The sequence below is a fragment of the Trachurus trachurus genome (assembly GCF_905171665.1).
Source record: "Trachurus trachurus genome assembly, chromosome: 3".
NCBI classification, from domain to species: Eukaryota; Metazoa; Chordata; class Actinopteri; order Carangiformes; family Carangidae; genus Trachurus; species Trachurus trachurus.
In genome coordinates, this window is record NC_139893.1 from 27793044 (window position 1) to 27937222 (window position 144179).

Sequence of the window (144179 nt, forward strand, 5' to 3'; positions counted from 1 at the left end):
ACACATGCACTCATCCATCTTGTCAGTGACAGCAGAGCCTGCAGCCTCCTGCCACTAAACTAATTAGCTCTGTGTTTTGAAATGACTGTCGTGCAATTAAAGTAATAAACAAAACATCCCACAAGGTTACAACTTTTTTCAATCGGTGTCATCAAGCTGAGCACATGGACGTCAAAGTGAAGATGTCAAATATCACAATCACTGATTAAATTAACTCTGAGCAGTTGTCAGAGATAATTGAGCTTGTTATATTAAACTGTTCCTCACCACTGTTTGTCATACCAACCTTTTAATTGCAGTTCACACAATTTACATATCATGTGCTTAATTTGAATGTAAGATTAATGTATAGTTTATGCACTGCTGTCTGTCGACAATCTCACATGTGACACACTGACACTGCTCATTTCCCACCAAGTGTGTCAAGTCAGTTTTTATTTACATCTGAATCACAACAGATCGTTATCTCAGGGTGCTTTTCATACAGAACAGGTAGAGACTCTGTACAGAAGCTGAGAAAGGCCAAATCCACTAATATTCTTTATCTTGTCATCTCAAAATAACATGATTATAGAGAAATGATTTTGAGGTGATAATGATGACGAGATGCAGAGAAATATAATAATAAACAGTAGAACACAATAGTGCTCAGTAAAACAGTTGCACACTGAAGTAAAGTGGTTTGAGAGCTTAAAGCAGAAGTAAGCGATATTTTTGTGTTAATATAAGTCTTAAATAGTTATATCTTCCGACAGCAATCACTTACATAGAGCACTCTAAAAGGTAACAACTGTGCTTACTTAAATCATAAAAGTGTACTTTACTTATCTGTCCCTATCCTGTTGACTTAACTCATGGAATGTAAGTATGTAGTCATTTTTCCTTAAAGAGGTTTGAAACTAAGTTCATCTGAGTAAACTGGACTTGTAACATTCTGTTGCTGGAGTTAACGCAGAGGTTCGGCAGTGCACATGCGCAGTAGAGCAGCACAAGGGAAGTTTCCAGAAGCCATGGACAAAAGCTTTGGAGGAACACCACATTTTCTGGGTCTCTTGGTAAGTTATTCAAAGTCTTTTGTCAGCTATAATTTCATTACTTAGTGTACAACTAAAATTTTGGCAGGGCATTTTTTTCTGAACATGGGAAATATCTCTGGAGATAGGCTAATGCTATTGTTAGCTAACATTAGCCAAGCCAGCTAACTAAAATCCACATGTCGACTTGTGTTGGAGCAGCTGCAACAGGGAGAGAGAATGTAAAGGAGTGAGAAGACAGAGAAGTGAATGTGTGATGTGCAATGGTTTGTGCTAAAATATAAATTAATTGTAATGTACCATCAAATTATAATGCAACTTAAACATGTGCTAGGAGGGGTAATCATAATTAATTGTGTTTGTGATTGGGTTGTGTTTGTCTTTCAAGGTCTTTGCAGAATTCACAAGAGTGGCAAGTAAAGATCTTGAGCGGGACTTCTTTTAATAATTGGAAGGACACTTCAGGAGATCCTTTCCCAGGTTGAAACAAAGGTAAGCACTCCTTCTCATTTTATATAAGTGCAGGAAATCGTGCAAGTTGTTCCTTTCTGACAGTATTCTAGTTTCCACACACACACACACACGCGCACACACACACACGCGCACACGCACACACACACACACTGCTAGTTTCCACACACACACACCCTGCTAACAGACATGAAAGTGATATTGACCTTATAATCTAGCTCACCAAGCAAATACATTTCCTAACATGTCAAACTATTCCTTTAAATAACTTAAGTTGGAAAAATGTGATGCAGTTTCTTCAGAAAATGCTTTTCCATATTTATTTTTTTCTTTTCTTTTCCTGTTTTCCTCAATTGTAGACCGATGATGTCGAAGCCTTGAGGACTGCTGTCCTGCAATGTCTCCATTCAATGTCCCATTTCCTCGGGGATGATGGAAGTGACTTTTCCAAAGTAAGTATTTCATGTTACACACTGAAATGAGATGCTGTCGTTTCAGGTGTTATGGGACGTTTATGTATTTATTTTTTTAAGTATATTTTGGGGGCTTTTTATTGCCTTTAATCGACAGTACAGTGGAGAGAGGGACAGGAAATGGGGAGGCAGAGAGGGGGAATGACATGCAGGAAAGGGCTGCCAGATGCGGGATTCGAACCGAGACTGTCTGCAGTGAAGACTGTAGCCTCAACATGGGGCGGCAGCTCTACCAAAGTGAGCTAAACGCTTTTAACCTTCCTTTGTATCTGCAGGACACCGACACCATTGCAGACGTCACTCAAGTCCCTGTTTGGAGTCTTAACTGTCATACCAGAAGACAGACAGCAGCCAGGTCCACATGCTCTGCACCTTGAACCCTCCAGCATTGCTATCATACTGGAAGGTAATATCGTCGTGGATGACGTTGGAAGCCATGCACAAGCTTTTTGTGTTACATTTGGACTAATATACGATCTTCATTTGGATGATCCAAATAGACCAAAGAACACCTTTGACTTCATTGTTAACTTCATAGGTTGTTAGGAGATATCCTTGGTGTATTTTATTGTGTCATTTGATGACAGAGTGGCCTTGGCATTTTGTTTCAATAAAATAAGTCTGCAAACTTATCATTCTTTGTTCTGCTTGCTTGATTTTTTTAGTGCAATCGGTTTCCTAGATTCTACTGAGTAAACACAACTGTTCAGTTAAGTCTGACTAACTTGACTTACTTAAGTTGGTACCACTTAGAAAGATCAAGTTTATTATACTTAGTTTTTTTAAGTTTGAATAACTTCACTAAATTAAGTGAATACAACTAGATTTAAAGTAAACTTAACAAGTAGATATGAAGTAAACTTAACTTAAGACTATTAGTTAGAGTTACTTACCTTTTTTAGTGCAATCGGTTTCCTAGATTTTTTTAAGTAAACTGAACTTGTCACATTTTAGAGTGAGTGTTTGGACTGAAACACGGGTCTGTCAGTCACTCTGCTCTGCTCTGAGCTGAGGAGAAAACTTTTCTCGTATCCTACAAGTTTTATCCAATGAGGAGAGAGAATGGCATGAAGGGCTGTGTGCAGCCAAGGGATGCGCGTGAATGTGGTGACGTAGGGACGAGGACTGTTATGGTGCGTTCAAGGCAGCCCGTAACTCGTGTTTTTCCGACCTGTGAAGTCGTACCAGTTCGATCTGGTACGAGTTCACAGGTCGGAAGTTACGAGTGGCCGTTATAGTGACTTTCACCGGTAAAACAGGTCGGAAAAACACGAGTGGGTTGCCTGGAACGCTACAAAGTCGTAAGTCGTGACTTGAAGCTGTAATTTACGGTTTCAAAAGCCTGCCTGGAACGCAGCATTAGCCAAAACGACCGGATCGCTTACTTCTGCTTTAAAATGTCCAGGGGCCTGTACTACAAAGCAGGTTCAACATAGCAATCTTCCAGTTACCCAACTTCACTTAACCTACTTTCAAAAAAGTTTCCATAATTCCATAATATTTATTTAGAATAAGAATAGAGAATAAACCTGTGAGATTTGAAGCATAAGATAGTTAGCAGAGAGGGTTTGGTAAGGTCCTGTTGTCCAGTCCAGCATGGATGGTAAATAAGGCGAAGAATGTCCAATAAGAGCTTTATGGATTTTAAAGAGATATTTAAAGCAGAAGTAAGCGATATTTTTGTGTTAATATAAGTCTTAAATAGTTATATCTTCCGACAGCAATCACTTACATAGAGTGTTTGGACCGAAACACGGGTCTCTCAGTCACTCTGCTCTGCTCTGAGCCGAGGAGAAAACTTTTCTCGTATCCTACAAGTTTTATCCAATGAGGAGAGAGAACGGCATGAAGGACTGTGTGTGCAGCCAGAGCCAGTCTGGTGCAGCCAAGGGATGCGCCTGAATGTGGTGACGTAGGGACGAGGGCGGGGGCTGCTAACTCCATCGGCTGACAAGACGTTATGGTGCGTTCAAGGCAACCCGTAACTCGTGTTTTTCCGACCTGTGAAGTCGTACCAGTTCGATCTGGTACGAGTTCACGGGTCGGAAGTTACGAGTGGCCGAAAAACACGAGTGGGTTGCCTGGAACGCTACAAAGTCGTAAGTCGTGACTTGAAGCTGTAATTTACGGTTTCAAAAGCCTGCCTGGAACGCAGCATTAGCCAAAACGACCGGATCGCTTACTTCTGCTTTAAGTGTTTATCATGCCTCTGTGCCAGAAACAACCAGCCAACCTTGTTAGCAGCATGTCTATAGATTATATCACCATAATCTAGGACTGAAAAAAGATTACCTCAACTACACTTTTCCTACAATCCAAAGGGAAACTGGACCTATTTCTGCATAAAAATCCAACTTTTTGCGGCAGTTTGTTGATAATATGTTTAAAAGTAAATGACTCATTAGTGAAAGAAAGTTGTAGGTCCTCAACAGCAAGTTGTACAGAGTCATCAAACTATACAAAACAGCATTGTCTGCATAAAGATAAGCATTACAGTTGGCTAGAGTAGAGACAATATTATTAATATAAATTGTAAAACAAAACAGGGTCTAGAACTGTGGGACATCTTTTGTTGATGGTGATTGGATTTTTCCGGCTTTCAAACACTGAAATCTTTCTCAAAGGTAATTCTGAAATGAATTTTGTGCACCCAGCAAATTTACAGTAATCTTATTTGCTTTATTTGATTCACCAACACATGTAGTCCAAAATAACACAGCACCATTTATGGTACCGAAAGTGTAACACATATCATTACAGCTGCAACAATAAGTTGATTAAATACTTCAGCAATTAGTTTCTTTAGACCTTTATCATAATGGACAGTCCATGATGCATACAATAGGCGTTGTCTATTAAAAAGAAAGAAGAAAAAAAGAGAGAGAGAGAGATCCGCTGTGACCAGCCAGTGACTCTGTCTCTGACTCTGACAGCCTGATAGTTGATCAGTGAAGGGAGGTGAGGTGACGGCTTAAATGTTACGTGACACAAAGTATTATTTCAGAGGGCCAGTCGTCATGGGGCCAGCGCACTTCTTACCGCTTGTGTGTTTACAGACTCCAGTGTCATAATGTGGTGAAAAAAAGTTGTTATGGTCTGAGTCTCCGTTGCCATGGTTACCAACAAGCGTTTGAGCCAGCGCAGTAATATTTAGAACGAAATCAGGCAATTTGACCGGAACATCTTTATGGGTGTCCATGATCACTTTTTAATGGACACCCTGCGGCAAATCAGAATCGAGTTTTCACCCAGACCACGGTATAAATAAAAACATTGGAGGTTAACAGGAGTGTTTCATTGGAGGGTTCAACTTCTGTTTCTTAAAAAGGAACCTTGAATATTATACTAATAATGATGATAGAAAGACAATAGGGGTACTAATAATAAGTAATCTGCTCCACACCCACTGCTGCAATTTTTATTAGTCTTGCTCTTCTTATTAGTCCTATTAATAAAGCTAATAATAACTCTAGCAGCTGCACCTGCAGCATAACCAGGGTTAGACAAGTCTGAGCCGGCTGTAAGTGCAGGTTTTATCACCGAGGACAGTTCTGACGCTGCTGTTAACACGGAGATGTCACCTGTCTCCTGGACCAACACTGGAAGATGTTCCTAAACTGTAGTTTGAATTTAATTTCAGTTCCCTTTCTCTGTCATTAGATGTTTTCTCTTTAGTTCTGCTTTAAATTTAAACCCATCAGTGCATGCTTCGCTGTTTTGGTGTGTAAATAAGTGATTTTTCTCCCTTATTACTGCAAATTTCAGGCTTAAATAAAAGCAAATTTGACAAATGTCAGATTTACCCTGCTGCAGCTCATTAATGTTAATCCTGTTGGTTAAACAACAAAGAAAGAAACTATTGACTGTTGTCTGTTTTCCTCTGAAGCCAGCCCTGTCGCCGTGAAACTACACTCACACGCAACAAAAATTAGTTTTGCTAATTAACATGTGGTGGGATGTCATCACAGCAGCTAGATTATGTTCAGAGGCGCCGTTCTGTTTAAGTTGCTGGGCGGTGGCGGGGGTGGAAACTACTCAGCCATCACACAAGAGACAGGATTGCATCCACATTCCTGCATGTAGACGATCAACGGCTATTTGCTCTCAAGCTCTGTAACGATTTTTAACAACAACATAACTGCAAACAACTGTTTTTGTCTAAAGCAGCCTCTATAATTAGGGTGGAACAATTTTACATGTTGACATTTTATATTGATGAATAATTATGCTGTAGTCACATGTTACACAAATGTATGATATAACGATTCATCATCTATTTCATATAGATATTTCTTCATCTATGTACATGTGGCAGGACGAAGGAGGGCCCGGGCAGGGTTTGAACCCTAGTCTCCCGGGTAAGAGTAATTTTTTAAATTTTTTAATTTAACCTTTATTTACCCAGGCAAGCAAATTAAGAACAAAATTATTATTTTCATGTGCGCTTGCCATTGACCAAAGGGATATCCTTGTGGCCAAGTAGCCAGGGCACATGATCAATTGGAGGCATAGTGACAGGACCGTCAACTGTCACATCTCTCCCCCTCTTTTCACAAGCCCGTCCTCGTGCTCCACGCAGGCTGCCACCCATCAGGAATCCATGGACCCACCACTAGTGCTACATGGATCCTGCCAACATACACACAAGTTGAATTACTTTTAAATTGTGAGACTACGCCTCATGTTTAATTTCATAGGAAGTTTTTAATTGAAATATCGTTCAGTCAGGTGTTTACCTCAGCCTTCCTGTGTTCAGAGTGTAATTAAAGTGTTACCTTTGATGGTCTTTCACAGTGAGGCTGCAGTTTGCTGACAGTGTCATTACTGGGCCTGGATTACAGTCATCAGTGGACGCCCCAAACTCTCCAGAGAGCCAGCAGTCAATAAAACAGAGACAGGACAATAACCACCCCGGAGTAAATATGATAGATACATCACTGCTCTCCTTCTGTGAGCCTAATCACTGCCCAGAGACAGAGTGTTAGTCTCCCCAGTATTGAGCTCATCGAGGGGAGAAGAAAGAGAGGTGAGCAGTTATTACCATTGATCTGAGGAGGCGAAGGAGGAGGAGAAGGAGGAGGACAAATCCTCTGGGCCGCTGGTGGTAGTTGGTTTTTGTTGGAGCCACATCGATCCTGCCTTGGCTCTGACACTAATAATTGGCCTGTGCCCAGCCCCGTCCCCCGGTGGCTTCGTCACCTCTTGCTGCTCCTCGCCAAGCACGGGCCACCACAGCTCCTGTCGACCGGCTCAGGACCAAGAGGCGACCTGAAAGATCTCATCACAGACTGAGTTCTGGAAACATATGAGCTCAAAGCTGCAGCAGGAAAGTGTTTTTTTTTTCTCTCCAGGCAATAAACCACAGTTTGTCAGCAGTGACTCTCACTGTAAGCCAACCGGCTGATCCCGTTAAAATGTAAGTGTGAGCTTTGTTGGTATAGTGCTGTAGTGACAGCCCCTGGTTGTACATGATAAGTTGATGTTAGCTAATGAAACAACATACAGTGTGTGTTTTTGTTGATGATGTTGATGTGTCAGTAAAGACAAATAAGTCAGAGAGGAAACAGGAGAAATACATGAGATTCAGTGAGGACTGATGACTTTTTGTGACTTTATGAGATGAGTTTCATAGCAGACGTTGTTATGACTGGAGTGGGAGGTGTATTCCTATGCTGGCTGAGGTCCAGGTGGAGTGATACCTACACATGCTGTTTATATGGCGCAGTGAAATCCTCTGCAGCTTCCACTATATCTTCACACACAAGACTGTTTGTATTCTAAATAAAGAAGTACAGACAGATTGATTGAGATTAAAGCTGGTTTATTGTGTGTGCAAATATTTCACACATTTTTTTCATCATCTGTCTTTGTATTTGATTTGATTTTTGGAGACACACTTGATTTGATACAGTGAGAAAACTGTGACAACCATGTGAGTTTATTTAATTAGCTTGATTTGAGAAGTTTCATTGGAAGATTTTTTTACAAATTTTAGCTATTTCTATAAAGTCAATTCTTAAAATGTATTGTAGAATTATAATGATGACAAAATAAAGAATAACAATTATGTTTGCATTATTTTTTGGTAGGATGTTTAAGGTGTTTCAAGGCTCAGTTACAAGGATTGTGTGCACAGTTTAGCTTATGAATTGGGCCATATTACATAAAATAAACTTCCTTGTTGTTGTTTATTTGGACAGTTTTTCTTTTTCAAATGCATATGGCAATTTTTTACCATATATTGTGGTAATAGTGGACATAAACATCAGTACCATCTTCTTTAGCATCTACAATTACACCAAATAATCTTTTCTCTTTTATTAGGCTACAGAGATTAAAGAATAAACAAGAAAAAGCCGGTTTCGACAAGTGTCTTCCTTAGTGTGTGAAAACCTTTTCACACACTGAGGAAGACAGTTGTCGAAACCGGTCTGTGTGTCTGATGATTGTACCAGTGAGATATTAAAAGTTTGTAACGAAGGACATCGAGTGTTGTTGGCTTTTTCTTGTTTATGCTGTTGTTCTGTGGCTGAGCACCTCCAGACTTTTTTCTCCTTTTTTGAGAGTGCATGTTTTCTTTCTTCATTGGTTTACAGAGATAAAAGAGAACTGGATCATACACATTTATCTTTTAGTATATACTAGTACTGTACAGCATATAGGCCTATACATAACTGATAAAAATTCTCTTTTTCCTTCTTCTGGTTTAACAGTTTTTGGAACATACATGCGATTCGGCATTTCTATCACGCTGGGGGGCTTCGGGCTGCAGCTGGATAACACTCAATTTTCTACTAACACCTGCATCCACTGACACTGTCGGTGACTCCAGCATCAGTGCTGCTCTCACCTCTGTGCACAAAGTTTTCAGAGCAGCATTTTCGAGTCTGCACACTTCTTTGATTCTCCAAACAACTTTCATGAATTCATGAATTTGCATCTTTTGCTGTAGCCTGAGGGTCGGCCCTGAGGTGAGCTGGTGATTCTTCTGCATAAGTTTGTGTGTAAATGAGTTTCATGGTGTGAAAACTGGCTGAGAAGGCCGAGCACACATCACAGCAATTAATGTGTGATTCAAATGGATGGAAAGAAGAAGAACAGTACGATCAGTCTGTTAGCTGCAGTTTAAACACCTCCACAGTCCAGAGCCAGTTAGACTCTGAAACTGGGTAAATGCTTCTTCCTCCTCCTCCTCCTCCTCCTCCTCCTCCTCCTCCTCCTCCTCCTCCTCCTCCTCTGCGGAGCCAGGAGGAAGATGACTATCACTGTAGCTCAGTTGTTTTTGCAGATATTGGAGACGAGGAAATGCTTGACTTCACAGTTTTTACACTCTCCGTTTTGTGAAAGAAAATGAGAGAGAGAGAGAGAGAGAGAGAGAGAGAGAGAGAGAGAGAGAGAGAGAGAGAGACCATTATTCAAACAACACAGAAGCCAATTCAATTTCCAGGCTGTGGCAGTAAATGTCAGAGCAGGAAACAGCTGACGGAGAATGGCTTAATCTGGTTTGGTTCTTTTTGTGTGTGTGAGAGAGAGAAAAATAACCGGGAGGATAACCGGGCTATAGCACCAGGTCTGACTCAACAGCAGGGAGCTTTGCGCCGCGGACATGCCCGAAAGCATGTGGCACCTAATTCCCCTCTGTTGTATTCTTTATTTACTTGTAGATGTAGACCAATCGGTTCATTGTAAATCATTTATTTATTGATGTAAATGTGGCGATTTCTGTACATCCAGAGCCCCGATCTGCAGCGCTCCTCCTCTGTCCAGTTCACACCTTAATGGTGCCATATGTAAGAATGTGGCCAAAAACGGTTACTGCAGTCAAATTCAAAACACAGCGATCTCATTTTTTCTCCCAGTCGTAGCGGGAGCTCAGTGGAAGCATACCAGAGGCTGAAATGTCACTGACGCCGCCGTGACTGGGAGAGAGGGCTAGGTGGCGCAACATGTAAACACATAAATTCAAAACATACATGATTTGCAGTCTGCAAAAAAAGATTTTTAATGCGAATACTCTGGCTGTGCTATTGTTGTTGGTGAGTTCATCATGTTATATGAACATTATTCCTGAGTCTCTGTGACACATTAGGAGGATTTTACGGCCAGTTGCTTTAGATTTCTTACATACTGTACCTTTAAGCCTCACTGTTCATTCAAACAAACTAATGTGGCCGCCAGTTGTTAGATTTCACCACTGAGTTACGACACCAACATTTATCTCCAAAAAAGAATGAAATCAGCCTGCAGTAAATCAGCTTGCTTTCTCCCCCGGGATGACGACGCAGGTTGACTGTCGTGGTCAACCTGAAGAAAGTGAGCTGATTAACTTTTCATAAATGAGAAAAAATTATTTGAAGAATATTTTTTATTTTTTTGTTTTCCCATTTTTAATTCCTAAACCAAAAAACATTGTTTTTTTGTTTTCAGTTTTTCCGTTTCTTAATTACGATACAACAAGACGATCTGGCACAGGAGGAATGTGAAGCACAGCATATATGCCACACACTAAAGGCCCATTTATACCCTACGGTAAAAACGGATACAGACACTTTTGTCCGTATCCGGAGGTCGTTTCATCCGTCAGTGGATCCGTTGCCTCTGAGCTTACGAATCCGGAGTGCTCCGGATGAAATGGAGCAATACCACCGGTAACCGGGGTGGCAGTATTGAGTCAGAAGCAGAGGAAAGTAACTCCATTACGAAAATCGGCGAAGAAGAGAGTAGTTGCCGGAAATTCAAAGAAGAAGGAGAAGACGAGAGTAAACATTGAACATTTAAAAATGGTGCAAAATTTAGATATGTGAGTTGGTGGGAGGGTACATACATTTAATGTTGGTGCCGGTAATGACAGCGTCGTTGACATGACACTGTCATTTATGACACACACTGCCCCCTAGAGGATAAGTTGGCGTTACGTCCATAAAAACGGTGAAACCGGATGGAGGTATGTAGGCCAGTGACGGAGACAACGGTTGATACGGATGGACGAAATTCGTCCGTATCCAGAGGTATAAAGCCAGCTAAGGCGACAAGACAGGGGTGAAACACATTGGGGCGGGAAAGACAATCACACAAGTGGGAAACTTGACAGGAAGACAGGGGCAGGACACGGACTTCAAAATAAAACAGGAAATGAGACAAAGACAGAAAACTCAACTAAAAACCATACTTTAATCAAAAGTATCAAAAGTGGAGCTAAGGTCTAGTAGAATTAGCACTGTGTATTTAACAGTATCACAGGACATCAAGAGCTGACCCGTGACAACCTTCCCTAGACTTTTGGATAAGAATGGGAGTTTAGATATAGGCCTGTTAGGTGAGGAACTTATTACAGTCATCACTAGTTAAGGATGTTAATGCAGGCAGTGATGGAGCAAGTGTCAAAGAGGATTTCCGGGTTTCTTTTTGAGGAGGCGATGAGGTTTGCAAGCTGACCGAGCCTCCCGGACTAGTTCATTAAAAGACTGTCTGAGTTGTTTGAGGTAGAGGTGATGCACTTCAAACCCAGTGGCTTTCCATAGGTGCTCAGACCTGCAACATTTCTGTCTCATGTTGCGTGCAGCATCAGTCCTCCAAGGGGAGACTTGACAAACAGCTCCAGTTCTAAGGTGCCACAATAGACTCAGTTTGTGGAGTGGAGCAGTAAACAACATACCGGTATATTTGTACAGAAGTTGAGCACCTCTCAGTTTTCCCTTGTGATGGATGTGATCACTTGACATTATCAAGCTCAGCAGGGGACACATGAGAGAGCTGCTGCCTGTCCCTCATTTAGACAAGATTACTTTCCTAAAACCCTGCATCAGATAGTTGAATATCCACTGACTGTCATTGTTGATGCTGCCAACAAAAGTTTATCACAGATTATTTAAAATGCTGCATACTCACACATTAAAAGACTGAATCAAATCTGAATCAAAGATGAAGTAAAAAAAGAAAAAAAAAGGAATTGTCCTGACTCTGAACATAAAAGGGGCGAGATTCTCCATCTTTTATGAATCATTGTACATATGTACAGTGAGTCTGGTCTGGTGACCCATATGGTGCTGGTGGCCTACATGCGGAGAGGCTGACTAATAATTGATAAGTTGTTGCTAAGAACCCGAGAGGAAGGGGTGTGGGTGGGGGGGTGGGGGTGGATGTGTTCCCGCTGTGAAGTGGCAGCTCGAGGAGGTCGGATTTCACATCTCTGAGCGCTGCAGGACTGCTTCACATATAGCACTGACACTGCCTCTCACACTGTGGATTTTATAGCACAGACGGTCTAGGATTCTGTTCAGTTGTTCCAGATGTGCAACAGGTATGACTTGTTGTATAACCAGCACATGATTTGATTTGATTTGAAAATCTTTAATGTCCCCGAAGGGCATGATGTATTATGGAAATATCACTTTTTGAAGGCTCTTAATTTGGGTGTTGGGCTTGCCTTCCTTCCAAATTGTGAGAATTTAAGGCACCTGTGAACAATTTTAATTTGTGGAAAAGGGGCATAATATGTTTCCTTTAAAGAAAGAGACTGATGCTTTTCAAAAATCGTTGTTTGATTTTCACGTGCGGGAGAAAAAGGACGGTGAGTTGAAGACAAGGAGAAGTTGGAGGACATTTGAACATGTGAATCCTTTTCTCCGAGTTGCACAGAGACAGAATTTGCAACAGATTAATAAAGCAGTGTATATAGATGGTTCTGTTATAAATCTACAGTCCCATCTCCACCCACACACTTGGCTATAAATGGATGCAGACACACCCTTCATCATCAGTTTGTACATCCACAGTTCTGCTGCGACGGCTTCAGTGTTTCATTAAAAAGACACACAAAAGAATCAGTAAAAATCGCTCTCATGATGTATTTAAACCATCCCATTATACAGTATTTACCTACAAACCATCATCAGCACAGTAACCAATGATCTGGGTTAAGTTCATATTTTAGCAATTGATTGCTCTCATGAAAAATCTTTGCAACACTTTTCATCCTCTGTCATATAGCACTTTATTCACCTTATACAAAGAGTCTAAGCTGTACGTAAATGAGGATGAGCCTAGCATTATGTTTGTATGTAGGCTAGTACGTTCATATTAATAATAATAATTATATACCAGGTCAAAATAAGCCAAATATACAACTTTAAATCAGTCCTTTAGAAGGTAAACTAAGAAATAAATCAGGCGACCACACACACACACACACACACACACACACACACACACACACACACACACACACACACACACACACACACACACACAAACACCATCATCATCATCATCATCATCATTCCTGTACCCATGAAAACTATGTAGCTCAGAGCAGTGCTGTGCCTGACATTACAACACGCTTATGTGCTGATGTGATAATAAGCAGGTGTGTTTACCTTAATTATAACTAATGGCAGAGAAGCTGCAACTGAGGCTGCTGGGAAACGTCATTAGTTCTGCTAAAACAGGTTTACGGTGTGAATCAGAGCAGGTTCATGTGATCGACAATGCTTTGGTTTGATACCTCAGGTCTCAAATCAGCTCTTCTGCCTCATTTGCTCTCAGCTTTTTTTGTGTTCAGGGAAAAACATTATAGTCTTACACTGATGTTATGTAGATTAGGCGTGTTTCTTCCTGCCGAGGTGGTTCCCTTGACTTCTATCGGTCTGTTTGTTCAACACAGAGCTGCTGCAGCACCATTGGTCTTTTCTTATTGGCCTGTATCACTGCCAGCAGCATCAGCATCCAACTGTGGTGCTGCTGACCAGGTGGTGTCTCTTTCTACACAGTGGAGGTGATCATATAGGAGGCTTATCAGAGGTGGTTTTATCAAAACAGGAAATGTGACAAAATGGCACAGTGGTGCAGTGGATAGCACTGTCGCCTCACAGCAAGAAGGCCTGGAATATTTTTAATATGATGCATCAACTAGTGTAGATAACCACGATCTTTGAGTGAGTGCTATTTATGTATGTCCTATGTATAATCATCAGACAACAACTGCTAACATGTGAGAAGATAAGAACATGAACAGCTAAATTAGCCAAGGCATAAATTAAACCAACACAGAAAATCAATAAATGTATAAATGAATAAATAAAAGGTTCATAAACCACTGAGGTAATTTGAGATACAACCATCAGGCAAAAATGCAACATAACGCATAAAATAACACAAATATGGCAATGAAAAACACATTAAAGCATAACCTGTCAGGGTCTGTAGATTAAGTATCTACAGAAGCCTCAAACAGGTGAGCTGGCTCCCTAAATAGACTTCAGGGCTCCACCCACCAGTGATGTGAAGTGGAAGGGGATTTTCTACATGGTCCTTAGCAAAATAATGGTGCGAACACTTCAGCTTCAGGAATAGCTACAACAACAACATGTCGTACAGAGACGCTGGATCTGATCTGTTGCAGCGTCCTGCGGCCTGAATCAGTCTCTTTAGACCTGATAATGCCCTGTACAGAGCTGTTCTCCGACCAGGAGAGCATTTTAGTGAAATTTCCTGACAGGAAACTGGATTTTCTCAATCAGGTGCTGTGTAAAACTGCAGCCTGCCACCTGTTTACTGTGTTATGTGTCAGATACTGTGAACAATAGACAGGACATATTCTATATTTTTGTCTACATGTTACGTATGTTGTTGCCAAGTTTCATTTGCACTGTTTTAATACAGGGAAAATGCAAGGTGTTGCTTTGGTCCAGAAACAGTTGAACTCACTGCAGGGCCAGTTACAGACCAAATTAATATTGCAATTTGCATTTAAAGAGGTCGAGAACTATCAGGGGGCCTCAGTTCATCCAAAATAATTTAGTTTGTATTGGAAATTTTCCCTGGACCAATTACACACATGGAAGGTTCACACAGGCTTAAAACCACTGAGCTTGATAAATATTATAAATTCCTGGAGATTTTTTTTTTTTCATGTTGGGGTAAGAATAAAAAAAATCCCTAGGGTCTCAGTTATCCCCAAATAACTTGACTTGAATGGCAATGCTGCTAATTGAAGAAAAGTTTGTATTTGCTGAGGATGAAAAACACAACAGCCCAGACAAAGTGATTAAAAAAGGGCAAATTTATTTAAAGCACTTACATAGAAAAATATGATTGATTTGAGTCAACAATAATAAATAGAGCGCCTGACTGTCCCCAGGCCCTGTCAGTACAACAGTACAATCAATATCCAGTTTCACAATACAGCAAAGGCACTAGCATTTACCACAATCAACAACAAGTCAATGGAGGCGGTAGGAAGGAAGGGATGGAGGGAGGGAAAGGGGAGGGGCTCTTCATGGAAACAGTTCACACTCATTCCTCACCAAACAAACTGTGAGCCCATGGCCGCCATGTTCACCATCGCTCAGATTCACACCTGCTCAGAAACCTCAGTCGATCTGTGTCCAGATGAAGGGACAGAGGACATGAAAGGACACAGACAGACAAGGATAATCTTTTAACACAAGTAGAAATGGGGAGGGAAATTTAAAGCTCTGATAGTGGCCCCGCCAGGAGGAAATGTAACATAGTTAAGCTTTTACTTCGCCTCAGTGTATCCACTGACCTGCGTTATGATCAACATCTGCAACATGTGGACAGTAGATGCTCAGAAAGCTCATCGGGAGACAAAAAGAGTAACCACCACTGAATTGATAGGAATCATTTTCTGGGACCAGGATGATCAACATTAAATGTAACAACACAGAGACAAACTCGGCCATCCTCCAAAAAATAACAAACCCAAAATAAAAACCTTGGAATCAGGAAGATTAAAGTCCAACTGAAATGAAATGTTACAATGTTACATTAGCATTAGCAATGAATCTGCCCCTGTCCCCTGTTGTCTCAACTGTCCATGTCCAAACGGAATAAATTTGGACTTTGACACTTGTGGTTCAGCCGCAGCTTCTCCTACACAGTTCTGTAGATCCACAGCTTCTTTGCATATAGTCTGCTACAGCTGTGTTTGCATAAAACTGCGTCCTGCAACAGGGTGAACTGCAGCTAACATTAGCTGCTTGCTAACGGCTAACTGTGCATCATTGGTTTGTGCATCGAGCCGCAGCAGGTCAGAGGCAGCTGCATCAGATTCTATGTTCAAATCTCATCCTGACTGATGAGCTCAGGCTGAATCCAGGATTTCTGGACCGAGAAAATACCTGAACTCCCCATTTAAATATCTACAGCAGGTCCAGCTAATTTTGACTCGAACATCAAGCTGCTGTATATGAATGACACTAGATTATTGTGGGGCTGCTATTGAAATTTGTTCTGGCTTTAAAATGCACCTCTTTTGCTACGTTTTCACCTGGAGTGCACATGAGCACCAAAAATGGAGACAGAAACACTGCTGGACCTGTTTTACTTACTTAAAACACAGGGTTGTAAACCCTAAACCTTGGACAGGAGACTAACCTTCAGAAACGTTGAAGTGAAAGTAACATACTGAGCTCATTTGCTCTGCAATGTTTTGTGTGGTAATTGTATTAATACGTGGACAAGTATCGATCTTTCACTGTTCTGTCACTGCAAATACTTAAAAAGGCTACGAGTGTAGTTGTTCTGACTGTGTTGGTCTGTCTGCATGACAATCACATTTATCAGGGATAAAATTAATTTTTATCTTATCAGATAAAACAGAGACAAAAAATATCCTTACAGAGCCTAATTTGAAATTGCAAAAGGTGATAAATCACAATGTATACTAATATGTTGCGATACTTAGATACCACAACATGTTTAAAATCACAATAGTATCACATTTGTGATAATATTGTATCTGGTGATTCCCACCTCAGGTCCAGGTCAGACCGAGTTCATGCAGCCAGACCGTGTAAAGGCTTATGATTTCAGTTGGACTCCACAGAAAGAAGGGGATCGTGGGTAGGGAGGTTCAGTAGATGGCACATTTATCCAGTGATGATCAGACACATGACAACATAATGGCACAAAATACAAGAAACTAAAAGCTGAAGAGCTCCTGCCCTTCGCTGTCAGTTACTAACTACAACTCACGTTGACTCGTGAGTTGGTCCCGATCAGTGATGATAGATTAATGTTTCAACGAAAGATCTTTACTTCTAATGAAAACAAGCTTGAATCTGTTTTCTGACGTGAAAACAACACGTAGAGCAACTGTTTACATGCAGCCAGAAGTATGATCAAGACAGAAGCCAGAGTGACTTTGACAGGACGCGTGTTGAAGACTCACCGTATGATGCAGCTGGATCACACGCACGCACGCACGCACACACACGCACACACACACACGCACAAAATCTGAAATAATTTGAGCGGGGTGTGATGGAGAATCAGAAAACAGAAAAGAAAAATAAATTGAATTTTATGTATAGTCAGAATCAGAAAAAAACTAAATTAAAGAGTTTTTCTCACTGGTTTTGATTTACACTGAAAAAAATTTAAAAAATGAACATTTTAAATATGGAAAGTGATAAGGCTTAAATCTCTCTCCAGTTCAACCGGCCTCACTGTCATCTTCTCCTTTAAATTTATTTTTCTCCCATAACAACATGGGTCCCGTCATATAGTGTCTTTGAGTTAAGTGTCCAGATGTCCACGTGGTTCATGTCTTCTGGAAAAAGCCCTGATTGTCAAAACAAATTGTAAGAATATGGTTTTTATTTTCCCGCCATAAAGCTAGTCCCATCAGTATCCACACTCTGCTCCGCCAGCGTCTATCCAGCCCAGAGAGTCCTGACTTCACAAGAAGTCCTGCTCAGGTTTGTGTCTCTGCGTCTGGTCCTCACTCTCCTTAAGGTGGAGTTGACTGCAGAATTAATGCACAGGAGCCTGAGGACATCTGAAGGGGCCGTGTGGCCTGAGCTGTGTCAGTACGAGTCTGAGCTCCTGGAGCTCAGGAGTGGAGGGGGCTGATGACCCCTCTGGCTCCCAGTGGCCCCAGTTTTCAGATGTTTCTCTGGGCAGTCAGATACTTAAGAGCGGCCGAACCGTACTTCCTCGACAGGTCCTGGTGGAACTCGTCCTTTAGCGTGTTGAGACAGTTGCGGTAACTGGAGCTGGAGCGAAACTTTGAGATGTCGAAGCTGGGGGCGTGGGGCATGTGGATCATGAAGGCATTGGGGAGGACCATCAGGTCATACTCCTGAGGAGAAGAGGGAAACGGAGAGAATTAAATAATGAAACTGCAAAGGCTCTATCCCATCTCTACCCATCCAGCTCTTCCATTAACCCCACCCCTTCTGCTCTGTATCTTCATATCAGGATTATGGGAACAGTATACCAGTTGTCTGATATCAATGCGTTATTATGCAGATGATGACGTATTATATCAATGCGTTATTATGCAGATGATGACGTATTATAGTTTAGGAGTAGTATAGGGAGATATTTCAACCTTGCACAGGTAGGGGTATGTGAAGGGATATGAATGAGAAATGGGGCAGAGCCTAAATCCACATCATCTCATCTCAACTAAACCTCAGTTGACAAACCTTTCTGAACACCTCACAGATGCAACTAACAGGTCAAAAAAACAAGGCTTTAAACAAACCTGAAGAAGCTAATCGTTGTTGGCTTCAACAAACTCAACTAATGTTAAACAGAAATGTTTATGGATCTGGTTTGTTGACAGATTTAGATATTTAGTTCTACAGCATTTATTTTTTGTTTTCTTATCATCATCACTGATCTCTTCTCTCCAGGAACACTTTTTTTTTGGAGATACTGAATTCTGGCGACCTGAGACGTGAAAAACATCTGGAAAAAGATCTTCAGCTGTCACATGCTGAGGGTTTCCCACTTTGTTCTCGAGTCACAGTGAGTGGCTGAATAGTATCATGTGGCCACTGTTGTAAAGGCTAGAAAACATGCATTGGTCGAGACAGAAATAAACCTAACAGGTCTGAATCTTTTAGGTCTCATTGCAGGTGTACCTGTGCGTCTAGCTCCATCACATGAGAAACTTTGTTCCAGCCAAAGCCCACAAAGCGCTGGTCGTATTCTGGACAGTCCCGTCTCACCACGACGTATGGCTCAAAGTCTGGTTCCCACTCCACCTTGTAGGGAGTGGTGGCCGTTCGCCATTTGGCATAGTTAGTGGGAGCATGACCTTTGGGCCACACATGATACCTGAGGATGTAGAGGAGAAAGGTTGAATCATGATCACATCATTATTGGTTTGTCCACTTGATTCTGGATTCATGTTGTTCAGGTACCTGAAGGTGTAGAGAGTCCCCATGTCCAGCATGGAGAGCAGCTCAGCTTTGGATTTGGGAAAGGACAGACGGTAACGCAGGGTCTCAAAGGCTGGGACCACCAGAGCTTTCTTAGTGTGAGCCATGTCCAGCTGCACCACGGACCTCCTGTTCAGGGCAAACATACGGTGAAGAGGAGGAGAAACTACAGGTCTGAGCAACAGGATGAGACTGTCAAACAACACTGTGGCCATTAAATTGCACAAGGACTCTGAGTTATTACAGGGAAACACACTGAAGTGTAATTACTCTGACGGAAATTGGACTTTTTAAACACACATGTTTTTCACAGAGGGAGACATCTGTGCACTTTGCCAGGTTTAATATTCAGCTATTTTCAATTTTGTAGTTTTAACCTTGAGCGCTGTGGTGTAGAATCTGGATACACCACTGAGTGGAGTCCAGACATGTCTAAATTAAAGCTACTACCTTTTCCAATACCATGGGGGGAAAATTAAGATAAAGATTAGAACAAAAACAAAACAATAACATCACAACACTATATTTTTAAATTGACACCGATCGGGCATAACATTATGACCACTGACAGGTAAGGTGTATATAACACTTAATGAACACTTTGTCCTCAAAGTTGATGTGTTAGAGGCAGGAAAAATGGGCAAAGGTAAGGACTTAACCAAGTTTGACAAGTACCAAATTATGATGTAGACGACTGGGTCAGAGCATCTTAAAAACTGCAGCTTAAACAAAGGCTGGCCCATGTGGTCCGATCCAACAGACGAGCTACTGTTTGCTGGTTCTGATAGAAAGGTTTCAGAATACATGACACATTGCAGTTTGTTGTGTATTTGACAGCAAAAGGGATCTACACAATATTAGGCAGGTGGTCATAATGATAATAAACACACACACGCAGGCTTATAGACATGCTAATTATTATTATTTTTTTTTTGGACTTAAGCTGTTGGTCAGAAGCCTTCAGCAGCAGCATGTTAAGTTAGTTTGATTCAACAGCAGCAGCTCAGTGTTGTAAACATCCACTAGTGTTTATGTAGTGCAGACAAGGGAGGCACTGTTCTTACCTGAGGTAATCGTAGAGACCGTACATCGGCAGGAAGTCCACGTCAGTCAGGAACACATACGGCGTGTTGGCGTTCTTCAGGGCCACGTTCCTCACCAGGTTGACTGGGTAGAACTGGCCCTCCTTGTATACGATGTGGTAGCCTACGTTCTTGCGGTTCTTGAGGACCTCGGAGGCCTGGGCATAGCGCAGGAACTGCTGGGCCTCGGCGTCGGACATGTAGAGTGCCAGGCTGATGGGCCCCTCCCAGTGCTTACAGATGGCCTCCAGCATCTGCAGCCTGTGGCGGCACACAGTCACAGTCAGGGTTAGAGACACAACTCACAAACTCCCTGTTAGATTTATATCTAATTATTTCCCTTATCTTTGTATTTCTCGTTTAGAATATGATATAATGATGATATGTTTATAATATTATAAGAATTGTCTGTCTTTAAATGTCAGCCCAGTGATAGACCTGTCCAGGTGTACACTGCCCTTTCCCAATGCATGCTGGAAAAGGTTCCAGCCCCAGCAACTCTGCACTGATAAGCTCTATAGCTGATGGATGGATGGATATAATATTACGTATATAATATAAAAAAATGTGAGAAAATGATCATCAAAATTTTAAAGAAGCCATTGAAAGTTTCCAGATATCCGCATAGTAGAGATGACGTTAGTGCAATTTCTGAACTTTTCGTAAAAGGTCACTTAAAGGCAGGGTTGGAGATTCTGGAAAAACGGTTCTAGCAGGCCACATTTTGAAAAATGTCAAAAGTCCCAGCTCCTTTCCTCAGACTTCTCTCTGAAGCCACTCCTTCACCTTTCCGTGGACGTAGGTGAAGATACCCAACGCACATTACCAGAGCTACTTTGCCACCCACCAGACTGGAGTGTGGCTTTTCCACGGACGTAGGTGAAGACTCTGATCACGCACACGAGAGGAGGGAGAGAGGGAGAGAGACGGCAGCTTGATTGGGCGTAGGCAGAACTAGACATGAAGGCATCTGATTGGTTTTTCCTTTTTGGAGCGAAAAGCATTGATTGGTCAGAGTTTTGTCAGTCCTGTAGCTGCCACAGAGGCCTGATTATTTCCGTTCCTTTTTTTGAATACATAATGTATTGACTACTCTCGGGATAGAAGGACCAACAAAAAGTCTTTCTGAACATAATTACCAACCATAACTTTAATTATCTCACAAATGTGATTCAGACGTTGTTGTTTTTTTTTTTTTTCTATAACCCTTTTTGTGACAAAAATCTCAGCAAATAACAAAAGAAACTGTGCTGAGTAAATATAATAACTTGTGCTCTGATCATTTAACTGTGACCGCTGGCTCTGTCTGCTCTCGTACCTGTCCATGGAGAGCTGGGCCACCAGTGTGATGTCGGTGTCGTCCTCAGTGGGCGTGTACTCGTACTGCAGGAAGTAGAGGTGCACGCGGTGAACTGTGAGCCGCTCTCGACGGAAGTCATAGCACTGATCGTCCTCATCCAACTCCTCCAGCGCTGTCTGCAGCTGAAAAGACAGAGCCACAACAAGAGGTCAAACGTCGGAGGGATGACGCACGAATGTCTGCATCTCCAATCTGGACCAGTTTTCTCTATTTTGTTTAAAATGAAGTTTTTAATTTGTTTGCTTTAAACCAATTAAATTAGTGGAATAGTAATCAGGATTTGATGACGCTGGGCTGAGACTGAAACTTCACTCCTGCTGTATGGCAAGGAAACATCTGACATTGTGCCAAATAATAATTGATTTTTGGATCCATGTGCATGTTAACGCACAGCAGAGCACACTACAATTGGAGTTATGTAGGTGTGTGTGTGTGTGTGTGTGTGTGTGTCACCTGGACGTTCTCCGGACTGGCCTGACTCGGGCAGCCGAACAGCTCTCGTCTCAGCAGGTTCCCGTCGTACTCCAGGAAGGTCAGGTAGAGGTTCCTGAAGAACTCCACGTGCTTGTTCTTCACGCGCAGCTTCTTCGGAGAGTTCCAGTGGATCACCTGACACAGCCACAGCGGACAGGAGTCAGCACCTTCCCCACACTCACTTCACATCAACACACTTTAAAGCTTCTCCCACTCAGCTCAAGCCATTAAACTTGAGGAGGGTTTGAATTTTCCCCATCACAACATTTCACCCAAAACTAATTCAGTTTGAAACATTGTTTTTTGGGGGGTTTTTTAAGCTCAGAAAATCTGCCCTGTTTAAGTTTTGGAAGATTTACCCAGAATTTCTCTGACCTGTGGGGCTTCGTTTTATCTTTATATTTATCCAAAGAGACATAAAATTGGAGAGAAAATGGTGAAAATCTCAGTTCATTTATTTTTCATTTCTATATTTGAGAATTACCATTATTAATGCATCAACATCTAGCAGGTGCATGTGAATAATTTATCTCTCCAACACTTCTTTCTCAGTTCTTTTAGATTTAATACAGAAATTCACTTCACTGTCAACACCAGGTTTTAAACGCAGCTCTTGAACCTGAAACATGCTCTCCGTGTTTTTTTAATAACTCAACTTCTCCTGTCAGTGCTGACAGTGACAGGTGTGTGTGGTTTCATTGTTTGTATGTGTGTGTGTACCTTGAGGTCCGACACCTCGGTGTAGCACTGCTCGGAGCGAGTGTGATCTGACAGCTGGACGTTCCAGAAACAGGGCAGCTGGTGCACCAGGACTGGGTTCTGCTTGATGAAGGCGTTGAAGATGTCCTGCACGCAAATACACACACATATACACGTCAACAACATCAGCTGATTTGGATCTGTGTACACGTCGAGGTCTCTGGTCTCTGGTCTCTTGGGTCTCGAAGGTGTTACAGAAAAAAACGTATTATCCGTCTCTTTGCCTGCTTGCTGGCAACCTTAGCTTTGATTTCACATCTGCACAAGTGTTTACAAAGGCCGGCTCCCTGTGTGCAGCCTGCATTGTGCCTTCTAATCAACAATCAAGGTCGCCGGTTGGAGCTCAACAAACACACTGAAGCCACTGGGAGTGTGACTGTGAACACACCAACAGAGATAAGAAGATACAACAGTAATCTGGATGTGACCTTTAGCTGTGTGGAAAAGAACAACAGTTCATCTGAGCCACTGTCTGGAGAACCAGAACCAGGACCTCACTTTATCTGATTGCCACTAAAAAGACCATTTAAATTCCTCAGAGCAAATACAGTCGAAGTTTTGGTGTCAGAATTTAAATTCAGGTCTATTTAATGCTATTTAATGCTTTGAACAAAGCATTTAACTAAGATTTAGTTTGACTTATAAAGTCCAATAAGCTGACTGATCACTCTAATAGGTGTTTCTCTGTTTTTAATTGAGTATCTGAAGATGGAGGATGTGCTGTCAAAACCCTCTGACATAAATAAAGTTAAAATGATATTTTCTGTCTTTTTCCATGTTAATATTGAGCTGATATTGTTAAATGTGTGAACAACAGTCAGGGCACAACAGTTCACTGTTTGTACTTTCTTACATTTGCCATTTTTAAATTGTCATGTGTCAGCTTGTATGAACAAATGATCATGGACATTTATAAACGTGTGAGAGTCAGCACCTTCTGTAATGTGAAAGCCCACAGATATTACAGTCAAACATCCAGGCTGTGTAATTCTCACGTTTTCACTTCTTTTTTGTGTGTGAATGATTTATTATATTCTGTATTTTATGTTGAATTGATCTGTTTCTGGGATACATGTTTCAGGGAAAGGCTTCATATCAGTCTCCTGTTTTGAGGTTATATTGAAAGATTCGGCCCCAGAAGAGTTTCTGATCTTTAAGTGAACCTCTGTGTTTTGGGCTGCTCTGGGTGGTTTATGATGTTTATACTGAATTACAAAAGAGCAAAATCAAATTTTCCTCAATATTAATAAACATGAAAATCTCATTCTCTGCTCTGACTTTAAAACCTTGTGCGCCAAACTAAACATCAGCAGAATAAACTTCCCCTGAGAGATCAGATCAGTGACTGATGTTTTATTGTTCTCCAAGTGTGCATATGTGTGTGTGTATGTGTGTGTGTGTGTGCGCGCCTGACCTGATCAGCAAGAGATGTACTGAGCATGCTCATTAGCTCCCTCTCTGCCGTCAGCCGCCACATCTGCTCCCAGCCGATTCGCCGCAGTCGCTCCAGGTAGAGGAGGATGACGCCTGTAAGAAAAGCACAGGAGGTGAATTTCAGGTACAGAATCCTTTACAATAAAGCACTCATGACTTTTTTTTAATCGTTATTATTTTTGGATCACTTACCTGTATTGAAGCCTCGTCCCAGTGCAGGCCACGGTTTGTGGTTCTTCCACAGGTTCCCCAGGTACCAGTCACTCTGGTTCTCCACCAGGCCAATCACTTGCTTATCTGCACAGTAAACAACGGGGTATCAGATCATAATCAGTCCAGATGTTGTTTACTTTTATAGTTGTTTTCATTGTAAAAATGCCCTGTCATGTTGTGGTGTGACCTGTTTGACAGATCAGCACGTTCTACAACTGTGAGAATGGTTCCCTTCTCTTTAAAAGCCTAGCTGTCACAGTTTCAAGTTCCCCACACGGAGAGAACCTATAGGTTTTCATATGAAAACTATATGCAGTTTATCTGTGCATATATGCTGGGTATGGTGCATATATACGCATATATGCACCATATACTGTATTTATATAGCCTATATGTGTATATATGAAAACGGCCAATTTTATGTATGTCACATATATTCAAACCTATAAAAACCTATAGGTTCTTTCCGTGTGGGTCTCCTCCATGCAGCCTCTTCACATCTCAGTGTCTCACCTGTGAACTTCCTGAAGATGCCCCAGAGCTCGGCGATGTCAGTTGCGAAGGTGATGTCCGTGTCCAGGACGATGACCTTTGTCAGGTCGGAGGGCAGGGCTTTGGTTAGCGTCAGCTTCATCAAGCCATAAATACCTGAGTAGTGCTTGTTGGGAATCCACGACACCTCGGACTGCAACCACAAACAGGGAGTCAGGTTTTAAACAGGTGAACTGTCACCGCAGCGATCGGTGGATCCACCATTGTTCATTGTTCATTGTACATGTGCAGTGTTGTGTACGTGGGATAACACAAAGACACATTCAGCAGATTTTGGCAAAGACTCAATACGTTTTTTAAACTGCAAATAATGTCTTTTAATTAATTCTCTTGATTCGGAGTAATTGGATCTGCATAAGTGCATCATCTGCAAATATAATCGGCTTAAAGTCTCGGCTGTTTTCCTCCGGTTTAATGTGAGTTAATGGAAACTGGAAGGGGGGAGAGAGAGAGAGAGAGAGAGAGAGAGAGAGAGAGAGAGAGAGAGAGAGAGAGAGAGAGAGGGTGCAGGTCGCAGCATCTGACAGCACAAAGGACTCATTGTTCAGCACAAAGACTGAGAGGGAGGAGAATGTGATGATGTGAAGGATGGAGATGCAGGTTGGAGTCTCACACACACACACACACACACACGCAGACATACAGAAACACACAGACACACACACTAACTTATTCATGCTGCTCCTTACATTCCCTGTCGGTGTGAGAGCACATTCATCAGCTTCGTGTTAAGAGAAATGATTTGGTGTTTTTGTGCTGAAGTGTCACTTGACTTTGGGAGATACATGGTTCTGCAGCTCGCCCACCTACACCACTGATTGTCGTTGTCAGTTGAAAACCTCAAAACTGTCTTTGTGACTGTCAGTCCTGCCTGGTCCAGATCCAACACAGACACAAGGTTTCCCCAGAAACCATTCGAGAACTAAATATACTGCATACAGTCAGCTAATAACCTCATATCTCCAAACTGTAATGCAATTACAGTTTTGCTTTCATCTTGTAGTCCATGGTTTAAGGACTTAGTGGTTACCTGGAGGGTTTTGAGTTGAGTGTGTGCGTTTTTAAGAGTAGCCTTAGCACAGTTGGAATATACTCAACTCCTCACTCCAAGTCTCTGTGGGTTCAGCTGAATATTTGAATGAATTAGAATTAATAAGAAGAATTTTTGGTAAAACCCAAAAGCACGAGATTCTCTCCAGGTTCTCTGGCTTTATTCTCCACAGTCCAAGCACATGCACATGGTCCAGACAACCTTTATTATGGTAGTCAGACTATATTTTAATGCTAATACTTTTTTCCACACTGTGATGATGCCAATTGAATGGATGTAAAACATGTGAGTTGTCCTTCTACCACTTCAGATACCATTAGGTTACATTATGTTCTGTGGGTGACTGGGGTTAATAGTCGAGTTGAACGTCTGTTACACAAGAGTTGATCCAAACTACAGAGCTCAACTGTCTCGTCCCTGCCTGTGGTGTAGATGTGAAATGTGTTTCTTGTCTATTACACACACCGGACACTGATGTATAATGTTGAGATGTACCTCTTTGATACAGCTTGCTTTAATGTGAAGTTGTAGGATATAAGTTTGGTTGTCAGTGTAAAAACGAGGCTAAACTGAAGCTTGACCCCTCGACTTCATCCTGCTGTAAGAACCAGTCAACAGTGCTGCAGCTTTAACAACCCTCTGATCTGTTAATGTGACACGATCTCACACAATCTCGAGCTGTGACCTCCCGTTTCTGAATTAGCGACGTGTCGTCTCCGTATTGATGTCTCACGCTCTTTGATGGCGCTCTGAGGTGAATCTCTTCTGTTAGGAGATTTATAAATACATTTAACTCAACCCGTCTCAGTATCCTCACAACTCGCTGTCGCTCCGGACGCCTCAGATTCCTCTTTGATATGGTAAACGTAGGGACTGACTTTGGCTCACCTTGTCCTAACAGAAAGCGGGAACATGTGGAGGTGTCTGGATGAGGGCTGACATGTGTGTGTGTGTGTGTGTGTGTGTGTGTGTGTGTGTGTGTGTGTGTGTGTGTGTGTGTGTGTGTGTGTGTGTGTGTGTGTGTGTGTGTGTGTGTGTGTGTGTGTGTGTGTGTGTGTGTGTGTGTGTGTGTGCGTGCTCTTACCTTGAGTTCATCTGCATCGTAGAAGCTGACTTGAACAGATGGAACCATCCAGGACTGGAACAGAGAGCTCAGGATACGATTGGCTACTGTGTCTGTGATGAAATGAAAGTGAAGCGGGTTCCTCCTGAGAGATGGAGAGAAGAAGAGACATGGAGGTCAAGAGGGTTGTTAGTGAACGGGTTTAACCTTCTTAATGAGGACCGGCTCTGTCCACCATCTAGAAGCGTCTATTTCAAGTTTTTTTTCTGCCGCTGAATGGAAGCATTTGGCGGTGATTAACGCTGGACCAGAGCTTCGGGCCATCTTTCATCCTCTTAACAGGTTACATGGTGTGTCTCATTAGATCAGAAGTGCATGCGGCCACGTCGTCAGAAACCTTCTTGAAGTCAGATTTCAAACTCAAAAACTTGAACTTCAGTGACCCTCGGCTGGCAATCCAAGATGGCTGCTCGTTTCACCAACAGCAGAACATCAGTCACATTGACTTGTTTGCAACGAGTGGAGGTGTTACTATGTTAACCTGCATTGTCCCTATCAAATAAACTGAATTAAATTAAATTAAACAGTGAATAAAAGCTGAACATTACACTGTGTACCACTCGCTTAGTCCTGTTTTTGTGGCATTAAATTATTCATACTCAATCATGCATAATCTATCATGTAGTATTAGCCACCAATGGTGAGACATAAAAAAACACACTGTTAGTTTTGAATTTGAATTTGTTTATTCAGGATACCCCCTTGAGATGAATCATCTCATTTTCGAGGGGGTCCTTCAGCAAAATGATAAAATAATACAAAGTCAAGTAAAAAAAAAAAAAAAAGAAATACAGTGAAACACATTACAGGACTTATACGATACACACACAGTTAGTTTTGTTGTGTACATTTGTTTGTTTGTTTGCTCTCACCCTGTCCTTGTCAGTCGGCTGTGACACTTTTATGAATCAGCTGACAACATCTTCATTCAGAAAAGCTCTTGGTCTGAATACGTCCCCCATTTTATTTCATTGCTTTATGTTGTCCTATTTCTTCATATTGAACTTTAGTACTTTTTAAGCACTTTGTGATTGATTTTTCTTCCTCTGTGAGAGGCGCTGTATAAATAAACTTCACTAAGTCTTTGTTGGTAATAAAAAAACAGAATAATAGAAAGGATCCTCTTCAAATCTTCAAATGAAGTCAGACAGACGATCAGTGCGAAAGTTTTCTTTCTTTACTTACGAATCATAAAATACTTTGTGTCAGTTTTTCTACACACGCACGACTTTGATCTTTATTGTGAGATCTTCATGTAAACAGGCTGGAGGCTGTAACCAGCATCGTGTTTACCTCAACGCACACAGACCACCACAACGCTACAAATACAGATTCACTGTGACATCTTCAAGAGCAGACACTCAGACGTCCATTTGCAATTTAATTGGAAACATAACTTCAGACATAAATGTTTAAAAGACACCAAAAAATGTGCATCCAATTCATTTTGAAGCCGGCAGCACATCAGACAGAGTAAGGTCAGACATCGGCAAACACAACACAATGGATATTTAGGTCTTAAAAAGCCTTTTTGAGCAGCCCAGATACATGTGAGTGGAGCTGGCTGAGGTCAATAGAAATCCACAAAAAGAACAACAAAACCCAGATATCTGCTCAGCATGTAAAGTCACCGAGTCGAGCACTAAAAATACATCAGTCTAAAAGGTCTGTACTTTTTTAACTATAATATACATGGCAAGTCAGGAGGACTATTCGAAGAATGGTCGAATAGTGCTCTTGCTTGAAATGCCCATCCCTATTATGAATCATTGTGGCCTTGACCTTTGAGTCCAAGTGGACATTCCTGATGAAGTTAAAGGGACTCCATTGATCAGAAGAAGAAGAAGCAGAAGAACAAGAAGAAGAAGAGAGAAAAAAAGAAGGTGTGAGAAATGTTTCTGTTGTAACTCACCTGTGGAAGAGGACAGACTTGACCAGCGTGACCACGTCTCTGCTGGCGTTGTGACCGGCACAAACACAGGCTACATGGATGAGCTGCAGAGACAGAAGACAAGAGAGTCAGCAGCTTTGTCTTCAAAAAGTTCAACTCTGAGGAAACTTCACTGCTTCTGTCACTTCGCTTTAAACGGCTCCATTTTGGAGATACGAGCCAATCCCCCGACAACCGCGCATAATCCCGGACATTCACTGCTCGCTCTGATGTGAAATTTCATATTTAGCTTCTCAAATATGTATGATTTCATGTCACTTGCTTTTCAGTAGCAGAAGTCTTTGAAAAAGTTGGAGTTAAAGGCTGAAACGACATCAAAGAGACTTGAGGAACTCGCTGCTGCTGACGCCGCTGCCGCTGCTTCCTCCATCAGTTTGCATGAGCCGCAGAGATACACAGAGGTGAGGCTGTATTTACAGATGAAGCCTCCTCAGAACTTAAACACAAAACAAACTCTTGGTGTATCAGAGGTGCAGAACTAAGTCAGTCTGATATAAGAAAATACTCAATGTGATTGTAATGAACCACCACCATCAACAGTGGGCTGCAGGAGTGTGAAACTGTGATGGCTGAGGGGGAGGATTTCCCTAACGAGAAAGTGGCCAGAGAAGTGAATATGTCTGGTTTTGGTGATGACAAAATAGATATCATCATCATAAAATTTGTGAGTAATTAGTTACATAAGTGTTTCTTTTTGTCAGTTCTCTGATTAAATTTCACACATGCTGTTATTGTGGCGTTCCTGTAGCTCAGTGTGGGACCAGACACCTGTCAAAGTTCATCTATCATTGTGCAATCATCAGTGGACAATATATAGACATGTTTTTTTAACTTCTTTCTTGGAGCTTCAAAAGACGGCTACGACCACCTACCTCACACTTCTGGACGGTGGGCGATCGGGGACACTCTGTGTGGTTGTTGTTCTTCTCCTCTGCTGTGTTGTCCCCGTCCTCTGGACCCGTGTCCGCCGAGGCTCCCCACTGCTGGTTGCCATAGTTACCCTCCGGTTGCTGGGCAGCAGTGCCCTGCTGCGAATGGCTGAGCTGCAGCCGGATCTGTCGGTTCTCCTCCTCCACCTCTCGCACCCGTGACTCCAGGACGGCTCGCTCCAGGACCTGGGCCGCTGGGGTGTCGGCCAGACAAGGAGCCAGGAGGAGGGAGCGGCCATCTGAGGAGAATGGGGGGGGGGACATGGGGAGTTAGTTCAATCAGACTGTAGGACATGTGATGAAAAGAGAAGAGATGTTAATTATGCCTTTCTTTGGCCTTTCTAAAAGAGACTGACTGAGATGATGGTAACTGTGCTAATCATCCTACAAGATACTAACTACACTGACCGGTTGTGAAAACTTGCTAACTGTGCAGACAGTTATGAAAAGATGCCAACAGCTCTGTGAAGATGCTAACTGTGCTACCCTTTATAAAAGAGGCTGTGCTAACTGCTCTGACCCATCTGCTAGTCTCAACAGACTCCTCTCCTGAGTCTCTCTGATGTTTCCTCCTCTAACCACCTTGATGCTCTCTGCTCTTTCTCTGCTCAAGGCCTGATACAGGTTCGTCAACCAGGAAAACAGAGGAGAAGAGTTTCAGTTTTTATATGTTAGAGAACATATCAAAAATAGAGAATTTTTACAGTGGAAAAAGGAGGAGGAGGTTCCCATTCACAGTTACCCATTTAGCACTGACACTTCAAACAGCAAATACATCCAAAGTGACTGTAACAACAATATATAAACCCGCAGGAACTCACTGTGAAAAGTAACTGTAGCTGTCAGATCAATGCCGTGGAGTCAAAAGTACAATATTCACTGTTGAAATGTAAACAGTGCATCTCTACAAAAGCTGCACAAAAGGTAGCCTACATCAAAGGCTCAAACTCTCCGTCTGACTAGATGACACCAAGTGTAAAACAAACTCCAGGATTGAGACATGGAGGTGTCTTTACAGACACTTCGCTCATGTTTTTTCCGCTTCATGGTATGAACATGCTGAGAAGTCGTGAGCGACATATTCTCCAATGTCTCACATGTGAAAATTGCACTACTCCTCTCCCTCCACTTCCATCCCTCCCTCCCACGCTCTTTTCTGTCAGACTGGGGTGTGAACAAATCCCAGAGTGCTTCAGGGTGCAGCGTTTGAGGCTGCACAGAATAATTAAAATTTAAAACAAGATGACAGACCCGATCTCAGGCCGCAGCAGCAACTCTGAGGTCATTCAGGATCAAATTCTGGAGATCCTGGACTCTGAGTCCGGATTCAGTGCACTGCTCAAAAATATGAAAATGCGCATGCTGTTGTCAAGTTGAGTGTGACTCTGCTGTCCGAGCAACAGGGTTAAATATAGTAAACGACATTTCTGTTTTAACATCATTTCATTACAAACCCACAAACTAAACAACACTGTTGTTCAGTTGTTGTGATGCTCGCGGCTGTTGTGTGTAACCTCCTGACTTCATTTCCTGCCACAGTTTATTCAGTCGCAACTAGCAAAGAGGAAAAAAAACAAAAAAAAACAAAACAAGAAGAAGCGGTTATTTGTTTGATTGTTTGCTGTTTTTAACAACAGACTCTGTTCAGCAGCGTCATGATGAAAATGTTAAAAGCAGAGTGAGGACAAGACAAAAAGCTGTTTCCTAATTCGTTTTTTAACTTGCCGGAAGCTTAATGCGGCACACACTCACGCACACACATACACACACAGAGGGAGGGAGAGTGAGAGAGGATATCAGATGATATTCCATATTTTTATAATTTTTATTCCCGTGAAAAAACACTGACATGTCTCTTTTTTTCCCTCCCCATCCTTTCTCTCTCTCTCTCTCTCTCTCTGCCCCTTCACTATCTCTCTCTCTCTAACCTTGTGAAGAAGCAGCTGGCCCACAGCTGAAGTGAGGCATGCTGGGAATGTTCACACAATCTTCTGTGGCAAAGTGAAAGAACAGGAGGAGGAGATCTATCTATCTATCTATCTATCTATCTATCTATCTATCTATCTATCTATCCATCTATCCATCCATCCATCCATCCATCCATCCATCCATCCATCCATCCATCCATCCATCCATCCAGTCAAAGGAGACATATTATGCGCCCCTTTTCCACAAATTAAAATAGTTCCCAGGTGTCTTAAAGACATGTATGTGACATGCTTTGGTCAAAATAACCCAGGAATCAAACATCACAGCTCTTTTCATACTCTCAAAACAGCCCTGTTCAGAACGGCTGGTTTCCAAGCCTGTACCTTTAAATGAATCACTGCTTGCCCCACCCCTTATACCGGTCACAGATAGGGGTGGTATTATGCAAATCCGAATCCTAGTTACAACACTGGAAGACAACTGATTTCAACCTAGGGAGTCTGCATATTACTGATTATTTTGTCAATTCTCCCATTTTGGGGGCTGGAAGGCAAGACAAACAACCAAATATATGTAAATAAGAGCCTTCAAAAGTGATATTTCCATAATATGTCTCCTTTAATACCAAACTTCTGTGACTTTGTGATGACACAACAAAGCAGTCATCAAACCCCACCCACCTAGACCCACAATCCAACACTTGCAGGATTTGGTTACCTGAGTGTTTTACCTCAAATCTGCTACATTTTTCTTGAATCACTGAGAAAACAGTCATCCAATCAGAAGAGAGGCTCAGAGCCTCTTCTCTTCTGATTGGCTGACACTGACCTGTTGTTACTAGAGCTCCAGAGAGAGGCCTGAGAGAGGAGATGTAAAAGTACACTGAAATAGTTTTTATATCTTCTCATTAATCAACACTTCAGATAAAGTACAGAAAAGAAGAAACGTTGAGCTTTAAGTATCGTCCTGTTTTCATGATTCACTGTGTTAAGTGTCTATAGTGTTGCATAGTGTAGATAATGTAGTAATTTAGCATTATTTTATAGTCTGGATTGTCATGCTCACATTATAAACCATGTAAATCCTTCCTTGGCAGGGCTGCTTTTAATCATGTAATGCAACAAAAGCAAATTTGAATTTGAGATGAAGGATGAGACGGAGAGCGGGGGAAAGGAGGGAGAGGAGGAGGAGGAGGAGGAGGAGGAGGAGGAGGAAGATTAGACTCAACCAGAGGCTACAGAACCAGAATCTGATCTGTAGTCAGCTGCTAGCAACAGAGAACGCAGGTTATTTCTGAAGCAATGAGCTGCTGCTGCTCAAAGCACTGACGCTCTCCAAAAAGCTGCTCCATCACTCTTAACACTCTGAGCTAAAACGGATACGCCGCACTGTGACAACTCATCTGTCATCCACATTCGAGTGCATGAGCGAGAGAGTGATCCTCAACAAAGTGGAATCTTTTTTTCCCCGGCTCTTGAATCACTGCTCACCTCAAATATTAGACGTCCAGAGCAGGAAATGTGCAGAATCCCTCACTGTGTGGGGCTTTGAGTCATACTGTATCAAACCACAACAAATCAGGTGTGATTATGGGATGTTCTGCTCAACAATAAAGTATAAAGATGCCTCGAGGAAACAGTTGCCACCCTGGACTCCACTGGATGTGGTCTGGAGAAACCACACCTCAGGCGTGGACTGGAGTCGTAAAATATCTGCTCGGATATTTGAGGATCACGTTCTCCCTCACATATCTGCTCACATGTTTTATGAGCTGCCAGCTGATGCAGCTCTGGGTCATGTTAGCAGGTTATTTATCACACAGTCACATCACAGGCAACTGACAGATGAGGACAGTTATACTTTGCAGCCGAGCAGACGTCAGGTACGTTCCACTCCACCTGGTTTTATGTGCTTTCTCAATGTGTGCGTTAAAGCCTTGAGCAGAGACAGCAGGAGTCATCTGAAATCTGTGTGAGTCATTGCATCTTCGTTAGCTTTCGTATCCATTAATGTATTCGTGATAGATCTCTTTATAGAATCTCCTTAAACTGTTTAATGGAAACAAAACTCATCAGTTTACTGATTCTGTAATTTTGATCCTGAGTCTGAAACTTGCTTTTAGTCACATGTGTGATGGCCAACACTGACCACAACACCATTGCAAACACAAATACAAATACAACAATGCAAACATGCTGCAGGAAGCCAAAACAGAAACATAAAAAAAACCCAAAAGTGACGCAAAATGCAAAAGAGTTTTAAGAATACTTCCTTAAATACAGATCGATTGTAATGGTTACCACGATAAACACGTGACTCTACTAGTGTACCAATCATCACCATAGTTAGGTCATGGCTTCATTAAGTTTAGGCACTAAAACTACTTGTTTAGGGTTACAAAAATATCATGTTTATCTAACCTTGACATACTGAATGTACAATGACAACAATTTTATCCTTAAAAATCACAAAATCACAGACCACTACAAGTATCACCTATGAACATGTACCATTCCATTCCAACCTTGGTAAAAAGAAAAGAGAAGGTCTGACTTTGGAAAACACACCTGACCCCCGAGTTCCTGCATCTAATAACTGAGTTTGATTGACCTGTCCATCCACCACAACCTTCACCTGTCCCTCTATAATGCATCACTGTGCTTCATCTCCTGCTCCTGTCACAGTTACTTGGGGCCACACGTTTTCACCTTAAAGCAAAACCTATGGATCATAATATGCTGCTGAACAAATCTCCTATCTGTGTTTTCAGAAAACAAATGTCCAGCCTGTAAAATGATGTTTCAGGCTGTGAGAGGAGCGTCCACAATCCATTACAAATAAACATCTGGCTCATTTTGTGGCACTTGAAAAGGTCAGAAGGTCACTGAATCTTCTGATAGCAACATGATTAAAATGTAACATCATTGTATTTTGTGTCAGTTTCAGCTTCAGGTTACAGGATCTGATGTGTTGGATGCTTGTTGAGTTCAATATAAGCTTGGGATGGTGCATGTGCCTGCATGCATGTGTGTGTGTTGAACTCTTCCTGAAAACAGCATCACAGCGTTGTGGCAAAGCAATTCTCTGAACCAACCTTGGATGTTAGGATCCAAACAAAAGCGGAGGCTGCGGCTTGCTGATGCAGCCTCGCTGGCTCTCCGGGATGTCAGAGTGAAAAATCAAACCAAACAGAAAATCAGCTCCATGTGTTTAAAAATTTAACTTAATAGTCTGATCGAAGGGAAATTGAGCTGAGCTGCAGAAAAACGACTGATAATTGAGGTTTTCTGTTCTCGTCGGTTGGATTCCTGCGACTCTATTTGACCCAAACCACAGCTCCAGTCTTTTATTAGAAACCATGCTCCTGACTCAAACCCAGTCTCCTATGAAAGGGATACAAGGAAAACTCTGACTGCACGGTATCATCTGAACACGCAGCTTCTCTCTACTCACTCTCCAGGTTTCCTGCCAGCAGGTAGAGCCAGGTGAGCAGGACAACGGCCGTGAGAGACGCCACCAGCAGCTTCAGGCGTCCGCGGCACAGCAGGTTCATGGTGGGACGGCGGCGCTGCGGGGCTCTGAGGGTCGGGGGGAGGGTTGGGAGAGAAGGGAGGGGGGAAAGGGGGGTTCAGGTCGGGCTCAGTCCCTCGTCAGGTCCCTGCAGCATCCTTTCATCTGAGGAGGAGGAGGAGAGAGAGGAACCATCAAGATCTTTTCAACAGTTTCCATTTCAAATACAGCTGTTCTGGTGACCCCAGACTGAACTGTGGCAAAGATGCCACTGAAGCCCAGAACTTGTCTTTTGGAGCAATAACATGAAACAAAAAAAGTCTCAAACACAGCTCTTTTTAACTTGCAAATGAGGATTTAGAGACACCACTGGCTGTAGTTAGTCTCTGTGCAGCTGAGATCAGATGATCCCGAGTTGTTTGAGTCTAATGAGGCTGAACTACAAGAAGGAAACAGTGAGGGTCATATATTTATCATGGAAACATGGAAAACCTGAAAAGGAGAAAAGCCTGAACAAGCTGTAACCCCCCACCCCCCGTCAATGCTGGTCTCCCTTGTTGTGCCGAGCCTGATTAGTCTGTCTTTGTCACAAAATGTGATTCATTAATCCCACTTTAATTAAACAGGAGCCCAAAGGAAACAAAACCAGAGACAGTCGTAAAGAAAAAGATAGATGAACAAGAAGAAGAAGAAGAAGAGTAGCAGGAAAAAGCAGCCCGAGAGAAACAGAACTTTAATGCTCATGGGTCACAGTTTCCATCATGGTTACGTCTTATAAATTCAAAGAACATATGAACGACAGGTTTCACATTTAACTGTGATACAAACATCCCAATTTTCACATATGAAACATTCAGTGAAAGAAAAAAAACTGAATTGATCATTTCATGTTCAAATCTTATTTGATCAAAACCACTATGAATGTGCCTATCCACATACAGTACATAAATTGGCCTTTTGGTCTGGACTGTGGGTTATTATTACTTTTCAGATATCACCCGAACCTCTCATGTTAAGGCGACCTGCTCTGACTCTAACAGACTCTCGGTTTCTGTGCGATCAACAGGAATTAATTAACTGGAAACTGAACACTATGTCAGCAAAATTTCATTTTTAATTAATATAATATTAGCTCCATTCAGGAAACTTTGCAGGAACTTATTAAGAAACTGTGCGTGGACCTGTGGAGTGAAGCCTCAGTCCTGTTAGTGGTGTTATCCAAAAAATAAAAGCACATCCTGACCTGACAATTCAGATTCTGGAGGTTTGACTGACCTGTCCTTTGTGTGTGTGTGTGTGTGTGTGTGTGTGTGTGTGTGTGTGTGTGTGTGTGTGTGTGTGTGTGTGTGTGTGTGTGTGTGTGTGGTCTTAATAATAGTTTCGAGGACATTGTGAAGTACATGTGACTTTGAAGGCTGACTCTGTGTTGTCTCCTTCTTTTTTTTCCAACAGAGTTTAAATAAAACATCCGCAGGGAGACAAAGACAAAAAAAAAAAGGACAGAGAGACAATATCAGAGTTGCTGACTTCAGAGCTTCACCTCATTCTGAGAAAACAAATACATTTCTGACACATCAGTCACCGGATGCGGGATAAATGTGAGCATGGATTTTCTTAATAATGATCCACAGCCCTGTGTTAACACTGAGAACGAGCTCCTGCTCCATACATCTCTGTCAGGACGTTTCTGCCGCCAAAGCCTTTTTCACTCCTCGGCAGCTGAATCAGCTTCATGTTGAAAGAGCAAACAACAGAAACATCTGACGCCTCTGCAGCATCTGAAAGTCACCTCCCAGCAGCCCCTGCAAGACGTAAAAGAGGAAGGCCTAAAATCTTCCTGCTTTCAGCATCATCATCATCATCATCATCCTCTGGTGATTCCAAAATTGACCGTGTGACGTTGGTGGAGAAAAACTCTGAAACAGCAACTCCTGAACTCCCACAGCAGAATTTTATGGAAAAATCAATGTGAAATAGACAGAAAGCCTGCCTGCTGCTCCATCACGAATGATGCTGATCCAGGAGCAGCTAAGCCTCTCCTCCAGGCTCTGACTGAACTGACTGAACAGCTGCTGACCCATCAGCCCAACACATCCCCAACCACAACAACCACATTGGTCTGGCATCTCCTTAAGCAGCGTCCCTATGGCGACACACATACTGTTGTAGCCACCACTGTCGTTAACCAAGATATTTACTTTATCACAATATGTCACCCAAGCTTCTTACCAGTTTCATTCAGCAGCCACCAGTGTTCCTACCCATCATATTTTCTAGTTTTATATCCACAATATTTTCAGCAATGATCAGCTGCAACGTGTCTACGGATGCCCTGAGGGGACAGACCATAACAATAATTTTGTTCTCTTGAGATAATGACATACGTTATTGGAGAACTGGAGATGACAAGTTTTTTTTTTTTTTATCTCCAGTTCTCCCATAACATACTTCTACGCAGGCTGTACACTGAAGGAAGCATTATTCAGTGCCGCAATGTGAGAAGAGGAGGAAAATATTGAATAGTGCATCAAATATCTCTTCAATGAAGTCCTTACACACACTGAAACACACATTAGTGTGTGTCATAAGAAGAGGTTAGGGAGGCTTCAGCTTTGTCTGAGACGCAATCTTGTGACTCTGATGTTGTCATTAACTACATAGCTGACCAGCGTGGGGCCCTGGGTGTCTCCATGGATACTGGATGACGACTGAGAAATCAGCATATCGCCACTCATTGTGTAATGGAAGTCTCAGGCACGTCCTTAATTAATTATGTCGTTACCTTGCAAAAATTAAAATGTAATTTTCTGAGGATCTTGAGGAAATGGTCCCACTATCGCAGGGAAATGGAGGAAATAAAATGTATGAATGAATGTCCGCTGAAGGTTTCCGTACCAGTCTGATGTTCCCCACTCCAAGATTATTATGTAAATTTACCAGAGACGTGCATGTTGAAAACACAGATCAGGCCAGTGTTTCAACCTTTTAAGACAAATTGTTTGAGCTTTTGTGGAGAAAGAAGAAAAGAAAAAAACAATGTGGTGGCGACTCTTCTCTGGTAGTCAGTACAGAAGAACACTTGGTTACTAAGAACACTACAATCATCTGTTCAGACTGTGCAGGAGCCTCCAACACTCTGCCAAACTTTCCAAGTACATCCACATGATTTATGAGTTAATCAGCGAGGCTGATGTATGCGCTGTACGTCGTTAAGAGCAATGAAAGGTGCTGAGAAGGGACAAAGAGGGAGAAGAGGAGGCGAGGGATGGAGAGACCAAACAGAGGTGGGGGGGATGAGTGAGCAAGAAAGAGAGGAGGTGGGGGGTGAAGACAGAGATAACTGGAGGGAGAGAAAGAAAGATGGAGAAGGGAAAGACAGAAAATTTAGACGGGGAGAGATAATGGAAAGAGAAGAGGAGACAGTAAAGGAAGATTTAGACAATAGAGGAGAGGAAACAGCACAAGAGAGCAGGAAAGAAAAGAGGAGAGGAATAAGTAAATAAGGTCCAGGGTGAGTTGTGGGATGTGCAGGTTTATTGGCCTTTCAGCCTCTGATGCTCATAAACCCGGCGAGGATATAAAAATGAGGGACAGTGCCACTAAAGAGGAGTTTAATAGGCAGCTTTTGTTGATTCTGCAGGAGCTGCACAAAACGCTTACACTTCTGGGCTCTAATTGTGGTTGTAAAAACAAAAAGCCTTGGCCGTCAATATGAGGGGGATGTGTTGGGAGGACTACGGCGGCCGTGGAGCTGAGAACAGCACCGGGGGGGATGGCCGAGGCTGCGTGGGCAGCGTCGGGGTGGGGGCACAGAGTATAACTCTGGTGTAACAGCTGTAAATTAAAAGATAACGCAGCGACCAGTCGACCACTGAGGGTGAACACTCACAACCGCTCCTAAATATTCCTCTAAAAGAGCAGAGAGGTCCTGTGACTTATTTACCGACCCCAAACAGATCTGGGATTTATTCATTCCACCTCAGATTCATAACAGCGAATGTTTTTGTCTCTGGGATCTGTGAGGACGTTAAAACATTTTAGGAGGCGAGTTTAGCAAAAAGTTGGAGATCATTTGGCTTCATCCTCTGGGAGCCATGGAAAGTCTGCATGTTCTAGATGTGAAGCTTTTTCACTGAATGTGTGAAAACATCGACCCGCGAGCCGACCCCTCAGCTGCTCTGCTCACAGAGTCTAAACTAATCACGCAGGAGCAGTGTTTAGCTTTTTTAACTTGAACATCTGAATAAACTCAACAAACCTCTGTCCTGTTAAATAAGGGCTTCAAACTTTTCAGTTTGATTATTAACTGTTTGATCACATCTTACTCAGTTTCATCCGTCCTCCTCTAGCTATTGATCTCTTTTAAATACCATGTCTTAATGTCTTCATGTAAAGTATTTCACATCAACTTGTTGAAAGCTGCTATGCTATACAAATAAACCAAGCTTGCCTGTTAGTGGCCGAAGAGGAAAAGAGGTCAGAGGTGGTGGTGACACTTCAAAATGACTTCAGTCCAACCACAGGACCCTGGACAGACTCACAGGAGCCAGTAATGTTTATGAATTTGATGACATGATAATCTGTGTGATTTACAGATGTTTTCACCAGTTGTTTCTCCCTGTTTCAGTCAATCTATTCATTTAGAGTTCCATACAGTATAAAGGTAGATGTTTCTGTTAAAGCTCCATGCAGTATAAAGTAAACAGGCCACCCCGTTCAAGGAGTACATCACTTCCTGGATTCCTGGTTTGCACCTTATGGAGTTCAGTTTTGTCAGTCGCCAAAGGGGGGTGGACGACACTCAGTTTAATACAGTATGATAATGCAATTAAGAGCTGGAACAGCAGCTGCGGTCCGGCAGCCGTGGCCACGTTCAGACTGAAGGGCTTTTTAGCAGTGAGCTAATCACAGAGGGGAAAGTCCTGATGAATAATCAGTGAGCGCTTCCTGCATTAGGGGACAGAGATAAGAGTGGAGACGGGTAATCAACTCCACTCACTGTCTATTGACCTGACCGACACACACACTCTCACACACACACTTGCTCATTCTCTCACTCTCACTCTTCCACATCTACTTGATCAAATAAACTTGTAATTTCCTGGGACAGAAGTGTATTTGTAAGAACACACTGTGTTACATCACCGTGGATGATGTTGTCGTCTGAAATAACAGACATCAGCTGTAAACAGACTCACAGATATACCACACCCTGCATTTATATACAGTTATCTAATTATCCCTCTCTGCGTCTGATCGTTTGAATAATTAATTGTTATGTTGCGTTGGTGCCCGGCAGGAGAGACTCGCATCAGTGTTTCTCTCTTTTAATGTGTTTGTTCCACACTCAGACTGACAACAGTTCACCTTCCTCTGCTCAGGACCTGAAGGCACATACGCATACACACACAGACACACGCACGCACGCACGCACGCACGCACGCATACACAGAGATACCCGCTGTCTCAGGATAAAGAAGCAGCTTTGTAGCTGAGGCTTTTGAACTCCAGCAAAATGATTTGTCCTTTATTGTGGTTAAAATGACAAACTGCTCTTTGTTACTTTCCAGTTCAGCAGTAGCTGAAGCTCATTTATCTGATGCAAAGGGCAGCCCCAGACCACAGCAAACATAAATCAAGCCCACACTAAGCCACCATGTTTGTTTTATTCTAGTCCAGTATAAACCCAAGTCCACGGCCCCATCTGGCCCACACAGCATGATTGTCAGATTTCACATCTGGATCTATTCTGACACACACATTCAAAATTTGAGGATAACAGCTGGATCCCGCCCAGATGTGGAGGCATACAGGCCAGATTTAAGTTGTGGAACCAGGCGTTTTGTTGGGCCAGGAGTTTCATTCACAAATGGGGCACAGCTTTCCATCTGTAAACATCTGTCTACACTGCCCAGGTAGCAAAGTGAAACTTCTGGCCCAACATCTGGGGAGAGTGGGGCTGTTATCCCCCAATGTGTGTGCACCAGAATAGGTCCAGATGTGTAAACAGCAAAACAACAACTCATTCTGAATATGGGCCAGATTTGGGCTGCGGAACAGGGCGTATACTGGGCCAGAAAGAAAAACAAACATGGGCCTGATTTATTTTTGCTATCTCAGGGATTGAGTGATTCATATTTTATATTTCCACAACAACTCTCAATTTGTGGTTGTTCTTGAGTCTTAAGTTGAGTTCAGACTGGATTTGATGTTGGAAACAGCAGAGACGTCACTAGCAAACCACAGGCAATGGGCACCAACAGGATCAATCCGTGGTTTCGGGTTTTGCCATCTTGGATTTTTTCTGAGTTCAGTCAAAACACACACTGAAGTTCAACACATTCACACATATTCAATTACATTACACACTGAATTCAATAAGGGCATGTAACCACTGCCAAACAACCCACTGCATGATTGTTATTTAATGAGTAAACCAGTCAGTAGTATTGGATCATCATAACCACCATCACACAGGTCACGGCCAACAATAATCAGCCAGCAGGGGCTGCTGGGTAAATCAAAACAGACTGAATCCACAAAGTTACGTTTCCCATTAGATCCTATTTAATTCTTCAGATTCTGCGGGAACCCAAACCGACAAGCATTACCAGCATTACCCTTCCCCCACAGTGTCCCCTATGAGAAGAAAACTCTTGGTGGAAAGATGTTACAGATGTGGTGGAGTCATATCTCCACAGATGTGGATCTATGTAAACAGCTGAATAGTCTAAGTTCATCAGCATGTTGTTTACGACAATCAAGTCCAGATACAAGCTACAGAGCTTCAGAATCATCTGAATATTTAACTTCTCTTGTCTGGTCTATTCACTTCAATTCTATGTGTGTGAGGCGTGCTACATCATGAGTCAGCAACACATGCAGCCCAGAACTCACACAGAGCAACAACCTTTTACAAAGTTAGGAGAGTAATGTTTAAGTCAAGCTTGGACATCAGACCTCGGACCCTTTCTCTTCTGTCCTCAGTTTGTTGTCAGCACCGACATAAGAAAAGCTGCTCTCACAACCTGGTTGTTCTTCATCCTCAGCCCTCCAGCATAATTATTTATCATGCTTCAGCATCTTCCTGCCCCAGTTCATCCTCCACTTCATGACTCTGCTCTCATCAAAGGCTTCTTGCCCCCACCCGAGAAACATCTGAGCTCTGTAGCAACTTTTCAGGTGAAACCAACCTTCTCTTCAGCCACAGACTGAACTACTGAAACACATTTTGCAAATTCAATTTGATCAGACTGTTGTCTAAAGATGGAAATTAGCCGTTGGCTATAATCTTGCATATTTACATGTATATGTCCATTAATATGTATTGTCCCTATTTTAAATGAATAAACTTGAAACTTGAAATAACAAAAATGCTGTGTAGATGAAACAAACTAATCAGTGCAGCACGATTTCACTGCCGAGTTTGTTTAAACAAAATGTGTTTTTCACACCTCCATGAAAAGAATAACCAGTTCTTCAATACTTCAGTGTTTTACTACTACTACTGCTTACTGTTTATCTATGAAGGTGGCTGAAAATGATGATTTTCAAATAGATATAGAATCTAAGAGTCTCTCTAAGACTCTAAGAGTCTATATAAATCCAAGTCTATATTTCAAAAAAATGAAGAGTATTTTTAAGGTCAAGAATAAATGTCATAATGAGAATATTCCTCATTATTCCACTATTGTGCATTTATGTTACAAACTGTATGGAGGACAGTGGATATCTGAGGCTTGTTAGTCTTCTAGCAGGAAACTCAGATAAACAGCAGCTTATTTTTAGCCACGCTGGAGGCACAGCTCTGTGTGTTGGTCTCTGAAATATCTACACTACTGGATGGATTTCCAGGACATTTTAAACAGATATTCATGGTCCCCATACTTCAATGCCCATTGACACTAATGATTAACTGACTGAACTGTGGTCCCTTTGCTCCAGTAGCAGTTATCTCAGACTCTGGGGCAGTCCCAGGCAAAGATGCCCATCAAAGATGATTGGTAGATGGCACATAGACTTTACAGGTGGATTAAGAGGGTCTGTTATATGGAGGGCTATTAGGGGCCCCCAACACCTGGTTTGCTGGTCTGTTCTCAAGTCAACATTCACACTGTCAAAACCAAATATTCCCATCAGCCTCTGCTTTTCTGCTTATCAACAAATGTTAACATGCTGACCTAAGATGGTGGACAGTATAGGCTACAATAGGATACACCTGCTAGGCTATTCAGTATGTAAGCATGATGATGTAAGCATTTAGCTCGATGTATCATCTCAGTTTAGTTTCACAGAGCTGCAGTGGATTAGGGTCTGCAAACATTTGTATTTAGTACTAATAAGCAAGTTTTAACTAAAAGCACGATGACACGTCAACACAAAAATACCATCAAAGTATCAGTACATTTTTATGTTGACATCGTGACATTAGCATTTAGCTCATTTCAGCTGCTCCACTGGATTTGGCTGAAATAGACTGGGAACGGCCGCGACGCAAAACGTGTCGCGTGACACCCACAGCAGCTTGCACCCATTTAGTCAATTTAGCTCCTCCACCGGCCATGTGAGCGACACGCACTCCAGCGGCCGTCGCGCGGCATCTCTCTTCTTTTTCACGCCGGGTCTATTTTATTTCCTCATCGCGTGGCTACGTGGCCCTCCAACAGATAGAAAACTACAGAGAACTGTGTATAAAACGAATATATTACGTTTAAAAGTGATTAAAATAAATGTCTCATGTACCAGAGGCAAAGCCAGTAGCAGTGCAACATTATAGGGTTTGTTTTTTACATTGTACGATGTGGATCCATGATGCTGTAGCTAAACACTCCAGTTAATTGATACCATGTAATATAGTCTGCACTTGCAAACCCTTCATAGTCAGCAAATTACCAGTGAAAAAAGAACTGTCAATCCATCTTAACAGGAGGGATGTAAAAATGTGTTGAGATACATAAAGTGCATTCATTTACTGTAGGCTTGACAAGGTGAAGCTGACAGCTGCAACAAACACGGTGAGGCCATGTCGCGTCACGTCCGTGCCTGGTGTAGCAGGTAAAAAACTCCGATCTGCCCCCGCTTACGTATCCCCACTACGGATTAATCTGAATGTGGTGAGGAATAATTCATCGCACAGATTCACAAGTGAAAAACAACTTGTCTCATCGTTTACTCTGATGTCAACCTCTCTGACTGTTTCCTGCCTTCACTTGTGTTTCCTGTCCTCTTGTCATAAATCGACCGTGAGCTTCGTCCACCCTGATTCTGATTTTAATTTGATTTCTTTGGGTCACGGAGGCATACTCGACTTAATCTGCTCTACTGTCAGCAGTGCGACCTGCTCTGTGAGGTCGAGTGTATTTCTTTGTGATTTATCAGAGTGCGGTGGGATTAGTGGTTCTGTGACCGGGAATGACCTTTTCATTTCATTTCCCTGCTGTCGCACAGATACAGTCAGGAATTCATAATGATACACTCTTCACTCCCTCTCTCTCTCTCTCTTTCTTTCTCTCTCTTTGTCTCTCACTCATACATGAACCAGGCCACATCGCTCATTTTACACTCTACCCAACTCACAGGCTGATTATTGCAACTGTGCAGGTTCTAACTGTAACTTGTTATTAGCATGTTGGTTTGGGTTTAATGGACACAGCAGTCACCTAATGACTGACGTTGAAAATGCAAAGACACGGGGCTGAGTAGGATTCGTCCATTATGCGTCATGTGAATTCTACTTTAAGAGGCTTTGGAAAACTAGGCCATAACTTGATCTAAACATGTTATTATTGCTGTGTTTAGCGTTATGTAATTGCACTACAAGGTTGGTCATTTTACCATTTAAAAAAATATTCACTGACATGTTATTGTTAGACTGACCAGACTTTTGTGGTGGATTTCTATAATTCATATGGATATGGATATTGGATGTTTTATGTAATTATTCTCACCCAAAACATTAATTCCAACTTTGGGCAATTAGAATTATTATCAGAAATTTCTAATTTCTTTGCTTTAAACACAACTTGTCTCATTGTTTACTCTGATGAGACAAACAATGACGATCTGGGAATAAATTTCAAAATAAAAATCTGAATTTTTTTTGCTCCATGATTTAAAGGGACAACGAGGAGTTTTGGAAAAGCGAAGCGTTTTCACACTACATTTATGAGCCTCCGCGCACACCGTAAAATTCTTTTGACCGGCGCAAGACGGACTCATGTTTTCATTCATCAATAATTAAAGTCAGAGGTTCAAAGAGGTTCACATACCGTCGGAGTTCCGACCATAAACGGCGATTCAGCTGCGTTATTCTCATGACTCGTTGCGAAACCGAAAGTAAAAAACGCTGGTCGGCTCGACCAGCATCTCCGCCACCACTAATAATAACAAAATAACGATAGAGACAGAACGATATATTTATCGAAAATGGGCCCATTAACAAGTGTGGGTAGCGGAGATTCATCCACATTAACGTGAGACTTTTTTATAACCGAATAGAAACTCCTCGTTGTCCCTTTAAATTTGCCAAGGACGTTATTTTGTTCCAAGCTTGAGATTCTTGAGGCTCTGGGCTTTTCTTCTGTTCAGCTGACTGTTTTTTGTTAGATCCAATAAAAACATAGCAGATTTTGGGTAAAACATAAACAAAATCCTTCAAGAAACAAAATCCTTCAAGTGTTGGATGGTGGGCGGGGCTTGGTGACTGCTTTGTTGTGACATCACAAAGTCACAGATGTCTTGACAGTTGGTTTTAAGGCTCTGTTTTTGAATACAGGTTGTGTGCATTTCTCTGTGAATGTATACTGTGATACTTTCACAGTATTAATATGGAACCTAGGCCTGATCTATAATCACACTACACATGAACATGTACCTTTATATGGTAGGGAGTATTAATACAAACATCGACCTCCTTGCCAAGACTGGATTATACTGAGCACATACATGCGACATGTGCCAATGTTTTAAATTAACTCTAAATCTTAGCCTGACAAGCCAGACTATATCACTAAAATGTATAGTCTGGAAACGACCGGTAGACCTCGGCTCAATCCAGGGGGCGGAATGAAGGCTGTCTTTCAAACTGCCTCTGCACGCAATAGGGTAGCGCTAGCTAGCGCTACGACCAATCAGAACAAAGAGCAGGATGACGTTAGCCTGACAAGCCAATTAAAATGTACGTCGTCATCGCGTTAAGCCCGCCCAACGACTCTCTAAACAGATAGAGCGCTGTGATTGGTGAACACAATCGGTGTTCGAGACTCAACAAGTTCCTATGGCTCGTTTCTAGACCCACCTGCGGAGCAAATATTTTTGCTGCCGCTAGGGTGCGTCTAGATTTCTAGGCTATCTAAATCTAAGAAAAGTCAAAAGAATTTCCTTTGGGTTTAATTAATTCATCTTTATTTTCAACTCCTTTCACCAGAGAAATAGCTCAAAATCCCAACCACAGCCCAGTGAGGTTTGTGAACTGTCCAGGTTCCAGAAATCCAAAGATGTAGTTGACCAGATATTTCAAACTATGTGTATCTGGGCCGGACATGCTCCAATCACAGTACTGTAAGACGTTACACCAAGAAATCTTCACATCTGATCCAGATTTTTGCAAGTACCTAAAATGGACATGTCAAGATTGTTGTTAGTTTTGCTCCTGCTCAGTTTCCTTTACATCCACTGTGCTGAATCTACAGCTCTTGGCAAACTGAACCGAAAATGATGATTGTAGGTACAAACCACCGGAGGTAAAGTTTCACAGCAGGTCTGCTTGTAAAACATCACAACACATATCAAGAAAACCAGCGCTCCTGCAGCACACTGAAGCAGCCAGGTGTGAAAGATGCCTTGTTCTAATATCTCAGAGGCAAACAAATAAAAGTCAGCAGTCGCACATGAGACTGAGAAGAAGAGGCTTTGATGAATCAACAGACGGAAACCTGACGTAAGAACAGAGGTGGATTTAATCTGCACTACAGACGCTGCGCTCAGCTCTGAATGGAGGAGGACTGAGGACAAGCTCAATATAACTCTTTCACACACGCGAACGCACACACACACACTCTTTTTCCACTTCTTTTATCTGCAGGTCCTTTGTTTCCTCAATCAGTCACACAGAGAAACATAAAAACACACACAGCAGCGACCTTTGCCCTGTCGTCCTACCTGGATATTTCCTCTCCTATGCGCTTCAACATGTGCTTACAAGACCAAGTCCAGACCGAACCCACGCGTCTTCCTCTTCAACCTCCTCCTCCTCCTTCTAATCCTCCTCATTCACAGCTCTCCAGCTCTGACAATAAACTCTGCAGCTCTTTTCTCTCTCTCAGAGACTTTTGTCCCAATTCTTCAACCTCTATCACAGCTTCGTGCCCTCCTTTCCTTTCCTCTGCTGCTCTCCTCCCACTGCTCCTCCTCCTCCTCCTCGTCCCGGTGCACAAACACTCCATAAATCGCCTCCATCTCCAAGGGAACGGCTCTGATTTCAACCCCCACCCTCCTCCTCCTCCTCCCTCTCCTCCTGGGGCTTGTGCTGAAACAGTTCAGCTCCGTCAGACAGATGGGAGGAGAAAGGTGGAAAGAGGAGGAATAAAGGGAGAAAGGAGCGGTGTCACCTTACATACACTCAGGATTTTTTTTTCCCAAGCTGTGGAATTTAAAAGTCTTTGAGGCCGAAACAGAAGAATTTGGATTTAGCTGCCATGCAGGATGACAAACACAGTTATTACTGTAAACTGAGCTCACCTGTCACAGGTCACGTCAGCTGCATCAGTGTACAGCACAAATACAGCATGGAATTCACCCATTCACACACTCACATTGTGCTTTTATCACATATGTGCTCTTTTCTTTCTACCATTCACACACATTCACACACTGATAACACATTGTGGTGGTGGTAGTTTGAATATTCTCATCCACGGTCACTATAACAAAAAGTTTGGAGGAGCCACAAGTGAGTGGACAACCTGCTTTACCTCCATAACCACAGCGACCCTTAGTTGTTGACAAAAGTGGACTGTGGTTGTGCATAAGACTGATAAAATGCAACTTTCGGCGAAATCACAGTGAGAATTTGCACCAAAAACCCAAATCACAAACCAATACGTTTGTTCCTCCTCTCATTTCTCTTCTAACCACTATTTGGAGAATACTTTAAACAGGGGGGTAACTTCTCTGGCTCCAGGCTTGGCTCTGGTTTAATGTATAACCTGCACAGGAAACAGGCCCCTGCGGCTGAACTGGGTCTCCTCTCCTCTTGAACCTGGCACGGACGCCGTTAAACAAACACACCTGGATCTCCTGCAGTCAGTGTGCAGGTATGCGCTCGCAGCTTTGTGTGTGAGCCAAATGTGATTTCACAAAGTGAATTCATCCTGGCTCTTTCTGTGTTTTTCTGCAGCCTGGAGGCATCGAGGTCTGTATTAACAAACGCAAACACAGTAATTACAGCGCACACAGACTCGCAGTGCTGCCGTCGCGGTGCTGGGAACCAGTTGCAAGCTCGAGCTAATGAAGCTCCGCTGACGGATGCTTCATTAAAGACGGAGATCAGTGGAGTGGATCAGAAAGCAGGAGGAGGAGAGGCTGGGAACTCGATTGCTCCTCCACAGCTCTTATCTCCACTCCGGAAACTACTCACACTCCACCTGAAGTCGAGGCCTCGGGGGGAAACTCTACACCGCGCTGGAGCAACCACTGTAATCACCCTCTGTAATGTAAACTGTGTGCAGAGCCCTGGGCAAGTCTCATCTGGATCCTGTGCTGGTTTCAGGAGGTTACTGCAGGTCTTTCTCTCTGATGTGCAGCTCATATCAAAGAAGCAGATAACAAACACATATCTAGCTATAGCTGTTGTTTAGGAGAACGATGTTGGATGCCAGTACTCAGCTCCACCTGCTCTTTAATATGACACCAATCAGATCATTGAAATCTGAGGCTTTGTATTGATACTCTCAGATAAATGTCTGCTACTACACAAAAACACAGCACAATTTTTAAAGCATTAAGTTTTTAATTTTTCTTATTGTTAACAAGTCCCACGAGCACACATGACTGAGCGTCTCTTACTAACAACTATTCTTTGTATTATGGACTGATGTATCATCTCCCTCTGAGCCACAGAGCTCCACTCCTTCATTAACATGATCACACACTCACTCCCACAGACACACACACATTCCTGCTGCCAGAAATACCCACTAGAACTAGGGATGAATCCCCAGCAAATAAAGCATTTCCTCTTGTTTGTCTGATGAAAAAAAGACAGTGAGCAAACGTTTAAAGAAACGATTGAGTTATTTTTAAATATCTACGTCTTCTGTAAGAACCAATGAGCGCAAAGAGAAAGGGTGAATATCAGGTAGTGCAGAGAGACCCATTAACAAACTGTTGGTTTGTTGACAATAAAAAAATATATATATTGAGCTGCATTTGGATTTTATCCCATTTGCGAAAAAATCCCACTTTCTTATCATATTGACCTTTTTGTAAAACTTGCTGGTGCCACAGGTTAGGACATGTCTTCAGCTGCCGTTGATTTTTACTCAGAGAATAGAAAATGAAACGTCTTCCTCTCTTAATTCATGCGGCAGGGAGTTGTTAAAGTGCACACTTTGGTCAAAGGCAACTATAACCCACATCCTGTTTCCTGTCCCGTCCTGAGATTGGTGCGAGCCAAAAACTGTAACTGACTACCTTGGCAGTGTCTGGCTCCACCACAGCTAATCTTAAAAATGGAAAGAGAGGAGAAATGTGGATGTAAATTTGGACATTTTAACACCTCCTCTGTGAGTTGTTGTTTTAGATGCTATCAGAGGATACTGTAGAGACTTGACATTTCTTTGATATACCAATGTTATATAAAATATATCATTGTAATTGACAGGTTTGCATGATGTTTGGAAGTGAAATTGAAAGTGACTGGATTGCAAAAATAAGAAAAACAAAAGCAGCTGAACTTTGTGGTTCTGACAAAAAGAGACACGCTTCTTTAAAAACCTAAAAATATGTTTGTTTCAACCAACAAACAATAAGAACAACAACAATAACATGTCCCATGAGTCTTGGCTTTCAACAGCTTCAGCTCCCATGAGGCTTTGTCTTTAACATCCTAGAAAGACTGTGATTCATCCTCTAGTTTTAACAAACAGGTCAACGATGAGGAGCCATGTCTTCTGAATGAATGAATGAATTTATATTTATTAACGTGTCGTGCACCAATTAAGGCGCCCAGCCTATAAGGGCTTACAAGACACAATATCATCACATCCAGACACCAAACAAAATAATCAGAGCAAAACCAAACAAAAACAAAAACAGAAACCACATGGAGTTCACATAAATAATTCACCTCTTCTTTTTGACCAGGCATTTTTCATGAAAGTAGCTATAGTAAAGACTTCTTTTCTGAAGAACCATTCCAACTTTACCTCATCATCAACCCAAAACAACTCCGGTTTCACATTTTGCATTTTCTGAAACAAAAACTGCCTGGCTTCGTCATATAACGGTCTTCTTCTTCTTCACCGCGCTGCTGCTTGGGATCAGGTGACCTTCCTCTAGACAACATAACAACTTAACACTAACACTTCCCTCCTTGTTATGGGGTCAGGGGTCAGATTTACAAGCTCACAGCAGGAGGAGGAGAGGGGTGGTCACCGCGGGCTGGTAACACATAAACAGGATGGGGTCAGTTCTCTCAGTTTCCTTGGCAATGTGTGGAGTCTGGTGGGCTGTGGGTGTGAGGAGGGGCGGGAGGGTCAGTGAACAGGGAAGGGCAGGGGTGAGGAGTCTGGTTTCCCCACTGCACCTGCTGCATCTCCCCCCTCTCTCCCCCCTGAACTTCCAGGGAACTCCCCAACATGAGGCATCCAGATCCAGTTTCAGCTCAGAGACATCGGGACAGAAAACACTGAGCTCAGGTTATTTTAGTGAGGAAATTAAAACCTTGTCTTCATTTCAACCACGATGAACAGTGTGAATGTGAATTCCCTGGTCTCAGTTGGCCTCATCTTCTTCTCTACATGGAGGTTGTGAATGCTTTAGCTCTCAGATTGACTCTGTCTGTGGAAGCTTCTGTAGTTATATCCAGGTGTTGCTGCCTTGTGATGATGATGAAGCTGCCACTGGTCTTTGATTTCTGCACAGATGAGTGTGGGTGTTTCATTAAGATACAGGAGCTGCGTCAGGGTCCGTCCTGACGTATAATCCATATTCGCACACATATAATCTCTCCTCACTTTAAGAAATGTAATGAATGTCAAGGCTTTCTTGCAGCTGAGTTGTCTGATAAACGCCCTCAGTGATGTTACCTGAATCAGCGTCAGTTGGATCTGCAGACACAAGCAGGGCCATTGTATAGGGGAGAAAGGTGATGATAATTCTAGGGGCCCAGCGCCCAGTAGAACCCCCCAGAAAAACCCAGTAATCTTTGTATGACTGAATTATTCTGCATAAGACCCTGACTAATACTCATAGTAATGCTGCATTAGCATCAAAACAAATAGGCTAAATAAAAAATGATAATACATACGTAGTCTGAGAAAAAAAGTGGAAAAGTCAGGGGCCCACTTTAGTATTCTTTCAGGGGCCCCAGAATTCCTAGCAACGGCCCTGGACACAAGTTTGAAAAGTAAATCTGACAGTGGAGAAGTATCATGGTGTGGAGTTAATGTAGGATGTAACGTAGGAATAAAAAAAAAGAGAAAAGATGATAACTCTTGTTCAGCTGCTTTGACTTTGACCTTGAAATAAAAATACAGTTCACTAGGCAACATCGGGATATATGATGCTATTATCACATGATGAGATCATGAGACAAAGTGAATACACTGGACTATGACAGGATGACAATTATAGAGCAAATAAATCAGGAGCCACCTGGAAGACCCAGGAGCTCACTGTGAGGACATCTGGTTTAGACTGTAGGTGATGACGCCCACATACCTACACAGTCCATCGACTGACAAAACTGACTGGACTCAGACTTGTGCTACTGCGTGGGCACTAACTAACTAACAAAAACATTTGCATTTTCCATGTATTTCCTAACAGGAGTTATAGCACACTGAAGATGAACTCTGATGTGAACCTCCACATGAAACCCTCACTGTAATGCAGCAGGTGGAGGGAGGTTGTGATATAAACACAGCACCCACACACTCACTCACACACACACAGAGAGTATCTATAATTCACTACGTGTGAAAACCCTAAGTGATAAGACACATCCCCAAACCCTGATGTAAACCGAGCAGCCAGATGTACAAACCCCGACACCAGCCCCTCCTAACAACAAATAAATAAATAAATAAATAAATAAACAAACCTACCTACAAGACAAAGAGACAGAAGCAGCTCGGTAACTTCAGACTGCAAGGAGCATCAGTGTTTGAGGGCTCAGATGAGAATCTCTCCATCTCTTTCAGTGTAAACATGCTCTGCCCTACAGCTCCTCGCTGCCCACACACACCGACTGCATAAATAATATGACAATCAACTCACAGTTTACAGATTCTATCTCTCTCTCTCACACACACACACACACACACACACACACACACACACACACACACACACACTACAAGAGCTCTTCTGTCTGTTGCTCCGTGCTCCGGCTGCCTACACACTGCAGATCCACGTACACAGATTCCACATCAGGACAGCAGAGAGGGTCAGAGGTTCTGCTAAGGCTCTATTATAAGCCACTGCTGCTGATGTATATTTATCCGCTGCCGTTTCTGAGCAGGAATAAAGGTTGATCGTGTCCTGCAGAGCAAACATACCATCATTTTCTTTTTCTTTTTCTTTTTTAAACCTGTGGGGGCTGTCGATCGATACCAGTGACTCAACAGCTGCTGTTTGGCCAGTTTCTCTGATTTCTGCTGAAAAAACTTTCTCCTTTCTTGCACAAACTTGGGTTTGGAAATAACTCTGCTCCCTCTGGAAACTCAGCAGAAGAAATCTTGTCCTCCCTACGCCCTTCTCCACTGCATCATCTTACTGAAATCTTGCATAACGTACAGTACATGCAAGGCAATTCCTTCTCTTGTTTTCACTCTCTTCATCAGATGTTTTTTTTTTTCTTTTTCTTTCTGCACCTTTTAGTCCAATTCTTAGTGTAATTTTTATTATAACAGTTTGTTGCTCAGGGAGACTGATGGAGAATGTGTTTTTAGTGTGCATATTAAAATAAACTAGTTGAATCTTGAGGGAGTGGTGACTTTGGATCAAGATTTGTATTGTGTAATTGCACAATATGACAGGTGATCTATTCTGGCCTGATGATCAGATGAGGACCATTAGATCGCTCACCACAGCCTCCACCTGCCCAGCATGACTTTGGGGAATTGTCACTGTATCCAGGGCTAAGTCCACATGACCACGTTTCATTTTAAAACAAAGATCTCATTTTTTCATCACTGGTACCTGCAGGGCTGATGAGCAAATCAGAGAGGGACTGTCATCATTTCTGAATGTCTCCACTTTCATCTGTCCAGGGGACAACACACCCCTGGAGTTTCACTGAAACAGGGTCAGCGCGTTTCCACTCTAGTTCCTGTGGTGATTCTGACTAATGGCAGACTGTGTTAGGAGGAGGTCTTGCAGGGTTGTTCTCCTAACCATCACTGCTCTGCAGCTTTAATGATGTGTTTACCACTGTAACTATGACAACAAAAATAATCTAATCTCAACTTGGTACCTTTTTTCAGCCAAATCATGCTGATCTTTTCTTCAACATAACCAAGATCTTTTTTGTGCCAAAACTTGACCACACCATGATCGTTTCATTTCCATTGTTACCATGACAACTGGTGCTGATTCTGGTGGTGAGTATGGGGACAAACAACCTGTTTATTTGTAGATAAATATCACTGGCAGCAAAGTGGGAACATTTTTTTCTAAGTCTGAGGAACTGACCTCTAAGATGATGAAATATTTATGTAAATGTGAATTTGTGTGTTTTCTGCCCGCGACTCAGCTGGAAACTGTGAAAACTGGAGATGTGGAGTTGAGAGACCTGGAGGCCAGTCGCCGCTCCCCCATGCAGTGGAGCTGCAGCCAAAGCTCGGGGGAACACTACGAGCTGCTATTTCCCTGATCCCACTCTGATAACATGCTCGGCCTGAGGCCCATAGGTTGCCCCGCCTACCTCCGTCTGCCCCATCTGCCTAGACGCTCTCCTCCTCCATGGACGATGACATCTCTAATTTCAAATGTTTACATGTTCTACTTTCCCCTCGTTGATGTTGCTGTTTGTCTTGCAGAGGTTAGCGAGGTCTGACAGTCCAACTTTCAAACACACCTCTGTTGCTATAAAGACACCTGATGCAATAAATATGTGAAATTGATTCAGATCAAGTCCAGACACCATCAATAACTTGCTTCAGTCTGAGTGAGTCTTAACACTTCACTCAAGTTTCACAATGCTCATCCTGAAATATTTAAACCCGTGTCTCTGCCTGTCTTTTGGCTGCATCGCTTCATCAGAAGGAAACATTCAAGACGTTGACTTATCCACATTTACACGTAATGTTTTTGACATCTTCATCATAATTTCAAACTAAAGTTCAGTGGGGTTGAGGAACGTCTGGCCCACTGACAAAACATCTGAGGCCTAAAACGTCTGCAGATACACATCTATATTTCCTCCATCTTTAAATGATCAGGGGCCGCATCTATCAAACTTCTTAAAATTAGATGAGTTTTTACACTAATGTTAGGACCCACAGTGGGATCAAATTCAATTTTCTTTTTTGTACAGCTTTAACAATAGTAATATAGCTATATTGTCTATGGCAGCGTTTAGATCCACAATGTAAAAGGGTAAGAAAGTAGACACATTTACCTGATGAAAGTATGATTATTCTTTGCACTACGATTCATGTCTGATCTTTGAGTATCCTGGTGTTAAACTTAAACTTAATCCAATATGGTGGAAAAAGACATTAAGGATGCGCTTACCTCGGCTTGGCCCAAGGGCTCCAGTGATACATCGTTTGTGAAAAACGGATGAACGGGTCACAGTTAACCATTCATGCATGTCCAACTTTGACCTGTTGGTGGCGCTCTGGAGCTTGTGTTGCTTACACAGAAATTTAACCTTGAACACACCACTTGAAACCAAGTAATGGGTGATCTCCTGTTAAATTATTACATTATTGGAGTATTATTACATTATCAGGTCCCTTGAAATGAAGGCTAACCTGATAATGTAATAATGTAATACTTTATTACATTATTGGTTAAGAGTGTATTACATTATTGGGAAATGCACTTTATTACATTATTGGGAAGTTATTACATTATCAGGTTTTATTACATTTTCAATCCACTCGAGTGAAATTTTTTATTACATTATTGGGGATATTACATTATCGTTCTACAGGACTTAAAGGAGCATTATCGCAAATCCAAATTCTTAATTCGGCCACTAGATGGAGCCAGGCGGAGCTTATCAGATATAAACAAGTGGGCAGCTGTCAGAGAGAGAGAGAGCAGCCTCGTTTAGACTTGACTTTGACTTTTTAACATTTTAAAGTCCCTGAAAAGTGACACTGGATTCGTTTTCTGAGTTTATCACATCCCAGACATATGTCCTATTAACCATCCTGCCAATTTTGGATGCTAGAAAAATTCGTTTAGTAGGTGAAATTAGGTTTTAAAATCATGACTAAATGAGGCAGTTCTCGCAGCTCTGGATGTCTGCTGAAGGCACAGAAGCCCCGCCCACTTGCTGAGCTTCGTCAAGTTTCAACTGTAAATCAAATGGCCTACCGGCCGGCCAACTATGCTGATGCTACTGCTAGCTGTCACATCGTACCCGAGCAGCTACGGGCTTGAGCTATAGGCATAGGCGGCCTTACCTATGTTTCAACCGTTTCAATTGAAACGGGCCCCAGCCACCAGGGGGGCCCCCAGCTGCCAGCCACCAAGTAAAAGACAGCACAATAATTCATAGGTTTCACCTTATCATACACACACACACAGGCCTACATCCACCACACACAAACAGCTCTGTCCACCGTGCGGTCACACACTCCCCCCTGATCCGCTCTACAGCCACTGATGTGCGCATCATGCCACACCGCGACGGTAATCGCTCCTGATTAATAATATGGCAGGAAATATCAATAACAATGTAGGCTTACCTTTGAAAACGCCCGCAAACTATCAATAGACCCTCGTTTTCCTTCTCCCAATATTATTCCTTTTCTAATGTCCTTTTGTTTTTCCTGCTTTCCTCCTGACGTGCGCCCAGTTGCATAACCTGATGATTGACGTCTGTCAATCACTTTCCTCCTCTTTTCTTTTTTTCCTCGGGTTAAAATGCCTCCAAACAGGCGATCTATGAGTACGTCCTAACTTAACAGAGAAATAAAACACAGCGAGAGCACAACTAAAATGTGATATTATTGGCAGCTTATTTACAGATTGTAATAATGGAGGAGACAGCTGTCTGTCTGCTGCTCCAGCACCGCAGCACCGACAGGATCAGCGCCTGTAGACGTCTGTCTGTCCGCATGTCTCGTCCCTTCCTTGTCCGTGGTGCTGAAATCACGCGGAGCACTTTGCTTTCATTACTTTTGTTGCCTGTAGTTTTTGATTGTGTTAAGATTCCTGTTCATGTCTTTTTTTCTTCTGGTTTCTTGCCCTGATAGTGATTTTAACACTTAATGTGTTGTGCGTACCTGGGATGCATGGATAGTGCGTTTACTGCGTCCTTTCAGGGTTTAAAGCATCAGCGACACATGGGCACATAGCTGGCAAATCATTTTATGTTTAACAGGGTAGGGCCTCATATGAAATATTGAAACGGGCCCCCAGATGTCTAAGGCCGCCACTGGCTATAGGCTTGAGCTGGAGTCTGAGTCCAGCTCTTAGCTGAATGTCTCGGATACACACTGAGCAGTGAGGGAAATATGCTGGGGCCGCTCCCGTCAGCACACGAATCTCCACTACCCTGATAGCGTTAGCTCGGCGGCTAATAGCCCGGCGCTAATGCGTTAGCTCGACTAGCCCGGTGCTAACCGTTAGCTCGGCGGCTAGCCCCGTTCGTCCCCCGAGCCACTGCAGCATCGGACCCACGGCTCACCGCCACAGCAACGGGAGCCTTGAAGGCTACACCGCAACAACAACGACGGGCCTAGCGCTAGCCACCGAGCTAACGCTATCAGGGCAAGCGGAGATTCGTCTGCTGACGGCGGCGGCCCTCAGTTTTGTTGCCGGTGTAGCTGTTGCTGTGTCGGTGAGCTGTGGGACGGACGCTGCAGAGGTTCACCTGGACTGTGGCTGTTTTGGCTTTTAGAGTTTTGCCACCGGGCGCCGGCTGGTCCCACTGTGGCAGTCTCATTAGTTTGTTTGAATTAAAAGTGGAGCTTCATGTTTCACATAAGCGCAGCGCTGCCTCTGGGATCTGTATAGACTATGTTCAAATAACACCACATTTACATCAATAAATAAATGTTTTACAATGACCTGATAAGTATGCATTACATTTTATTAAAGGAGCATTATCGCAAATCCAAATTCTTAATTCGGCCACTAGATGGAGCCAGGCGGAGCTTATCAGATATAAACAAGTGGGCAGCTGTCAGAGAGAGAGAGCAGCCTCGTTTAGTCCCCCCCCGCCCCCCCTCCTCCTCCCTCCTCCCCCCTCCTCCTCCCTCACCAGGCTGAATGAACGTGCAATCGCGGGAAAAAGAAAACTCGCTAGTGGAAGCAGCAGCTCTACGTCGCGCACAACCACAACAACGACAACAACAGCAACTGCAACTTCCTCCTCCTTAATAACGCTGAGAGGACAGCTGAAGAAAGACACGGGACGTGGAGACAAAGTGTTCTACCAGCGATTCAGTGACTGTAAGCAGCCTAACACTGCTACATTACTATTTACTGTTGCATTTTTCCGGTTCGGAGGTCGGATTTGCGAGTTCCGAGTGCAATTGAACGCAGCAAGCGCCGGGCCGGCTTGGATCATAACAAAGACAAATTCTGCATTTGCCCCACGGACACTATACTGTTGGCGATTTTTTTGTAAATTTAGTTATGGCTCCCCCCGACCCATCTTTTGCATATTTCAGCTTATTTTATGCTATTACTGCTGTATTTGCAATAATGCTCCTTTAAGACAGAGACCAAGCTAGTGGACTGGTAGATCTGGCAGCGCTGGTAGCTCCAGGGGTAGTGGCAGCAGACACTCGTTGGCATTCTTGAAGTATTTATAATATTACTGTGCACATGGGAGGAGTTATGAAAGTAGGGACACCAGTGGGTCACGGCGTCCCCCTCTGTAAGCCTGCCCTTAAAAACAAAGACCACTGAAGCAGAGTGAAACTGTGAAACCCTAACCTCTAAAATTAAGCACTGTACAGAAATGAGTCTTTTTGCATGTTTTTATCAATAAATTTCCAACACTTTTAATATATTTTGAAACAAAACTCCAATTTCACTTTCCAGGGACTTTAAAGTTTAATTTTGCAACAATGGAATTGAATGAAAATTATTTTTATTTTTAACACAAACTTAACTTTGCTGATTAAAAAATGAAAACACCTGAAAGTGTTTTGACAGATTACATCATACAAAAGTTTGAGTAAAACAAAGTCAGGCTAGGACACTCTGACATGATGCGTGCATACATGCGACACACACACACACAAACTGCACCGTTAACCCTCTCTGCAGCGTCTCCCTGTCCCTTGTCTTAATTAGCTGCTCTGTGCAGATCTCTCACTGTCACGGCTGTCACTCGTCAGCACTAACAGGACCAGACAGCGGCATGACACGCTCTCCATACGACACATACACACCCACTCACACACACTCTGCATAGCACCAGTCTGCACCACGTCCAGCACAACAGGCTGCAGCCATGCGATGTTCAAGACACCCACGGCACCACACTGTTCTCAGAGACACGCCGTGGACAAAGCTGTTGTGATGAAGCAGCTATTCTAGCATAAACCATGACATTCATTTACAAAACCTTTACCGCAGAGGTTGGATCAGATAATAGTTTGTGTGTGATTCTGAAGGGAAATCACAAGAGATGGATTCAGTTGTTTTCTCGAGGTTATGCAGGGTCAGAGTTGATCACAGCTAAACGCTAAAATGCAAATGACTCTTCGCGTCTGGTATGATGTGGATGATCGGCCTCAGACTCTGTTCTCACGCTGCAATAGCTCATCAGGCTTCTGCTAATGTGGTGAGTCACATGCTGCTATTTCTGTCCAGGACACATTAACAGTGCAGTGATGGAGGCTCCCTCCTGCTCAGGACACTCACGTCAAAACCACAGCTCCATCAGTCCAGCGTCTACAACAAGGGGGCGCTGTGATCAGGACTTCAAGCCCAGACTCTTTGTCAAAAAGAGAAAGTTTAGGGCAGTTCGGAGTTGGAGTTGATTTTTCATGCCGACACCTTGAAATCTGCCACAGGTATAGGTCATTCAAAGATATAAGATGAGGCCGACTAAGGGGGAGTTTGTTAAACGACAAATACAAAAATGTCCTGTTGGGTTTCGACTGTTGGTAAAAGAGGACTGACCCATGATCCTTTTTTTCCAACAGGTGTATCAGTTCAGTTCAGCAGTCAACGGTACAACAGGCTTTTATGAAAGACAATATGTGTTGTCAAGGTTTCTTACTGTCTTGTCCCGTCTTATCTTCTCCCATCCTGTCGCGTGTTGTACTGTCCTGCTCTATACCGTCTTGCCCCATCTGGTCTTCCCCTATCCTGTCCAATCCCGACCTGTCTCATTTTGTCCCATCCTCTCCCATTCTCCCCTGTCCAGTTTTGCCCTGTCCTGGGGAAGCTGAGGAAGCTTCAAGATTTCATTTTCAGATTCTGAGGACTCCTCAGTTCAAATGTCACACACAAGAGGGTGAGAGAGGTGAGAGAGAAAGGGAGGGAGAGGGGGGGGGGGGCTGTGTGGAGGGAATGAGGTGGAGGTAAATGATTAAGTATAGTTGTGAGTTCATTTCCCCTGTGGAGGCCTGGCTCCATTTCTTCCCGTCCACCAACAGAGATTTATCTCTTTGACAGCGTGTGTGTGTGTGCGTGTGAAAGTGTGTGGTGAAGGAGTGGCAGACATCCATTAATAAGAGCTTTTCACTGTTGCCCTGTTGGAGTCACATGTTGTCTCTCTCGATCTTGGTTCAACGCTTTTCCCTCACTCCATCTTCTCCCCTCGTTTCCCCAACGGTCACAACAAATGTAGTGGAAGAAGCTTCACAGGAGGAGCTCATCATTTACCCACTGTGGGAGGTGGGGGATGGGGAGGCTCTGTGGGAGGGTGGGGCCTTAGCTGAAGACGATGCTGACACCTTGAAGAATTTTCTTTATAATTGCCTTATTTGGTCTTATTTTCAGTGTCTCTCAGTTATGAGGATGTTTTATTTCTACTAATGGAATTACATGAGACATTAATCATGGAGCTGATTGGACAACACAGTCAGCCAATCAGGAAATCAGGAACTGTTTTATTGGAGCCTTAAAGCTTCATGCAGTATAAAGGTGGATGTTTATATAAAATACAGCATAAATATACAGTAGATGTCTATGTGTAGGGCCCTATGATTTCCACGATCACAGAATCATGGATGGAATCGCGGAATTCACCAATTAAAACAGAATCTATTTTTAACGGGGAATTATTACATAATTTGACTGAAGTGCTGTTTTCGTGTGGAAGAGGAACAGTGTCTGGGGAAAACTGCACAGAGGGAAGCAAATAGCAAAACCAGCTGTCAGGACTTCTGTGACTTTGCGATGTCACTCACAACAAAGCAGTTTGTGACAGCAGCAGCCAATCATCCTGAAGCAAATATTCATCATCTGAAGCCACAAATTTGTGTTCATGTGATCAGCCTGACACAGACAAACACACACACACACACACCCTTCCCCACCTCCCACCCATCAACAGCAACACAAACTAATTAAACACAAAGCCTCCAGCCTCCCAGCGGCCCAGACGACCCCATCAGCATATCTCACGACCCCTCTAGTGTTCATTATCCACCAGTCAGGGTGGAGGGGGTTGCAGTGGAAGGGTCATAGGTCAGGGGATTAGGTGTGGGAGAATGAGGCATTATGGGTGAGTGCCCTGTGGCCATGTCAGTTCACCTAGGTCTGCAAACCTGTGACAGGGGAGCACATCTTGTGTATGTGTGACTGTGTGTCACCTTGTGAAAGCTCATTACAAGTCTTACAGGTCGTCTACAGCCGCGAGCAAGGCACATCAATCAGTCAGAGACGTCGTATTTCTGCACAAAGCAGGTGCATGGTGTCCACACACACATGCAAGCACACACACACACACACAGTGTCTGAATCAACTAAGCCAACTGATCAATCATTTCTCTAGCGATGAATAAAATAAGTGACTATGTCAAGGTGTTGCTGCTGTATCCAGCTGTTCAGCGCAGACACATCTGCAAAGCAGCTGTTTTGATCAGACACAGGTGAAAGCGTTAAGTAGGCTATATGGATTATGGACGATGATTTATCTCTGTGCTCCAGGAGATTTGATATAAAACAGGGAGAAGATGTCTGAGGACTTTTTATAAACAGTCCAACAATGTGAAAGATTCTGTCTACTCCCTGTTTCCACTGGCAGTCACATGCCCAGCGAACATGATAAGTCATGTAGACCTCCTCAGGTGTGATGGTGGACGGAGCTGGACAGACACAGCCTCTGACACACACACAAAAAATACCGGATCTCCACAGTGTCTAAACCAAAAGAAACCTTGAGCACAAAGCTGGCAGATGAGAATATCCACATTACTTAATCCGAGTTGTTCAGCAGCTTGTTTGCTCAGATACTGACTGACTGGGGGTATTAATCTGTAAACCCTTGCACACCGCTATGAGACAGTGAAGGTCAAGATGAACATTTAAACCCAATTGAAATCCTTCATAGCTGAAGGTGAAACATTTATGTGCTAGATGTGTTCGACAAAATCCAATGCCACGTGTTCAAACCTAATTACATCATGTATGTCTTGTCCTTTCACCTACTTAGCTAATCAGCGATAACAACTAGATCTGGGCAACATCCTCTTGGTTTAGGCTCCTCCTACCCCCTTATCTCTGAGACCTTGGTTATTCTAGCAACGGAGGAGAGAAGTGTCTCTAGCTGTCCACTATCAGTCATAAAGGTGAACAAACAGTGAAGTCAGTGAAGGTCAGAGGCAGAGTTGGGGTTTGGTATTCAGGTTGAAGTCTTTAATATTTACTGTGAGCAAGAGACGTTTGTTCTCTGACTTCAGTTGTCTCCTCACTGACGCCAAACAACACACCATCACCAGGTAGTGCTGGGCCATAAGGCAATCATATGGATTAATTTGAGTTTTTATTGCTTCTTATGTTAAAGCAGAAGTAAGCAGAACGTTTGTGTTAATATAAGTCTTAAATAGTTATATCTTCCGACAGCAATCACTTACATAGAGTGTTTGGTCCGAAACACAGGTCTGTCAGTCACTCTGCTTTGCTGTAAGCCGAGGAGAAAACTTCTTGTATACTTCCTTGTATCCTACAACCTTTATCCAATGAGGAGAGAGAACGGCATAAAGGGGCGGTCCTCTCTGTGTGTGCAGCCAAGGAAAGCGCATGAATGTGGTGACGTAGGGACGAGGACCAATAGATCCATGACGAGGGCGGGGGCTGCTAACTCCATCGGCTGACAAGAAGTTAGCCAAAACGACCGGATCGCTTACTTCTGCTTTAAGATATCTATATACGTTTATGTATGTTTTTAATTATATTTTCACATTCCTGAGTGAAGATAAAGGAATGACAGCATCTGCCCATATATGATGTTTTGGACAGACAGTAGAGAAACTGACTGATGAAAAATAATCAATGACTATTGGCGCATTTCCACTAGCACGGCTCGGCTCGGTACGGCTCGGCACGGCACGGCTCGGCTCGGTTTGGTTGTGTTTCCATTACAACTGAGTATCACCAGTGTTGGGTAGTAACGCGTTATTAGTAACGCCGTTACGTAACGCCGTTACTTTTTTCAGTAACTAATAACGTAACGCGTTGTTTTTTTAAAATCAGTAACTCCGTTCCCGTTACCAAACGCTGCGTTACTCCGTTCCTTTCCGTTCCTTTTGGTGAGGTTTTACAGCGGCACACAACATTCCTATAACATTTCAGCGATCAATAAAGTTTCATTGAATTGAAAGAAAGACAGAGCACAGACACTAAGCACTAGTTGGTGGCCGCCCTCTAGCGTTCCACACGTAATCAAACACACTACATGAAGAGGACTGGACAGGTCAGAGCGATTCTCTGGGCAGGGCATGACGGCGAGCTAAGGTAACTTTGCTAACGCAGCATCCGAGACCGAAGCTGTGTCTCAGTTCAGACTGCAGCCCCTGAACTGGGACACAGCTCGAGTCACAGCGCGCACACACCAGCACCCACTCCACCCGAGCAGCAGCGTTTGGAGTCCGACAGACGGACTCGAATTATGACGCCTGAAACGGTAAACACAGCTGATCGCTCTGGGAAAACACAGCTGATCGATCGATAAAAAAAATACCGCTGGAGTGAATTTACTTCCGTCACTGAAAACAGTCTTAAACGTAACTCGAGATTTTTTTGCAGTTAGGTCAAGCTGCTGCTGACATCATGCAGCATGATGATGATGGTAAAATTGTACAGATAAAAACACGTGTTTCTTCATCAGCATCAGTAGGCTACAGAACTGAAATGAGGTTAGAGGGGAATTCAATCAACCTTTATATAATGGGAGCATTGAAAAAAAAAACTTTTAAAGTAACGAAAAAGTTACTTTCTCAGTAACGCATTACTTTTTGGTTTAAGTAACTGAGTTACTAACTGAGTTACTTTTTTATGAAGTAACTAGTAACTGTAACTAGTTACTATTTTTCAGTAACTAGCACAACACTGAGTATCACTAGTACCGCCGTGACGTCATTTACACGTCGCCGAGCAACGCTCTAAACTCTGTAAATATATAACTTTAGCAACATTTGAAACATTTTCAGGCGAGAAAGTAGTCGTTTAGATCCCCAACGTGTTGAAAATCTGACAAAATACCAGCTGTTTACAATTTTGTTTCAACGAAGTCGGCGTTACTAAAGCTAGCCGTAGTGAGCAACGCACTTCCGGTTATTTTCACAAAATAAAATACCCGTTGCCTTTTATCATAAGGAAAGCCATTACGATAGAATTGGTGCTTTTACTTTGAAAACAGGAAGTGAACCTACCCTCGCTGTAGCTAGCTTTAAACCGCCGTTTTGACTGCTCTCGTCCCGTTAACGGCATTTAACCGTTCAATATGCCTTACCGGAGAGTCTTGCCAGCTCTGAGATCGGCCTGGTTCATTGTAAAACATTTATTTATTGATGTAAATGTGGTGTTTTCTGTGCGTACAGACCCCAAGGCAGTGCTGCTCTTCTGTCTAACCACAAACAAACTTCTGCTACAGCCACAATTGTTAGATTTCATCAATGAGACCAACATTTAAGAGTTTAACCAGCCGGTGGTAAACCTCTAAAAGCCATCGGGGAAGTTAATTAGCGGTCTGTTCTCCTCGGGGTGACGGTGGTAGGCTGGCCGGCGGAGCACGTCAGGAGCTGGGCTGCTGCCTCTGTGATGTCGCGGTCGCTGCTCGGACCTGGAGCTTCACACTCGAAAAACATCGGGGCAAACTTCTAAACAGCCGTCGTTTGGATAAACTAACCGCACATGGGGATCTAAACAGTTACTTTCTCGCATGAAAAAATATTAAAACTTAATAAAGTCACGTAATAACAGAGCCAGTCTCAATATTAGAAATTCTCTGGTAATAACAGGCTTCAGCAGGAACATTTCTGTTGTCGGTCGTCGCTTCCAGTGACGACACTCATCGGCCAATCAGTGGAAGGCAGTCGGCTGACGTCACGTTTTAGTAACGCTTCGGCTCGCTTGGAACCAGGGCTGAGGTGATACCAAAAATGTACCCGGTTGCAGGTACTGCGTGCTAGTGGAAACACGCAATAGCGCGCCGAGCCGTGCCGTACCGAGCCGAACCGTGCTAGTGGAAATGCGCCATATGACAACATGTGAGCCAGAGAGAGAGAAACAGTGAGAGAGAGAGAGAGAGAGAGAGAGAGAGAGAGAGAGAGAGAGAGAGAGAGAGAGGATCAAAGGGAGATAATTGATCAGACGAACATCATTAGATAACGATGCAGGCCACACCACAGTAGGGAGGTGAGGGGGGGTAAGTGGTTGAGGGATTCATATCCTGAAAGCAACATTAAAGCTGCACTGAGAAGTTAGATTGTATACTATACTTATATACTTTAGTATAATACAGTATGTTGTTGGATTAATATTAATGTGGGAGTGTATTTACAACATGTCAGGATACCACCTTCTTTAAAACCTTCATATCGCTAGATGGACTCTATTTTCAGGTCTTAATGGCCACTCAATGCACTTTACACTACTCATCACAGTCATACAGCACTTTTCCCTTCGCATCTCACGCACGCACGCACGCACGCACGCACGCACGCACGCACGCCACACACACACTTTAACCTGTGTCATGGACGAGCCAGGAAGCAAACCACTGGCCTTCTGATTAGTGGGCGAATCAGAGTTTCTTTCTGGTGGAAACTTTTCGTTAGACATGTTTGGTGAAACTGAGATCAAGACACCTCCAAAAGATGCCTGCACCACCATTGAGGAAAACACACACACACTGACATGCACACACACACGCACACGCACGCACACGCACACGCACACACACACACCGAGCTGATTCAGCCATATTGTGACGGAGCTGACAGCACATTGGTGGATCCTCTCGGGCTGCACAGACTTCAGAGGCCGTTTATTCCCAAAATCTAAATAATCTGCAACAGCCGGAGGAGGAGGGAGAGGACGGATCGCATCATGCTGCTGCTGCTTTTATCTTATCGAGATGAAAATGCCGCTTCACACGCTTCCTTCTTCCTTCTATCACCACAACTGCAAAAACAAAGTCATGGACACATCGGAAATTACATCTTTTTATGCAGCCGTCTCTGCTAAGACGACAAGCTGTGAGTCCATGCTGTGTGGAGGGTGACAGGACATCACTAGAGCACCTGTCAAAAGGTAATGAGAGTACTTGAATGTTAAAATGAGTGAAAATGTTCCCTTCTGTATAGTGTACACTACTGTACTGTACACTATAAGTAGTTTAGGTGTACTACGGATTTATATCTGTATCTATATCTTTATATACAGTAATCTCACTTCAAACAGAACAATACAACCTCAGCTATATTATCCCTAAACATCAATATTACTCTTGTTTTGTGATGTTGCAATTATATCATTCTATTTTTATGACTTTGTTTGTTACTGCTTTTGTACTAATCAATTTTTTTTTCTATCGACTCTTTTTACTGGCTACTTTACAAATTTCCACATCATGGGGGTAATAAAGGAACATCTTCTCTCATCTCTGATGCCCATCCTTGGTCAATACAGTGACTTCACATTAGGCACAAACACTGACTTCTTTTAAATGGCACGGATGAAGAAACTGCATTTAACAAGGATTATGAGGAAGTCGTAATTTCTCCAAGTCGACTCTAGTTGTTTTTCAAACAGGAGTCAGACACAGTTTGTCCAGCAGACATCAGACTGATCTGAATCACAGAAACCAGTGAATCAGAGGCCTGGAGCAGGTTCACAGATAAACTGCCTTCACGTGTAAAGCACCGCGTTGCTTATATTTAGCAGATAACAATCTTAAAAAGCCATGAGTGTTGCAATATTGATTTGTCTGTGATATTTTTCTCCTCAGAGCTCGGTCGTCTGAATGAACCTCGACGCTGCTGCGCTCTGAGCAAACATTAATAATTTCCACTGCAGCTTCCAGAGCCACTGAAGCAGAGGAAGAAAAGAATCGCAGAAAAAATGACCCCAAATGACTCGCAGGCCAATTAACATGATGCTGTAATAATCAGAAGACCTCCGTGTTGTCGTATACTGAACTATTTAATGCTGAAGCAGCAGCAGCTTAGTCGTCTTCCGATTTCACATCAACACACATCTAAAAGAATCAGGAAACCAGTCACGTCAAAATGAAGCAACCGAATCAACAGCAAAGATACAAATAATAAAACCAGGAGCCTCAGACTGAAACTCAGAACTGCTGTCGTCTTGATACAATGGTTTTCACAAACACACAAACACACACACACAGGTTGAGCTGAGGAGAAAAGCGTGTGACATCTGAAGCAAAAAGAAGAGGAAGGATAACAAAAAAAAAGCATTTGCCCCTCACCAGATTTGCAGATGGAAAATCCAAGTGTGGTGAAAACTGGTGGAGGAGACGAGGAGCTTGTCAGCGGCGGTCGACAAATCCGTCAGGAAGCTCCAGGAGGAAATCCACTCTGTGAGGAAACATCAGGCGTGAGACGGCTGATACACAACCTCAGACAGCAGCAGAGACATTAAATATCAATCCATTCAAAACCATTCACAGACGGAGAGGACAGAGAGGTGGAACAGACTAGCTGTCAATCAAACTGCCGCTGTTCCGTTACTGTCATCGGGAAAGTTTCAGTTTTTTGTCCTAATTTGTGTTTTGTTTTTGTTTGGACTCATCTCTGTCTTTCCCTTCACCTGTCAATCAAGCAGACAACATGATCTGAGTCTTCTGTTTCTACATCACACAGGTCAGACAAAAAAAGGTCTCACTCTCGTATACACATGCACATAGTATTATCTCTCATACAGATCAAGTCAGCTTTATTGTAACATTGTAACATTTTTAAAGAGTGCTATATACATAAAGTTTTTTGTTATTATTATCATCATCATATTATTAACGGTACTGCACCGGTTGCGCATCCTGTGTGTCTGTCGGTTCCAGTTTTTTTTTTTTGTGTGAATATCTGCTGAGAATAAACTGAGTATTTTTGAATTCTGGACAGAAAGTTTTACAAATAGCTGGGTTTTAGAAAAGATATTGTTGATGTTTTACAGAACAGACAAACGGCTGACCATGTAAGGAAATCACCCACAGATTAATCAATGATTGAAATAACTGTTGCAGCCAAACGAGAAGCCCAGATCAACAGGGATTAATCACTTGTGTGTCACCAACTATAACAGTTCTCATCATGTGGTGAGGCTGTGAGGGGCAGAGAGGATCTTGGGAGGATGGAAAGACAAAATAAAAAACAAATCCGAAAGATGTTGTCTTTATTTTGTTCTCCTTTGTGCTGTTTGAGTTCAGATGGCGTCTCCTCTCTGCAGCTAAAGACCACAGAGGGGGGGGACGAGGAACAGAATCAGATCCTCCTCCAAACTCTGCCCCAGAGTCCGATCAGAACCAGAGCATGTGACAAACCAGCATCCTTACATACCAGCGTCTAAACTGCATCCACATTAAGGAGGGTGTGTGTGTGTGTGTGTGCATGTGCGTGTGCGGTGGGGGATGTTTTTACTGCAGCTGATAGCAGGAGTGCTGCTGTTGTTCGTGTGCTGACGGCCCACTGATGGCTCCAGGAGCTCAGCCAGATTGACTCGTAGTGTGAAACAAAAGCAGCCATTAAAGCTGCTTGATACGACCTGGAGGTGAGGAGGGGGAGGGGCCGGCTGATTGTGAGTAGTTTCTCTCCCGAGTCGACAGTAAACAGACTGATGCTCTTCAGTGAATGCAAAGATAGGAACCAGCTCCTCTGATTTAAAGGATCAGCTGAGTTTGACAGTCAGTACGTTTAGATGACACACAAATTATGGCTTTAATACGTCTATAACTGGACAACTTTTTTTTTTTTTTGAATATTTTATTTTCACTTTTTACATTTTTTACAAAAAATAGAAGGAAGAAAAAAACAACACAAAAACCTACATACAAAATAGACATACACCACCTGACATTGTTAAATGAAATAAATGAAGTAAGAAAAGTAAAGACAAAGGCTATATGAGGATATATACTATAAGCAAAGTCGTCCAGTGCCTTCTGTCTCAAAATACCATCAGGGGTATGAATAGAAAACAAAACCAAACACAAACAAACACCAAAAAAAAAAAAAAAAATTAAAATTAAAATTAAAAAAACACCCTGAGAGGAATATCAAAGCCTTGATCAGTACCGCAACAGTACAGGAAAAATAATTGAATTACAAATACCACATAGCAGCCTGATTCTTATTATTATTGGTCGTTTAAGTCTCATCCAGTAAAGCCAAAAATAGTTTCCATGTTTTCTCATAATATTTAGGTGCATTCCCTCTACTGAGGCGAATCTGTTCCATCCTCGAAACAAAAACCATTTCATTAAGCCACCTCTTAAAGCAAGGGGATGATGGAGATTTCCAGTTAAGTAAAATTAATTTTTTGGCTGCTACCATGCCTGTTTTGAGAGTATAACTGGACAACTTAAGTGCATGTAAACACAACAGTAGCGACAGCACAAAGTGTAGCATAGAAGCCAGCTCGAACCTTGCCCCCCAAAAAGCAAAAAAGAATAAAGAAGAGCCTAGCCTGATGCATCAATAGAGTTTCCACAGCGACGTTCAAGAAGATGTCAGTATGATCTGTGCACTCTGCTGAACGACCGCCCACTCTACCGTCATCCTCTAATATTTTTGGCTACATAATGAAACTGTGGTAAAGTATTTCAAAAACATAAAAACTTTATTTCATGGTCAGGCTGTGAGCAGAGATATGAACACAGACCCGGTTTCCTGAGTAGACTTCTTCTGGTGGAAGTTGTGTGGAGATCAGTGGGTTCCTAATCTGCATTAATCATCATAAGTTCAAGCAGGACAAAGTGTTGGTGTGACAGCCGTAAACAGAACGAGGCAGATTTATACAAGTCTGACTGAAAGTGACAGAGAGCAGAGCTGAGACGTCACAATAAATCCATTTCACACAAAGATTTGTAACAGAAACAACAACAAAAAATATCTCAGTTTTGTTTTTCTGCCTCATCCAGTCTGACACAACAACAACTGAGGCTGGTTCCAGAGACTGAGAGACAAACCAGGCAAACACTTAAAAACACAAAAAAAAAGACTGTGAAGTGACTCAATCACCATCACAAACACAAATGTGAGTCACACTGGACCGAAGCCAATTAGCAGCCTTTGTAGCCACGGAGGACGTATAGCAATCAGAGCTTTGATGTGAGACACTGACAGAGAGACAACAGAGGAATCAGCCGTGATCACACTGCAGGTGCACAGAGAGAGAGAGAGAGAGAGAGAGAGAGAGAGAGAGAGAGAGAGAGAGAGAGAGAGAGAGCTGGGTTTAAATCACTGATGGCGGTTAGGTGCTGGAGTTGTCTTCTGTTATTTTATGGTAAATTAACAGGATGTCAAGAAGTTTGTCACACTGAAAACTGATGAAACACACTCACAAATTTTCTGTTGTTGTTGCTGCCGTAGTTTTTGTTATTGTTGCTGTTCTTTTTTTTTTGGTTGTTGTTGTTCCACTGCTTCTCGTCAGAAGTGTTTCTAACATTTTTCACCACAAGTTTACTTCACGGCTACAAAAACACAAAAAGCTGCAAGTGCGACTCTTCCATTTAAACACACAGAGTTCAGTTGGGTCGGAACCCAGAACTCCAAAATGTCAAAAACCAGGAACCCATTTGAAAAGTGGTGTGTAAAGGGCTGACATTTTGGAATTTAAATGAGAGATCAATAAAAAAACAGAGTCCAGGCGTCCCATGTCTGTCCTCTCAGGGCCTCCAGAGTCCAGTCCAGTCCTGTCTCTAGCTAGGACAAATATCTCTGCCTCATTATTGAGTCATTGTTCTGAGCTGTGGTTGCTTCGCTCTCTCTCACGGACAAACGGACTGAACCTGCAAGCAATTGCAGGGCCGCTGAAATATTCCCTGCGTGTTGTGTTCAAGTGCCAGAGGCTGCGGTGTGCTGAGAGCAGTCGAAGCAGTCAAAAAGATGCTGCTGCTGGGTGAGAAACTGAGGGAGGAGCTGAGACAAGACAGACTTTGGGAGGGATTCTGGTTGTGGCTGGAGGTTGGGGAACGAGGAGGGTTAAAAGATTTTGGCACAAAGCAGCAAAACAGGGAACAGAGGTGGGTCTTCTTTTGTTTATGGCTAAAACATTAACACTGTGGTCAATTTAAACTGATTTTCACTGGAGTCAGAAATGTTCCAGATTTGAAAATGTCTCCACAGAGAGAAACAACGGCTGATTATTATATCTTCTCATTTGTATTTGGTTTATTTTGCATTATTTTACCTTTATACATGCATTTTTATTTTTCATACTCACAGCAAATATAAATCAGTGGCTGAAACGTTTAAATTAATCTAAAAGCCAAATCTAATTATGCCGAACAGAAAAAAATTCTGAATAACCAGTTCTCTCTCACACACACACACACACACACACACACACCGAGATCCCCACTCTGCATGCACGATTAACCCATCGACTCGCTCTCTGCTGCTGCTTCAGTTACTGGTGGAGCTGGCAGAGAGTTTTGGAGCGAGCACTGGAGAATAATGAGGTTATCACAGCTCCGCTCCATGCTTCATTACACCCCCTCAGCTCCCAGATATCCCGGCTACACCAACACTACAACACCGCATCACCCAACAGCAACCGCCAACTGAGGCTGTGGAGCCACTCAGCTTTATTTGGACGTAATCACAGGTTTGAAGTCGTCAAAATTGGGACTTTTTCCACGTATAAAACTGGTTTCAGAGTAAAATTTTGATTCAAGAGTGACCCTGCTCCTGCATTATTAGTGTGAATGCTGAAAGCATTCACACTATTGTTCTTCTGTTCGGCCATTTTCTTCCGCCTTTTTACGGTCTTCTTCTAGTCCTTCATACTTTGTGCTATTTCAACAATTCATATATCAAAACGTGCAGCTTTTTTTGAACTTTATCGGCATTACTTTTCTCTTTTTAACTATTTATACTTTTTAAAATATTTAACTTTTTCTGCAAATTAAACTCTAGACAAATTATTTTCTCCAGTTTTGTAGCCACACTTGTCTTCTGGCTAAAATTCTGGTCAAAAATGCAAAGAGACTTAGATAATAACTAGAAAAAGCATTTCCAAGAATGGAAATGGTGTGACTGCTGATAGCAACTGAACGCTGTTGCAGAATTAGCAAATAGTGCAAGCAGTGATCACCATACAAATTTTTTACCAAGGTCGGAATCGAACCCACAACCTCATGGTCATTAGACTTCCACTCTGCCTCTAGGGCACGGTGCACACACAGTTAACACCAAGAAAGCTTGAGAGTCAAGCTTCAATGACTTAGAATGAAAATTTCTGTGAATTTCAGGCTGAGAGCAGCAGTTTCAACATGAAGCAAGTTATCAGAAGTCAACAGAGGACAACTGGGAAAATAATTCACTATAATTGTTGTTGAGGCAAGATTTGAACCAGCAACCTTCAGGTCTCCAGACCAGCAAGCTAACCACTAGGCTACAGACAGAGACAGTACATGAGGGGTAAAGAAAACCTTTGATAAGAGGATCACTGGCTTCTGCTTAAAAAAAAAGTAAGGAATCGTGGCAGAAAAAGTTAAATATTTTAAAAAGTATAAATAGTTAAAAAGAGAAAAGTAATGCCGATGAAGTAAAAAAAAAGCTGCACGTTTTGATATATGAATTGTTGAAATAGCACAACACCTAACACACTAACCATATGGCCACAGAGAACCTGAGTTACAATGAGCTTTATACTATGAGGAATCAAAGACTGTCCAATGACAGCTGAATAATTGGAATCAAAAGTCAAGCAATGATGTGAAATGACTGAGTCAGGAATCGAACCCATGACCATATGATCACTAAACCTTTACTCTGCCACTCGGCTACAGAGAGCACACTGCTTCCAAAACTGTTGTCATTCATTGTAATGTGATGATGTGCTGCAAACTGGTATGAGTAATCAAGGAGATAACAAACACCTTTAACCAATTGAAGGCGGTGGAGGAGAGCAGAATTCAACATAACATAACAAGAGTCCTTCCCTTGGATTCGAACCAGTGTTGAGACTTTGATGAATGTGAGATTTTTCAATGATGCTTAAAATAAAGAGAAATGAGTATAAATTAGCCACACCAAGTAAGAAGAGGACTTTTTTGTGACCTGTGACTATTTTTTGGTGAATTAAAATGAATTAAAAAGCACTTAACAGCAAGTTACAAAGTTGAGCTCCTTCTCCTGCTGATGTGAAAAAAATACATTGAGCTGAATGAGAGCAGAGAGCTCCCTGGCTGCATTTAAAAAATATTTAAAATTATTATCTAAGTCTCTTTGCATTTTTGACCAGAATTTTAGCCAGAAGACAAGTGTGGCTACAAAACTGGAGAAAATAATTTGTCTAGAGTTTAATTTGTGGCCGTGCTGACAGTTTAGCCAGAAAAACTCTAGAATGTTTTTTTGCCTCTATCCACTCTGACACCACTCTGGCTCTGCTCGTTAGACGCAATACACACCCATTATAAAGCTGAAAAAAATCAGAAAAAGTTAAATATTTGAAAAAGTATAAAGAGTTAAAAAGAGAAAAGTAATGCCGATAAAGTCCAGAAAAAGCTGCACGTTTTGATATATGAATTGTTGAAATAGCACAAAGTATGAAGGACTAGAAGAAGACCGTAAAAAGGCGGAAGAAAATGGCCAAACAGAAGAACAATAGTGTGACTGCTCAGCAGTCACACTAACTAGAAAAAGCATTTCCAAGAATGGAAATGGTGTGAATGCTGAAAGCAGCTGAACACTGTTGCAGAATTAGCAAATAGTGCAAGCAGTGATCACCATACAAATGTTTGACCGAGGTAGGAATCGAACCCACAACCTCATGGTCAGTAGACTTTCACTCTGCCTCTAGGCCACAGTGTACACATAGTTACAGAGACTGTTGTCTGTTGATGAGCTGCACTCTGTCTCACTCTGAAGTTAACGAGCCCAAAGCTGCACCTGTTGGAAACACACTGTGTCAACACCAAGAAAGCTTGAGAGTCAAGCTTGAATGACTTACAATGAAAATTTCTGTGAATTTCAGGCTGAGAGCAGCAGTTTCAACATGAAGCAAGTTATCAGAAGTCAACAGGGGACGACTGGGAAAATAATTCACTATAATTGTTGTTGAGGCAAGATTTGAACCAGGAATCGAACCCACCTCATGATCACTAAACCTTTACTCTGCCACTTTGCCACAGAGAGCACAGACATAAACATGTTGCCATTGTAATGTGATGATGTGCTGCAAACGGTGGCAGTAGCAATTAATGCCTCTCTTAACGAACACCTGTAACCAATTGAGGGTGGGGGAGGGGAGCAGAATTCAACATCACATAACAAGATTGCTCAGCCTGGATTCGAACTAGTGACCTTGGGGTTGGCAAGCGGCCACCTTACCAACTGGACTACTGACAGAGTTGTGGAGAAAAGAGGTTGAAGAAGATTTGAAGAGTTTCAAGACTGTTCCAATGCATTCTCTATGGGGAAAGAGAAATAGTTGAATATTGCAAAAAGTATGAATAGTTGAAAAGAGAAAAGTAATAGCACACCTGTCCCGAAAAGGCTGAACATTTTGATGTGAGAATTGTTGAAATAGCACAAAGTATGATGGACTAGTTAAGTGCCAAAGGTATGGCCGAACAGAAGAACAAAAATATTTTTTAAATGCAGCCAGGGAGCTCTCTGCTCTCATTCAGCCCAATGCATTTTTTTCACAGCAGCAGGAGAAGGAGCTCAACTTTGTAGCATCTCCACAACTCTGTCTGTAGTCCAGTTGGTAAGGTGGCCGCTTGCCAACCCCAAGGTCACTAGTTCGAATCCAGGCTGAGCAATCTTGTTATGTGATGTTGAATTCTGCTCCCCTCCCCCACCCTCAATTGGTTACAGGTGTTCGTTAAGAGACGCATTAATTGCTTCTGCCACCGTTTGCAGCACATCATCACATTACAATGGCAACATGCTTATGTCTGTGCTCTCTGTGGCGAAGTGGCAGAGTAAAGGTTTATTGATCATGAGGTCATGGGTTCGATTCCTGCCTCATTCATGTCGTACTTTCTGCTAGAGACTTCATTCAAATTCTGATTTGTAGACAAACTTCTAATGGCTCATTTATGATGCTTTTTTAAGCATCATTGAAAAATCTCACATTCATGAAAGTCTCAACCTCTACATTGGAAATGTTGGAATGGCCTAGTGGATAAGGTTCCTGCCATTCAACCACAAGGTCAAAGGTTCAAATCCCACCTGAGCAGTCTTGTTAGTGTGAACACTTTGAACTTTAACCAATACCACTTGGTCTGGTCACATGATCAAACTTGATAATGCATATGCGCCCCCACCTATTCTCTTTACCTCTTTCAATCTTGGTTTGTGTTAACACGTTTCTTGTTTATACCACTGCACTAAGATTGATTTGCACTGGAACTACAGCTTTGGACTCGTTAACTTCAGAGTGAGACAGAGTGCAGTTCATCAACAGACAACAGTCTCTGCAACTGTGTGTACACTGTGGCCTAGAGGCAGAGTGAAAGTCTGCTGACCATGAGGTTGTGGGTTCGATACCTACCTTGGTCAACCATTTGAATGGTGATCACTGCTTGCACTATTTGCTAATTCTGCAACAGCGTTCAGCTGCTTTCAGCATTCACACGCATTTCCATCAGGAAATGCTACTTTATCTAGTTATCATTATTATTCATATTTATCTGATTCATCATAGTCAACATGGCTGACACTTTACTGAGATTTCTTATTTAGATTTTAGTTTTGTTGTAGTTTGCAGCAGCTTCTGACTCCTGTCGCTGTCTCAGTGTGATATTCTTTTTCGCACCTGAATCACCACAGGAATCTGCAAACTGGGAGCTTCATTTGGCAACTTTAGCAGCTGATTATGCTTATCAATTCTCCTGGGAGTGAGGCTCCTCATAGACCCAAGGTATCATCAGTCAAATTAAGGATTTACTACTTCTTTGTGCAGTTAACAGTTTGGTGAATATTTCACGGAGAAACTGAGACTCTTTCATCAAACATGTATAGTCATGTGCTTTATGTATCAGAACTGATTTTCTGCTTTTTAATAAAGAATAAATAATACTAAAAATTCTACAAGTAATCAGGAGCCCAGAAGCAGTCTGGCACATCCAGCCACAGTCATGACAAATTATGTGAAATAAGTTCTGTCATCCAAATTGTGGTGCCAGCTCTGGTCCACAGCTGGCCCAGTGCTGCTTCTCCAACCCACTTTGGCCCAGTTCCACAGCCCTAAAACCACGTTTGGCAGCTTTATTGGAGACAGATCCGACTCTGACAGCTCTGATATCCACAAAGCAGATGATTTTTAATGTCTCTCAATCTGACATTTATATATTGATATATTACATTTAGCCATATTTTTCTCTCGATTGGTGGCAAAGTCAGCTGAGTCATCACAAACATCCATCATGACTCAGCGCTGGCATTTGTGCAAATATGGAAGAAAAATGTGACTCAGGTGTTTGTAAAGAAAGTGACAGTGCTGCAATTCAAAGCATTAAATTCAGAAAACTGTCCCAACATTATTCGTTCTGAGACATTTGAGGCTTTAACAACCTTAGAGGGAGTTTAAAGTTCACAATCACACATCAACTACACTTGCCAGGGATTTTAAAAGTTGATTCCTGTAATAAATAGTAAAATGTTTTCAAAAGACTGTAGATTGTTTCTACATTTCTTTGAGATCAAGACCCTTAAACATGGGTCATTAGGGATTATTTATCTTATAGATGTCTCTCTTCAGTCTTCAAGTCATCATGTTGGTCTCACAGTTTCTCTCTGTTGAGGCCAAACGGTTTGTCACACATCAGTGTGGAGTTGAAACCTGACACACACATGCATACACATGCGCACACACATAAACAGGCTGTAAACATCCTGCTCTGATATTTACAGGTTGTACGGACAAATTTAATTTGTTAAAGACAAAATGCCAGTGTGACCAAACCAGAATATCAGTTCTATTCAATTTAAGTCCAAACCCAGACCAGGCAGGTCAGATGAGTCCAAACTTTGTACTCTCTCACCCTCTATTTTACTACCACCAGGAAATAATTTTATCCCATAATGCACCTTGATTGTTTTGTCTGTGGTTGGTGTATTGTGCCAATTTTCTTCTAGTTCATAATAACATAAATGGTTTCAGCAATTCAGTTATATGGAATTCAATTTATACATTTATTGAAAATTGTTGAGAATAAATTTGTCAGTAAGATTTAATAATTGAAAACCTCCAATAACAGCACAGATGTCCAGTTGCCCCAGTCACTTTGCTTTGTGCTTAATTACAGCTAAATACAACTCAGGTGTCACCGCTGAAGCATCGAGTGCCACTGTTTCTGTTGTCATAACAACAGCTTCAGGACTCATTACGACTGACTTCAGAGTGTTGCAGCAAAACCACAGGAACACGTCCCACAGTCACATCTGGTAAAACTGGAAGAGGAGGAAGTGACACTTTTCCTGTTGTGTTGGCACTTTTGTCTTGTGTGCTTGTTTAGTGTCGAACGGCTGGAGAAACTTTAATTACATAAAGAGCATCTTCAGATTCATCTGCATCTTCAGTCAGAGCTAATTTTTCTCTGTAAGAACAAAGTGTTTTCTGGCGCCTGTCATCTTTCAGAGAGGAAATCGAGCCTCAGCAGAGAGAGATAATCCGTCATGAAGAACGAGGAAACTGATTTCAGTGCCGATTTCAATGAGTCGAGTGTTTTCATATCAGGGCTGCATCACATTACACTCTGTTTTATGTCAGACACTTTAAATCTCATCAATGATGAAAAACAACTTTAAATATTTAAATAATCTAATTAGATGGAGACTGCATTGATCCCTCAGCGCAGTCTCTTCCTTTTGTTTCCCCTTAAGCAGCTTTAAACTAATTTTCTTTCAAAGAGAAACTAAACCCCAAACTCAGATTTATCTAGTACAGTTAGAAACTTGTGGTGACCTTCGACTTCTGTGGCTGCATTACTTAAAGTGTAACAATCACCTTACTGCTTCGAACACTCCCTCAGTGAACACACACCACTTACCAGACCTAAATGACACCAGCCTGTGGGTCACATATGACCCCTGGGTAGAGGCAAACGTTTTCCGTCAGGGTTTGTCTAGGGTCACTTGTAACTTGGCTTGGCAAGGCATGGTTTAGTTTGTTTAGGCCTATTACCTTCCCTTGGTTGACATTAGCTTGTAGGCCTATGTCGAATGGTTTAGGATAGCATTAGCTTGTTTAGGCTATTGTTAGCATTTTTATGAAAATGTTCACTTGTTAAGGCCTGGGTTAGCTTGTTGAGTATAATTGCATCTTCATTATAGGCTTAGGTCGGCTTGTAAGGTCAACGTTAGCATGTTTAGGATTATTTTAACTTTACAAGACCATGGGTTATCTTGACCTGGATTTGCCTTTTTAGGACAACCTTTGTTTGTTTAGAACTTGCTATGGCAGCTGTAGCTTGTTTAATATATGTAGCATTTGCTGTGTTAGGATAATAGTAACTTGCTTAGGCCAATTTTAGCTTATTCACCATAACCTTGTCTTGTTTAGAAAAACAAACTTGTTTAAGTAATATTGACTTAACATTGGGCTAACAGCAACAGTCCATGATATAAGCTGGGTGCAAGCAGCATTAGCAAGCAACAGTATTCACTGTATAGTTAAAATATAACACACAGGTCAACATGGTCTCTGAGGCACTTTATTTTCTTGATATTGTTGTTTTTCTCCATGATTCTGTGTAGCCTGGCAACTGTTGGAGGTTGTTACTGCGGAAATTGCAAATCTAGACTGACGGTTTTAAAAGAATTACATTTGTTTTAATCCATTTTATTCTGGTCCAGTTAAGGTCTTTGTAACCTAGTTTCGAAGTGCTCTATGAATAAAAAATTAATACCACTCTACTTTAACAAAATAAAACAATCAGATGTGGATTTCAAACTTTACTGGTCGACAGCCTGCAGTTTGGTGAAGTTTGGCAGTAACACGCCATAAAACTCAAATATAAAAGCATACACAAACACGCCTTGTCGAGCAGCCCTAGCTACCCGGTGTACTCAGGGCGCTGGGGTCAGGAGAGTTGGCCAAATGGATACTGCATTATTCATGAATAACATTTACAGCTCGTGTTTCATGCATTTCTGTTTTTACACAAAACTCTCACACATTATCTTTGCTTTTTATCTCTGCTTCATGTGTTTTCACCCTCGCCCTCTCTCTCCTCTGCTACCAGCAGGCCTATGGTGTTAGCTTTAACTGAGCCCAGTGGCGGTAGATCCTGCGCCACGCCTTTGTCTCGTCTCCTCGGGTTCATTAGCTGCACGACGGCGCCTTCCGTCGGAACAACGGAGATAATGAGGAAGCTGGCGGCCGTGCACAGACATGAGCAGGCGGAGGGAAAGATAACAGTCACGACGCGTACACACAGATTTTGCACTGGTAATACACACTCTCATCGTGGCGCATACACACGCGCTCACAGAGCAGCATGTGTAGGAGCAAAAGTAGAGAGGGGATCTCATACACACCGAACACCTGAGTCACAACCCACACACAGCGATAAAAATATACAGAGGAATATGTTCAGTTGTACTTGTGAGAGCTAGTGAGGAAAGAAAAGATTTCCCAAAGACAAAACTATGTTTGCATGAACATAACCAGAGTGTGTACTTCACTGTGGTGTGTTCAAGTACAGGAAAAAGGCATCAGTGAGCGCTAGAAACTGACTCCAGTAACCGGGTTACAGTCGGCTTTATGTAACAGCATCAAAACCTCATGTCTGCAAGAAACATGCAGAGAGGGAACCACACCTTGTGCACAGGTGACTAGCATGCACACACACACATTGACCTTCCTGAAATATTTAATAGTCTATCTTCTTCCCGGTTTTCCTCTCTCTCTCCTTGGTTCTTTCCATCACTTCTCCCTGACTCAGCATCACCTGAGGAGATTTTACTCTGTCTCCCTCTCACACACACAGCTACTGGAGAAACTGGCCTTCAGATGGAGGCTTGATTTCAGTGCCGTTACTGCTGATCTTTAAAATACCAAACCAGTGAACATCTCTCGGGCAGTAAAAGTTAACTCTGTATCCACATTAATTTCTGTGGGTTAAAACTGGATGGTTGGAGGATGTTTCCAGTTGAAATTTTTACCTTAACTATGCTACATTTTTACCTTAATTAAACAGCTTTGGAGTAACTTTGAACTTGTTACAGGGAGATTGGAGGCTTTCTGCCTTCCACCTAGTGTCTCCTGGCCCGAAAACCAACCTCAGAGATTAGTGCCTCCTCCAACCCGGTGATCCAGCCCTCGTCTCAACAGCACTACAACACGAACATGCCCCTTAACCGGTAATCTCTTGTCTATGACGGATAAGACTACACAGATATACAGTATACATCGTTACATGATAAATAACGATATCCACCACTCCATGGATTGCTTTCTCGCCTGCTTCTTTGAAAACAAATGCACATGGCCAGGAGGAGGGTTAGCAAAACAGCAGAAAGCAACCGGACTTGCATAGTTCCCCATAGTCTCAAACCACTGCACGGAGTCTGTGTTGGCGTCTCTGTAGTAACACAAGCCTTATGGTGCTGAGAATGCACAATAATGTTGTGATACATTTTAGCTTAAAGGGACAACGAGGAGTTTTGGAAAAGCGAAGCGTTTTCACACTACATTTATGAGCCTCCGCGCGCACCGTACATTTCTTTGACCGGCGCAAGACGGACTCATGTTTTCATTCATCAATAATTAAAGTCAGAGGTTCAAAGAGGTTCACGTACCGTCGTAGTTCCGACCATAAACGGCGATTCTGCGGCGTTATTCTCATAACTCGCCACGAAGGAAACGCTGGTCGGCTCGACCAGCATTTCCGCCACCACTAATAATAACAAAATAACGATAGAGACAGATCGATATATTTATCGAAAATGGGCCAATTAACAAGTGTGGGTAGCGGAGATTCATCCACATTAACTCATTGAGTGCCGCGCTCCTTTCCAAAGTTTTAGTCAAGTGTACCGGCAATTTAGACCATTTTTGACTTTTTATGTAGAGCCACAGTGTATTCTATATTATTGCCACCAACACATACTGTGGCTCAATTGAAAGGTTTAACTTAATGCTTCAAGTGGCCACAAACCGTTTGTTTCTACGTGCCTCCGTTCCTGAGAAAAGTCAAGCTAAACATGGCTGGGTTTCACCAAAATCCCTCCTTTTTTTCTAGAAAAGGAGATAGAGCGTCTTTTATGAAAGGTGCGCTGTTTGTGTCTGTCGCTCTTCTCACACTCGCATTTCTGGATCAAAGGGCTCGTATAAGATAAATATATACAACAATGGTTGTTCTATTCACAAAACCACCATCGGGGGCGGGGAGGCGCCACTAAACAACAATAACACAGACGCACCGTGCCGTGTCACAGCTTCTCCCCGCGGAACGTGAGGGTCTGTCGGCCACCGCGGCTCGGGAAGACCGGTCCGTCTGTGGTTCGGGTCGGTGATGCCGGTCTGCTTTGGCCCAGAGACCATCAGATTTTACCGCGGGAGGACTTTGGGGAGGACACGGTGTTGCTCCAGATGAAGACCGGGCGGACTGTCGGCTGAGAGCTTCCTGGTTCAGCTCCGAGCAGCTCGAGCAGCTGGAGCAGCAGCGCGGGTGAGAGCAGAGCAGCAGCGGAGCAGCTGCGCTGCATCTGCATGCAGAACTCGTTTGCAGAAGCCGAGTTATGATAAAAACTTCCAGATCATGAGCTGTCATGTGACTTTGATCGTCATCTATTTCAGTTCTCCTCATCGTAGAGTCCCCAAATTTACATATAATGTGTATTAAAGTGTCTATTTTCATAATTTAAAAAAAAAGCAAAAAACGTAAAATTACGTTTTCGGCACTCAACGCATGGGAACGAAAAACGAGAAATTACGTGGTTGGCACTCAATGAGTTAACGTGAGACTTTTTTATAACCGAATAGAAACTCCTCGTTGTCCCTTTAATCAAAAATAAATAAATAAAAAATTGCAGCTCCTGCGATTTAGATATAGATAAAGCGGCGGGGTCACTTTCATTCAACATTTTACATTTTTATTTACTTTTATAACTAACTTTTTATAACTAAACTTTAGATTTTTCCCCACTGATCGTTCATTACACGTCACTGTTTTTGGAAGCAGTTTCCTCCTTCCAGGCAGAAAGAATCCAGTGTGTATTTGGACACCACAGACACTCGAGACTCACTGGAGGACGACGACCATCCATCACAGTCAATACAATGTTGCCTTTAATTTCATTTGACAAAAGTTACATTACCATAATGTGGAAGCTGCGGTTGTGAACTGAGATGATTTTTAAAAATCTCCCAGACGTGATAGATCTGATAACTGAATGCTGAAAAGCTTTTATTTCACAAATCTAATCCAGAGAACACGAGTTAACACTGACGTTGTGTTCAAGATGATGTGAATTAGCTCATTTGGGCTCAGATTGATGGGTTATATTTCTCCAGCAATCAGATTCCCAAAGCAAAAGTGGTGAAAACCGAACACAGAAGTGGACGTTGGTGAGTTAAGCGCAGCCTCGGGTTTGTGTGTCACACACACACACACACAACACAGCAAAGTGATTCTGTGTCCTCCTGGCAGAGACACAAGGGATGGAGCAGAGCGACTTTTTGGAGAGATGATCAAAGTTTGAGTGAGTCTGTGAGGATGGAGCGTTCAGCCGCCTCAGGCCTGCTTCCTGTCCTCAAACAGGCCAGGACAGAAGAAGAAGAAGAAGAGACGGAGGATTGTGGCCCTCAGAGCCAGACGTCACGTCCACCAGCGCGCTCAGCAGTTTGTTTCATCTGTCCAGACATTTCCAAACCGACAGAGACGAATCACACAGGTCAGGAAATCCAAGACTTTGTTATAAAGCTGCTGACATTTTTACATGTCTGCCTCACGTCGATAAACATCTGAGTCACTTTCATGTCAGGATGAGAGGTGTCACTCGGACATAAACGAGTGATGCTGCTGTTTTCTCGTCTCTCTCTCTATAAGGCAGCTGCAGTTGCAGAAGTTTTAACTCAACCCAGGACATAACTGACGTCCACAGAATTAGGTTGTCACAGAGGTTTTGGTTCAAAACAATTAATTAAGATAAAGAAAAGAATAGGCTACAGAGGAAGATAAAGCAAAAGCAAAACATGTTGCATCAAGTAGCTTAAGTATAAAGGAACGATTAAATCTTTACAATGAAAATGTAAATACTTTGTGATATAATAGATATAATATGATATGTAATAATATTGAAATTAATAATAGCTTAGATTTTAGTGTTCAAATTATAATTGCATAGTTTACTTTGTAACTCACTCATTTTTTAAATTAGAATAATATAACATAATTAAAGTTAGTAGAATTCAGCTGTATTGACAATATTACATAATTATATTGTTATCCTAATTAAGAATCTTTTGTTTTGTTTTTTTACTTTTTTTTTACTTTACAAAATCAGATTAACTATGTTAATCTATTATGCCTTTCAGCATTTGGTACGCTTGGTGTTTTAGTTGTTTTTTAAATATGATATATTTGTGTTATTATTATATTTTGTTTCAGGTGTCATTCGTCTGTTACATGTTTCAGGTATTTTCATTAATATATCATTCTATCATTGTATGTCATGAGTGCGTTATATATTATAATATTGCATATTAAATTGCACATGAGAAGATATATTTGATACTGGATGTTACATCAGCCTCGAGAATGAAAACTCAAAAATGACTAAAGCTCTTGGTCTGTATTTGTATGACTTCCATACCCGAGTAAACGACAGACGCAATCTGTTCGTTCACTTGTTTTCTTTAAACACTGACCCATGTGCACCATGTCAGTTTATACTCATGCAGCTGCATCACACCAGCAACTTATTAAAACTCTAGCCTCACATGATGTCGGAGTTAGGAAACAAAGCCGGTGAGCTGCGCCACAAAAGGCTTCATCACACGCAAATACATTGTCTCCAGCTGATCCATCATCGGCTGTCACACTGGACTGGAGCTGTCAATCACTGGGACAATGAAGGCATGCTGGGAGCAAAGATCAGCTCCAGCAGGACTGACAAGAGGAGACGAGATGGATACAGACAGGAAGGATGACAAGTCCTCTCCTGGGCTCCTGAAAGCAGCCTGGAAGCAGCAGGCAGACATTTTTAAATCTTTAGCTCCACTGTAAAAACATCAGAGGAGGGTGGCAGTGAACTGGACCTGATTAATCACCACACACAGCACTGAACACTACATGTTAAACTGCTGCACAGTGTCTGCCCAGAATAGACAAAAAAAACCCTCACTGAATCAACCAGACTTCATTCATTTTGAGATAAGCAGACTGAGGCCCCGTCCAGACGAATACGCGGCTTCACTGAATCCTTAATCGTTTTGAAAAAAACCTCCGTAAACACGGCATCGTTTTCAGAAATACCTGCGTCCACACACGGATCCAGTGAAAACGACCCAAAACGCTGTAGTACCTATTCCAGGCGTGTGTGGAGCGGGTGGAGTGTGTGTGGCGCTGCAGCGCTGCCACACACAAACACTGAAGACAGAGAAGAAGACGGCAAGTCCCCGCTGAAATTCAATAGAAGAAGAAGTCCCCCGCTGTATTCAAACTCAAACATGGGATTGAATGTTGACAGAGAGTCGTGGAGTAAATATTACGATCAGTGATGATTAAACAGGCGCGATTCAGCCGCAGCGTCTGAGCGACGCGATGGCAGTCGGCCGTTGTTGTTGTTACGTCCATAGACTGTCAGTGTGCAGCTGCTGCAGCGGTGTGTGTGTGTGTGTGTGTGTGTGTGTGTGTGTGTGTGTGTGTGTGTGTGTGTGTGTGTGTGTGTGTGTGTCTCAGGTTACAGGTAGAGCGGCGGGGGGTATGACATCATCGTTTCAGAAAAAACCCGTATTGGCCGTCCAGACGAAAACGCTGGGGCGGCGTTTTCAAAAAATACCGTTTTCACCCCCTGAAAACGCCATATTCGTGTGGACGCGAGGCCAATCCGATAAAGTATTTATCCGGATTCGAAAAAAAAAACGGATTCGTGTGGACGGGGCCTGAGGTGTAAATGTGAACCAGCTTCAGCCTCGGATCAGAGAATCTATTTAACGCTGCTTGCAATATGAGGAAGGTTTAACTCACAGGAAGAACAACAAGATCCTCAAACTGACATCAGTGTGCTGTCTAACATCGAGTGGAGGTGTGAACTGTGACTGTTGTCTGTCAGGAGCACGTTGCAGATGGTGCTGTTTACCATCAACAGTCAGCTGTTTATATAGCCACACCTCTTGGGGGGGTCAAAACGCCACCCCAGTGTTTTCATGTAGATACCCAAGATGAAGCTTTTGTGAACCGATTAACTGCATGACAGTAAGGGCCACCGGGGGATTCGAACTGGAGCCGGCTGCAGTGAGGACCCCAGCCTCTGTATATGGGGCGCCTGCTCAACCTCGTGAGCTACGACGCCCCATAGGCCACATTTTAAAAGCTAATGTTAACAGCCAAACAAAAAATCAAATCTGAGCAAAAAATCGGAATCGAACATTAATGCTGCGTTCACATGGAGTCCGGCAGACGGCAAGCCGGATGTCATGTTAGTGGACGAGAGTACGACGGTAAAACTTAACCACACTCTGATTCCTGCATTTAAACAACAACAGCAGGAGCCGATATTTAAATTCCTGCTCGTCTACAGAGTAAACAGGAACAATTAGCACCTGTGTCAGGATTCTTCCACACACACACACACACGAGTGAGTCACTTCATCACCAAACATCTGTTTGTGTGTGTGTTCTTTTGTCTCCAACATCAGAACAAAATGCAACATTCTCCATCTGAAGCACCAGCTGATGACAAACAGGAAGCAGTCACCGTGTCCCAATATAAAAGCTGTCCCAGTGGACTCAGGATGTGTAATGTCCTTTTTTAAACTGATGATCACAGCCTGACACAGTGATGCACAGCTCATTAAAGCACCGTCACAGAGCTGTGATACTAGACACAAGGTGTTTCTTCTTTGCCTGTCTCTAGATAAAACTTCTTAGTATCATACTGTGCACACAGCTTAACACAAAGCTGTGTTTGATTTCTTTCTTTCTTTTTTTTTCCTTTGTTTGTTTGTGTTTGCATGTGCACAGAAGTCCCACATGTTCACTGTGGAAGTCTAAAGTGTTGGGTGTTGAAGTGCAGCTCCTCAACAGGTCAAAAAAACCCAACACTTAAAAAGGTCAAACAGCAGCACCGTATGTAAAACTAGGGAAAAACATCTAAAGTCAGGTCTGAAATATCTGCAGTGGCTCTGCTACCTGGCTGCTGCCTCCCCCTCCTCCCCTTGCACCCCCGTCACCCCCTTTCTGTGAGTGGAAGCTACAATATATACTGGATAAGGTAACACTTTATTTTAAGGGGTCCTTGTTCCTGTGTATCTACCTGTAATAAGAAATGCTTGTGCAAAGAGAGAGGCCACTTTGGCATTTCTTATTACAAGTGTAACAAGGACCTTTAAGTACACCAAAATACACTATGTATTTACAATGTAAGTACATGTTACATACGGTTACATAGGTAATTACACTGTAATTAATTAGGTAGATACACAGGAACAAGGACCCCTTAAAATAAAGTGTTACCCTGGATAAACTAAGAAAAGAAAACTTCACAGTGAACAGAGTTCTTACCTAAAGCAGAAACGTCCTCTGGTCAGTCACAAACATCTCGTCACAGCAACAACGACCCGAGTCCATGCCTCTGCTCACACTGATCTGATCTGATCTGAACGTGAAGAGGCCGACGACCAGTACAAAAGAGCCCGACAACCCCCCCCCCCCCCCCCCCCCCGGGGGCTTAAACACCTCACCCCCACCCCCAACACCTCCCCTCCCTGATGGTTCCATTCACACCACCCTGCAGGAGTCAGGCCCCTCCTCGCCCTCCCCACTGGGCCGACACCCCCCACTCAGCCTGTCCTGATGTGTTGAGAAGCGTCGTGTCACACAGGCCATTAGGACCAAACTCACAAAATCCTCTGCTCAGTGATGTGCTGGGAAACACAGAGGTAAAGTGGAGGTCACTGAAACGCCACCATCTACTTTAACTGTACAGATCATATAATTCAATATTAAAGTCTGCATCATTAAAGCCCTGGTAGTGGTACAGAGCTTTTAACTGGATACGCAAAAGTCTCTGGTTTCTGCTGATGTGTCTCTGTTACCTACAACAGCAAATGAGCCCAACAGTGTGAAGATACGCTATTTCTAAGTAGTCTAATTCTATACTCTGGAAGGCATGGTAGGGTCGAACCACTGACGAAACGATACGAATAGATACATTACCTCATCCATGCCGATAGCTGCTAAAAAAAAAAAAAAAGTTTTCAAAGCAAGTCCCGTCTTCTTTCCGACGTTTCCAAAACAAATCTACACGCGCCGGCCAGACAAAAGTCTTCATGACAGTGGGAAATGCAGTCTTCATTCCGGCAAAACACCACTGCTTTCGTCCACAGGGGCCGCCAAAATCAACACTTAATGAAAAGTCTGTACAGGGGCTTTAAAAACAAGCAGAGGGTCGATCAGGAGCCGAGGCTTTTTGTCATTCTTCTAAATTATATACAACACACATGAAACAAAGGTGGCATGATGAATAAATTATTCATTCATTCATTAATTTTCTATACCGCTTATCCTGCACTAGGGTCACGGGTGAGCTGGAGCCTATCTCAGCTGACTTTGGGCGAGAGGCGGGGATGAATAAATTACATTGCAATAAACATGTTTTTACAGAACTGGGTCCTCTTATTTCCATCCATCCTGTCTAATAAGTGAGGAGACCCAGCTTCAGGCTGATTTCACCACATGAAAACTTCAAAAAATCGAAAACTTAAAATGACACCACTGTGACCTACCCTCAGTGTCACAGCTTGTAATACACCTTTAAGACCCGGTTTTCTCTTGTATTCTTCAACATATTTAAAAAAAGAAAGAAAAAAAGAGGACAGCAGCAATAAAAACCTCAAATCTAGTGACCTTTGACCTGTAACTTGTACGGTCAGAAACGGTCTCTCACCAATAAAAAACAAATTTATCTGACAGTTTTTACACAGCTGAGATCAACATGTTGCAAAATACAACATTTGTCGGGGCTTTTGAGTTCTGCTATTGTAGTTATTCATTTCTTTCCATTCAGTACCGAGAGTCATGCAACACACAGGTCATACATACACACACACACACACTTCCGTGACAACGCTCATGTGTGTGTGGAGTCTGTTCGGTCACGACAAGTCAAAATTAAAATGGAGATAAGAAATATGAGTCGCAGTGCTGAGCTGAAGGATTTATTAGCTGTTTCCACACACACACACACACACACACACACACACACACACACACACACACACACACACACACACACACACACACACACACACACACACACACACACACACACACACACACACACACACACACACACACACACACACACACACACACACACACACACACACACACACACACACACACACACACACACACACACACACACACACACACACACACACACACACCAAGCCTTTCATACTCCACAGAAATAGGAACGCTGGGAGAAAAACAGCAGCGTCCTCTATAAAAGGCATCAAATCAGAGCTGGACTCCCACGTGCAGCTCGGAGCTAAAGGCGATCTGCGCTGCAGCGGCTTCATATCACAACAAAACAAACTGAAGAGAGGGAGGACGCAGGTCAGCCTTCATCCTCATCATCCTCCTGCTGCTGCTGCTGCTGAGATTCAATCAGCAACCGGCAGGCATGTGACCAGTGACATGAACACCTGATGTTATCGTGGCACTAATTCTCTGCTGTTCTCAGGTAAATTTAGGTTTGTTGCAGATATGGCAGGTTCATTGAGCCGCAAGTTTATGTATCCAGATTTGAAATTCATGGTCTCCATAACAGGAATCCGTTTTGGTTTATTGCTGCACATAAAGTCAAAACTACATATATTAAACCTCCAAAGAGTACGAATGTAAATGTTTATATTAAAGCTCCACACAGTAGATGTCTATGTGTAGTGTGGTAATAAATCAGGTCTAGGTTCTGTATTAATACTGTTAAAGTATCAAAGCCTCAGTCCACGGAGAAATGCACACAGACTGTATTCACAAACAGAACCTTTAAACCACCTGTCAGGACTGCTGTTACTTTGTGATGTCACAACAAAGCAGTCACCAAGCCCTGCCCACCTAGACCAACCATCTATCAGGATTTGGTTTCTCTGAGTGTTTTACCTGAAATCTGCTCTATTGTTATTGGATCACTCAGAAAACAGCCAGCCAATCAGAAGAGAGGTTCTCTCTTCTGATTGGCTGACGCCGAGCTGTTGTTACCAGAGCTCCAGAGAGAAGCCTGACAGACAAGATGTGTAACTATATTGAAATGGTTTTTATATATTTTCATGGACCAACACTTAAGATAGAACAGGGAAATATGGAGCTTTAAGTACTAAAATGAATTATAATTGATTACATTTGTTTGACAGTGAACTGGAAAGACAAAACTGGTTTGATTTAGATATAGCTCAACTCTGGTCGGTGCACAGATATGTGCTTCTGAATCTACTGCAGATAACACACACAACCACAGTTAACATAACATCAAACAACAGGCTGTCACTTTAGCCCTCTGTGTCGCTGTGTGAGTAAAATCAGCTGTGTGAAGATAGACATGACGAGTATACTGGTGGCGATGGATAAACTTAAGATGAAGAAACTAATTTACACCTACACATAAAAGAGTTCATAATGTGAATTTCAGACATGCTTTAAAAACCTTCAGTGCAATGTGAGTGAAGCTGAAATAAAAACATCAAACTAAAATGTCAGAGGAACAATGGACGATTTCCATATTTCAATTCAGTCTTTGGCTTTTCTCCCGAGCGCCCATCATTCTCTCTGATGTCGACCGCTCTTAAAAATCACAAAAACACTCTTAAGACAAGCCCCTGATTGAATAAATGACAATAAAATTCCCGCCACTAGACGTTTTCACAACATGGCGTAAATCAAAAGGGAACATGTATGAACGTGCAGTAAAATCAGTGATGAACTGGTCTCAGAGCAGAAGCAGAGCTCCACTCGCACTTGTTAACGTTTAATCCTGAGTATCAGCCGACGTAAATCTGATGACAGCTCATACAAACACAGCAAACAGACATCAACCTGGAATCAATCAGAGCCTCACATGGGTCATTAATATCTGGTCCAGAGGACGTGACAGGTCTGCAGGCGTCCCAGCAGCCTGGACATGTCAACACGAGAACCTCACACACAAATGAAGAAATGTTTTGTGGAAGCAGGTAAATAAGGTCATCTCACTGAGGGCATATCACATTTATCATTCATACCTTTACCTCCAACACAGTGGAGAGTGGTCCTGGTAGCATATTCACCTAGGAGTTGAGTCACCACTACTTCATTCACATCATAATGCACTGCTTATTGTTGCCTTCAACAACAAAAAAAGACAACAAATTCTCTGTTGTTGCACTTTAAGAGAAACTATGCAATATTTGCACCTTAATTAAACAGCTTCGGAGTAATTGTGATGGTTAAATGACATGTTATAGGGAGAATGGAGGCTCTCTGCCTTCCACCTCGGGTCTCTTAGCTGAAAACCAACCTTGCAAGATCAGCACCTCCGACCCGGTGTCCCAGATCTTGTCTTGCGAGAAACGGCACTACAACACAAACACACCCGGTAATCCCAATGTTACCAACCTCTGTAGACATCGTTCCATGGATTGCCTTCTTGCCGGCTTTGTTGAAAACAAATGCACATGGCCAGGAGAGGAGGGAGGAGGGGAAGCTGGGAGTTTTTACAACAGTGAATATTTGCACTCCGAAACTGTAGGATGGAGCTCTGTAGAGAGAGAAAAAAGCGACCAAACAGTGAAAAAGCTATGGGACTCGCATAGTTCCCCTTTAGAGTTACATTTTGGATAAGCTGCTGCATCAGATTTAAAAATACGATGAAACGTATGTAACGTAATGTAACAGAGATTGTTTGATTGAAAAGGTTAAATGGTTGTAGTCGTTTTAAAATTCTTATTAATTATTTGCATTCATGTGTTTCTTTGGTTGCTTGTGCAGCCATCTTGCTGGCATGTCTGATGTATTCTGGGAAATTTGTCATAACCCTTTGTTTGCAGTGAAAATGAAAAGCAAAACCGACCATTCCAACTGAAATCACATTTGCAAAATCTGCCCATATGATTGCAATATCAGTTTTTTGCATTTCATGCAGCCCTTTGAAACACAGTTTGGAGACGTGGGCAGATGTTCCTGAGGTTTTAAAAGTATTTATTATGTTGTAATTGTTTTGGAAAAGAAACCTTTCCACTGGGCTAGATAAGCATTTGGACCTATGGTTAAAGGAGTTGTATTAAGTCTCCACGTCTTATTTTAGTGAATAAACAAGGGGACATCCTGTGGAGGAATGTTCATCTTTCCAGCACATTCCCAAACACTTGTCAAGGATCCCTGAAGCAGTTCCACAGGCCTCAGTCCGAACCAAGACACTTTTTTTTGTCACCCATCTGTATCACAGACTACTACTACAGCAGCAACCCTATCTATTTTGTCATTTGTAATTCGCTCAACTCTCCATTTTCTACCTACACCTGTCTCCTGCTGGGGCTGTTCTCACTGCAGAAATGATTTACAGATAGAAAAACTTTGATTTATGTGTTGAGTGAAGAAGTACAGTCGTAGACTGACTGTGCTTGAAATGAGAAAAAGACTGTTTTCAACCTGAGGTCTCTTTATTTGTTCTAACTGCATGAATTGCTCAAGTGCTTCAGTCCAGCTCTTGAATGAATTGTAACTACAATCTAAAAGTCACAGCTTCTTGTTTGAAGAATTTCAAAACACATAACACTTTTTCATTCTCACTAAATATTGAATTTCATTCAACAAAATGTGGCCTATTATTTTACGTTTTTATGACGAAACCCGTATGTTGGTATTTAACAAAAGAAATCTTCTGCCTCTGTTTGGTGGCACAACACACACACACACAAACACTTTGTGAAACAATAAAGTCTATAAATAGAGAAGTTGCTATCAGATCAGTGCGTACTTGCAGATACTCGATCCAGTATTTCAGGCAGGAACAATATCAGAACGTGCACCATCATCTTGAGCCGGTCGCTATGACAACACAGCATAAGTGACACAGACTCGGCACAGTGACCAGATCGTCCGCTGGTCAGTTCTGACCCAACTGAGGGAGAATGAAGGAGCTGATTTAATTGAGACTTAAAAACCTCAAGAGATTTAAGTGACACAAACACCCGAGCAGATGTATCAGGTTGATGTGGGTTATATTAGGAGAATAGTCAAATTCAAATAATATTTTCACTTTCGATTTTGGCATTCAATGATTACACAAACAAAATAATCAAGATCAAACGATAATTGAGCCAAACTGTTTCACAATTAATTTCATCTACACACCAACAATCATTATTAATTCTGCTCTGGTGCTGAAGAAATCAGGACAACACATTTCCTATTTGTTACAGCAGCAGAGGTGTTATTAACAAATTTTCTCTTACAGAAACGGTAAAAAGTACATGGTCTAAAAACCAGGTGGATAAAAGTAGTAAGTAAGTAATCTTAACATTATCCAATACCCACATACATCATTATGAGGAGTGCTGGTTCTATATAAAGTCCAGGGAGACCACATCATGTTTGGCTGCACCACACTCAGCTATCTTTAACTTATTTTGTGAATAACTGGGAAAGAACTATATAGAATAGAGAAAGAGTATAAAATGATCAATCACTACCTCTGCCCTAACCCATTTACTGATGAGACGAGACCAGCAGCAGCTCTTGTAGCTTGTCTCTGGCTGCAGGACACGTGTCTCAAAACCTTTTGTTAAATCTGCTATTTTTTGCTTAGAGGAAAACCTGCAGAGCCACGGTTGGATAGAAAAGGAGATAAAAGCGAGGGATGAAAGAGTAAAGTGTGGTCCTCTCCACCTACACCAGAGTACATATTGATTTTTATTTTTAAATGTCCTGTTGCACAACAGAGCAGCAGAAGTTGAGGGAGGGACAGACCTGCAGAGCTCGAGTGAACTAAGGCAACAGCAACGAGGACAAGTAGAGACAAAACTGTCGAGGACGTCACAGTCCAGCCTCCTGGCAAGAGTTTCCATTAAAAAGAATAGTGTGTGTCTAATGTCTCTTTCTGCTTGGTCAAACACGTTATTTATTTCTCATTGTGTGTGGCCACAGGCCGTAAATACATCTGTAATTACCCACACAGCCGTCAGGTGGGGTTAATGGAGAAACCATTAGCAGAGGGAGGACGGATGGAGGCAAATGGAGGAAGGAGAGAGGGAGGAGGCAGCAGCCGTCAGCATAATCAGCAGATATTAGACGTTAATTCAGCTTATTATGACTCCGTCTGCTGCTGAACACTCATAGAGGTCAGCAATTAAAAACTGGATCCAATTAAATAAATATTACAACATGATTATTAAAAAACAAAAATGAAAGTATGCTGCTGTTCACTATTGTTCTTTATAGTGAGCGTCAATCAACCAGGAGGAAACATGTTGAGGAGAGGAGCATGAAAAAAGTCTCAACAGCTGCTGAGATCAAACAACGACACAGAGAAAGAGAAAAATATGTTTATTTACGTCTCTCTTCAATTTCTGTTCTAATCTGGTGAAACACCGGATTTATCTATCTTTAGGGGTCAAAGGTCAACAAGGCTGCGAGTCACAGCAGTGCTGGTGTAATTTGATGGTCTGACAGCGTCGTCCTACACCAGAGGTCATAGGTTACATGCATTTATAGACTGTTAAACTATGGTAGGGAAATAAAAAGTAATGTTAAAAGGGGCCAACCTGTGTCATCATCACATTCACTGTTGTTTTTTCTGTGCATTTTGTTTATAGCGAAGCAGCAGCCTGCATGTTAGGTCAGTTATATGCTGAGGACACCAGCAGCTGCATTGATTACAATCAATGACTATCGTGGTGTCTTGGTTTTGACACATATCAGACTTTTACTTTAAAAGAAGAAATATGGAGTTTCTTCTCCTCCTTTTATCAAATCGTTGATCCATATCTCACTGGAAAAGAGGAGGAAAAGTGCTACGAAAGAGAAAAGTTTATGTTGAAGAGAGGAAGAATAAAACCCATGACTGCACTATGAGCTGCAGTACATTAAGGCTCACTCAGCACAGCTTGTAACATTAATATTATACTGCATACCTTTGAAATATTGATCAGTCGGATCTTAATGGCTAAATTCCCTTTTCAGTTCTGCAGACAATACAGCAGGAGCAGCTCATTAGAGACGCAGAGTCAAATCTAGGAGGAGGAGAGTCAAATAACACAGAGCTGAAGGAGAGAGGAGGAGGAACGAGACAAGAGCTTGTATCAGTTCAGTGTATTTGAGTTATAAAATGAGGGGGAAAAGATCTGACAGTTTTCAGTTTAAGCCAATCTCCACTTATAATATTTCATTTTTTCTTGGCAAACTTTATATAAATAGTAATACCCAAGGAAGAATCTAAATGAGGTAAGAAGTGAAGATAAAAGGTAGATTGTGTCCTAAATGTGGCTCCACTGTTGTACTATCTTCACTGCACGAGTTTATCTTTGGCTTTTAAAAAGTCAGAGGAGCTTTAGGTCGAGAGATATGAGACTCTAAAGCTTTAAGGCTTTAAAAGCTTTGGATTATGAGTCTGAATCCAAATATTCACTTTGCTATCAGTGATCAATAAGATACTGAAGTGATGCTACAATCAACTGGAAGCCAAATGGCTCTTATATAATCTTTCTCCACTGATAATGACAGCAGATTCACCTACACACACACACACACACAGTGCCAAAGTGCAGCAACGCCAGACTCATCATCGTTTTTTATCCCTAGCTTCTTCCTTATCAAAATTTGGTGCCTGCATTACCCACAATGCAATCCAATTTAGCTAAAAATAGGGGATGGGGAGGAGGAAGGTATAGGGTGAATTCCAATTCTCCCCTTAGCCCTAGCCCTTGGCCCTAACCCTTCGTTTTGCGTGTTCACGTGAAGTGGTAGGGCTGTCCCAATTCTGGTTCAGACGAGGGTTAGGGGGAAGTGGTAGGGCTATCTCGCCCTCGAAACGGAGATTTTTCAGGGGCACACTACGGACCGAGGGCTATGGCAAGTTTCCCAGAATGCATCTTGCGGCAACCGGCAGCTGTTTTATTTCTCACTGTAGCGCTGTTATTACGTCATTTTGTTAAGTTTTAATATTTTTTCATGCGAGAAAATAGCTGTTTAGATCCCCAATGTGCGGTCGGTTTATCCAAATGGTGGCTGTTTAGACGTTTGCTCCGATGTTTTTCGGAGAAGTGAAGCTCCACGTTGGAGCCTCCACCTGTGGAGCAGATCAACGGCTCGTCACGGAGACACCACCCCGTCCGGAGAGCTTGTCAGCCGGCCAACCTCCCGACCTCATCCCGGTAGAAAAGACGACCGCTAATTAACTTACCCGCAGGTTTTTAAAGGTTTACTGCCGCATAGTTACATTCTTTTTAGGAGATAAATGCTGGTCTCATTGATGAAATGTAACAATTGTCGCATTAATTTGTTTGAATTAAAAGTGAAGCTTCATGTGTTTTGGACACAGGAGCAGCACCGCCTGGGGGCTACAGAAATCACCACATTTACATCAATAAATAAATGTTTTACAATGAACCGATCATTCTTCATTAAATTTTATTTTATTTTATTAAGTTAACGTGGTTTTGAATAGAGGATTTGTGGCAAAAGCTCGTCACGTCTGCTTATGTGAAAGCCAGCAGAGACTACTGATGATGACGTATGTGATTGTTGAAGTGGTGTCCCAATTCGTAGGGGTTGACTTTCAACCCTACTCCTTGTAGCTCCGTTTCAAGGGCAAGGGTTAAGGGCTAGGGCTAGGGCTAGGGCTAGGGGTAGGGGTAGGGGTAGGGGTAGGGATGAAAAATAGAATTGGAATTGGGCAATAGTTAACTTCTTGTCACTCATCAGTAACAACAACCAGCATCATATTTCTGGGGTAGTTTAATGCAATGCATGCTGGGAACTACCAACTGATCCGCTGGACATTAAATATTTGTGACCAACCATTGGTTCTTAAAGTGAAAAGCAAACTGACAATCTGAATGAATGCATGAATGAATTTAATACAAATCATTATGATGATTCAATTATGTTTCAAACAGTATAAATATGTTTATATATCAGAAACTGAGCCTTAAAATCAGCTGTTAGGACTTCTGTGACGTTGTGATGTCACAACAAAGCAGTCACCAAGCCCCACCCACCTGGATCCACTATCCAACACTTGCAAGAGTTGGTTTCCTGAAATCTGTTCTATTTTTATTTGATCATTCAGAAAACAGTCAGCCAATCAGAGGAGACTCAAACCTCCTCTCTGATGGTTGGCTGACATCCATCCACCTGGTGTTATTAGAGCACCAGAGAGAAGCTAAGGGGGGACTAACTATACTTGGATGGTTTCAGATCTTTTCATGGATCAACACTTCAGATAAAACACTGAACAAACATGGAGCTTTAGTTTCTGTTTTCACAGTGAACCATCACGTCAACATGAACCGTCTGTAGCTCTGTATCTGAAAATAATGAAATGTTTTACTACCGTTTCAATTGTCACCTAACAACACTTTAATAAAAAAAAAAGATTCCTCAAAGGACACAGATGTAATAAAAGACTTCTCACCTGGTGTCAAAAGGATCCAGAATAAAATCCCAATGTTTCAAATATGTGCTCATGAACCATGTGAAGATTTCCAATGTTCATGTTCCTGCCTGATTTGTTTGGAATTGAACAGATCCGCTCCTTCTTTAAAAGCACAACTATCAGACAGAAACAGGCCAAATCCCTCATTTGTCTCAGGCATAGGCAGGAAATTGAAATTAAAATCTGCTAAAAATGAGCTTCAATTATGCAAAATACCTGAAGCTCTGCAGGTACGTCTGCAGAAAAACTGGAACATCTGCTGTTTCCCTTTGTCTCGATCCTGTTTTCTTTTATTCCTATTTATTCTTCTTGATGACTGATTAACTAATCAAGTCAGCCACCCGTCGCCATGGCAACGGGTGGTTGACTTGGTAATCACATAGCATCCGTGGCCGATCACAGTGACCATCGATAGTGAGGTTCAATCACGTGTAGAAAACAGCTCTGTAATTATTTGCTCTGTTACACCGCAGAATGAGTCACCACGTGGCTAACACCCACACATACATACACTAGGGATGGAACGGTTTATGAAAATGCTCAGAACCGTTCGGTTCAATTGGTTCGTTTTTTTCCCCCCTCCATTTAGTATTGAGGTGAAGGAGTTGTAGCAGGCGGTCAGATGTGAACTTTACCATGCACTCTCTCAAAAACACATTGACAATGGACCTGTCTGTGAATAGTCCCTCCTCTCCATGCACGCTCTGAGAGCACATCCTGCTATAATGCCATAAGAGAGCACAGATCCCGCTATAATGCCATAAAAGGAGACATATTATGTCCCTTTTCCACAAATTAAAATAGTTCCCAGATGTCCTAAAGACATGTCTGTGACATGCTTCTGTCAAAATACCCCAAGGATCAAACATCACAGCTCCTTTCATCCTCTCATTACAGCCCTGTTCAGAACGGCTGGTTTCAGTGCCTGTCCCTTTAAATGCAAATGAGCCACTGCTTGCCCCACCCCCTCTACCAGTACCGGTACTCACAGGGGTGGTATTATGCAAATTTGAAAACTAATGACATCATTGTACGACAACTGAGGGAACAGCACGTAAAACCACATGGATTTCAACCTCGGGAGCCACAGTCTTCTTGCAAACCTTCACGGGAGAGGCAGCTTTAGCTATTGAGTGGTAGTTCTCTCTGTGTGTGTGTAGTAAGGAGTGAGTGACACGCCGCCACTTTCAGCACAGTACTCGAACGTGAATCACGCCCTCAGCCTTTTTGGAGTTACAGGAGGGCTCTGCGCAGCTAGTGGAGCTAGTGGAAAAGCAAAAAAAGCGGGCTGTGCCGTGCCATACCGCGCTAGTGGAAAAGCGCCATCTGTGTGTGTGCGCAGGGGAGTGAGTGACAGAGTGTTAATCGGCAATTCGTTCATTGAACGTATACAGTCTATGGCCGTGAATCACTCCCCTGCCCTGACCCCCCCCCCCCCCCGTTGCGTCATTTGCCGAAGATTAACGAGTTAGGCCTTGTCCACACGAGCCTGGGTATTTTTGAAACCGTGAACATATGTTCCCGGTTGTATGTCCTGTCCACACGCAACCGTGCTTTTGGAACCCTGAAACCGTGGTTTTTTGAAACCGGAGTCCAGGGTGGGGTTTTCGGCCGGGGTTGGTTTCACCGGGTGCGTGTGGACACTACAACCGTGATTGTTTTTCTCGTTTACGTCATAGCTGCACACGTGCTGATGTAAACACTGCCAGCCCCCAGAGGTTGTTTGCAGTGGTTTGCAGAAGTTGACGTGAGCTCGCAAAAATGGAGGTGACAAAGTGGATTTTTATTATTTCACTTTTATTTTTTTTTACATAATCTAAATGCTATTTGTATAGTTTTTCGATGAGAAAAATATAATGAAACGGTCGTCAGGGCGATCCTCTTGTCAGCTCCAAAATCACCCTCAATCACAGGTCTGGTTTTCCACACAGCATCATTTACAGTAACAAGTGACGCTACAGATCAGCTGGGCCGCTGCCGGTGTGTTTTTAAAATTACAGAACTACTACAGTAGCGCCGCAGTTTTTTATTCCCCACCTTGTTTGATTGAGAGTTTTTCGGGATGATTTTCATGAATGAACCGGCAATGTCACTGTCAGACCGGGTACGACGGGAGGGGGGGTCGCGCTGCTGTCATGCAGTGATAAAAAAAGAGCCTATGCGGAGATGAACGGAACGAGCCAAAAGCCGAACATTTATTCGTGACGTCCGCGGTCGATATAAAGTGGATATGTTTCATTCATCCATGTTTTGACAGACAACACAACAGCCAGTGATAAAGAGTTGCGCCGCACCGACAGTCATGTGGCTCAGCAGCCAGGTGATGCACACAGCACAACAACACAGCACACAACAACACACAGCACAAGAGTCAAGACCTTTTACAGTCTATGGTCAAGACACAGCGCAGCAACATGTGCAGCTGCTGCAGCAGTGCACGTCAAAGGGACACCGCCGAAAATAAATAATAAATAGCTAAGGCTACACATAGTTTTGAAATTGTTTTTGCGCATGTTTTCATCCATAAAATGACCAAAAATGAACACTATAAGCGGATTTCTTGATAACAAATTATTTAAACAGCATTTGTATAGAAATGATTCCGTCCCAAGCCTTTTGATCCATAAGCGGTTTCCACTGTATTTTGATTGGTTCAAACAGCCTTCCACACGTGCATTGCGTCACTTGGTAGCGGATTCCACGGTTGCGTGTGTACGGAGTGTTTTTATTACACCACTCGTGTGGATGCGGAGCAAAACTCTGCGGTAACACGTCTCATATGTTGGCTCATCTATGACATGAAGAACATGCACTAAGGCTCCTGTAGATGCAGGGCTGTGTGTGTGTATGTGTGTCAGCGCAGCACGGAGTGTCACGTTGGAGCGGTGAAGTGAAACAATAACCTGCAGATCACCTGATTTGATGTGAAAAAGTCAGGGCAATAAAACTGTCAGAGGAAAAAAAAACTAAATATTTATCGACAATAGAAAGACTACAGCCTCATGTTCATGTTATGTACATGTGATAGACACAGCTTAGAGTTGATGTATGGTAGAAAAAGACAACAAAGAACAAAATCATACTGTACTAATCATACTGTGGATTAGAACTGTTTCACTCTTAACGAACAGGAATTTATGTCATCCTCCCAAACTGAGCACGTTCTTTGGTTTCTTCAGGACTCAGTCAAACTCCTTGAACTGGCAGCATCAGCAACAAATATATATATCGTGATAAACATTTTTGCAATAACACCCAGCCCTAGTGCACACATTGCAACAAGTAGGCAAAAGTGGAACACTGAAAGAGTTGAAGACACTTTTATCAATGCTTTATTTGTCACAGTGTATTTAGTTATTGTTAACTCATTCAGTGCCAAAAACGAGTTTTGACGAGTTTTTGTTTTTTTCACTGTTTACGCTACACCTGACCACAACAAACTCATCCAACCTATCCCACAGCCGCGGGAGCAGACGGTAGCAGCCAACCCGGCCATGAGCGAACCGAACCGGCCATGAATGGACGGAAGTCCCCTGATCACGCCATCACACGTCATCACGTAACTATAGCAAACAAGTGTCTCATCAAACCTATGAACCCTGGTTGAACCCTTTGTTTTCATGTAATCAAAGTCTTAGGTATTCACAATATCAAAACAAACTGGCTCTCTCACAACATGAACGCATCTTGTCCCGTATCAAAGGCAAAGCCGAATTTTTTCTTTGATCCACCATCCCACCAATAAAAAAAAAAGATTAGCCTATTTAGGTCATTTGAGAGAGAGACAGTCAGAGAGACACATAGACGGAGAGAATCATCGCAAAGTCAAAAATAGGCGTGGCTCTATTCCAGCCACATGATTAGTTCGGCGTGGCGCAACTCTCATTATCATTGGTTATTCATATCTGTCAAAACATGTACGAATGAAATCTATCAACTCTATATCTACCATGTCTCTTATTTCTATCGAGGAAAAGTTATTTCGCAATACGTATCTGTATCGATTTATCGCTCAGCCCTCTAGGCAGCTGTGTGATGTTATAAAGACAATATGGACCAAAACCTGTGAGGAATATTTCCAGCTCCTTGTTGAATCTGTGACATCAAGAATGAAGGTAGTTCTGAAGGAAAAAGTGTCCAACCTGGGTGGACCTATTAAAGTGGCATCTGACCGTAAATGATGACTGTGGCACTGTGATGCATTGTGGGAAAACTGATTTTAATGTCAAACTGGCAGACTTAACCTTTGAACTGTGGTTTATCTGTGTTGTTATTAGTAGGGTCCAGCTCTCTCTCACACACACACACACACCCTCGCACATGCGTCACCGGCTCCCTCCAATAACCCCCACTAAACCGCAGCATTAACATAAAAGCGCCCGAGGTGAGGTGTGAAATGGGTCTTCGGCGGCCGGCAGCCAGACTCGGTCAACTCATCAGGAATTCCAATCGCACACTTGAGGGATTTCCGAGCGAATGTAAATGACATTTCTCATTTACTAAATCAGATTTTACACTTCCCAGACTGGTGAAGCGTGGAGTCGGCCGTGGCAGCGGGAACCTAGTGCTACTACTACAGGGGGTTTGGTGCCTGTTCCCTCGCAGCATGGCGCTTTGGCACACCCTCTAACAAGTGATGAATATGTAAACAGTAGTCGCTAAAACATTCAGGATGAGAGTTCAGCTTGTTATTAGAAAGAGGATATGAGAGGCTGGGGGAGACATACGCAACCGATCTTTATGTAAACTGTTTTTTGTTTTGTTTTGTTTTTAATCTGCGAGCTCATGTCTGAAACAAGCACAGTCAACACGATACAGAGACATTGACAAGTCACATTTACCCATTATGCATTTCATGTGCCAAATGGCAAAATGGCAGGATTTCTTTCTTTTGGGGGTAGGGGGAGTGACAGGAAGCAGCAGCAGAGTGAAGAAGTCAGAGCTGTTAGAACCGTGTATTTGTGTCAGTGTGTAATATTCAGCCACTGGTTCCTTCACAGTGTTTCAATATAGATTTGTTATAAACGTGTTTCTAGAGATCTTCTTTTTGCATTTACAGCTGCTCTAATCAATATCATATATTGATAATCAATCAAAGACTGAGTGTGAGGTGTTCATAGTGATAATTATCTGATGAAACAGCAAATGACCAGCCTGGCTGTGAAAAGAAAGCAGTTCTGACCTTGAACTAAAGGACTTTAAGTTGACAGTGTGAAGGTCAGACTGGGTCAGTGCTGTCTGCTTCAACACCAACACATAATTAAGCTGGAGATAGTTTGAACAATCTGTTGGAGCCTTAGAGGACATAATGTATTTCTCGGCTGCATTTGAAGGAGGCGTCTGATCGGGACAGTTTGTTGTCCAGCTTCCTCCTAAAAATAACTCAACAACAAGCATTGCTCAGTGCTGAGGAAACATTTTGGTCAGAGCTAAAACAACTCAGAGGATCCATTGAGCACAGAGGCGTAATACTTCATCCAGGGCTTTCCCTGTCTGTAACAAAATCAAGCAGGTTAACATCAACTAAGCGAATTGGCAAGTGATGTCTGCACTGTTTCAACTGTCTTCTTGATTCTCCTCCTCGCGGTCTCACTTTTCAAAATAATCTGTGTTTTGAGACACGTCTGCACTACACGGTGGGATCTAGCGTTACTTTAGGGAAGCGTTTCAAGAAGAGTGTAAAAAAGATAATATTCCCCTGTGTGAAGAGCCACAAAATCACCAATGACTGCAGTTAGAAACTTCAAATCCACATAGTTAACGCTTGTTAGGAAGCAATGATTTCTGTGAAAACAAGTACTAGAATGTTGTTGGGAGGGAGACAGCATGAAATTTGATGGAGATTGTCACCTCTTGAATCTCTAAGCAGGAAAACCATGTTTTATCCACTTTGTGTTGTCTCTGCTTTTTGGTATAAGATTTTATTCATCTGGGTGAGTTTGGTTGAGCAGTGAGTCAGCGTTTGATCTTGAACCATGTTTTCTGCTTTGTCAAACCTCCATCATGGAGAGATGTGTGTGTTTGAAGATGTGTGTGGTGTTAAGAATAAGAAACTAACGGATTAGAGTTCCTGCCGTAAATCTATATCTTGTACTGTCTTCTGTGAGGAAGTGAAGTGTTTCTAGATGTTCCACTTTTAACCCCTTTGTTATTGTACTGTATCATCCATAAGAAACTTCATTTTCATCGCCTCCTGTTGGATTTCTGCCTTGTTCGTTGATCCTGTTTGTTTTCCAGCTGTAAAAGTCCTTCAGATTTCACTCCTGGCACAGAACTGAGCATGTGCTCAAATTATCTATGAGTACCAGCGAGTACCAGCCACCGAAGACATTAAAAAAAAACCACCACGTCCAGCCAACAGAAACACAGCAGCAGCAGCAGAAGTGTAGCTCGTGTACAAGATCAGCTTCCAGTGCAGCCAAACAAGTCACATGACACTGAGGAGTTTGCAATAAAAAAAATCTAACTCATTAAGTGAAGGTGGACAAATGTACTGACACACTGATCTCAAATCACTGTTTCAAGGTTTTGCTCTTTGTGTCTTTTAAGGCTTTTATAGTGAAATGTCTGCAGGCAGAGCTCAGATTCATTAACAGCAGCTCCACATCATGAACACACACTGACTGAATGAGTGAGTAACAACAGTGTTTCTGTTGGATGGAGACTGCGAGCAGCAGAGGCTGAGCAGCAGCGTGTGAACGTGTCTTACATCCACATGGATCATCTGACCCAGTAAACCAACATCAAGTTATGAGATTTAAGCTTATTCCACATCCGCTCATTTTCCCCTCCGTGTGTAAAACCTGCTCCTCTCACACTCGACTTAAGAGTCAACTGTCAAATAAAAAACCTGCGTGTGACGTCCTGTGACGGTCGGCAGCACAGATGTGAGCCTCCGGTCCTCATTCAGCTGCTCTCAGTCCAGACACATCCGTGAGGAAAAGCTACAACAACTGGATGTGTGTTTCAGAAATTCATTATGCATCCAGTAGGAAGTGGGTCAACAGTCATGACCTTAAGATTTGACTGAGAGAGACTTAAATATCTGCTTAACTCATGAATTATGGAGAAAATATTGACTTACTTCAATGATTAGTTATTCCCAGAATTGTGTGTGTGTGAGGAGGAGGGTGGTGGGGGGGTTGAGCATGGCTCAGTGGATAAGAATGTAGCTCAATTAGACCTTATCCAACACACAGGTCACATGGACCTGACTTACACACACACACACACACTTTAATGTTCAGAGACGTGCACATAATCCTGCAGCAGCAGAGCCACGCACTCACATCACTCTCGTGCACGCGCACAGAGGTTTAAAGTGCTCCGAGTGAACTCTGAGCTTCTTCATCTGCTACAGAGGCGAAAAGAAGTGAAAATCTGCCCTCACCGTGTCGGCAGCTTGTGGGGTGGGGGGGGGCAGGGAGGGGGGCTGTTACTTCCACTGTTGTTGTGAGCCGTGTATCACTCCATCTCCTAATCCAGAGAAGGGGGGGAAACATTCAAAAATCCATCCAGAATCTGCAGGAGCAGGCGGCGATGATCTCAATCCAGACCCCCGAGTCAGTCCCTGTGAGTGCGGACACACACACACACAGCCACATAGGCTACACACACATCCACGGCTGCAAACTGTGCGTCCTCGTGCAACGCACAACCACACACGCGCAGGGCGGACGGAGCGGCGGGGGAAGCCAGGTGGCGGAACACAGACACCGTGGTGTGATGGTTGAGTGGTGGAGGGGAAGACGCTGGGGCGCCCTGCTCAGCTCCGTCCCCGGCACGGTGCACCCTGCCCGGGGTAAGAGGAGGAGTGAGGACGGTGCGGCTGTCGGAGCCAGTCGGTGGTTCTTCACACTCCTTGTGTCCGGCGTCGATTCACCGGCCAGTCCGCGTCCTGCGAAGTGAACACACACACTCCGCTCTCTACCCGCTCAGCTCCGCCTGGAAATGAGGCAAGTCTGCAGCAGCACCACCCCCCCAACGAGACAAGCCCCGCCCCCAGGACTGGCTCAGCAAATGGCAGAGGCTGCCTGCTGCTAGTGCTCCTCTCTCTCTCTCGCTCTCTCTTTCTCTCTCTCTCTCTCTCACACACACACACACACACACACACACACACACTTGTCTTGCACATTAACAATAACAATGCAGTATAATTATCCTATAACCATCAAGTCTCACTATAGCCTATGTTGCATTTTTTACATTTTATTTTCATTGTTCATATTTTATGTTTGTTTTATAAAAGCTGTCAAACTGTTACATGTCGTGTTTGGCTGATGTAGAAAATAAATGTCAGTTTGTTTTCTGTTTTCAGGTTGGTTGCTTTATGGACAAAGCACAAATATGAAGCTGGCTGTTTACTAATGAACCTTTTAGACCAGCTTGTTACCTGGAGATGAGAAAACAAGCTCTTTATCAAGATAAGCTGTAGAAACTGGGCAATTTATCTGACACATTTATTTTTGTAACTTAATTTGCTGTATGACAGTTCAGTTGTCTTGAACAAGGTGAAATGGAGAATTTTTAAACGATAAATACATTAAAAAAGGAACCTAACCATCACACATTAATGTTCTCACAAGGCTGGATTGTGTCCACACAACCAGAGAAATGTACACACACCCACACATTCACTTCCCCCCCCTCTCTGAGGCAGTTTGGAAACATGATCAAACACCATTCTCTTCTCACCAGGAACCAATCACAGGTATTCAGCCTCTAATCGGAGCTGACACACACTCAGAGTCAGTGAGCTGGAGAAACTCTGACTGGACCTTGTTCACAAACCTCACCTGTCGCGCAAAACACAACAACACGACAATGACCTGAGCATTTAAACCCCATCAAACTGTTTAAAGTTGTGACTTTTTTCTTGGATATTTGTGACTTCAAACTCTTGTGAGTTTACAGTATGTCAGGGGATACCTGTATTTTTGTCATGAATGTTTGACCTTGTCTTCCAGGAAATCTACCCCCCACCTCTGATAGCTCCTTGGCTGTAACATGCCATTCTAGGTTTGACATGGAATCAAACACTTTCCTGTGTCAAGTTCATCCATCCACAACCTCCTCCTGACATAGACTTTGTCTCTTTCTACATTACCACACTTCTCACTTAGCTCCTGAGCCTCCTGCCTTAATCATCATAACCACTAGATGTTTCCTAGTTACAAAATCTAAAGATGCTGCTGCGCAGATGACCATCACACTGACAAATGAATGGCAGACAGGTTTCATACAAAAAGACTTGAACACACTCAGACCTGCAACTTCTCTCATTTATAACTGAGAACAGTCCAAAATCTGTATCATGTCTTAATTTCAAGAAATAAAAACACACAATTTGTCCAACGCAACCCGTCTATTATTGTTCCAATCAGAAGGTTTATCATCCTCACTGCATCTATTATATATACTATGCAGATGTGTGTATTTTTAATGACGTTAAAAGGTTTTCAATGTGAACCCAGTATAAACTGAGAACACTATCAGAGCTGGTGAGTACTTTGCTGTCGGTACAATCTGAACCTTGTGACTGAAATACTCTGTAAATTATCTCTAATGGCATATTGACTCAGTGGGTCAATTATTTACCTCCAAACATCACACTTGATTTTACCTGCGCAGTTCACCCGCACACAGAAATATTTAATGTCTGAAGGTTTCCTCGCTTTGAGACCCAAGTAAATACTGAGGAAATAACAATAATATTTCATTTCTCTGAAGTTAATACAGTGAAAACATTGACTGAATCAGAGACATTAAATGAGCCTGAGGAACAGTGCTGTCACTGAGGGTAATGGATTTTTCTTGCAGAGTTTTGCCAAGACAAACAGAAAAGCTGCAGAAACATCAGATTTCAGACGTACAGTCCAAAGTCTGAGGAAGCTGCAGCAGCTGCAGCCTGAACACACACTCCACAGTTTAACACACGGCTTCAGATAAATCTTCATTTTAAGAAGCAGAGGAAACATGCACTCTGCTTCAAGATCTTTTCATATTCAGCTAAGGATCAACATGGGAGCACTTTCAGTTCTTATACATCCTTTTGTATCAGAGAGAAGAGGAGAACTTGTTTTATGTCTCAGTCTGGACCTTTGGGGACGGGACAGCCCTTCAGAATGTAGATGCTCATTTTACTAAATACAACAAGCAGGATCAAACCCAGAAAACAGTCTCAGAGATATGATAATGAAACCGAGAGGTCACAGGGTACAATCATTCTGTATACTCAGGACATGGTGGCTAAAGCTCGACATAACCTTTTCCTTCAAAAACAAACAACAACAAAAACAGCAGACAGACGTGTAGCAGCTTCCATTCATTTTGATGACACGTTCCACCAAGGTGTGGAAAGAGGCCATTATCTGCATCCGTATCCATTTGACCCAGAGATTATCTGTATCAATGTCTGTATTCAGATTAAACCAGACCTGTTTCCTGAGTGATCCAATAAAAAATCCTGTATATCAGACATGTTTTTGTTCTCTTATGAGTTAAATCTGGCGAAGGTCAATCCATACTCCATGCTTCTCCTATGTCAATCGAACGACCTTTGCATTACAGACACCTGGCTCCCTCACCATCTTATCCACCACTGGACTGTGTGGAGCCCGGACAGAGGAATCCGGAAGGCTATTGACCACATCATCATCTCCTGTTGCTGGAGGACGCAGCAGACCTGGCCCAAGACCAGAACCCTGGTGAAGATGATCAGCTCCACGCACTGCGACTACCCCATCGAGTGTAACGAGCCCTCGCCACGCAAGAGCATTAGTGAATGAAATGAAAAAATAAATTTGAAGAAAAACCTGGAACCAGCTCTGACAACCAATCAGATGCTGATCCAGATAAATGGCTGCAGGTGAGGCTGACCAGAGCCAGCAGTGCTGTTTATATCCGGACAAACACAGTTAACGGCCAGAAACAAGGATGAACCGTAAGAGAGAGGCACAGAGCTGCTACTGAAAAACAAAGGGTTAAAAACCAGCTCCAAGATGATGAAAGGGAGAGAGGGAGTAGTAGAGAAAAAGAGAGACAAAGACAGAGGCAGCCAGAGAGTTTACAAACTAGATTTGGGAGGAAAAGAAGGTGAAGCAGCACGAGGAGCAAAAAACCCGCAGATCATAAATAATTCAGAGACAAGTTGTTTTTATAAGAGCATGAAAAAAATCAGATGAGGACAACTTTCAGTGAGCTGCAGCTCAACTCTGAGACAAGCACTTTCACCACAGACAGACACACTCCAAGGCCACGTTTTACGTGCGCGCGCACACACACGCGCACAAGGGCACACACACAGATTCACGGTGAGGTGGAAGATTCAGAGGAGGCATCATATGCAAATAGCCCATATGTGCTGCCTGTCATAGCAGCAGTCTCACAGGTACTCTCTACCCAGTGTGTGTGTGTGTGTGTGTGTGTGTGTGTGTGTGTGTGTGTGTGTGTGTGTGTGTGTGTGTGTGTGTGTGTGTGTGTGTTGAGGGTTATTGGTGTGACAGCTGATACTGTGGAGAGTGTGTTAGCTCAGAGGGTCAGAGGTCAGATGAGAAGCCTAAAGGACAGCTGGACAAGTGTCCCGAGAAGCCCATTACTGTGCACTACATTACACACACACACACACACACACACACACACACACACACACACACACACACACACACACACACACACACACACACACACACACACACACACACACACACAAACAAAAGGACATTAGAGAGAATCACATTGACTTTGTTAATTTCCTGAAGAGTTTTGCACTTACAGTAGAGCTGAGCGATAGGCCTAAAAGTAAAGTCTCAGACTTTTTCACACTACGCCTGATTTATAATTTTAATACATATATTTTTTCCTACAAAAGCAAACTAAAAAAAGACAAATTAATTATTCAGATCAGTTTGAGGCTCTGTAGCTGAAATCTGGGCTGAACTGTCTTCAACACAGACTTGATCTTTAATATGGTTTCAGTATGGTGTGGAGATGTGAAACTCCACTGTATCTGTAACATCTGTCCCCGGGTTCTTCTCATCTTCTTATGGGACACTGTGGGAAAATGGCTGTGTCGATGTTAGCTGCTAGTGTTAGCTGCTAATGCTAGCTGTTAATGTTGAAAAAGAACAAAAAAGCTTCAGCAACACTTGCAGCTAAGAAAAACAACTTTGTTAGACCAATGTGTTTCGGCGTATAGCCGTCATCAAGTTAATCAAGAAACACATTACAAAAAACACTTATATAGGTAAAACAATGCATCCACATACATATCAGAAAATGGATCACTTGTGAAGGTGGGCGGGCGCATGACGTCCGTCCGACTACCCATTTCTCCGACCATACATTTCTTTGTTTTTGCGTCTATTAGTCCGACCTCCCATTTCTCCGACTTAAGTAGCCCTAACCCTTAACCTTACCCTAAACCTAACCTTAACACTGTAGAATGGGTAGTCGGAGAAATGAGCCGTCGGACTTATGGGCAGTCGGACTGATGTATGCTCCCCAAGGTGGGCCTGGCAATATGGTCATGTGACTTTTGACAATATAGAATCTAGATTCTACAGCCACAAGCCCATATACCTACCTATATAAGTAATGTTTTTTGTAATGTGTTTCTTGATTAAATTGAACCTGATGACGGCTATAAACACATTGGTCTAATTAAGTTGTTTTTCTCAGCTGCAAGTGTTGCTGGAACTTTTTTGTTCTATTTCAAGTTTCCTTGGTTCTCCATGCACCTTGTAAGTTGGTGAAGTTGTGCCAGATAGTGATACCCACACTTAGCTGTTAATATCTTCTCTAAATAACTTCCCTAAACCTAGCCTTAGCCTCAGCCTGAACCTCAGCCTTACCCTAAACCTAGCTTTAACCCAAACTTAAACCTACCCTGAATTTGAACCTGACCTCAGTTAACCTTCTTCAACTTAGAAGTTAATGCTTCACATCATGTGGTTTTGTCCCCAAAGTGTGTAAACACCTTCAGGTCCCCACAATGTGAGCTATACCTGACCACACACACACACACACACACACACACACACACACACACACACACACACACACACACACACACACACACACACACACACACACACACACACACACACACACTGAGGTTTACAATATAATTAACCTTCTCTGACTCATCCTCTGCTATCTGCTCTCCTCTTTTCTTCTTCTTCTCCATTTAAAACTTTGGTGTTTGTTTAGAGGTTTTTGAAAGTTTAGTTTGAATTAAAAAAAAATCCATGTGAACAGTCGATGACTAAAATACCATCTGCTACACTCACATGCTGTAGCTCTACTATACCTCTAAAGTAGAACTCCATCTGCAGGTTTTCTCTTAGTTGACCTCTGGAGCAGTAAAGTCTGTTTACTGTAAACTCTGGTCACATCATGTCTGTGGGAAGAGGCTGTTTTATAGTTTTTCCTTGGTGTTGGTGCATCACAAAGTCAGCTGCGAAACATTTTTACAGTAAAAGAAGAGGAAATCTAGAATTGAATGCATGAACACAAGTTTCCTGCTCACCAGCACAGATCTTTTAACTTCAGTCCACAAAAAACAGACACTATAATTTTAGTTGATAGTTCAGAATTTTTTTATCTGCAAAGATTTTCTCTGTGAACTGATATGAAAACTGCACACATAAAGGATGTTCGCAATGCAAATACACAAACATGTAGCAAAAACTCAAATGTGTCTTTGCATGCGTTCCCTTCAGTTGCAATGTGATGAACACTCAGGGCCACCATAGAAAATAGTCATGAGTGATTGGTCCAAGTGTGCTGGCCTTTATTCTTCCTTTTTTTTTTGCATGATTTTTTTTCTTAACAGGTCTCCAAAATTCACAAAAGTTTGTGACTGACTGAGTGGGACAAAGTGATGTTGATGTGATGGAGTTGACATTACACCATTGCACAGTTGAATTTTTTGGATGTTTTCTATTGGCAAATCAATCCTACACTAACTACGTTATCAGACTTTTAAAGCAGAAGTAAGCAATCCGGTCGTTTTGGCTAACTTCTTGTCAGCCGATGGAGTTAGCAGTCCCCGCCCTCGTCATGGATCTATTGGTCCTCGTCCCTACGTCACCATATTCACGCGCATCCCTTGGCTGCACACACAGCCCTTCATGCCGTTCTCTCTCCTCATTGGATAAAGCTTGTAGGATACAAGGAAGTATACAAGAAGTTTTCTCCTCGGCTTACAGCAGAGCAGAGTGACTGACAGACCCGTGTTTCAGACCAAACACTCTATGTAAGTGATTGCAGTCGGAAGATATAACTATTTAAGACTTATATTAACACAAACATTCTGCTTACTTCTGCTTTAATTGCAAAAGTAATTAACTTTGTCCGCTGAACTATCAGTCATGAGGAATATCTGCTGTCATGACATGTAACCAACACATGCAGGATAAAAATTATCATGTGCACATGGCAGAAAACACCAATCAAACACCTCACACAGAGCACCAACATTAACAGGGCTGGCCTGCGGCTGCCTCACTCAACGCCCACACACAGTTCAGCTATACAAATTCCTACTAAGTGTGGTTCGGCCTTGTTGTATCTGTAATATGTGAGTGATAATTATTTGCAAAACATGATGGTGCCACCATTTCTGATCTGTGTGGGCGGCATAACAGCTCCCTGGATTTCATTGTTGTACTTCAAACCTATAAGTGTATGTAGCTTCCTGACGCAGCAGCTCACACTGTCTCAGGAACATTTTCTAGTGAAATGAACTTGAGGGGTTAAATGCAGATGTGCTGCTGATTAGACACCAGTGCTGCTTTTACAGAGGAAAAGTAACATTTTCTTGTAATTAAGACTTCCATCTTCTGATGATTTTGCATCTCATTATTAGGAGAAAACGGCTTAAATTATAAGATGCACAGCTCTGATCAGAAAGAAGAAGATTAATGAAAATGTCTTCTAAAAATATTTTATCACTAAATGTTGCCAAGATACTTTTACTTTTTAATTATGACATACAGATCTTGTAATTACAAGTTGTTTTTTTTCCCACTCACAATTATCAGATGCCAAGTCAAAATTTAAAAAAATGGAAATCATAATTATGATTTCCATTTTTTAAAATGTTCTCAGGCACACATGTAAGTAGAATAAATAAATTATTTATTGATGACGAGACCTCATGTTATTTTTAACAACTGATTTCCACATTATTGAATTAAAATAGCCAAAAGGAATCCTGAGTTTCTGCAGTTTCTCTGTCCCCACCCTTTCTATCCGTCTTCCTTTCATCTTTTTGTGCCACTGCAGCAAAAAAATTCTCCAAGGTTAACTAAACTTTTACACAACTACAAGGACGTGTTGTCACATGCAGCATGAATACACATAACATGTTGGCGTTGGCGGTGGATTTGTATGTGCAGGGGCATCAGTGTGGCTGCTGCTGCTGCTGCAGACAGACCTTTAATATTTGATGAGCTGCCAGATGGCACAGTCGAGGTTTTAATAACCATCTTTAATATAGGCAGTCAAGAATACCTCTGTGTGTGTGTGTGTGTTTGTCATAGGCTCCTTTTGGGGACAAGATTCAACCTAGAAAACCAGAGGACAACCCGTTCAACTGCGGTGGGGATTGAAGTGGTGTTCTCAAGTTAATTTTTGGAATGGTGCTCATCGACTCTCAAGGAAATGAATCTAAGTGTATGCAATGTCCCCAACAGATACCTTATGACTGTGTGTGTGTGTGTTGTAGGTTCCTGTGATGAAAGAACCCAAACTGCAGACACACATCAAGGGCCAGACGCCCAAATCAATAATTCATCATACACACACACGGACAGACAGCCAAAAAGAGTAGTGCTGAGACAAAGACTGAGGGCGACATCGGACATAAACGTCACATTTGGACCAATGTCAAACATAGATGAGGATTTTAATTGAAGTACAAAACACCTTGAGTTTTTTTAAGGTCTTAGTTAAGGCCCCTGAAAATAAATACAGCTGCACAAAACATCCTTAAAGGCGCTGTACAGACTTTTCATTTAGTGTTGATTTTGGCGGCCCCTGTGGACGAAAGTGGCGGAATGAAGACTGCATTTCACACTGTCATGAAGACGTTTGTCTGGCCGGCGCGTGTAGATTTGTTTTGGAAACGTCGGAAAGAGGACAAGACTTTTTTTTTTTTAGCAGCATAACAGCATCTATTCGTATCATTTTCGTCAGTGGTCCGACCCGACCATGCCTTCCAGAGGTATTAGAGTACTTAGAAATAGAGTATCTTCACACTGATGGGCTCATTTGTTGTTGTAGGTAACAGAGACACATCAGCAGAAACCCGAGACTTTTGCGTATCCAGTTAAAAGCTCCGTACAGGGGCTTTAAGGTTCGGTGTCATGGATTCACTGAAATGTATCTTAGTCTTATATTGTCAATGTCGTTCACACAGCTCGAGCCTCTACACAAATTAAATGACACAGGAATATTTTAGCATATTAAGCTGCAAGTGAATTTATAAACAAAGTTAAGCAGAACTAAAGCATGGAAAATACTTAGAGAATCTCCCATGGAGTCCAACAGCAAAAGGGAAGGGATTAAGTACGGTGGCCCTGTGGGCTCGAAGCATTGCACCAAAAGAAAACAGATGCAAATACACAAACAGGCTTAAGAAAATATACTTAATCAATCTGATAACACTTGTGCTGCAAAAACTCTTTTGTTAAATGCTTTATGACGTTAGAAGTTGTGAAGACACTTAACTGTTGGTTTCTGTAAAAAAAAAAAAAAAGAAAGAGTTTGTTCGGTTCACTATAACATCAAAATAACATAATCCAGATCAAATTGGCAGCATGGTCTGTGAGATTACCGTTAGTTTTGCTAAACATGTGAAAACTCTTAAATCTTGGTCAGTGTCAGTGTGACATGTGTGAAGCTCATTGTCTGTTCCTCTAACATTAGCTCTTTTATGTTGTTGTTGCAGCTCTTTACGATGTGTGTGTGTTCCCTATTTAGACTCAGGATCTATCCAAACCTAATGTTCTATTAAATGCTGAAATTAAACAAGCCATTACAGAGAGACGTGAATTATTAAGAGCGGTATATTAACACTGGCAAATTTGAATTACCAGCATTTTAAATTGGGGGGAAATCATAAGAATATCTGAGTAATAATATCCACTGGGGAAACATAAAATGAGATAAGAGAAAAATTAACCATCTGCTTCTGACAGATGTGCGTGTTGCGTCTCTGCCAAAAAAAAGGAATAAAATATCCATCTCAACACCACCATCCAGCTTCATGTAGGAGCCGTTTCCCCTGATAACAACAGACAAAATCTTTTCATCCATCAGTATCTGGACACAAGACAATGCCCAGAACCTGTTAGTTAGGACCAATACAAGTGGAAGTCAAGACTGATTATTTTGTACAGAAAATAAAAAAACACAAATTAAATCTCTCATTATGATAAAGGCCTGAGGATCACCATGACGACGACCTTCAACTTGAGCGGTGGGCAGACGACACGGGGAGAGCATGAGCAACAGAACAGTGTGTGCACAGAGAATATGTGTTACTGTGTGTGTGTGTGTGTGTGCGTTGCAGTACTTTTTGTACATGAGTAGCTCTGCTGGGAGAGAGATGAGATTGTGGCTCCAGTTGCCTCCAGCATCAGGAACGACATAATCCTCTTCTCCGTGATTGGATGATCAACAACTCCCAGAGCCTCTAACCAGCAGAGAGACGAAGGCAAGGAATCCTCCTCCTCCGTCCTCATCCTGCAGGTGCCTCCGAGTCTATCCAGATATGACACTGTTATCACACAGCTGGAAGGAGCCAGTTGTGGTGTTTCAGGCATCAGATCAGCATCCTCCAGGGCTCCTTCCTTTGGATGTGTTTGGAGACCCCGGGGTGGACCCAGAAGTTGCTGGAGGGATTACACATCCCATCTGGCCCGGGAACACCTCGGGATCTCCCAGAAGGAACTAGGAAATGTCTGGACTGCCTCGCTGAGTCTGCTGCCATGGCGACCTGATGCCAGATAACAGAAGGAAATAGATGGATGGCCTAAAGCTTTCTAGTTTCTATAAACACATCAAAATTCCGATTTAATTGTCCTTTGAAAAATATAGAAATAATAATAATGACAATACCTGAGGAATCCTTCAACAAAAACAATGAGAAGTTCTTTATATCTCAAATTTCAGAGCTTCACACCAGGTAAAAAGAATCTCAGCACTGTAACACAGAGGGAGGACATGTAGATCTGTTGGAGACGCTGAGAGGAAAGTCTGTGAGCTGTCAAAGCAGCAGGATTCAGCAAAAGAAGTAGAGTGGAGCCAAACACACCCTAGACAGACCAATGATTCATGAATAGAGGCAGACGGAGGATAGAGTGGAGCTCAGGTGGGGAACACAGGTGATTCAAACACACAGGTAACACTAAGGAACACGAAGATGGGCCGACAAAGAAACAAAAGGAAGAGAACTGGGAAGACATGGAGATGTCCTTAGGAAGGTCCAAACTAATGTTATCAGAGCGATGAGGAGCTTCACAGCTTCCTGTCCTCGTCCCTTCATCATCATTAAATCCAGTCAGAGTCATGAAGAACAAGCAGATTGGATTTATAATCAACATCATCATCATTATAACTAAATACACAAATGTTTTTTCACCAAAAATTAATTATTTCTACTTAACAAATGGATAAAAATATAATAAGAAAATACATTTGTGTGTTTATCTAATTATAATTTGAATGACTCAACTTTCTCCTCCTGTTTTCTCTTAACATTTTCTTGTTTTAAACAAAGTTACTTTTTAAAAGATCCTAGTGTGAATACAGTTATATGCGTTTCCTCCATTCTTTTAACTTTTCCATCAGATCTGGTGTTAATTATTGAAGGAACAGGTGAGGATGGGCGGGGCAACGGGAAGGTGTAGGGAGGAATAAACAAGCCAGGCCTACGGATAAAATCTCTTGGTACTTGTGAGTGGGGAGGAAAGCTGAGGAAGAAAAGTGAAGAAGAAGTAGAAGGGGAAGAAGAAGAGGAGGAGGAAGAGGAGTAGGCTCCAGCTCACAGCTCCTGGAACCTCGCTGCTTTATCTGAGACACTTTTCCACACTGATGACAGTTCGCCAATATTCTCATTTTAATCCATTTACAGAGGCACTTTTCCTGCTGCCTTGGTATTGGCTGTTTGCCCCCTGATCCACAGAGAAGTCGCAGCCCTGACTGTGTGTGTGTATGTGTGTGTGTGCATATACTTGTGTGTGTGGTAGCGTTTAAGTGTATGCGTTGTGGCTTTCAACAGTGGCGCGCTGACATTTCCCAAACTGGCGGAGCGGCAGAGGTGAACGGTTACTCGGGTGTGACTTGCTGAAGTGTAGCTGTAATAAAGACCTGGGAGGACGGCGCCAGTCTGCTCCGACCTCTATTACGGTGTGATTGTGGGGCCCGGGGAGTCGCTCCGGCAGCATTATCCCCTAATGTAAGACGGGAAGGTCGAGCAGTGAAGAAACTCTGACAAAGATGTAGCAAAGTTTTAACTTTTTGTCCTGGTACAAAGCTGCAGACAAGACAGACAAGCAGAGCTGCAAATCATCTTTAAACTCAAACTAAGATTGCACAGAGAGTGGCATATTTACCTTTGTCACCGTGGTTACTAATTAAACCACTTCCTCAGCATCAGACAATCTTTCTTGTCATGGTTACAAAAATAACATAAAGAGCTGAATTGAACATCGCCCTTCTATCGATGGACATTCACATACACACTAAATGTCGCCATGGTCACTGCTGTTCAGTGGAGCTATGCGTCAATGCAGCCGCCATCTTGGTACAGAGTGGCCACATTGATCCTTAAAGGAATAGTTCACCAAGAAATGAAATTCAGTCATTAGTGACTCACCCTCATGCTGATGAATACGCCGGAGTAGTTTTTTATTCCTCAAAGTGCATCTACTCGGGAGGCCGGTTCGTAGTCCAACGAAAACTTTATATGAGAAAAATAGGGCCCGACACAATAACGTCCATAAAACTACACAAAAACCATGTAATATTCCTCCACACTGCTCGTCTGCGGCAATCCAAGTATTCTGAAGGGATATAGTCCAGAGCGTGCATCGTGTGAACGCGAGACCGTGCACCGGGCAAATTTGTTGTTTGACAAATACAATTTTCAGCAGTTGGATGGATGGATACATTCCTTTAATAAATTTGATCTTTTTTTTTGTTTTACCTGACAAGAGCTTGCTAAAGTTAGCTGATTTTAGGATAGGCCATCAATCAGAATGGTGAAGGTTGTAACAATAACATTTTCTAGAAACAACTTCTAAACCTGTGAAATGTTTCCTCATCATTCCTCATCCAGACGGAAATGGCGGTTTGGGAGGCTGAAAATGCTATTTTTTGGAAATGGGTCTCAGAGTGAGTAACTCTCAAAACAGATATTTTGTGAAACTCTGACATCATACCCCCCACCACTCTAACCTGTAACCTGAACCACACCACGAGACGTATACAGTCTATGGACGTAATGTAACGACAACAATATTTCTTGAGACAATTCAAATCATTTTTTAAAAAACAAAAAGAACATTTTGGAGAAACTCCATTTCCGTGTGGACAAGGCCTTATAGTTTCATCATTACTTATTTTAGATGTAGCACAAAAATCAGACATCTTCCATTTGTGGCGTCTGTTAGCGCTGGTTAGATTGTTAACTCCTCACAAGATGGCAGCAACAATGACGCATGCTGAGAAGCCCAAAGTGACATCTACATGTACAGTATATATAGGACTTTTGTATCAACAACAGTCTTATATTCTCCCCATCCTGTCTGCTTCTTGTTGTCGTCAATCCCCCGCAACCACCACTACCACCACCTGTTCCTCCTTCGCCCCCACATCATTTCCTGTTCTGCTGAGTTTTATTCCTCTTATTTTATTTTAAAGCATTTTTTTTATTGGTAGCGGATTGAACTTGCAGAGCTGTAATGAGATGCCTTTTCACTGCAGCAGTAGGAGTCGCCATCTGCCTCCATCTGCTCCGTCATTCTATAACACCTACACACACGCACATACACACACACACAATGGCTCGGACACTCGCCCACACCACACCTCGACACAGCGGGCAGTAAATCAAGAACGCAGAGCGGTGTGCTGCAGGTAGACAGAGGCCCTTTCTAATCCGGTCTGCAGGTGGCTGCACCGACCACACGCGAAGGTGACAGCAGAGCAACTGCAACGGAGGGCGGGAGGAAAACAAAACAACAAAATGTTCATCACCCACCTCCGGCTGCTCCTCTCTCCATCGCCTCCACTCTCTCTGTTATTTACGTCCCACGTCCCTTCTCGGCCGCCACATCTTATTTTGAAGGAGGTCAAATCCTCGCTCATTGCACTTCCTAAAGGTGTGAAGTTGTATCATTAAAAGACCACTTGCTGTTACTAAAGCCAGTTCTTCTGTTCTTCTGAGTCACAGACTGTGACAGAAAACAACTCTGGTGCCAGACACCGTGAGTAGAAATGATCAGATGGTTTGTTATATATTCATGCATTTGGAGAGAAGCCATCCTGCAGAGTGCTTTTAATTTGAATACAGTTTGGTCACTTAAATACAACTGAACATCCTGTGTTTTGACTAAATATCAACATCCAGGGCTGAAGAATTGAGCTCAAAACTGCATTTCATCTACTGACAACTAGAGTGTGTCTCCAACAGTGAGTCTGTGCAGCCTACTGAAACTGTTGTGATGTGTTGCAGTTATTACTCTTAAATCTTAAAATGCAAGTCAATGTGTGGCCTGATTATGTGACGGAGCTATTGGAGCAGCCCCATCACACAAGTAACTGTAAAAGCTTTCCCTATTTTTTTTCCAAGAGCTACTAATCCGTCAATAAGTACTTGGTACGTGGATTTTAAAACTTCATAAAACACTTATTAAATAAACCATTTAGAAATACATTTGGTAATAAATTAACAAATAATTGAATTGTTGATGATGAAATAATTGAGTGGAGCAGCTCACAGAGCTTCAAAACCACTCTTCAGAAAGGAATTCTGTCAATAATCTATAGTCAGATTTGCTCTCCATAAAATACATCACATTAAATCCTCTCGGGGGAGGGGGAGGGGCAGAACAATGGATACTAAAGGGCTCACAATTAATTTATTTGAATAGAATAGAAAGACTTTATTGTCCACCGTAGTGGAAATTTGTCTTGGCACAGACGTAAAATCATATATATGGCACACTGGAACCAAGCAAGATTATCTAAAATATACCAGATAAAGATGTCAACCCCAAAGTTGACATAGCAAAGATATTTTTAACCCTCTATGGTACGCATTATGATCCCAGTTGGTAAAAAAATGTTTTGGGTGTTTTTTTGTCTTAAAATATACCAATTAAACATAATCAAGAGAAATTTTCAAAAAATATTATTTTTTTAGTAGTTTTTAGGGTTCGTTGCCATACGGCAACACCGTACGATAGTGGGAAGTAATGAAAATAATAGTTTTGTCTAAAATAGTAATAACATTTATTTTAAAACTCATGTTATAGTCTCAACAATCCCCAGTAGCCTGAACAGTTAAGAATGCATCTCATTTGAAAGTAAAAACCATTTAAAAAGACATTTTTCACTGCACTTTACTTTCACTATCCTCGCTGTCCTCACCATCTCCACTGTCCTCATTCTCTGGCTCATAGTCTTCATCATTCTCACTGTCTTCATCTTTCACTCTCTCCTTGCTATGTTGCCAGCTGCTCATATTCTTCAACACTGAATGCAATTGCTATTAACTTTACTACAACAGTCAAATGTGTATCTGTCAAATTGATGGACCTGAAAAAAATAACTTAATGATTCTACATGGTTGTGGAGCCTGAGTCCATAAAGTTTACAATATTATTTTGAAGAATTTAGGCCTATAACTAAATACAAAATGTTATCAACATGCCAGGCTAGCAATTCATAGTGGTACGGTGTTGCCATATGGCAACATACACATTTGAACAATTTTCTAATATTTAATGATCAAGTACAGTGCAATAAACTACAGAATAATGAACTTAACTAATCTATTATTGAGTATATATTTTTTTGCCAGTTGAAAAATGTCATTAAAACACTTTTTTAGATCATTTTTGAGGGGTCAAATGGCGAGGCTCCTCCCTGTGAGGACGTCTGCAGAAAAGGGCTTCAAAATGGCCTCCAGTAGGTCAAACAAATTTAACAAATTTAAACACTGCTATTGGTTTACTTAGAACCCCACCTCTCTTTTAATGCATTGCAACATAACTGGGGATGTATTGTCTGTGTGTAGAAGGCTTAAAATGAGTTTGTTGCCATATGGCAACGCCGTACCATAGAGTTTAATACAGGGTAAGAAATAGCTTCATTCACAAAATCGCCATCTGCATTACAACAGACTAAAATAAAAAAGGATGTAATCGCCTGTGCCACTGTGTTCTATCCTCCCCATGCTCTCTGGACCAAGTCATTTTAAACTATACAAAATTTAAAAGTCAGGAATGCACTTACATGGTTGACTGGTAAATTATATAGTGTAACAAAGACCTCCCTATTATTCGATGAAAGTCAACTGTGCAGAATGATACATGTTTCTACCAGAAGTATTTTTTTTTTCACAACAATTATTAGGGTCCGGGCAGCGCAGCTGACAGGACACTATTGTATTCCTAGGAATTCTTCTTCTTCTTCTTTCTTTCTTTCTTTCTTTCTTTCTTTCTTCTTCCAAGGAAGTCATACTTCCCATGGGCGAAAACTCACCAAACTTTGCACAAAGGTTCAGTCCCATGCCAGATTCACTCAACTCCAAGGACATGTGCCCCCCCCTCCTAGGGGGGGCACAATAAGCGTTTAAATTTAAAAACTTTAAAAATTCCTACCAAACCAACGGTAGATGCTACAGTGTTGAAACTTCACCACAATGTAGCCTCAATACTGCTGAAACTTTTGTCCACTTAAACTTATTACAAATTATGAAGTCCATCACTCTGTTTTTTTCAATAACTGTAAAACCTTTAAAATGTATCTCCTCCCACAATTTTTGCTCAATTGACACCAAACTTGCTACAGAGCATCTCCAGACTGTCCTCCACAAAACTTGTTTCTCGGATTTTTGATTAAGCAAAAATTGAGCCTACAGTACATGAAAACGTTTGACTGTAAACAGTACTATAAACATATCCCATCAAATTCTTGATAAATACATTTTCAATCTTCCTGAAAAAAAATGACAATATTCTGGAGTCATGGTTGATGAAGTTTAGCAAATATCAGAATTTTATCTCAAAAACTGAATTTTTGAGAACATTTTGAATTCTGCTCTCATGGGAACAACTGCAGTCAATGTGAGAGTGGAATTTATAAACATCATATTTTCTCTTATGAAGCAAAACACTTATCATTAAAAACAAATCACCAACATTTTCATGCTGTCAAGATACAATTTATGTATTATCAGATTTTTGTTTAGATGACTGAATTTCTGAAATTTTGACCATTTCATCACAACAGCTGCCCGGGCACTGACTCACCTGAGTGGATAAATAAAGCTACACAGCAGGTCTCACTACCAGCCAATTAGCTCAGCGAGTTAGAAGCTGGTTCTTGGTGTCAGAGATTGTGAGTTCGTGACCCAGCAAGGGCGATGATGATGATGATGATGATGACAGATCTAAATGTCAGATGTCCTCAAGCTGTTTTGCTGTCTAAATGCAATTTATGTATTAACAGATTTTTGTTTAGATAACAGAATTTCTGACTTAATGACCATTTTTGAAATCTGCGTTCACAACAGCTGCCCGGGCACTGACTCACCTGAGTGGATAAATGAAGCTACACAGCAGGTCTCACTACCAGCCAATTAGCTCAGCGGGTTAGGAGCTGGTTCTTGGTGTCAGAGGTTGTGAGTTCGAGACCCAGCAAGGGCGATGATGATGATGATGATGATGATGACAGATCAAAATGTCAGTTGTCCTCAACACGAAACACAAGACAATTGTCCTAATGGTGGCATCACAGCAAGCCTCTAAATTTAAAAATCCAAATAGCTTAGACTGGACCATGTACGAAGGCTCCTAACATCTTAGACTCATAGTAGATGTTTGACAAATACATATCATTATTTTACCTCAAAAACTGATTTTTCTTTTTACTGTGGTTTCAAATCTGCCTACACGACAGTGAATGGCTTACTCAATTTGTGAAGCCACTGTTGAAGGCCACTTGTCAATTAGCTCAGTGCGATAGACACCGGTCTTTGGTTCCCGAGGTTGTAGGTTCAATCCTCAACTGATGCAAATTGAACATTATAAGGTCAACTGTCTTGTCTTCCTATTCTCCTGTTTGTTGCTCAGAATTGCCTAAATTTGCCCAAAAGTAGCCCGGACCCGACCCATTGCTGCGCAGCAGCTATAATTGTTTCTAGATTTTCAAATTACAAGGGAACATTCTGTTAATTATGACAGTCTTCAATTTTAGTCTTTATTTTGAACAAAAGATCTATGATCAACTTCAATAATGAGTAGCTAAATGAAAACATTGGAAGGAAGATGACTGAAGATCACTGCTTCAAGTTGCAACGTCTGTGATGCTGCCCAAAGAAAGAACATTTAAAAAAAAGACTTTCCTTAATTTTCCGAATAATGCTGAAAATTTTTAGATTTAAGAAAATATTTGGATCACTCATATTATCTGTGAATACATATTCAGATTTGGGCACAATCCTAATATGTTACATAATTGTTATGTTATATGACGTATCTTCAATATTTTTGCAGAATAATCGACCTGTCCAGTAGCCTAAACAAAGTTTTTTTTTTTTAAATCCAGGGTGGGGGATTTTGTCCTCACAGTTTCCTGTCTCATGCAGATTTGTTCCTTCAAGACAGTCATTTCCTTTCAAACCATTTTGGGTGACAGGCTAAGATCATTTTGAGGTGGTTTTGGGAAATGAGCCAAAAGTTTAAAAAACATTAACAGCTACAGGCGACCGTTGGGTGCTGAAACAAAATCAGGAAACGTACCTTTAAATTATTAAATGGGGAGTGAAACAGAAGAGTTCTTTTTCCTTCCTTTAGACCTGGAGAAATGAAAATGGTGTTGGCAGGTTTCATTGCTCAGTGCTGCGGATGAGCAGCCTCTGTCCTCCTGAGGGAGAAGCTAATTGAAACTCAGACCCTTTCACTAAAGCGGCTGTCAGTCAGCCCTGACCACTCGGCCAGGACACAATAATAAAGGCACTTCAGCCAGAACAAACTCTGCTGCTTTGCCTCTCTCTCCTTTATTAGAATAAGAGCAAGGTGAGTTCAAACCAAACAGCTCTGTGTGTGCTGTCACATCCAGTCAATTCAACACCAATTCTCTGATTCCACTGTGAAACGCATTTAATATTTGTATCCATTATCAAAATATCCTTTTTTAATAGAAAATGTTCTGCAACTGTCACTTCTAGGAAGTGTGTGCATGATGACGAGAGGATCTTAAGGTTCTTTGAAACATCATCACTGCCACCAGATGTTGCACTAGACCTCCAGCAACTCTGACAAACGTTGCGTCAGCTATCTCCGACCTAAGTGAGACAGAACTTGAAGAAAGCTAGATCTTCTGAGTTCCCAATCTGCTTCGTCTTCTGAGGTCGTAATTTGAACTGGGAAACTCAGAGGAACTTCAATAACCCTGAGTTCACAATCCAAGACAGCTGCTCTGTGCATCAACAGAGAATAGAAGCTGTACATAATCAGCCACTTAGCAGTATTGTGCAATTGTTGTGAACAGTTACTTTCATGCCCAAACTATTGCATGGCGTGTTGTTATGGTCTGATATTAGCTAATTATGCCAACAAAAGGCTTGCTGGTCCACCAGTCAGATTTGGATCTGAGCCAGTAATCCCCACATCGGGTCAAACTCTCTAGTTTCCTCTCTTTCTTCAGAATGAAATTCTGGAAAGTCGCTTTCACCTGAACGCACCGTTGGGCAGAGCCTGTTTCTTTATAAACATGGGGAGGGCTCGTGGTTTAACAGGAGGAGCTCACATACAGTACACGCCACTAGCAAACCAAAAGCCATAACAAAAACCAGAGAAACTCAGACAGTATCGTAAACAAAGGGGGTGTGGCTTTGTTCTCCACAAAGGACGCCATTACTTCATTGCATCTTTACATAGAAAACAGATGCTGCTGTATTATTGTTTAAAATTTTATTTCCGGAACCTTTAAAGAAGGATGAGGGGCAGTGGAAAAGATCCATGGCTCTCCATCCTGATTCCCGGGCTCCATGTTGTTCTCACTTCATCCCTCTAATCAGGGGCTGATTTACAGCTGGGACGCCAGGTGAAAGCAATTAGCTGCCTGGTAGAATGAAAAACCAAGGAGACAGCTGGATCCAAGCAGGAAGAGGCAGATCCGTCCAGCTCCAACAGCCGAAAAAACAAAAAAACTCTTGAACAGAATCCCAGTTCACCTCTGAGCCTACAGACAGAATCCTCCGGCAGCCAGCGCTAACAAGTTGCATATTTTCAGCCTGCACCTGTCACAGAGAAGCACAAAAGACACAGTGGTCGGAGAGTGGAGCAGTGTGGTTTTGCTGTAGCCTACACATGTGCTCGGAATAAATTTTTCCCTGAGATATTTTGACACCTAAACAAACTCACAGGCCTCGCAGCCTCCAGCAGCTGTTGTTTGTACCCATTTTAAAGTCAGAGAAGAAGCAGGGATTTGTTGCCGTGGTAGAGAGGAGTATGCTGTCGTCGTGAACTCACTTTTCATTTACTGTTGAAAATGTTGTGATTTGTGATCTTGATGCAGCTGACACAGTGACACATTTCAGGATCATTCGTGGACAGCAGGGGCGGAGTGGGGCACCAAAATCTACCGGGAAAATCCCCCCCCCCCCACACACACACACACACACACACACACACACACACACACCATTTACATATTTCTGTACCACTCACCGCTCAAACAGAGCTTGTTGAAAATGTGGGTGAAACAACTTAATTGGGGGTCTGGGGGTCCTCCCCCACAATTTTTTTTATAAAGCCTACACCATTTCCCATATTACACATTGTTACTTTTATCTAGCTAAAAAAAAAAAAAGAGTGAAAGAGCTGCAATTAGTGCCTCCCAAGCAGATTTAGCCTACTTAACACTGCCGACCATAACATTACATCCAGTCATGTTTACTCCTTTATTTCCCCCTCTCAACTACTCTACTCTGCAAATTGATTTTACTGACAGCGCGCTGCAAACGCCACGGTTTCGGGTCTTGTCCTACTCACCAACATGCTTCAGTGCCAATGGAGAAGACAGAGTAGGCTGCTACTGTGATGTGAGAGGTTCCGGATCTCGGAACCTCTCACATCACAGCCCCATCACACTTACAGTAAAGCACGGACTGTGTTGTCTTGTTAAATTAATATACTTATAGATAACGTAACACACGGGCAGGACTGATAAGGTTTGCTGGGTAGCTTCCGTGAGTCGTTCTGTTTTTAGCCGTAGCCGCTAGTTTAATGATAACTTTCACAGTGATAGGCTAACGCATTTACCGTTTCCCATGAGGCTTTGCACCATTCTACATTAGTTTAAGAACAAACAAACAAATTAAATTGCTGGTTATTTTATATTTTGTGGTCATGAAAGTTCTGTAACATTGAACAGAAATAATTAGATAAAGATTGGAGGCTAAACAAAAATCATTTAGTAGGCTGGATTGATGAGAGTCTGATTCACTATCGCAACCATGAGTGAGATGTAGAGAGACATGAAGGGGTACAAATAATGGTTTGACTTTCTAAATAGGTGTAGAGGTAGAGCTAGGAGATTATCATAGGGGCGTGCAGTAAATGTTACTTTTAACTCGTGAACACCACACGGCCACGCAGGGCAGCTTGCAGGGCCGGCTCACGTGAGTTTCACTTGAGTTTATTGGCCGCCGGCCGACCGGGAAATCTCCCGGTCCTCCCGATGGCCACTCCGCCCCTGGTGGACAGAGAAAACAAAAGGTGTGAATATCAAGGTTTTGCATCGATGCCACTTTTGACAGACACCTGAGGAAACAACAAAGGCTCTCAAAATGGAGATAGTTTATGTGCCACTGAGGAAAGACGCTGATATATATCGTGTTTACCTTTGTGTGTTTAAGGATGAAAGGTATCGATACGAAGACTTTGAGTGACAGGTGATAACAAACTGCCACATAGGCCCCTCCTCTCTGCCCATATTTAAATTAGCTGGGATTTAGGGGGTGGAGTCAGATACGGCCAAGGTGGCAACGGTGGAGCAGCTGACTCTGAGCTTCAGTGGAGTCAGTCACAACGGAGACATCCATCTTTATTTATAGCCACAATGAAAACAACCCTGTACAATCCACCAAGTTGTGCCACATTGGAAGCCCTAATGTAAGCTAAACACACATCAGAAGACTTTTATGGGGTGCAGATCAGTGGATTTACCTTTGGTCCTTTGAGCCGTGCTTCCGGTCTTTATGCTAACAAGCTAACCGCCCTGTGGCTCATCAGGCTCATGACAGTGGCATCGATCTTATGTCAAACTAGTCTTTAAAGGTCAGTAGTTTTGTCATTGACTTCCATACAGAACAAAACAATCAACATAAATGAAAAAAACTGCCACTATTGCATCAGTGTCTCTGTGTAAGTGAGACTCAGCCTTTGAGTTTTCATCTGCAGCTAACGATCTGCCACCACTCGTCAACAGAGCTCATCAATAGGTAGAGCAGCGCTTTCAGCCCTGAGATGTTCATTGTAGCAACAGGCCATTAGAGCCCAGAGGTGGCACAGAGGAGCAAATCAATGGTATTGTTCCACAGCACGATGGAGGAAACAGAGCGATCCATTTGGAGTGAGAGGAGGAGGAACGTTACATTAAATAATCGCTTTTATCTCTGAACACATGTTAATTCTGTTGAGTACAAAGTGTAAGTTTTAATATCTGGTTTGAGGATGAGGACAGACTCCATGGTTACAGCTGATCGATGCTAGTAGCTACAGCAGTTGCCATGGTTACAGTCCTCCTGAAACAGTTTTAAGTTGGTAATAAAATCACTTTAAATCGGTTTGCTGTCTGGGGACTGAACACGTCTATTAACCGAGTCTTTATTCAACCTCCTGTTTATTTTTGCTCTGGTGGCTCCCTCAGGCTCCTGATGTTACCATGACAATGTGCTTGATCAATGGAGAGAAGATCAAACTATAAAAGATGGAACTGATCAATTTCTGTCTCTGATCAACCAAAATTTGACACGTTTATGTGTGAGCTTTATTATTCTCTCACCTGGCATATACAAAGGTACAGTGGGATTTTTTTTTCTTTCTTTCTTTTTTTTTTGCAAGTTAAGTTTTTATTTTTTATTTTTTTAAAGGTTGTTTACACAAATGCAAAGAATGAAAGATGTATTTGTTTTAGGTCTCTCAGGTTTTTGTATTTGAAAATCATCTAGTGTGTACCCAGCCTAAGACAGTTTCAACTGATCCTTGACATTATAATTCTCTGAGCACATACGATTAGACCAGACCATGAGAACACACACACCTGCCGTTTGCAGTCACGATTCCTCAGATCTCACAGAAATGTGTGTGATCAAACATGACTTACAAATATGGCGTACGATCAATGTCGTCAGCCAGCTGTCCTGACATGCACTGTTATTCAGCGAAACAAAAACAAAAAAAAGAGAAAAAGAATAAGGGTGAAATCCTGTCTGAGAAAACACTGTAGGGGCAGCATACACACTTTGCAGTATAGGTAAGCACATCACTTCAAGTTGGTGACACTTCCCTCTCTGCTCACCCTACTTATGGCTATTATTATGATGGTCATGGGTAAGCTATTGTGCACATTTCTGTCACTTTCTGTTACTGATTGGTAATCCCAAATATCAAACATGTAAACCAGGTCTACAGTAAAATCATCTCAGGTGTGAAATCACACACCATGACTGGACAGGCGTTTGCAACCTGCTCTGCTTGAGGTGGAGCGCATCTGCTTCATCAGGACGAACAGCAGAGTAACATTAGGAGGAAGAAGTTGAGCTGCTGTGAGCTTCACTCAGTAAAAACTGTCATCCAGCAGATTTCCTCCTTTCCCACCAGCTGAGGCCAAATCACGGCCCTGGAGATGGCGCAGTCCTGATGTGCCATTTCCTCGAGGTCCCTCTGAACCTGTGCTGAGTGTGTCTGCCTACCTCAGTTCACTTGTGAAGCCATCAAGTCCAAGTGTTCAGCAGGAAGCATTGTTAAAAAGGGCTCCGAGGTGAGGGCGGCAGCATCTGTGAGTCTAATGGAGCCTGAAGATCCTGCTGCCATCAGAGAGCCTGTAATCAGGCAGGCTTTTAACGGATGGCCTGCTCTCCACCAGCCTCACCCATCAGGAGCTGCACACACACACACACACACACACACACACACACACACACACACACACACACACACACACACACACACACACACACACACACACACACACACACACACACACACACATTTGCAGCTTTTGAGTGGGTAAGAAGAGGAAAGTGTAGAAGTGATATTTGCGAGGTTTTGAAGATTGAACAGTCGTGGCGAACAGAGAGGCAGCAGCCGACTCTGAAGGATCCAAATGTTTCATTTCGCTTTTTAAATTAAGATGAAACAATTTTAATGAAACGTTTGCTTTTGTCATGCTGCGTTAAAGGGAAAGTCTTTAACACAGTGTGTGTGTGCAAAATCAGCCGTGTCATGTCTGTGGAGGAGTTTTTCTCAGATGGATTTGACAGAAACAACCACAGAAACATAAACAACATCAAACGAACAAATCGGGGCGCCATTTAGCTTGGTTGGTGGAGCAGGCGCCCCACGTGCAGAGGCTACAGTCTTCGCCGCGGCCGCCCCATATCATATCCCGACTCAGTCGGCCCTTTACTGCGTGTCATTCCCCCTCTCTCTGCCTCGCCATTTCCTGTCTCTCTCTCTCTCTCTCTACTACTACACTATCGATTAAAGGCAAAACCCCAAAAAATACACTTTAAAAAAACAACAACAAATCGGTTTCATTCGGAGGTTCTGGAGAATTCATCCAGTCCTCAGTCGCCCACCCAACTCACTCACCCAACAGTAGGCTATAAACTGAAGGATCCAGAGCTTTATGTGGATGCACACATGAGATTTGATGACCTCGCACTGAGGTCTTTGCTTCTTCAGTTTGGTATGTTCTCACTAGGTTTAAGTTAAGTTTAAGTGATTTATTTTCACCTTTTAGTGGGTGCACCACTAAATGCTGCTCTTGTTGCCTAGCAACCTTGACAATACAAAACTTTTTTTCCCTGTTCACATGGATACAGGTTTCAGTGAATCCGTTTAAGTTTTTTTTTTGTTTTGGCATTTCTTCCAGACGGAAATGGCATTTTGGGATCATGAAAACTGTGTTTTTGTGAAACGATAATGTCATACCTGCCACCGCTCTAACCTGTAACCTGAGCCACACCACCAGACGTATACAGTCTGTGGATGTAACGTAACTACCACAACAGCCGACTACTGTCAGATCCCTGGGATGCTGTGGTTGAAATGCTCCTGTTAGATCATCATTGATCATATTTGCACTGTCACAACCCCTAGTCAACATTTGATCAACTTTTAATGTTTTTAAATACAGCAGGCAAGCTGTCCGTCTTCTTCTCTGTTTTCGGTGTAGTACTGTATGTGTGGCAGCGTTACAGTGGCTGAACTTACCTCAGAGAACATTCGATGCCATTTTCAAAAAGTTATTTTGCATTGGCTGTGAGTAACTGTAGTGTGCAGCTGCTCTCAGCTTCACTGTTTTGCTTTTATTATTTCACTCAGTTCAATTAGACTCCGACTGCCAATGTTAAAAAGCATTAACTGTTCAGAAATAGCTGGGTTGGAGATGTGGTGACCGGGAACAACTAAATGGAGAGAAATGTGCAGAAGTAACTCTTTGTGTGTGTGGGAAACTGCTGGTGGATTTTGTGCTTCCTCATACCTGAAAAACCGGAAAGGAATGAAATTAATTTGACTGAAGCCCAAAATAAAGTAGCAGTGTACTAGGTCAGTTACCAATAATAATTCACAAAAGAACAGACCAAAGAGACCAGGCTGTCTGTTCTCACAGTTCTGATCCTCATGGTTCATGAATCTCTGCTGTCCGTCCTGATTTTCTACTCAGTGATCAGATTCACATGGAGCACAATTCAGACCAGGTCCATCCATCTCATTCAAAAATGCTCGACATCAAAAAATAGACGAGTCCATTAGCTTCACCTTCCAGCTCTAAAAACTCTTACATAGTCTTGGGAAAGTCTACACTTTCCATGAACTCTTCTTTTACTACAAGTAAAAAAAAAAGACCAATGATTGGGGCTCTGGGCTCTGGTGTTACATTTGGTTTTGTGTTCATATATTATGACCATCTTCTTCAGAGTTCAGTCAGACAACTCTGAAAGGAGAACAAATAATGTATTGAGTGTAAGCATTGCAAGCTGAAGCACAGCATAGGTATCCTTAAGCATGGCTGCAGTGGGTTTGGCGCCAGGCTCTGTCTCAGTTATTTATTCCCTGAATGATTTGCTTTGTCAGACAAAGCCCACAGGTGGATGCTGGGGAGGAGGTGGGTTTGCAAAACCTCATAGGCAGCAGCAGCAACGAGATGCACTGTATGCAGAAGTAGCAACAGCGGCAGCAGCAGCATAGCCAGGGGTGAGCAGGTACGCTGAGGGGTTTAAGTAGCCCGCCCTATTTGGAGGAGGAGGGCATGTGACTGATCAGCTGATCATGATAGGCACAGCTTGAGTTGTCTGCCTGAACTAGCTCCGCAGGCTGCACATCATAAAAGATTTAATTTGTTTTTTTTTATCTGTATTACATTATTTGTAATGTTCACTCACATTAAATCATTACTAGCTCCTCCCCTCCGGCACTCGCTTCAGTCTTCCCTCAGTCAAAACCAACAGATACACTCATTCACCCCGACAGCTATCACCCTCCTGAATGCGAGGAAAAGGAGGTAGCCACACAGTCAGTCGTAGGCTACTCTTGCACTTATTTGTTGCCTTAGGTTTGATTTATTGTTGTTTCTTATCTGTCCTCTGTATAGATTTTATAGTGGCTTTTTATTTGCCATTATCATTGACAGCAGTGCTGTGTGCTTTGTGCTTTTTTTTACCTCTATCTTCTCCTGCGGTGTGTCTTGTTTTCAATGTCTAGCAGCTGCTGCAACAACATTTGCCCGTTTCAGGACAATAAAGAATTTACTTACTCACTTACTTACTTACTTACTTATCATTACATATTTCCATGCCTCATGCAGCAAATACTCTGAAATTTAACTAAAGTCCTGCAGCAGAGAACAGACAGTTGAACCTTTTTTTTTACTGCTCATCTGATGCAGATGGCGACATATTACAGTTAGGTGGTGGTGTTTCATTTCACAGAAGTTGAATAAGAAATGTCTGGAACACCAATGGCTTCTATTTCAAATTAAAAAAAGAACAAGATTAATGCAGATTAATGCGCAATTTAGTTTGTGCAGCTCAGATATTTGACTATGTAACTGCATTGAATTGTCTCCAAGTTGTGTGATGCATTGTGGGGAATCACTACCTCTGCAACAAAGCAGGAGTGTTGCTTTTCAATTTGAAGGGAACCTGTGTAACGGATGTGCACTCACTCCACCCATAAAAGACGTGCTAACCAACCTGCCAAGCGGTTGTCAACCTCTTGGCGAAGAGGTTAGCATCGTCGCCTCCAGTGCGGGAGGTCGTGGGATCGAACCCCACCTAGGGCAGGCCGTGAGAAACACAACGCAGAGGGCCAGATATGACATCGGTTACAGTGGTGCCGTGACCCGGATGCCCTGGGTGGAGTGAGTTCAGTGGGGGTGAGTGTAACGGATGTGCACTCACTCCACCCATAAAAGACGTGCTAACCAACCTGCCAAGCGGTTGTCAACCTCTTGGCGAAGAGGTTAGCATCGTCGCCTCCGGTGCGGGAGGTCGTGGGATCGAACCCCACCTAGGGCAGGCCGTGAGAAACACAACGCAGAGGGCCAGATATGACATCGGTTACACCTGCAGTTTGGCAACAGGTGGAGATCGATTTGAAAAAGCAGGCAGAGAGACCTGGGGAAATGAAATACAGTAAAGGTTGTCTCGGTCTGGAGTCGAACCGGCGATCACTGTTGCTATGCCAACATGGGACATGCTCCAACCACTCAACCACCAAGCACCCCATGGGTACTGTATGTCTTTAATTAGCAGCAGGTGTAATTTTCTTGGAGAGCAGAGACGGAAACATTCAGCTTCCTCTCTGCTGTGGACAGTTCTCAGGTAACACCCGGACGTCTCTCACTAAGACGCCGTCTCCTCCTCACTTTCACCAGTTGTTGTTGTTGTGGCTGATTTCAGATGCCAAACTTTGAGCAGCCCAAACTTTTAAGTGGGTCTCTGGAGGATAAGGTTCCAGACAGGCGCCAGAATTTGTGTCTGCTTTTAAAAAGTGGCCGCCCTGCACTTTAGAGTCCAATTCTAAAGCTATGAATCTCAAACAGGCTTGAAGGGAAATCTCACTCTACACTACTCAGATGCCTTAAGCGGGGACACACACACACACACATATGTCAAGATCACAGGCCAGGGTGAAAACAGCTTCACTAAGTGATTTCAGTGAAGCCTGTGGGTGTTCAGACTGTGTTACTGTCACACCTCAATAACACAGCCGCCCACAGATACATCGCTCCCAACGCTGTCATTACACTGGAATAACTTTGCTCCACTCACCTGTGACAGTCGAGAGGTCGGTTTTAAAACGCAAGGTGAAGAAGTGAATCTGTTTCACATCTGTACTGACTTTCTAGATTTTTATGAAACACCTGACCAAAGGAAAATTTACAAAATAAAGACTTCAGAGTTCCTTCAGACTGTACAAACTCTGTAAAAAAAAAAGAAAAAAGAATAAAGCTAATTTCCTGTGCCTTCCTGGTTGATAAACGTGGATGAAGACTTTGAGCAATGAACACCGTCCAACACCTGCTTGTGTTGTGCCCATGAATCACTCAAGATGGGTTTGTTTCTTAAAGAATGAATGAAAAAAACTTAAAAAAATAATAACTAAAATAAACTTCAGTTAATGACTAAAGAACTTTCATTTTTGTGTTGATATTGGAATGAAGACTGCATTTGCCATGAGCTCTGTCGTAAATATGCTTAAAATAATGTATTATTTTGATTAGCCATGGCAGAAAATAAGGTGCAAGAAGCAGTATTGGGCAAATTACTTTGGCAAAGTATTTGAATTTTTTTTTTTTTTTTTTAAATTTCACGAGATAATTTCTTCTCCAACGTTTTCCTGCTGTGCTGGTTAAGTAAAGCAGCCACAGGTGGACTGAACTCCTTCAGGTGACTCAAATAAAGTTTGAAAATCTATTAAATCAACAACACCCTGAGGATTTCTGCTCTGACATCTCATCCATGTTGACCGTGAAGCCAAACCTGAAACACGGCACCTGAAAAGTTGCCTCAGGTTGCGTCAGGTTCAAGTCAGATATGAGCTCTTAATCAGCTGCTGACAGCTGTTGGATTGGAAGTGAACTTTAATCCAACAGAACCAGATGTTGTTGATGTTGTACATAGAAAACACCTGTACATACAGTATGACAAATTACATACGTGCTCCTACGTCAAGATGTAGGAAGGTGATGATGACGTCGCCGCTGGCTTGTGACGTCCCTACCTTCATTTTCACAGCTTACCTTTGGAGTTTGTGTGTTCACCATGTGAGCCCAGCCGGCTGAGGAATATTGTAAAGTGATAAAATCAGACCAGGAGGTCACCAGCTCCAGCTGCACCTGCTCCAGAGGCACCGGAGAAAATATTTGGAGCCGGGAGAACTGACGCTGTCGTGAGAGATAATGGCAGGAACATGGAGAAGCTGTGACGGACAGCGGTCTGGCTGCATGTCCTCTCCCTGCAGCTGTTGGCCGCTCACGATCCTTCCAGCAGTCGGATGTGATGGCAACAGGCCGAGACACTGTTGGACCCTTAAAACCTGCGCACACCTGCAGGCTGAGCAGATCCAGTTGGGGATGAAACTTAAAAAGCGACAGCGATTGGTTGCCATTCTGTGAAGCAGCTTATTGTACACGATGGATCGACCACGACCTCCCTGCACCCATCACTACAAACCAGTGGAAGCTGTGGAAAAACTCATCGGAAGAATCGGCTGCCGACACACAGTGGTGTTAAAACAACAACAGACACATTATATCAGAGGCTGCGAACAAACACTTCACTCAAATCAAATCCGATCCTATTTTTCGCTTTGCAACCTCACTGGATCCACATGAGGAAACAACACGTGCCGAGGAGGGGCGAGCCAGTCGAGAGGCAGCCAATCACTCACAGAGCAAATCTTAAGTACTGGAAAAATAATTTTCTTTGAGTGGGTTGTTGTACAGGAAAAATGGTTTGGAACTGTTATTTTACCAAACAACTATTTGTCATGGGGAGAAAAAAGGTTAGAAGAATCATTGATATGTTCATTCTACAAAGGAGTTAGGGTCAGCCAAAAAAAACACAGTACCACAACCAACTTAGTACAGCGACTGACGGCTCAATGACAGCAACCAGAGTGTGTACGTCTTTAGAGTGTGAAGGTGATTTTCTGAAGTGGTGCAACTGTAAATCAACTTGATCAATTGCCTTATTGTATCTTGTGATAAAACACGCAGGTGCAACCATTGATATCCCTGCATCTGTCCTGTTCCAGATATTTAATTTTGTACGAATGCGGCCACCTCCTCCAAGTTTGTGTGGTTTATCCTCCTGAACAAACCAAGTTTCCAACACAGTCTCTTCAACGTCCTTATACTTATCACCACACCGTGTTTGTGTGCCAAAAGAGAGATAATATCCTTATTACTGAAGCCGATTCTGAAGTACAGCTTAATCAAGGCATCTGTAGAGGCAGCCATGGCCACCGACTATTGATATTTTCTCTTTTTTTTTTCTTTTGCCAGATTTTCTTTTTTTTGCCTGGCCCTAATACTCCTCCGTATCATTCAGAGATGGAGTGGTAAAGGAAAAATGTATGGAAGCCCAGAGGGCCCAACACAATGCAACAACACATGCAAAGACACTACAAATTCAGAACAATCAGACAACATGTGTTGCAAAAAGTCACAACACAATGTTAATGATTCAGTTAGTGCAACATCACTTCTCCTGTCCTCTGACAGAAATCTCGACTGTCACCGCAGCTCATTTCATTTCGATGAATCAGACCGGCCTCGTTCCCTTTAAACACAGCACCAGGTCGGTGCTGTGGAGGGCTCATTGAGTCACTGTCTCCTCTCTGCATCACTGAGCTGTTACTGATGCTGATGAGAGATGAATCTGAACTCCTTACCTGGCTCCCTCTCTCGTCGTGTGAATATTTACAGATGAACAGTCAATTGGGGGAGAAGCCAGGCAGAACAAAATCACTTAGGAAGTCATCCACTAAACTCAGCCCATAATCTCTACAGCAAGTCCGACAATTAGAAATCGTTACCTATTTGCCACTTGAACAGCTCGCTGCACAAACAGGGAGAGCGCCTCCAAATGGAGCAGTAATGAAGAGATAACTCAGTTATTTCAAACTGCACTCCATCGCATTGTCGTCGAGGATATCACTGAGAGGATTCACACCCTCCTCCTCTTCCTCCTCCTTGTTGGGCTAATTGAACACCACGTTAAATGTTCACCTCGTGTCACCGAAGAAAATAACTGGGACCACTTCACAGTAGGACCACCCTTATAATGGTTTCATAAATAGTTCATAATTAAAATAAAAGCTGTTAACACTTTATTACTCAAAAATAAATAAGTAATTTCACAGTTTTGGTACGATAAAGTAATTAATTCAAGGAATGCTTAAGTAATTTAGATACATTCATTACTGGCGAGTGGAGTGAGTGTAAGCAGTGACATACAAATGGGGCGGTGTTTGACTCAGTTGGTAGAGCAGCCCCATATGTTGAGACTACAGTCCTCACTGCAGGCGGCCCCGGTTCGAGTCCCGCATTGAGCGGCCCTTTCCTGCATGTTGTGCATGTCTACTTACGCAGATCACATGATGATCTCAGTAATGGTGTTGCAGGTTGATTTAAGGTGTGGGCCTCAATTTACTGCTTGTGCCAGGAAAAAAATCTGTGAGAAAAGTTAGTTTGGAGCCCAAGTATTAACAAGCTAATTAATAAACAAAGCAGTCAAAAACTCTATGATGAGAGTCTTACTATAAAGGGGTACCTGGGGAAGCTGCAGGTCTGGCTGTGTCGTCTTGTTATTCAGGTAAAAACACAAACTAACTAACACAGCTGTAATTTGGCTGCATTATTTTTGCATATAGATGCTGAGAGTTGCACACTTTACTCAGGCTGCCCAAGTCTGGTCCGAGTCCAAACCTGAGGCAACAACTAAACACCGAGTTATTTATCAATTTATCTTGGACACAATGTTCTCCAGCTGCTGCACAGTGTCCTCTACATCTGCAACTTTATCTACACTCTCATTTCACCTTTAATACACACTCTGTCATCCTGACAGCCACATATAAGCCTTAAAGTGGCTGCTTATTTTTTCCACAATAGCTGTGCTTTAAAGTGTATTTTCCCTTTAACATCCTCCACCGTAATACTGTGTGTGTGTGTGTGTGTGTGTGTGTGTGTGTGTGTGTGTGTGTGTCTGCTGTACAACATCCACCTCTCTGACAAAGCAGAGAACCTTTTGTTCCACCTCTACAGTCCCCAATTACAGTAATCTCCCTCCTTGGCTAATCCTGCGGCGCAGAACTTTGAAGTAGAGCGCTTCATTGAACATCAAAGTTGTCTCCTCACTCCTCTGCTCACGCCAGTCACAGAAAACACTGTTGGACATAATGGGGAAGGAAAGAGGATGATGTGATGGCTAGAGAAGCCTACACAATAACAAATACATACAAATACATGTCCCAGGACTCTGTGTGTTCACAGACTATTAGAAGAGGAAATCCAACCAATACTGACAGCAGCTGCGTAAAGACACGGCGACCAGTATCAGTACCCGGCCACCAGGAACCGTGAGAGGACCAAGATGCAGATGTCAGAGAGGTTGATAATTGCCAGATAATTTCACGCTCTGTGGGATCTGAACACAATAAAATGTAATAATAGAAACACGTGTTTAAAGGAGCAGAGTTCACATATTAGTGAAACTGTGCTGCATCTCCTTAGCCAACAACATCACGCTCACAGGCCTTCTTACAGCACTTAACCCTTGAATGCCTGAATTAAGCCTGATGCTTTTATTCAGTTTTCACTCAGGCTTATGGCACAGTTCACTCTCTAATATACTGTATGTGAGCAACATATGCTGTACTTGGATTTTCAAAGCTGAGTCCAAAGCCCCTTCTCCACTGATCAGAAAAAACAAGAAAGATTTGCTAAAAACAAGATTTGTCAATAATGGAAAAAGGTGAACACATTGGTCCCACACCCTTTACACCTGTCACCTGTCATTTACAATCCTGCCATGGCGTACCAAATGCTGCACCCATGAAGGAGTGATTGCCCATCATAACATTATTCTGTCTTATCTGACTGATTCACATTCAAAAACCCATTTCTAGTTGCTTCTTGTGGTGTAAAAACGTTTTATTGTACTTTCAGGACAAAAGTGGCCAGGATGAAAAAGAAAACTACAGTCTGACATTGATGAGATGACAGTTAGCTTTTTGTTCAGAATGACTGGTCTTGTAAAACCACACTCAAACAACCATGTCGACCAGATGTTTGTTTCTCTTGTGTTCACAACAGTGGAACACTACTAGATTCATGTTGGTTGCCACCACACCACATCGTAGCTCATTCTGAGGCCTACAAACGCTTGAGACACACAGACTTACATAGAAGGTGATTGACTACCAGTTGATGTTCTTGACGATTTAGTGAAGCCAACACAGACGAGAAGTCCTGGAAGTGTTTAAATTCAAATGATTAGTACAGTTTTGCCACAAAGACACTGAGTACAATAAAGGCAAAACATATTTATTTTCTTGAGAGCAGAGCAGCAAAAAACTTCTCTTATGTAAAATGTTTTGTGTCATGACCTCAACCAGAATCCCATTGGAGGCAGGTTGTGGAGGTCAGCGTGTTTGGGATCAAAGTGTGGTTTAGTTGTGGTTTAGCACAACCTAAGGGAAAATCAGCTATTACTTGCAGTTATGGTGAAAGCACAGCTACAGCTACATAATAACATCTATTTATTCCACTATTTATTCATATTTCTTATATTTAGTTGATTCTGGAGTGCCTTGCTTGAGGATATATGTTTTTAGCTTTTGATGAATCTAGGCCAGCAGGTTCCTCTGCTCACCCTCTTTGTACTTTGCGAGGCCAAACTCTGAAACTCATCTCAGCATGTTTCTTTAACCCTTCATTATCCACTCTCCCGACTATCAAATAATGTTAAGAAAGGCGCCGAACATTGCTCACCCATGGGCAGTGAAATAAAAGTGCCAGAAGCTACTAACAACAGAGAGACAGACAGAGCTCAGCAGGCAGCAACTGTAGTTAGGTTTCAACAACATCAAGTCAGTCACTGATGGATGTTCTGGATGATCTGAACTCACTCAAATGTTGGATTAATTGATGGGATGTTTGTGAAATCATTCAAAGCTAAATTAAACCCGTGTCACCCTCTTCAGCTTTTGGAATTTAACTTATGGAATTATTTTCCATATTTTTGTCCCAACCTTCATCTCTAGTCATGAGCCCTGTGTAGTGACTGAAAAAAATCCTAGCAGCTGAAATGAGCTTCCTCTACAGGTGGCCTTAAAGATTGAGTGAGGAGCTCAAACAACCAAAGGGAGCTCCTTCATGGCACCTTTGTTGTTCAAACATTTGCCTTCAATGGCAAGAAATATCATTGCTGTATGTTTTGTTCTTTTTTTTGTAAATTTTACTGGATTATTTTTGTGTTTGTTGAATTGTTTTGTTGTGTTTTCATGTGTATTTGTCTTGTATGTTAGGACCTCTTCTTAGCAGTTTATCCTACAGAATAGACCTGTGTCAATCAATAAAATACAATGCTTTTTTATAATCAATCATATGAAGGAAAAGGACAGCTCACACTGACTGCCTAGGAAGACAAAATCCTCAGAAAATGAAATCCAAACAAAGGACTGATGTACAGAACTAGTGTGTGCTCAGTCCGCCGCAGCGCTCTCACCTCCTCTTCCACGTCACATGATGAGATGTAACCACCAGGACGAAGTGGAAGTGGAGTGTGAAATTACTCTTCACTTATAATTCATCCACCTCCATTGATCATCGTGTTGAGTTGGTTTTAAATCGGTAAATGTGAAAATCCTTTTCTGCTGCACAGACTGTATAGGAAAGCTATGTCAGAGCTGATTGATCATTCTACCTGAGGGTTAATTTAGCATAAACTTTACTGTGTAATCAATTGAATTGTTTGAAAAAAGATTGCCTCTCTTTCAACACCTGAGAAACAAATAAAAGTCTCATTCTTCAAACAGCCAAACGTCTGTAATCCAGGAATATTCAGCAGCTCTGTTTTTGATGGGCTTTTGCTTTTGAAGGAGAATAAAAGGTTTTGTGAGGATTTTTGATAAATAAATATATCCCCAAAGAAAACTTTCCTTTGTTCCTATATCAGGTTTTAAGCTTGTTACCTAAAGCTCGATTGATGTTGTTTTACATTAGATGTCTCTGAGTTTGATCTGTTGATGGAAAATGTGCTCATTTCCCACTTCCTCAATATCTCCACTGCAAAGTCTCTGCAAAGTATTTGTTAAAGCTTGTTTATGTGGCTCATAATGGCAAACTTTTCTGCTCTGTCAGTCAAACATTGTGTCACCGTGATTGATTTGAATGACCTTGGTCTCCTGACTTTTCCATGAGTTGGCCATTTTTATATCTCAGCAGTTATTATAAACTGCAGTTCATACTGAACGGTAATGACAGAATGATGATCCTCTGACTCTCACTTTTGGACTATCATTAGTTGACATGATTAATTAAACACTTTGGTTTATGACCAAAAACCTGCAGAACTAATAGTCAATCAACCACTGCAACAGACAAACAAGGTCCAATGAAGTGTTAAAAACTATATCTCAGTGTAGTATTACATCTTCTCTCTCAGACTTCTCTCTGGGGCTCTATAGTGACAACAGGTCAGTGTCAGCCATCAGAAGAGAGGAGGCTCTGAGTCTCTTTTCTGATTGGCTGGCTGTTTTCTGAGTGATCAAAAAAACAAAACAACCCCCCCCCCAAAAAAACAAAAACAAAAAAACAAAAACAAAAAACAGATTTTCAGGTAAAACACTGAAACACAGAAATCAATTCCTGCAAATGATGGATGCTTTTCTTTCTGAGTTCTCCGGGTAGCAAAACCGGGTTTCTCAAAACTGGATATCAGGTTTACATGCACTGCACAAAAACACAAAAACGAAAAACACAAAAACGGGATACTCAAAAACCCAATCATAAACTGGGATAGCTATTCAAGTCCATGTAAACACACTGAGAAAGTACTATTCTATTCTATTCTATTCTATTCTATTCTATTCTATTCTATTCTATTCTATTCTATTCTATTCCATTCCATCTGCTGACCACAGGATAGACCCTGTGGATGCAGGTTACTTTTACTCTGAAAACACCCTACCAATTTATTTTATTACTGCTGGGGATCAAAAACAGACCTAAGACAACAATTATTAATCATAAAGTTTGGTTTCCACACAATGAGGATTTGAGCCTTGCAGAGTTGCTCCTCTGACAGCAAACGCTCTCTGCTCCTGCTCCATTACAGTGCTCAGCTTCAATGAGAATTAATCATTTTAAAAAAAAAAGAAAAAGACGAAAAGGTCACTGAGAGCATGTAAGATGATTTTACTGGAATAATGCCCTTTCTTTCTCAGAGGCCATGTGCACAAGTACAGAAAAAGCCTGAGGACTCAACATTCATAGTTCAAGTTATTCATGGTCACATATTGAATGTAACAGCGAGTCAAAACTCTTCATAAATAGCTTGACTGGGGCAACAAATGAAAGTTTGTAGCTTCAAACAATAAGTAAAGGAACATTCAGCTCTGCTGCCTTTGAACTGTCAGATTTCTCCTCAGTGGTTATTTGCCTCCCTGCTGTATCTCGTTTTAATCACCTGATGCATTAACTCAGCGCCTGCAGGATCTACCACAGACGCCCACACTCCAGGTTTTTGATCAATTAATCAAATGGCGAACTTTGTGTCATCAGAGCTTTTAGCATGATTAATTAGACTCTGGGACGACCACAGAGGATTTGTGAACATCACTGATTTCTCATGAAAATGTCAGTATTATTCTCAAAAATGGAAATGCGTCTTTTTACAGGAAATGTTGCCTTTTATCCTCAAAAGCTTTTGTCCAAAAATGCATAGGTGATTCATCCACAGAAGAAACATTTTGAAAGATAAGAGGAAGGAAATTAACAAGCAAAAAACCCATCAGCCATCACCATCCGTTATTGGAGACTAGCTGAAGTTTTTTCCCCCCCGACATTTCCATTAAACTAAATGACAAAAAATGTTAAAATTACTAAAACATTAGGCTGCAGTTCCTCCACTGACCACTAGAGTGGATCTCCAACAGTGAGTCAGTGTCCATCAAATTTTGTGTTATTGCAGCAGAAATAAAAATGGTTACAGAACAAGTCAGGGCCGGGCTGGAGGGCGGAGCACATGATTGGGCCCATTAAACCCTATTCGAGTTGTGCTGGGCCAGGGGCGCTTGGGGGTGTGTCGTTTTTGAGTGACAGGTGGTTGAATGTGTGAAACTGGCGTGCACCACAATCTCTGTTCCACACAACCTGCAGACAGTGCATAAAATGCATCCCTAATGTTTTGCCCCAGACTAGGGCAGGTGATACATACGATACATACATTTACAATATTACAGCTTTTTTTTTTAAGTAACTTGAAATGTACGGGATTACATTTTTAAAATAACCCTCCTACTCTGGGTCGTAACATTGCGCACCATCCATCCACCTCCTGTGTGAGGCTGCATTCAGGTCAAATTCAGCCTCACTGAATGAGCTCCTCTGTCAACAGTGACACCAACACAAATGTTTCCAGCAAAACAATGCTGGGTAATGCTGCAGGCGGAGGTGGAGTTGAATGTGGCTCAACTTGAGAACAATCTTGACGTCATCCATCAGGCTTTATGTTGTGTCACTCACATATAGATTATGTTATGAGAACCATGTATTACTGTATGTCCCATGGTGATGAAAAACAAAACAACTGCTGCTGTGTTATCCTGTTTCAGAGAATCAGAAAACTTGCTGACACTTTCCACTTCCACCACTGCTCCTTTGACAACAGTGAACTGAAAGAAAAAAAAAACTTCCAGGACATTGCTGTGGAGGTGTGTTTGCTCTAGGTATCAATAAAGATATGAAATATCAAAATCAGAAAAAAAAAAAAAAAACGTATTGATCCCTGCAGGCAAAGTTTTGGATGCTTTGCTTTTTATAGTTGCACACAGTCTGGAAACAGCAAGTCAAAAAGTAAAAACTACTCTTAACAGTAATAATAGTGAGTCTGTTGAAATATGTACAAATGGAAATGTGCAATAAATTCACTAAATCCAATTTAAACTTTTGATTCATAAGTTTCAAGGTCTATTAAAGGTTGTCACAGTTAAATTAGTTTTATTTCCCCTTTCCCATATAGTGGAAATTAGTATCTCTCAATAAAGGGTAACCTGCCAGGGACGTGTTGTTCCACATGTTAAACTGGTCAGCATTGTAGTTTACCAGATAATGCTACACTGCACAGCAGAGAGAGTTGAGCCAGATTTGGTTGTTTTGTGTTTATTTTGCTGAAGCCAATGTCGCCGCTCCCTGTTGTGTCAGGGGTCCAATTCATTTCCTACCACAGCCTCATTTTCAGAGAGGAAAACAAGAGGAGACTGGAGGAAGCTCATGCATACCAGAGAAGACAAAGTTCTTGGTAAAACGTGGCAAAGGTCTCTTCAGATCCCTTTTTGTGTCTCTGAAACACTTCCTTTGTGTTGTGAGGAGCTCAGCGTGAGCTGCTCTACTGTCACCAACTTGGCAGTGTCTGACTCCACCCCTAACTCCCAGCTAATTGAAAAATAGTCAGAGAGGAAGGGCCTGTGTGATGCTCAGACTTCAGTACAAGCTGTAATTTTGCATGAACGAGTTTCACAGGCGGGAGAGTTGTTAAAGAAAAAAATAGATTTTCATTTTTTTTAAATGTCCTTAAATATAAATTATATATTGATTGCTCAGCCCTACGTTCACCCCCTACTTTGAAAAAGTAACTGAGTTACTAAATGATAAAAGTAATTAATTACAAGGAAAGTAACTATTGCATTACTTTTTTTGCTGGTGGAATCGAGCCGGGGCCGCTGCTGTGAGCCTCTGCATGCGGGGTGCCTGCTCTTCGCACTGAGATAAACAACGCCCCTTATGCTTTTACATTTATAATGAACTCTCTCATGCAGTTACATTTTCCCTACATCACAGAGTGTGTTGCCACATGTTGTTCCTGGAGAACTTGTTCCTTCTGCAGTTCCAGTTCAGACATAGGCTGCTGTAAACCTGTCCACACAAAGGTAGAGTTCATTAGCAAGCTCTCGTTCAGACTCTGTGATCTCTAAACGATGGCAGGACCACAGTTCATCCGGAGGTA

General features: G+C 42.3%; 1 protein-coding gene across 1 annotated transcript; it reads right to left on the reverse strand.

Moving 5' to 3' along the window:
- Nucleotides 1-15026: 15026 nt before the first annotated feature.
- large2 (LARGE xylosyl- and glucuronyltransferase 2) lies at nt 15027-105350 on the reverse strand. The gene is made up of 16 exons (XM_084001761.1): nt 104799-105350; nt 67846-67954; nt 35484-35705; nt 30045-30340; nt 29134-29216; nt 27183-27306; nt 25009-25180; nt 24475-24579; nt 24263-24375; nt 22810-22935; nt 22069-22224; nt 21574-21737; nt 20238-20516; nt 19156-19302; nt 18874-19069; nt 15027-18083 (listed from the first exon to the last, which is right to left on the reverse strand). The coding sequence occupies exons 3-16, from the start codon at nt 35581-35583 to the stop codon at nt 17886-17888; spliced, it is 2259 nt and encodes a 752-aa protein (XP_083857887.1). The 5' UTR covers nt 35584-35705; nt 67846-67954; nt 104799-105350; the 3' UTR covers nt 15027-17885.
- Nucleotides 105351-144179: the final 38829 nt, after the last annotated feature.

Coding starts and splice junctions, on each gene's coding strand:
- large2 (XM_084001761.1), bottom strand. CDS start 35,583: ATGAACCTGCTGTGCCGCGGACGCCTGAAGCTGCTGGTGGCGTCTCTC. Junction 30,341..35,483: donor GCTGGCAGGAAACCTGGAGA/GTGAGTAGAGAG, acceptor CATTCTCCTCAG/ATGGCCGCTCCCTCCTCCTG. Junction 29,217..30,044: donor CCACCGTCCAGAAGTGTGAG/GTAGGTGGTCGT, acceptor CTGTCTCTGCAG/CTCATCCATGTAGCCTGTGT.